General features: G+C 44.3%; 2 protein-coding genes and 1 pseudogene across 7 annotated transcripts in view; 1 reads left to right on the top strand and 2 right to left on the bottom strand.

The window, feature by feature from the left end:
• The window catches only part of LOC127682685 (cytochrome P450 2U1), a 15,691-nt gene extending 8,683 nt beyond the window's left edge, over positions 1–7,008 (bottom strand). Inside the window, exons 1-2 of one of the 2 annotated variants that reach the window (XM_052179237.1) lie at positions 6,455–7,008; positions 1,353–1,988 (exon numbers count right to left, since the gene is read on the bottom strand). In XM_052179237.1, the coding sequence (XP_052035197.1) occupies positions 1,353–1,988; positions 6,455–6,905 (1,087 nt within the window). In that variant the 5' untranslated portion in view covers positions 6,906–7,008. The remainder of the gene's footprint in view (positions 1–1,352; positions 1,989–6,454) is intronic. The other variant, XM_052179236.1, reaches the window with a different exon arrangement.
• Positions 7,009–26,737: 19,729 nt separating this feature from the next.
• Sgms2 (sphingomyelin synthase 2) lies at positions 26,738–106,518 on the bottom strand. 5 transcript variants are annotated; one of them, XM_052179233.1, is made up of 7 exons: positions 106,086–106,288; positions 89,786–89,859; positions 48,777–49,468; positions 43,690–43,807; positions 37,046–37,199; positions 32,186–32,352; positions 26,738–31,082 (listed from the first exon to the last, which is right to left on the bottom strand). In XM_052179233.1, exons 3-7 carry the CDS (start codon positions 49,229–49,231, stop codon positions 30,879–30,881), a joined length of 1,098 nt encoding a protein of 365 aa, XP_052035193.1. In that variant the 5' UTR covers positions 49,232–49,468; positions 89,786–89,859; positions 106,086–106,288; the 3' UTR covers positions 26,738–30,878. The 5 variants fall into 5 exon arrangements, with proteins under 5 accessions (XP_052035193.1, XP_052035192.1, XP_052035191.1 ...); XM_052179232.1 differs by lacking the exons at positions 89,786–89,859; positions 106,086–106,288 and adding an exon at positions 106,415–106,518; XM_052179231.1 differs by lacking the exon at positions 89,786–89,859.
• Positions 106,519–113,563: 7,045 nt separating this feature from the next.
• LOC127682515 (COMM domain-containing protein 3-like) lies at positions 113,564–114,306 on the top strand (annotated as a pseudogene).
• Positions 114,307–144,179: the final 29,873 nt, after the last annotated feature.

Below are 144,179 nucleotides of genomic sequence, written 5' to 3'. Positions count from 1 at the left end.
TGTCAGAGTGTGGCAGACAGTATGATAGCATGTGTGTGAGAGGTCACGTGGCAATCAGGAACCCAGAGGGACGCAGGGCCCAGGCTGCCCCTTTTCTGCTAACTCCCTCTTAGGGCACTAACTAGGCTCCTGGAAGACCTACATCAACCATTTGAGGATATGACAGAAGGTGTGGAAAAGGTATTGGACCATACTTTTATCTCTCTTCCTTCATAAACTCCAACTCCTCAAGAATCTTGATCTCAAGAATAAGTTCTAAAAAGTCCTATAACGAATTACCTGGCTGTGGGTGTCTCAAAGGTCCAAACCTGAACCCTTGGGGGATACTTTAAAATCATCCAACTGACACACATAGCAGAAGGGACTACAGTAAACATGGGGACATATCTTGGGCTACTGAGTGCATCTCCATCCAGGCACAGTTATACACTGCAAGATGACACGTTAGTCAACCACTGACTGACCACATCAACAAGCGTGGTCCTGTAAGATCATATTGCCCTGTGTGACTGACACCATGGTTACGTCAGTTTGAGTGTACTCTGAGATGCTTGCACAATGGCGAAATCATCTAGTGACATATTCCCAGGACCTTCATCCATCACAAAGCCACCTGGGCTTTAAAATCGGATGGCCTTGCCCAGCCGACGTCAGTCAGGAGTCCTGAATAAGGAAGCGCAGCCAGAGGGCTACAGCTCTGCTGGAGATGGAGATGGAGGACCACAGGCCAAAGAAGCTGGGACCGGCAAAGATTTCCCTCTGGGGCCTCTAGAGGGCAACACAGCCCAGCCCACACCCAGTCTTCAGTCCCATGGAGCCTATGTCATACTTCTGATAGAAATACAGCAAATTCGGGTTTGCTTAAGTGACTAAGTTTGTAGTGAATGGTTAGAGCTGATGTAGTAAGCAGTATGTACCATACTCCCTTATTCATCCAGCACCTACTGCCACAGCCACTGGCTATCCCCCGGGGCTAATGTGGTGGCACCAGCGTGACTTTTGCTGACTCTTTTGGGCTTGTGTTCTCTATGCTCAAAACAAGATGAAGGCCTGGAGGAGTGGTGTGACTTCCTTGGCTCTGCACACTACTTCTCTAAGAGCCCTTCATTTTCCTAGATTTCAAAGATGGACTACAGAGATCAGAGCAGGGGTGAGCAAGCCCTGACACCAGTTCATCTAGAAACCCGAGGAGGGTCCGCTGTTCACCTCTTATACTCCCTATAGAGTACAGACGTTTACTGTGCTCTCCAACCTGGACACGCGGGTGCCTGGAGCCCAGCAGATCACAGAGGTTGGGACTTGGCTTAAAGAACCTGCCTTTACCCCGGGTGGAGAACAGATGTAGCAATTACTTTGCACGTCGGGATTCAGCGACATGTAGAGCAGGCACCAAAGCAGAGAGTTGGTGGTTGTGTCAGTGCCGGCGATGAAGAGGTCCCCAATGATGTAAAACAGGTAGTCCTCGTCGAAGCTGCTGCACCTGCCGCCTTTCTTCTCTTCCTCCATGTGCAGAAGGTACATGTCTATGAAGTCCTGAGGGTTGCTGGCATCCAGAGACTCCTGGTGCTCTTTGATGATGTTTTTAAGGAAGCAGGTTATGTCCCTTTCGATTTGCCTCAGTTCCTTGAATGGCCCGAAGGGAAGGTAGTAAAACCAGGGGCATATGTTGATCAGGAAGAGCTGGCTGTGCAGGCAGATTTCTAACCCCCGAGACATGAAATCCAGCACCCTTTTAAACTCCTGGTTGGTGTAATCGAAGCGCTGGCCAAAACACAGGGAGCAGATGATGTTGGAGACGGCATTGCCGATGACCGGGAAGGGGCTGAAGGGGGCCTCGCCGTGCCTCTGCATGGCCTCCTTCACGTACGTGAACTCCTCGATGATCTTGGGCTCCAGGCTAAGCTTGCCCAGACCAAAATGACGAAGTGTCGAATGGGAGAATCTCCTCTGCTGTTTCCAAATTGGACCGTAGTGTGCAAACACGATTCCTGCAAAGACAGAGAGAGGAGTGTGAGGGCAGGGCCTGGCTATAGCAAATGGGGCCTGCCGTGAGGTATATTCTGTATTTTCAAGTCTCTTGGCCAGTGGTCAAATGCAGACAGAGGCGACCTGTCAAGTGTCATTATAGAGACATCTGTTTCCAATAAAAGCTGAGTCTAAATTCGGAGTAATTTGCTATCAAGTTGTTGTTATTTATTGTAACTTCTGGTGGAATGGAAGTACTGAGCTTTGATGCCTAAAATTATTGTGCACTTAAATTTCTTTCTATTTCCCAACAGTAGATTCAGGCCTAGAAAACCTTTCACACAAAAAGCGCCCATATTCTGAGCACCGTGAACAGAAGTATAATTATAGAACCAGACTAGCCACACCACTCTGCTTCCCTCTCAAACCCCAGATCCTGGCACAGTGCTGGGAACACCACAGGAGCCTGAACTCATCCAGATCTTTGACGGCTGTGTCCTATTTGACCCCAACGCGTACATCTGCTGCCATCGCACCCAGCAGAACTGCCCCTGCATGCTCGGACTGTTCTCATACGCATCTTCCGTCCCACCGCCGCTTTCTCCTCCTAGTTTCCACGATGTCCTCTATCCTCTCAGCCAGTTCTCCTTCCCGAGGGGATCGGATGAAGTCCCGAGCAACTCTGTGTTGCTGGCGTGAACATGGCCATGTTAAGGATCCCTCAGACGATAGCAAAGCTCTCCCCTTCCTTCCCCCTCCCCCCCAATCAGGTTCAGAGAAAAGCAAAGCCTTTCCCTGGTCCACGTGTGGATGCTGACAGCATGTGCAGAAAGCACTGAGCGAAGCGTTCTCCTTTGTGGTGTTTATAGACTGAGCTTGTTAGTCTGAGGAGACCTCCTACCAAGAAGAGCTGCTTCTCCCTCCTTTGGTCAGCTGTATACGCTAACCCAGCCTCCTCAGTCCACATGCATACAATATATGTGCAGGGTTTCAAGGCTGCTGGTTGTGCATCCCATCAGACTCTGAGGCCCACAGGATCCTGGCTTTTCTCTCTATTTCTGTCCCTTCTTCATTCCCCAGTGGCCCCAGTCAGGTCAACGCCAAAGCTGAGCAGGTCACAGCCTCTCCCTCCCCACACCCCCACTGGTTGCTGTGAGCAAATAACTAGCAGGAACCTGCTTGAGGGAGGAAGGATTCGGCTTGCTTCAGGGTTGAGAAGGTACAGTCCACAGTGGGTGGGAACGCATGCTAGTGTGAGCAGTTTGCAGCAGAAGGGTCACACCTTGGGCAGGAAGCATAAAGTTTGGACCACAGTCAGGGTTCAGCTATAACCCACACTTAGGGTCCAGCCACAGGGGAAAAGAGAGCATTTCAATAGAAAGATCTTCATGGATAGATCCATGGTTGACTATGGACTTCCTCTACATTTTACAGACATCGCTAAGGGTGCAGTGATGAGCTATAAAATAAGGGTGTCTTCACATCAATAGTCATTGCCAAATCACTGTCTTCAGTAGACTAGGAATGGAGCAAAAGTGTTTGCACAAGTATAATGACATCTTAAACAGCTCCCTCCTGATACTCGTAATTTTTCAGTTTTGCCACTAGAGGGCGAAAATGTTGTACCTTACGTGACTTTCATTCATACTTCCTGTGATTGTCGGTGTAGGTCAGAGTGGCTTTGCCCAGGTCACTGGTGGGGTTCTTATTCCACCTAGAACTGGATCCCCTAGAACTGGAGTTACAGTCACACTTACCTATTGCATGGAGATTTTCTTCCCATATAGTTTAAACGCAAATGTAAAACCTCCTTTCTCTCATTATGTACATTGGTTTTAGTTTTTACTGATATTATTCGGTAAGCATAAGTTTTAAATTTAAAGATACCATGTATAGATTAAAAACATTTAGTGTGTATGTGTGTGTGTGTGTTATGTGTGTGTGATGTATGTATGTGTGTGTATGTGTGTATGTGTGTGTATGTATGTGTGTATGTGTATATATGTGTGTGTATGTATGTGTGTATATGTATATGTGTGTGTTCTGTGTGTGTATGTGTGTGTTATGTGTGTATGTGTATGTATGTGTGTATGTGTATATATGTGTGTATATGTGTATGTATGTGTGTATGTATGTATGTATATGTGTGTTATGTGTGTGTATGTGTATGTTATGTGGATGTGTGTATGTATGTGTGTATGTGTATATATGTGTGTGTATATGTGTGTGTATGTGTGTGTATATGGCTTGTGTTAATGCAGATGCCTGTGGGAGCCAGGCGAGGACATTGGACTCCTTGCAGCTGGAGTTAGAGGTGGTTGTGAGCCACCTGACATGGAAGCGCTGAGATCTGAACTCAGGTCCTCAGAAAGAACAATATGTGCTTCTAACCCCTGAGCCATTGCTCCAGTCCACATGTCTCTCTCTGTCTCTCTTCCTGTCTCCCTCCCCTCAAAGACTTGGCATTACTTTGAAGTCTACACTGTCCTTGAAGTTGTGGCAATCCTTCCGCCTCAGCCTCCCAACTGCTTTTGTGTCATTGTGTCTGTCTACAGGTCTTTTTCTTTATGGTTTGTGTTACACGTCTTATTTTAGAAATCCCTTCCTACCAGGGATTCAGAAACACACCATTTTCTTATAAAAATTTAAAATGCTGACTTTGAAAACATTTGTTTTAAGACTTATTTTTATTTTGTCTTTGCATGTCTTATCTGAATGTACGTATGTCTACCATGTGTGTGCTTGGTGCTTATGGAGACCAGAAGAGTCGGCTGGATCCCCTAGAACTGGAGCTACAGATGGTTATGCAGGGCCTTGTGGGTGGTGGGAAATGAACCTAGGCCCTCTGGAAGAATAACAAATGCTCTTAATCACTTGGGCCATTTCTCCAGATTTTGATTTTCTTCATGTTTAATTCCCTATGACTTACCTATAATTCTTCTAAGTGAGATATAGATACAAATATTTTTTTCCATCTAGATAACTGGGGTGGGGATGAGGGTAGATAATGTGTGGGCAGGTGCTGAGGAGACCAGAGGAGAAACTCTGTGTGTCCTGATCTGTCCTCGTGTCCTGATCTGTCACTCTTGTCCTTAGTCTGTTGATTGCCTTTAACTGAATCAGGAGTTCACTGCTAGGCTGGTAGCCAGAAAGCCAAGGTGATTCTCCTGTCTCAGAGTCTGAACACAACCCAAAACACTGTTTACTGTGGCCTATGACCATAAAGTTGAGTTGCCACTTAAATTGGATTGAAGAGAGGACAGAACAGGGAGGTTTAAGACAAGAGAGATTTCCTGGTCTTCCTTCGCCAGTGGCCACATTAGTTGTGTACTCTTACTCTAAATTCCATTCAGAGTGAATTTTTACAGAATCCTGTCTTAATCGAGACGCATCTTACACAGGGGCTGTCATATGCCCTTCATCTTGAACCTAACTCTAGCCAAGAGGCCAATAGAATACATGCAGTCCAGAGCATGTTTTCTGTGGTGGCTGGAGTGGTCTTAGGAACAAGAACACTTTATACAGCATTCAAATTCTCTATTCTTTGGCCCAGTGCTCACGGAATGCCCTTCTGATTACAGGTGCCTCCAATTCCAGCACTTTCTGAGGCCCTGCAAGGGGAGTTCCTGTGGGAAAATTAGAAATGGGGTGAGGGAGGGAATATCAAAGTGTGAAGTCAGGGGGCCACTCTCCTGATCTGAAGTATGCATGCCATCCACAGTGGCTTCAGTCTTGTACTTCACCATCTGAAGACTGAACCCTAACCCTAACCCTAACCCTAACCCTAATCCTAACCCTAACCCTAATCCTAACCCTAACCCAATCCTAACCCTAACCCTAACCCTAATCCTAACCCAACCCTAACCCTAACCCTAACCCAACCCTAACCCTAACCCTAACCCTAACCCTACCCCAACCCCAACCCCAACCCCAACCCCGACCCCAACCCTAACCGGATTGACAGGTAGCTGAAGAATAGAGACGGAGACCCTGTGTCTGCCTAGGGAGATCTACACGGGGTCTAGAACAGACTGGCTATCTTGAAATACTCTCAGTTAATAAAAATGAGTCAGTTTCTCTTAAGTTTAACCTCAGGCAAGTTCTTTAGACATGGGCAGAGAACAGCTACATTCTTTGCCAAAATATTAGCGAGGCTATGAGCTAACACATTCGGTTCAACAGTCTCCTAGCTTGGTTTATGACCTTTGATAAGGAAAAAAAAAACCTTCTTATACTTCTGAAACTGAAAGTTGTTCGGTGAAAAGAGTTTCCGCCCTTTTTCTAACACAGCCAAAGTTTAGAAACGTCCTGAGTGAGGAAGCCACATCTGGGACAAAGGGAGGCTTCCGGGGAGGGTGGTCCTTATTTTACAGTTTGGTACCCATCTTCCTCACTTTCCTGTGTGTCTCCCACTTTAACCACACACTAGAAGCCACGCCTCCGTCCCCTGTCCCCCGTGTAGGGGGTCCTGAGCCCGCGGAGCGCTCACCCTTCTCCTTGGTCATCATGGAGATGAGCGGCATCCGCGGGCGGTCACTGAACACGTCGGCCTGCTGCACTAGCGCCTCGCGCACGCTGTGGAAGTCGTTGAGGACCACCACCAGCCGGTGGCCGATGAAGAAGCTGAAGATGTTGCCATAGACACGGGCCATCCTGGCCAGGGACACATGCTGGCCCACCGCGTCCGTCTGGCTGCCCGAGCCCAGCCAGAACTGCGGCCGCAGGAAGCGCGGCACCAGCAAGTGCCCGAAGTTACCCACGAGTGGCCGAGGCTTGGGCCCTGGAGGGATGCCGCATGCGCGCTGCCGCCGCAGCCAAACCCAGCCCAGCAGGACCGCCAGCCCGCAAAGCAGCAGCGCGCCGCCCGCCGCCCGCAAGTGCAGTCTAGCAGCTCCCGGCTGCTCCCCTGCCGCCGGACGCGGGCCCCCGACCGAGGACATCCCCTAGGTGCCGCCGGCGTCTAGCTCCACGGCTGACGCGCCGGCACCGGCGACAGTAGCGGGCTACACGACTTGAAGGTCAGCTGCGGGGCATGGCAAGGCACGCCCTTCCGATTGGCTGCGCCGCGTGCCCCTCTCGGCATCCTCCAGTCAGCTGCTCGTGCATCGGGTGGGGGCGGGACGTCTTACAGGACAAGCAGGTGAGGGGTGGATGGATGCCTCGGGGCAGCAGAGCATACCTGTCCTGAATGGGTTTTTGTTTGTTTTGTGTGTTTTGTTAGTTTAGCGCACTAGCAGCAGCAGGCTCCTCCAGGACGTGAGAGCTTTCTGTCGGTTTCTACATGTGGCCCGATTATATAAAAACACTCACAGGACGGGCTGGCTGACTGCTTTATTAATTAGCCTTGGACAAGACCTGAAATGCCCGACTTTGCATCCAACAATGCGATTTGTGAATATTCCAAGATCTGGGGATGGTTCCTGAGTGCTTTACCTTCCTGTCATTTACAGGCCCGATGTCGTGGATCCTCTTGGTTAGACTCTTCTAAAGCTGTCGATGCTTCTTTCCCCCCCCCATTTTAATGTTTCTATTCTTACTTCTATTTTCTATTTTTATTTCTATCTTGATCGCCTAGAACTCCTAGAACTAGTAGGCCAGTTCGGTGGCTAATTCAGAGATCCACCTGCATCAGCCTCCAGAATTCACATATTAAAGACATAGACTACCATGCTTGAACAAGGTTGAACTAATTTTTATAGCTCTTTATTTTGTGATGCTGGGGACCAAATCCTAGGTCTTGCTTGTAGTAGGGAAGTGCTCCGCCTCTGATCCACATTCAGTTCCTGTGTTAGATCACACCTAACACTCACACACACACACACACACACACACACACACACACACACAATTTGAACACTATAGTGCATATGACGAAAGCTTGAAGGGTGGTGACCGCCTTCACATTTCCCGTAATTAACCATTATCAGATTCCTTTTTTGTGTGTGACTTTAAAAAAAGATTTCTGAGTATAAGACATTAAGGTGGTCATTACTATTTTGTTACAGTCTTGTGGCTGGCTCCCCTGTAACTCACAGTCCAGCCTTGATTGGAAGCCCTCCTGTTTAAGTCTCCCAGCTGCTGGGATCTCAGGAGTGCTGTACTCTCCCCAGAGCACGGTCAAACGTTCCAGCTGCTTGTTGGCAGAGACAGTCTCCAACACGTCATTTCCGTCTCTATGCCGTTCTCTCTAACCCACTACTATCGGGCGAGTTCAATCCATAAATTATCTTAAACTGCTTAGTCCCCCCTCACCCCTCCCTCCACCACTTTTACGGCACAGCAGGAATCTATCGGACACACTTGTTGGCTTTATCTTCTGCACCTTCCCTGCCACCAAACACCCAGACTGCTGCAACTTTGGAATTAAGATACCCGTTCCAATCCTGGCACAACTTTGTCCAAATAAAACTGGACTCTTTTACTATTGAAATCCTGCCTTCCACTGAGATATAGATCTTTCAAAGGGGCTCCTCCCTTGATGTCTCCTAGAACCATCACAGGGCATGCATGTAGCTAATTCTGGGGAATGATTGAAGATTGACCTAATTTAAAAACTGACAGCCATACTCTCTTAGATAATCGTGTTTATGGCATTTCCTAAATATCCTCCTACTTTCATTGATAACTCTGTATGGCAGATAGAAAGGAGAGTTTCCCTGTATACCCCAGTTCATATATTAAAGAACCAGTCCCCAATACCTGAGAATTTGACCCACATTTCTAGGAAGGGTTATATTCGACATAATGAAGTTAAAATGAGGCTGAACCTAAGGTCAAGTGACTGGGCCCTAATCCAGTGTGACTGGAGACTGTGAAGAGACTACAACATGGAAGGAAGGTCACCTGAGAAGGCCAGCCCCAGCCTCAGAAGCCGGAAGGACTTTGATCTTGACTTCAGGCCTCTAGAACCATGGGAGGTAAATTCCTGTCCTTGAGCCACCCTATCTGTAGCCCTTGGTAGCAATCCTATAAATTCATATAAAAAGCCATGTTGTTCTTCCTAACACTGGGTACCATGTAAAACCTTAGCTATAACTCATCCAGCTTCTTAGGGATGGAAAAATTTCCCCCACTTAAATACAGGGCATTCTTACCAGGGAAAGGGACATTTTCTGCTTGTTGTGCGACAAAACTTTTCTTGGGGAGAAAAAGGGCACACATCTCATCCGAGACAGGGAGCCGACGACAGACTTATGTATTGGTAACACCAAATTCCAATTTGGTGAGTCCATGAGTTTTATTGGAATGACAGACACCAATATGGTTGAGGGGTTACTTACAGGAGTAGAAACAACTAAGAGACCATTGCATCACCAAAGCCCACCTTAGCATGAGTGTCGGCTCACACGCACTGGGAACCAGGAGAACACTGCACAGCATGGAGAAAGCTCAGTAGATTGAGAACGTGCTCTTCAGGTGCCTTAGTTGCTCTAAACCTCTTCTAGCCAGCTTGGCTGGTCTCTACTTCCAGTCACCCAGTGTGGACTGCAAATCATCTTGGCAGCTTGGCTCTTTTGCATCTTTATTGCACATGCTAGCAGGGCGGGGCCTATTGAATCTGGTCAGTTTCAGGGACTTCCTGGAGCTATTTGAGTTGCTTGCCTTCCTGTTTAAGGAGCTCCCTGAAGGATAGAATGTTTTAATCTTGGAAGAAACTGTTACACAACACTGATACATCTTCCCCTTTAAACAGATCAATAAAGTTATGACCAGGAACAGTACTGGAAGAGAACTCAGAAGAGTCTTGGGTAAGGAAGCAAGAAAGACAGTGACATTATTCAGGAAAATGATCATTGTTTGTATCCAAATATGATTTTAAACTAGTCAGTTGCCTTCTGAAATCTTGCTGGTTTTACATTGGTTTTGGCCCAAGCTGTTGGTAACTCAATGCAAAATATCTAAGTAAGATTATTATCAGGTGTAGTGTTAAATTACTCAATTTGTAAAACTACAATTGTGCAACTGGTTTGTAAGTCCTCAGAGAAGTGCGTGCCTCACAACATATCTTTTCAGGGTCAGTGAGCAGGAACAGATTGGATTCAGGGATTAAGGAGGCTTTGTAAAGTAGCAATTGAAAGAGAGAACAGAAATGCTACTAATACTATTTAGTTGTACAACGCCACTGGGCTTTATCTCAACGCATATTCTGCTTTAACTTCTTATTGTTTGCTTTGATATACTCCTTTAAATACTGGCTATATATGTATTACATGCTTTTTTTTTTGAGTCAGGGTCTTTCTATATTGCTCTGGTTGGCCTGGCACTAGGTATTGTAGACCAGGCTGGCCTTGAGCTCACAGAGATCCACCTGTCTTTGCTTCCCAAGAGTTGGAAATGAGGGGGTGCGCTACCCTGACCATCTGCATACTTCTTTAAATGCATAACCTCCCATTCTTTCATAGGCTGTAGACTGAGATTATAACACCTGAACCAAATATAAGGGTTAAATGAAACAATCAGCGTTCTTATCTACTGCGTAGTCGCTGGCCATTAAGTTGCCAAAGCCCCTATAATACCTGGAGCTCAGTGTGCTGCCTGCTGTTGTGCGGAGGAGGTCACTGAGTGAAGATTCTCTGTTTTATTCAGTTGTTGAGTGCTATACCAGCAGAACGCTGAGTCCTGGCCCCATTATGTGGTATTGCTATTCTTATAGCTCATCCCCAGCCTCAGTATTTTGTAAACATAAACCTTATTCACTTGCCGATTGGCTTGATAAAGACCCGATAGGCAGAAAAGGGAAGTGGACTTCCTGACTGAGAGAGGGTCTCTGGGAGAAGAAACAGGGGTGGAAAGATTCACCAGCAGGATGTGGAGGAGGTTGGAAGTACAGGAAGCAAGGGCAGGGCGTGGTAACAAGCCAGTGGGGGGTCATGGACTAGATCAGTTGGGTTCATTAAGTTAGGCGAGCCAGGGAGGTAGCCTGAGCTAAGTCCTAAACTCTAATAAAATTAATAAGTCTCTGTAATTTTTCATCTGCCAGAAGTATTATCGATCATTGGCAGCTCTGCAAACACTTCCCAAGGCTAAGCCTGGCCAAAGCACTGTTTGCTACATGTAGCCTTTATTGGATTTTTTAATTAGATATTTGCTTTATTTACATTTCAAATGGTATCCCCTTTCCTTGTTTCCCCTCCGAAAACCCCCTATCACATCCTCCCTCTCCCTGCTCACCAACCCACTCACTCCCACTTCCCTGTCCTGGCATTCCCCTACACTGGGGCATTGAGCCTTCATAAGACCAAGGGCATCTCCTCATTGATATCCAACAAGGTCTTCCTCTGCTATATATGGGGCTGGAGTCATGGGTCCCTCCATGTGTAACCTTTGGCTGGTGGTTTAGTCCCTGGGAGCTCTGGGGGGTATTGGTTGGTTCATATTGTTGTTCTTCCTATGGAGCTGCAAACCCCTTCAACTCCTTGGGTCCTTTCTCTAGCTCCTCCATTGGGGACCCTGTGCTCAGTCTCTGCATTTGTCAGGCACTGGCAGAGCCTCTCAGGAGACAGCTGTATCAGGCTTCTGTCACCAAGTACTTGTTGGCATCCACAATAGTGTCTGGATTTGGTAACTATATATGGGATAGATCCCCAGGTGGGGAAGTCTCTGGATGGACTTTCCTTCAGTCTCTGCTCCATAATTTGTATCTCTTCCCATGGGTATTTTGTTCCCACTTCTAAAAAGGACCGAAGTATCCACACATCTTCCTTCTTCTTGAGCTTCATTTGGTCTGTGGATTTTATCTTGGGTATTCTGAGCTTCTGGGCTAATATCCACTTATCAGTGAGTGCATGTTATGTGTGTTCTTTTGTGATTGGGTTACCTGACTAAGGATGATATTTTCTAGTTCCATCCATTTGCCTAAGAATTTCATTGTTTTTAATAGCTGAGTAGTATTCCATTGTGTAAATGTACCACATTTTCTGTGTCCTTTCCTCTGTTGAGAGACATCTGGGTTCTTTCCAGCTTCTGGCTATTATAAATAAAGCTGCTATGAATGTAGTGGAGCATGTGTCCTTATTACATGTTGGAGCATCTTCTGGGTATATGCCCAGGAGTGGTATAGCTGGGTATAGTACTATGTCCAATTTTCTGAGGAACCGCCAAACTGATTTCCAGAGTGGTTGTACCAGCTTGCAATACCACCAGCAATGGAGGATTCTATTCCACTCTTTCTCCACATCCTTCCCAGCATCTGCTGTCTCCTGAGTTTTTGGTCTTGGGCATTCTAACTGGTGTGAGGTGGAATCTCAGGGTTGTTTTGATTTGCATTTCCCTGATGACTAAGGATAGTGAACATTTCTTTAGGTGCTTCTCAGCCATTTGGTATTCCTTAGTTGAGAATTCTTTGTTTAGTTCTGTACCCCATTTTTTAATAGGGTTATTTGGTTCTCTACAGTCTAATTTCTTGAGTTCTTTGTATATATTGCATATCAGTCCTCTATCAGATGTAGGGTTGGTAAAGAACTTTTCCCAACTTGTTGGTCGCAGTTTTGTCCTATTGACAGTATCCTTTGCCTTACGGAAGATTTGCAATTTAATGAGATCCCATTTGTCAGTTCTTGATCTTAGACCATAAGTTTTTGGTGTTCTTCTGTTCAAGAAATTTCCCCCTGTGCCCATGTGCTTGAGGCTCTTCCCCACTTTCTTTTCAATTATTTTCAGTGCACCTAGTTTTATGTGGAGGTCCTTGATCCACTTGGACTTCAGCTTTGTACAATGAATGGATCAATTTGCATTCTTCTACATGCTAACCACCAGTTGAACCAGCACCATTTATTGAAAATGCTGTCTTTTTCCCACTGGATGATTTTTAGCTCCTTTGTCAAAGATCAGGTGACCATAGGTGTGTGGGCTCATTTCTGGGTCTTCAATCCTATTCCATTGGTCTACCTGCCTGTCACTGTACCAATACCATGCAGTTCTTATCACTATTGCTCTGTAGTATTGCTTGAAGTCAGGGATACTGATTCCCCCAGAAGTTCTTTTATTGTTGAGAATAGTTTTTGCTATCCTGGGTTTTTTGTTATTCCAGATGAATTTGGAAATTGCTCTTTCTAACTCTATGAATAATTGAGTTGGAATTTTGATGGGGATTACATTGAATCTGTAGATTGCTTTTGGCAAGATGTCCATTTTTACTATATTAATCCTGTCAATCCATGAGCATGGGAGATCTTTCCATCTTCTGAAGTCTTCTTCAATTTCTTTTTTCAGAGACTTGAAGTTCTTGTCATATAGATCTTTCATTTGCTTAGAGTCACACCAAAATATTTTATATTATTCATGACTATTGTGAAGGGTGGTATTTCCCTAATTTCTTTCTCAGACTCTTTATCCTTTGAGTATAGGAAGGCTACTGATTTGAGTTAATTTTATATCCAGCCACTTTGCTGAAGTTGTTTATCAGGTTTAGGCATTCTCTGGAGGAATTTTTGGGGTCACTTAAGTATATTATCATTTCATGGCAAATAGTGATATTTTGACTTCTTCTTTTCCAATTTGTATCCCTTTGACCTCCTTATGTTGTCTAATTGCTCTGGCTAGGACTTCGAGTACTATATTGAATAGGTAGAGAGAGAGAGTGGGCAGCCTTGTCTAGTCCCTGATTTTAGTGGGATTGCTTCAAGTTTCTCTCTATTTAGTTTGTTGTTGGCTACTAGTTTGCTGTATATTGCTTTTACTATGTTCAGGTATGGGCTTTGAATTCCTGATCTTTCCAAGACTTTTATCATGAAGGGTGTTGGATGGCTAAATAGACCTCCCCATCTTCACTGGGTACCACATTTATCCATCTCTCAACTATTAGCTGCACGTATTTACTGCGATAGGTCTTGAGGAGATGTAGCCAGCCCCCCTCCCCTTGAACCACCTGAATCTCAATGTAAAAGCAGAATTTCAAAAGTAAGAGAGTCCAGTTTTATTTGAACATAGTTGTGCTAGGAACAAGATTGAACAATCTTGTTCGATTCCAAAATCAAAACAGGTCAGTGTCCTACAACCAGGGACAGCCGGGACAGGAGAGAGCATGTTCCCTCTATGCAGTAAAAAGAAAGAAATCATGATGCACCCCCACAGCATGGATACATCTCAACAAAGCTGTCTGCTGAGTGAAGATGTTTGATAAAAAGTAGAGTATCTGTTACATTCTTTCACGTATATGATGTTCCAGAGCTGGCAGAACTAACCTAGGTAATCAGAGTCAGAACATGCTATGGAAAGGCAGGAAAGGAAGAACTCTTCTGGAGTCGTTAGGAATGCTCTGACCTTTGATAGGCATGCTAGTTACTTGGTGTTTGCATTTGACCGAATGTGAATGGAAACGTAAGTAAAAAATAAAAATAAATAGAGACCAGTGTCTGAGAAAACGGCATGGAAGGGGAGTTAGAAGACCCAGATGTACCACTCTGAGAAGGGGGCCCGGAGTATGGCATGTGATGCACTATTGTAGAATCAACAGTGAAAAGGAGGTGATTAAATAGTAACATTCCCTTACATACTCCTAGTTGGCCAGCTGTGTTGCTGATTCAAGATGTTTATGTTTATTGTTGAAATGCTTGTTGATCTCTGCCCTCTCCTTTCTCCCATATGGAAAGGATCATATGGAAATTACAAAGGCCCTCGGCTGAACCTGACACTCCAGGATGCCTTCAGCTCCTCGTGCTCCTTCTCCAGGGGACTGTCAGGACAACCAAACCCCAAACAGTAAAGGATGTCTGCCAGGTAAGCGCCTAAGCGCTTGCCTCAGTAAAACATGCTAACTTCCTTGGTTCAAGTAATTGTACTGTCCCCCTAGCCCAAGAATGAAGCTCACGTCTGTCAATAAGGATCAAGGACATTAAAATTTTTTTTCAAAGGATTTTAAAACTATATTTTATAGAAAAATGGAAAATACAGGACACTGTAAATTGGGAAATACTTTTACTACTCAGAGATAATTTTTATTCATTTTGTATATATTGTCATTGTTAATATTTCTATTTACAGTATTAGTATATTTGCTGATACATGAGTGAAACATTTGAGGTAGAAGACTGGAGGTCCACATGCTCAGATAGTACTAGAGACACCAGGAACATTCAACTCATATGCCTTCCTCTTCTAAGGATGGGAATTACACTCGTTTTCCACCCAGCAGGCTGGGAATGGATGCTGTTTAATAGCCTGGTTATCTTTGATTATTTGTAGAGCCAGGCCTCACCCAAATCACCCATCCTTATGAAAGATGACCCATGCACTTTGCAAAAGAGCCTGACTATTTTACTCGCTGAAAACCCTTTCTCCCTAGACCATTGTCCTGAGCATTGTTTCTCCATCCATAGAACCTACTTTTGTAGAAGAGTTATCAGTACTTTGCAAAAGACACGTACTTTGCAAAGGAGCTTCGACTTAGTCGTGCCTTAAATTTGTTGTGATAATTGCCATGAAGAAACCCTTTCCCAAAGATACATGGTGCTGAAATATGTTAAAAATAAAATGCTCGAGATCAGACTCCAGAAGTTTGCTAACTTAAGTCATACTGGACAGACTTCCTGCCTCTCAGTGTCTGTTACCCAACTGGCCATGATGCTTCACATCTTGGCTCTGACATCTTGACATTTTTCATACTGTTCTCCCATAAGCCATTTTAAACTAATATATGTGGTTCAGGAGTCAGTAGCCTTTCCTTGTAAATGCCCAAATAGAAAATGTGTGCGGGGGCCATAGGACTGTCAAAATGTATGTAGTCTGTACATGGAGTAGAAAAGCAGCCATCAACAATGGTGAATGACTGTGGTTAGATTCCAGTAAAACATTATAGAAAGAGGCAGAACCAGAAAGAACCAACAAAATGGTGAATGACTGTGGTTAGATTCCAGTAAAACATTATAGAAAGAGGCAGAACCAGAAAGAGGCAGCACCTGGTCTCGAAGTTAGTATTTGCTCACTCAAGGTGGGTGGCTGTATATGTGTATGTGTATGTGTATATATACATATACACACATTCTAGCCAATGATTAGCAGAATTTAAAAATTTATCTGACCCATCATCTGCCTGCTGATACTATCTATCTTCAGCTAATGCTGCGCTCCGTGCACACCTCCCAGGCAACTGCTGCGCCCCTCACCCAGCCACAGCTCCATCTTCACTATGACTTAGATTTCCATTTTTCTGATGGTCGTTGATGTTCATTATCATTTCATGTACTTTTTGGTCACTTGTGACTATTTTGTAGGTAGCTATTCAGGTTCTCTCTCCAGCTTTGGATTGGTTTGTTTTATTGGTGTTGACTTGGGGGCACTTTCAGCATTCTGAGTATTAACTGCTTATCAGACATGTTATACATTTTCTCTCATTCTAAGTAGGATATATTAGTATTCTTTGGAGACACAAAATTCTAATTTCAATAGAGTTCAATTTTTTCTTTTATTGCTTGCTTTTTGGCCTCATTCTCGAGAAGTCAGTAACCAATGCAAACCCATATGCTCCTTCTACAAGTCTCATAATTTTAGTTCTTAAAGTCTTTGATATATTTTTAGTTAATTTTTATATTTGGTGGGAGAGACTAAGGCAGTGGTTCTCAACCTTCCTAATGCTGTGACTCTTTAATACAGTTCCTCATGGTGTGGTCACCCCCAACCATAATTTGAAAATGGACCTTTAGCCAGTTTTGTGGTTTTCTGGTTGATTGTCAGAAGCTATCAATTTGACAGTTTATGTGTGTGTATGCTCGTTCATGCTATGAACACACATGTGGAAGTCAGAGACTTATCAGGTGGAAGTCAGTTCTCTACATCCATGGGTCCTGGGGCTCAAACTTGTCAGACTTGGCAGTAATCATCATTCCTGATGACCCATTTTACTGGGCCCCAAAGGAAACTTCAATTGTTTTCCTTGCTTTCTCTAGGTTTCTTTATCATCTGTGTAAAGACATTATCAGTTTCCCTAAGGATTAAATCTTTCTCAATTGGCTAAGTTATTAATTGCCTCTCTATTGAGTAACGCTGAACTTTGGCCTTGCATCTCTAATATGTCCAGCAAATATTTATCTTTTTCAGTTAGGCTGTCTTAAGGTGAAGTTCAGGGGATAGAAGTGCACATTGGTAAGCACAGTATACTGAACAGGGCTTCCAGCCTGGGCAATTGTGTGTGTGTGTGTGTGTGTGTGTGTGTGTGTGTGTGTGTGTATGTGTTTTAATTTTTTGTTTGTTTATGCATTTTATGGAATGTGTGTTCTGACTGCATGTGTACCTGCTTGACAGAGGAGGGCATCAGATCCATTATTGATTGTTGTGAGCCACCATGTGGTTGCTGGGATTTGAACTCAGGACCTCTGAAAGAGCAGTGAGTGCTCTTAACCCCTGAGCCATCTCTCCAGCCCTGGGCAATGGTATTTTAAGTAGCTCTAGCAACAGGCTTCCCATGACCTCATTTACAGGAAAGCTCTGGTAGTGCAGTATGACCTTTAACACCCATTTCTACCTTTGACCTTAAATATCTTTGATGCAATTTAACCTTAAGACAAGTGGAGAATGGCCAGCGACTTTAGTGTTTATCTCAGTCTACATAAGCAGGTCTTTCAGGTCAGCTCACTGATTGGCAGTGAGATACAGTGACTTGGCTTCTAGTGTAACACAAGACAGCTTCAAGTGCTAGAAAGTAGGGTAAAATGGCAACTTGTCTATTGCCAAATGCAACAGGAATAGAGTGAGGCCCTGATTATATTATTAAAATGAACAGTTCTCAATTATTCGAAAAAAAAATTCCACCCTAGGAATTTCTCACCTTTCTAGAAGTTTCTGGAAAAATACAGTGGAAACAAACCATGTATCAGATTGGTGTTCAAAACTGTGGAAATGGTAGGAAGAGGGGCCTTTGGAAATGTGAAGTTTAGATTTATGACATCATGATTGACAGACGCTCTACTTTTAACAGCCTGTGAGTGCAAACACTTGGGGAGTCTCTTGAGTTCAAATCCATTTTTCCCAAGGAGCCACAGTCCTCCCTTTGAAACATAGACAGTGGTAGTTTTAATAAACAAGCTATGATTATGGTCTTGAAATTATGACAAGAAGGTAGCAAGGTTCAGTCATGGCAAACACAATTAAGGTCCAGCTGCAACATCTATGACCTTTTGAGAAGACTGAGTTAGCAGGGCCAGGCTGACTCCATGACAGGCCACAAATAGGCAGTTTGGGAGACTAGCCCTATGTCTCTGTTTCCCAGAAATAGAACCTGGATCCAGGAACTTGTGGTCAGCCAACCACAGCCACAGCAGCCAATCTGAGGACACCTTGTCATCTGGCCTGAAGTAAGAACAGGTAGCAAGAATGAGTAAGCAAACCCTTGAGAAGTCTCCAGAGCCTAACCAAATGTAGAATCAGTCAGACCCCTAGAGACAGAGCTAACCAGTCAAGGTAATAGGGCACACACCCCTCCCTGGAATTCTCCTGTCAATAAAAGCTGGGCCTTTTAATGTCCACCAGAGGTCTCCATTCCCAAATGGGGAGACCACTACATGCAGGAAATTCAGCTGAATAAACACTCTCTGCTTTTGCATACTGTTTGAGTCTGGGGTATTCTTCAGCAGTTCTTGGACCCAAATCTCATAAAATTTGGTTACCTCCTTTTTCTTGACTTTCTTGTGTCACAGTTTTGGGGAAACTAAAGACTAAACATCAAAGACTATATTAAAAAAATGCCTCACTAACGGGCTATATTTGAATCAAATGTTCATTTTATAGGTATACACACTCGTGTGTAATCCATTACCCTTCCCAGGTAGTAATCCAGTTTTATGCTTCTGATATTTTTATATGTTTTGTTAGAAGAAAATGAAATGTTAGCTGTCATGTTGGCGAAGTATCTGAGACTGCTTAAAAACCAAACAGGTAGGTTTCTGCCTACGACTGGAGACAAACCTCTGCACAGGGCTCCATACCCAGGTGGCACAGGGAGACAGACAGCTAGCCTCCCCAGGAGTGTGGACAGGCCTGTGAGTGCAGGTAGGATCACCCCTGCTGTTCAAAGGAACCCGCCCAAAACTCCCAGGACACAGGAACCTAGGGGTGGTCTGGAACAGGAGTCTTCCAATTTCTGTCTGTGTCCAGAGCTGATCCGGGGACACACAGAGCTACATCCACAACACTGCCAGGAGAGAGCTGGTCTCCCAGGAGTGCCTACACACCTGTGAGCACAGGTAAGACAACCACTTCTCTTCAAATTCCTGGCCCAAGAGGGACCCGCTCAGAGTCATCAGGACACAGGAACCAAGGATCAGCTGGGGACAGGATCCTTCTGGTTTCTGTCTGAACCACAGAGCTGATCTTGTACCACAGCTTTCCATACCTAAATTCCTCTCAGAGAGAAGTGGTCTCCCAGGAGTACTGACACACAGGCTTACAGGACAGACAAGCCACAGTCAGAGACAGCAAAGCCAGCTAACACCAGAGATAACCAGATGGTGAAAGGCAAGCACAAGAACCCTACCAACAGAAACCATGACTACTTGGCATCATCAGAGCCCAGTTCTCCCACCACAGAGAACCCTATTTACCCCAACACACCAGAAAAGCAAGACCCTGATTTAAAATTGCATCTCATGATGATGATAGAGGACTTTAAGGAGTACATAAATAACTCCCTTAAAGAATTACAAGAGAACACAGGTAAACAGGTAGAAGACCTTAAAGAGGAAACACAAAAATCCCTTAAAGTATTACAGGAAAACACAACCAAACAGGTGAAGGAATGGAACAAAACCATCCAGGATCTAAAAATGGAAATAGAAACAATAAAGAAATCACAAAGGGAGACAACACTGGAGGTAGAAAACCTAGAAAAGGAATGAGAAATCATAGATGCAAACATCACCAACAGAATACAAGAGATAGAGAAAATCTCAGGTGCAGAAGATACCATCAAAAACATTAACTCAACAGTCAAGGAAAATGCAAAATGCAAAAAGATCCTAACCCAATACATCCAGGAAATCCAGGACACAATGAGAAGACCAAACCTAAGGATTATAGGTATAGAAGAAACTGAAGATTCACAACTTAAAGAACCAGTAAATATCTTCAATAAAATTATAAAAGAAAACTTCCCTAACCTAAAGAAAGAGATACCCATGGACATACAAGAAGCCTATAGAATTCCAAATAGATTGGACAAGAAAAGAAATTTCTCCCATCACATAATAATCAAAACACCAAATGCACAAAACAAAGAAAAAATACTAAAAGTAGTAAGGGAAAAAGGTCAAGAAACATATAAAGGTATACCTATCAGAATTACTCCAGACTTCTCACCAGAGACTATGAAAGCTAGAAGATCCTGGGCAGATCTTATACAGACCCTAAGAGAACACAGATGCCAGCCCAGGCTGCTATACCCAGCAAAACTCTCAATCATCATAGATGGAGAAACCAAGACATTCCATGATAAATCCAAATTTACACAATATCTTTCTACAAATCCAGCCTTACAAAGGATAATAGATGGAAAATACCAACACAAGGAGGAAAACTATACCCTAGAAAAATCAAGAAAGTAATATTCCATTAACCAATAAGAAGTCAGCCACATAACTCCACCTTTAACAACAATAATACCAGAAAGCAACAATCACTTTTCCTTAACATCTCTTAATATTAGTGGACTCAATTCCCCAATAAAAAGACATACGCTAACAGACTGGATAAGTAAACAGGACCCAACATTTTGCTGTGTATAAGAAACCCACCTCAGTGACAAAGACAGACACTACCTCAAAGTGAAAGGCTGGAAAACAATTTTCCAAGCAAATGGACCCAAGAAACAAGCTGGAGTAGCCATTATAATATTGAATAAAATTGACTTTCAACCTAAAGTTATCAAAAAGGATAAAGAAGGACATTCATACTCATCAAAGGAAAAATATACCAAGAAAAACTCCCAGTTCTGAACATTTATGCTCCAAGTGTAAAGGCACCCACATTCATAAAAGAAACTTTACTAAAGCTCAAAGTACACATTGCACCTCACACAATAATAGTGGGAGACTTCAGTACCCTACTCTCATCAATGAACAGGTCATGGAAACAGAAACTAAACAGAGAAACAGTGAATAATAGAAGCTATGAACCAAGTGGATTTAACAGATATCTACAGAACATTTTATCCTAAACCAAAACAATACTTCTTAGCATCTCATGCTATATGCTCCAAAACTGACCATATAATTGATCACAAAATAGGTCTCAACAGATATAAGAAGTTGAAATAATCTGATGTATCCTATCAGATCATCATGGCTTAAGGCTGATCTTCAATAACTTAAAAAACAATAGAAAGCCCACATACACATGGAAACAGAACAACACTCTACTCAATGATAACTTGGGCAAAGAAGAAATAAAGAAATTAAAGACTTTTTAGGATTTAATGAAAATGAAGGCACAACATACCCAAATTTATGGGACACAATGAAAGCAGTGCTAAGAGGAAAACCTCATAGCTCTGAGTGCCTCCAAAAAGAAACTGGAGAGGGCATACACTAGCAGCTTAACAGCACACCTGAAAGCTCTAGAACAAAAGAAGCAAATACACCCAAGAGGAGCAGATGGCAGGAAATAATCAAACTCGGGGCTGAAATCAACCAAGTAGAAACAAAAAGAACTATACAAAGAGTCAACAAAACCAGGAGCTGGTTCTTTGAGAAAATCAACAAGATAGATAAACCCTTAGCCAGATTACCCAGAGGGCACAGGGACAGGATCAAAATGAACAAAATCATAAATGAAAAGGGAGACATAATAACAGAAACCAAGGAAATTACCAGTTCCTACTACAAAAGCCTTTATTCAACAAAACTGGAAAATTTGGATGAAATGGACAATTTTCTAGACATATACCAGGTACCAAAGTTAAATCAGGATCATATAAACTATCTAAACAGTCCTATAACCCCTAATGAAATAGAAGCAGTCAATAGTCTCCCAACCAAGAAAAGGCCAAAACCAGATCGGTTTAGTGCAGAGTTCTATTAGACCTTCAAAGAATACCTAATACCAATACTCTCCAAACTATTCCACAAAATAGAAACAGAAGGAACACTACCCAACTCATTTTCTGAAGCTACAATTACTCTGATACCTCAACCACACAAAGACCCTACAAAGAAGGAGAACTTCAGACCAATTTCCCTTATGAGTATCAATGCAAAAATACTCAATAAAATTCTTACAAGCCAAATCCAAGAACACATCAAAACGATTATTCATCATGGTCAAGCAGGATTCATCACAGGGGTAAAGGAATGGTTCAATATACAAAAATCCATCAATGTAATCCACTACATAAACAAACTCAAAGAGAAAAACCACATGGTCATTTCATTAATGCTGAAAAAGCATTTGACAAAATTTGGCAACCCTTCATGTTAAAAGTTTTGGAAAGATCAGGAATTCAAGGCCCATACCTAAACATAATAAAAGCAATATACAGCAAACCAGTCGCCAACATCAAACTAAATGGAGAGAAACCTGAAGCAATCCCACTAAAATCAGGGACTAGACAAGGCTGTCCAAGCTCTCTATACTTATTCAGTATAGTACTTGACGTTTTAGCTAGAGCAACTAGACAACATAAGGAGGTCAAAGGGATACAAATTGGAAAGGAAGAAGTCAAACTATCACTTTGCAGATGATATGATAGTATACTTAAGTGACCCCCAAAATTCCACCAGAGAACTCCTACAGCTGATAAACAACTTCTGCCAAGTGACTGGATATAAAATTAACTCAAAAGGATAAAGAGGCTGAGAAAGAAATTAGGGAAATGACACCCTTCACACTAATAAAAAATAATATGAAATACCTTGGTGTGGCTCTAACTCAACAAGTAAAAGAAAGATCTGTATGACAAGAACTTCAAGTCTCTGAAGAAAGAAATTGAAGAAGATCTCAAGATGGAAAGATCTCCCATGCTCATGGATTGGCAGGATTAATATAGTAAAAATGGCCATCTTGCCAAAAGCAATCTACAGATTCAATGAAATCCCCATCAAAATTCCAACTCAATTATTCATAGAGTTAGAAAGAGCAATTTCCAAATTCATCTGGAATTAAAAACAAAACAAAACAACTCAGGATAGCTAAAACTATTCTTAACAGTAAAAGAACTTCTGGGGGAATAATCATCCTTGCCCTCAAGCAATACTACAGAGCAATCATGATAAAAACTGCATGGTATTGGTACAGTGACAGGCAGGTAGATCAATGGAATAGGATTGAAGACCCAGAAATGAACTCACACACCTATGGTCACTTGATCTTTGACAAAGGAGCTAAAACCATCCAGTGGAAAAAAGATAGCCCTTTCAACAAATGATGCTGGTTCAATTGGTGGTCAGCATGCAGAAGAATGCAAATCAATCCATTCTTATCTCCTTGTACTAAGATCAACTCCAAATGGATCAAGGACCTCCACATAAAACCAGGTCCACTGAAAATAATAGAAAAGAAAGTGGAGAAGAGCCTCAAGCACATGGGCGTAGGGGAAAATTTCCTGAACAGAACACTAATAGTTTATGCTCAAGATCAAGAATTGACAAATGGGACCTCATAAAGTTGCAAAGCTTCTGTAAGGTAAAGGACACTCTCAATAGGACAAAATGGCAACAAACAGATTGGGAAAAGATCTTTACCAATCCTACATCCGATAGAAGGCTAATATCCAATATATACAAAGAACTCAAGAAGTTAGACTCCAGAGAACCAAATAACTATTAAAAATGGGGCACAGAGCTAAACAAGGAATTCTCAACTGAGGAATACTGAATGACTGAGAAGCACCTAAAGAAATGTCCAACATCCTTAATCATCAGGGAAATGCAAACCAAAACAACCCTGAGATTCTACCTCACACCAGTCAGAATGGCTAAGATAAAAAACTCAGGTGACAGCAGATGTTAGCAAGGATGTAGAGAAAGAGGAACACTCCTCCTTTGCTGGTGGGATTGCAAGCTGGTACAATCACCCTGGAAATTACTTTGTTGGTACATCAGAAAATTTGAGATAGGCTTACTGGAGGACCCAGCTATACCACTCCTGGGCATATATCCAGAAGATGCTCTAACGTGTATTGAGGACACATGCTCCACTATGTTCATACTAGCCATAATAGTCAGAAGATGGAAAGAAACCAGATGTCCCTCAACAGAGGAATGGATACAGAAAATGTGTTCCATTTACACAATATAGTACTACACAGTTATTAAAAACAATGAATTTATGAATTCTTAGGCAAATGGAACTAGAAAATATCATCCTAAGTGAGGTGGTAACCCAGTCACAAAAGAACACACATGGTATGTACTCCCTGATAAGTAGATATTATCCCAGAAGCTCGGAATATTCAAGAGACAATTCACAGACCACATGAAGCTTAAGAAAGAAGACCAAAGTATGGATACTTTGGTCCTTCTTAGAAGGGGGAACAAAATACCCACAGGTGGAGATACAAAGTATGAAACAAAGACTGAAGGAAAGACCATCCAGAGACTGCCCCACCTGGGGATCCATCTCATATACAGTTACCAAACCCAGACACTATTGTGGATGCTGACAGGAGCTGGATATAGCTGTCTCCTGAGAGGCTCTGCATGACAAATACAGAGGGGGACGCTCTTAGCCTCAAGCACTTTTTCAAACACTGGGAGAACTTGATGCTTTCACAGGAATCACACTAGCAGCTTCCTACTGAAAAAAGAACCAATAGGCCTGTTAGTGGAAGCTCTGGGCTGCACTGAGTTCATTTTGGACAGTTTACTTCATATCACACATTCTAGACAAGCACAGGCTGAGGCTGAGGCAGAGGCAGAGGCTGAGGCTGAGGCTGAGGCTGAGGCTGCCACAGCTGCTTGCCTGTGATCTGAACACAATGGTCATCACTGGGATGAGCTTCCCAGCCACCGTGACAGATATGGCACCGGATCTCTGTGGATCTTTGCTCCATCACTTTCAGACAGCACAGGGATAAAGGCTGTACCACGCCCAGCAACCATGCCCAGCAACCCCACCCCTGAGCCCAGTAGCTTACCTAGCTCTCATTCCACTGGGCGGCTTTTACTTAATTTCATTTCAACTTCATCAGGGAGTCCAAACGTTACCTTCTGAAACCTGCCTTGGACATGACTAAGGGGTCCAGTTGAGGTCATTATGCTGTGACATTCCCGCAGAAGTGGGGACACAGAACACCTCCTTGTATTGAGGGTTCAGTGAGCCTGTTTCTGTGGGCAGTAACCATCGCAATCTCATATTGTATAATCGACTTTTTTCATCCATAAATGTTTCAACTTCCATACCCCTTTAATCCCAACACTTGGGAGGCAGAGGCAGGCAGATTTCTGAGTTCAAGGCCAGCCTGGTCTACAGAGTGAGTTCCAGGACAGCCAGGGCTACACAGAGAATCCCTGTCTTGAAAAAAAAAATCATTGGTAGGAAAAAATAATAAATTCCAGTTTACTTACAGTTCCTTTAATTGAAGTTTATCTTTATTTTAAAAATGATGTTTGAAGAAAGTAACCCTTTGTACTTTTTTAAAAAGTGATTTTATTTTAGGTGTATTGGTGTTCTTCTTGCACGTATATCTATCTGTGTAAGGGTGTCAGATCTCTTGGACCTGGAGTTACAGAGGAGGAGGAGAAAGAGGAGGACAATGACAATAAGTTGTCATCTCTACGAAAACAAAACCTATGTGATCTGCCATGTGGTTGGCTGGGAATTGAACCTGGGTCCTCTGGAAGAGGAGCTGGGGCTCTTAATCTGCTGAGCCATCTCTCCAGCTATCAAACCCTGACCCCTTGTATTTTCAATACTTAAAACTGAAGAACACATCTTCTAGATGGAAAGGAACCCTGATACCTATATTGAAAGGCTGCCGACATCACTGTGATTTATTAGACAGATACAGCTTTAGGCATTTGTGGGTCCAACTACACACTCTTCTGAATAGAAACAAAAATTAGTTTTAATTGCCAAGCAGGCACTTAAATTTAAATAAATTCAAGCAAACAAGTCATATTCTGTAGTGAGAATTTGTTTCCAGTTATGTAAATATTTTTTTTTTGTTTTAATCCCAGGTGTGGCATATGGGGTTGCTTAAGATTGTCCACAGCTGTTAACTGTGATTTGTCTCATGCTCTAGGAGGGACATGATTTTTGCCAGCTGCAGATAGTTTACGCTTGGAATTCTGGGAACTCTTAAGAGGGCATAAATTCCAGAGCCCCAAGAGGGCTTGTGGAGGCTGCTGCTCCCCTGCTGCTGCTGAGTTGCTGACTGGAGATATTCTGATGACAAAGATTCAGCTTGCCAGAAGGAACTTGACACCAGCAACCAGCAGGAAGTCTACACACCCTTTCATGTCTAACCTTCTTTATTTCCTTCTTAGTGTTGGGGGTGGGGGTGGGGTTGGAAGGGATTGGGGTGGAGAAGAGTAAGTAGGTCAAAGAACCCAATAAAGATTCCTATATCCCTCCTAGAATGTGTTCACAATATGGAAAGTACATTTCCAAACAAAGGAAAATTTCCCTTAAACGGACAATGAAAACAAGACTTCAACTTAAATCCCATGTGACAAATGAGTGATTAAGGTACTATAAAATGCTCAGTGGGTAAGGGAGCCTTCTGTGCAAGCTTGGGGGTCTGAGATTGGTCCTAAGAGTCCAGAAAGTTGTCTTCTGATACACACACACACACAATTTTTAAAAACATACAAGATAGGAGTGGATAGAAGGAAAGACTGAAACGCATATATTTGATTAAAATGTAAGCATTTAATAAAATGATTACAACAGCACACAGTAGATAATCATAATGAAAAATATAGGTCAAGAAAATAATGAATTCTAGACTTAAAATTTTACTTTACAACAAGGCACTTAACACATTGAAACAGTATAGTAAATTTCCAAAAGAAAGCAACTGGCTGCTTCTCACACCTTAAGAACATTTTTTCTTTTGTGAATGTACTATAACTTATTAACCAAACATTTTGCAGCATTAATCATTGCATAGGAGGTAAATTAAATAAGGAATTCCCACTTGGCAACTAGATTAGCTTAGTTTCTTATCTTTGAAAGGACAGTTTAAATAACTCTACAGTGGCCCACTCTTGTCTTTCATGACTCATTGAGAACACAGTACAGCAAGTTAGTTTAGTGGGTAAGAAACCAGCACTTACGAGGCATCGATCTGTATAAAAACTTATCTTTGGGTACCTCTGACATGATTTTCAGTATTCAGATACCAAAGTCAAGAGTACTTCTTCATAAAAGATGTATTTTGTCAAATTAGTCAAAGGAGCTAAATTATTGCAACGCAATGGCTCTAAAGACAACAATATCAGAAATCTTTACACATAAACGTAGAAAAGGCTCCAACACAATGCATATAACTTACACTTGATTTAGACATGTAAACTCATTTATTAAGAAATTCCTTCTCGCCAGGCGGTGGTGGCATGTGCCTTTAATCCTAGCATTCAGGAGACAGAGGCAGAGGCAGTGGATTCTCTGAGTTCGAGGCCAGCCTGGTCTACAGAGTGAGTTCCAGGACAGCCAGGGCTATACAGAGAAACCCAGTCTCAAACAAACAAACAAACAACAAAAAAGAAATTCCTTCTCATACTTCCTTACATTACAGACAGGGGTGAGTGTGTTAAGACTGGCTTAATTTTTAAATTAGTTTTATAGTATAAAACCAAAACATTAACAAGAAGTTTAAAATGTTTATGGAACAAGGTAAGACCTTTTAGTTATAAGTGAAATGATGAATCTGGCACACGAATAAGAAAGAGACAGTTGACTTTGGGCTTTGAAGTAAACAGAGTCTGTAAGTTATAGACCAGACATGAATGATTGTGACGGAGGAGGTAAACATGACCTTTGAACTTTCTTTGATCCAGATTCTGAGCACTTTCTCTTTGGGAAGGATGAGAATGTCTTTAAAATATCTCCTTTACTATGACATTTTCAACTTTTGGCAAAAAACAAAACAAAACAAAAACAAAAACCAACAACAAAACCCCTGAACAACAGCAACAACAAAAAGTCCAACAGATAAACTTTAGAGAAACCTTGAAAATATATTTTTTTTAAATCGGCGTCCGCATTTCAAACGCGACATATGGCCACCAGGAGGCGCTGGCGATACAGCAAGGAATGGATGGCCGCAAACCTGCAGAGAGTATCAAGGGCTGACTCTCAGCCTGCCTTCTGTCCCCAGCAAAGACCTGCTTCCTGTGGTGACAGCAACCCAAAAGACAGTCACGATTAGATCAGGAGGAACTGGGGGAAAGGACACTTCCTCTTCCACATCTAGTGGAGCTCAAAACTGAAGTCTCAGAGAACTCCATCCCCATGGGGAAGGGTCAGGAGGGACATGTGGCGGATTTCATGTGTGTTCTGTATTTGTAGACGTTATATTCCAGAAGCACTATCTTACAGGAAAGCCTTCCAACAGGAGCACAGGCTCCCAGAAAACACAGGTAATGGGTAAGATCTGCATCTTAATGGGCAAAGAAAGGGTGCTGTTTTCATTTACTGCTCTGGGTAGGCATGGAAACAACCCCCCACAATCCCAGCACCCAGGGGGCTGATGCAGGAGAATTGAAAGTTGGAGACCAATCTGAGCCATCTCAAAGATTAGTTTCAAAGGCAACATCATATCGGTCTATATTTTATATCCCAAAATGGTTTGCTGAGGGGGCTCTTACACGTGCTTTTCTACTCTGCAATGAGTTGTCATCTTTTGAGCCTTGAAACTTTGACCTTTCCCTCTCATTCTCAAGCCACATGCGTTCTCACCAGCATCTATTAGAGAATCACAGCAAATACAAGAACAGGGGACAGTAGGGTCCACACAAGGCTCATGGGTATTTTCAGACCTTTAGAAAGTGATGGTAATTGTTTCTGATAGCCTGGTTCACTTGACTGAATGCAAGGTTTACTGTTTGAAGGGTTCCCAACAATCAGCATGAAATGTAATAACGTTTGAGTGTTTTCCTTGGTTGAAGAGACACGGAGAATCCCTAGCCAAAGCTGCATAAGGCTCTCGGGTGTTTTGTTTCAATGAGAGACTCATAGAGCCAAGCCCAGCCGTCAGCGCCAAATGATTCTCTCATAATCAGACCCAGAAGCAAGACAGTTTGCTCCAACACAAAGTTGGGGAAATGAACACGGGAGTTGTACAGAATTGTCTAGTACAAGGCAAACTGGGTAAGTATTTATTATTGGCTTACTTGATAAAAATACTTGAAAAAAATCCCTGTATTTCAAAGTCTGCCAAAGATGTTTAGGGTCTCTACTCTCATGTGGATAGCCAGATTTAAGTCATTCTCTCTCGGGGCTTTGGATTTAGCACCCTATCCTTTACCTACCCAGTAACAGAAAAAGAGACACTCTGAAACACATACACAGAGTTATAGCACCAGAAGACAACGGCCCTTCTGAACAGATCTGTATTGTGCTTTCCACCCCCCTAAGCAATTTAGAGTTTAATTTTGAATAATCAAGGTTGACTAGCTTTCAGGGATGTACCCAGGGTTGTTCTCTATTCCATACCCATCTCTATTCCATTCCATACCCAATGGAACCACCTCTTCTATTGGGTCTCTCCTTCCTCTGCTCCCATGCTGTGAAACCTTAGAGCTTTTTCTAGAAGTTCTACAAACAAATCTTCCAGTCAATATAAACCAAGGCAAGGACTATGAGGTCCCAGCACTGAGTAACCTTGTAACTGAATCAGATGTTCTGAATGCATCCGATCTTAGAGATCCATCTTTTCACATAAGATACAGCTGTCGCCCGTTCCCACAAGGCTGTAGTCGAGAGCTGATGCCCGGGGTGTGTTCATGTGCAGCACCATGGGTTATGTGCACGGGGTGAAGTGAACCACTCAGAGGTGGTGTGTGCCCTAAGGACCACTTCGGGAGGATCTTACTCAAAGGCAGGGAAACAGTAAACCTTCGGGATCCATCTCGCATTTCCTGCGATGCCCGCTATTAACGAAAAAGAAAATGTTTTCATGGAATGCGGCCAAATGTTTCTCTAGATTCCAACAAGAAACACATCGCAGCAGGGCCCAAGCTAGCAGGGGAGCACAAGCTGGCTCTCCCGTGGGAGCACCTGTTCACATGTGTGTTTTCAGCCTGTGCTGGTGTGGTCAACCAACCTTGGGCTCCAGGCAGGCAGCCTCTATTGTGTATAGCAGGGAAATCCCTGTGCTTCCTGTGTATCTGCCACAGATACTTGAAAGTGGAAAAAATCCCCACAGAGGGGGAAAAATCCATGGGTGTATCACTTTCACATGTCCTTGCAATACTCATTCTTTAAAAAATTAAAATTACCAGTTTTTTTTAAGAAAGTAAAAGTCATGAATAGTGCTGGGGGGGGGGGTAGGTGGTGGGGAGGGAATACCAGACCTCCCCCTAATGACCTTGACCCACCTGTGGGCTGCCCCTACTAAGCTCCAGGGTGAAACCACGCTGCCCTCAACTGACCGTATTTACACCGCGGCTGTATATATCCAGACATTTTATTCAAAACGTTAGCAAACTCTTCTGACCTTGAAGGGAGGAAAAAAAAGCAATCTGGAAAGAACGTGGAAGCGAAGGAAGGCGCGGAGAGGCTCAGCGTGTTCTTTGCCGCCTCTTCAGAACTCCAGCTTGGGACCTTCGTCATCAGTGAATGAAGAGCTGCGAGAAAATATATGTTTCTTGGGATGAATAATAACAATAAAAAAAAGGCCAAAAGGTAATACTTCATCGCTCCAATCCTTTGCATAAAATTTGGTCCACTTCATTTTACCAGTCAGTTCTCGGAAAATAAATATATAGCTCCGCCTTTGGTTGCAGCACGGACTCTTTTGGTGTAGAAGCGGCTGCCGGATCGGCAGCTCAGGTAGACTTCTCATTCTCCTCCCCGATCTTCTGGACCCGTGAATACTTTTTGCACGATGACTTGAAGCAGCCCGGGGGCCAGGACAGTGGCCAGGAAAAGCAGCAAGGAATTGAGCCTTGTACGTTCTTCTCAAAAAAGTAGAAGATGGGGAACCACCAAGCCCGAGACAAGAAATTCGTCTGGGAAGAGACCTTCAAGTTCTGGAGAGGGTGGCAAAAATGAGATTAAGTCATTGTTTGTGAGTGCCGTTTAGATTTCTCAATTAAATGTCACTTAGCAGGTGAACAGAAACGAAGTCGCATGGTGGTCACTGCTGCCCTGCCTTCTCCTCAGCTCTGCCTTGACCTTGGCCCCCTGGTCCTGCCCTCTGTGACTCATGAGACCTCTGCCTGCAGTTCCCTGAGGCAGCGTTTTCAGGATGTGCTGTGGTCAGAAAGAAGGGCCAAGGCAGAGTGGAAGAACTCAGGAGGCTGAGCATACCCAAGGGGAGGGACGGAGATAGCGGTTTAGGTGTCAGGAAGAATCTAGACTGGTGGGTACAAAGGCAAATGGAGGCAGACGGTCCCACAGTGAGGAGTCACTGGACAGCCGAGCGAAATAAAGGGGTCCACAGAAAGGGCAATCGTCAGGCGCCACAGGGAAATCTATTCTAAGATAAGCCAGTCATGGCACACAGACCAACTGTATTACCAAGGTTAGAAAAGCCTTTGGTGGTGGTGCAGATGATGAGGCAACTTTTGGGCTCAAAAGGAGAGAACAAACTGAGAAACTTCCCAGGATGGTTGTAAGGGTTGGGGTGGGGTGCGGTGACACTTGAATAAGCACTGTAAGAATGAGTGGGCAAAGAATGGGGGGCATCCTAGAACAGAAAGGAGAAGGAAAGATAGAGGTGCTGTTGATCACCCCAAATATAAGCAGCAAGCCAAGGGGCATTGATTACCAAGCTGCACCCTAATGCTTCTCCAGAGAGGGTTCCTAAGTCTTCAGCTAGTACTAGTATATAGTGCTTCTATTCTAGTTAAAACCAGCTGAACTGGAAAGCTGTGCTGTATGTAACTTTGCAGCGTTCGTAATCCACACATGGCATGTATGCTTGTGAAGTTCTTTGTCGTCGCTGCTGCTTTTCACATAAGCAGCAATGACAGTAAGTTTAACTGAAGTGACCAAGCCGTACCGCTGGGTGTCAACAACAGCCCTTCCCATGAAGTGATCTAACACACACACACACACACACACACACCTGTCAAAGTGGGTCCCTGAACACAAAGAACAGCCCTCCCCCGGGATCTTCGCCCTCGCTCACCTTTTCATTGGCCATGGAATGGTACCACCAAAACAGCCTCGTGGTGATGTAATAAGCAATGATGACATCGACAGTATAGTGTTCGTGCGCTACGAGAATGCAGATGATCCCAGCGGCACTCAGCAGCCAGCAGACTAAGTGATACCACCAGAAGTGACGAGGTGAGTCTGCACAATGAGAGAGCAGAGTCAGTACCACTCCAGAGACGGATGGCCAGACGGATGGACGGATAGACGGACCAACTGAGGGGGCTGAGCATGGAATCCAGGGTCTTATGAATGCTAAGAAAATGCTCTCCTCCTGAGCTACATCGTACAATGGCCCCAGTTAACCTCAAACAGACCAGTTAAGACTCCCCTGGCAATGAACAGCCTCCATTTTCCCAGGTGGAGGGAGTGCAGAGGGGACCACATTAGCAGGTATGACAGTCACTCTCGGGGTTGATGGGCAGTGAGATGATATTCTAGGGCTTGCCCACCTTCAACGATGTATTTAGTAAGGAAAATAATCGAATCATTAGGTTGGTTAGGATTGGGTCATACTAGCTCACAAACATGACCCAACGGGAAAGACAAAGAATAAAGGACCAAAGAGAAGGTCTGTGGAAATAAGGGGGACACAATTAGAAAGCAGGGATAGTTTGATGTCTTAAGCTTGCTTTTATTTCTTCATGTGCACATCTGTGGTGGGGAATGTCATGGTGGCATGCAAGATTTGACGCTGGGCAGTTTTCTACCACCATCGTTGACTGCATGGTGTGGCTCTCCGGTGGAAAGCTCTGGCCTCGTGGCCACTGAACTATCTGGGAGAGAACCGAGGCCCGCATGGGGATAGACACGGTCACAACCCCCAACTGGATCTCAAGTAAGGGTTTGTGACAGGCATGGCCGAGCCAGCCTACCCTTGGTTATCTGGCCATTTGGCACCGTTCCCTTCCTTTCTGTTTTAAAGCTTTACTGGCTCCTGGTAAAAGGTTAATGATCCAATAGGCAGAAATCAATTTCATAGTAAACAGTGTTTACATCCATAGTGACATACATGCTCAACTGTAAAAGAATGGTTAGAGCAAAGGGTACAAGGCTGACTCCCCCAATGGCAGATAACAGGCTCAATGGGTGCTGTTTGCACACACCATGGTTCTTGGTAAAGCAGTTACAGTTCTGGGTAGTACAACCAATTTAAGCTTATCTCCAACTAGTTTACAAATAAAGGAGACTCAGACTTATGATTAGTCTATTTGACTTTGACAATTCCTGGTTGGTAACCCCTGATCTAATCTTCTAACGGTTGGCCTGGCTACCACCTCAGCTGCGTGCCCCAGATACTTGCAATTTCTTCTGGCCACGTACTCATGGTCTATCTCTCCTCACGGAAGCTTTCTCTTCTCTCTCATCCATCCTTCCTCTTTCTCTCCTCCAACCAAGTCACTCCAGACCCTTCTACCTCTAATCCCTCCAATACTTGCCTGTGGCCAATTTTACTTAACCAATAGTTTTAAATCAAGGAACAAGGTTTGCACAGCAAAGTTTGCAAACATGAGAAGTCTCTCACAGGTCTGGACCTTCCCATATAGAATCCCGCATTGCCAAAGATATCAAACCAAACCTCAGCGGTTGTGTGGGTCCCAAGTTGAACCGTACCCTTAAATTGTATTCTCTCTTTTGGGGTTGTTCCCCATCAGCTAATCATGTCACCCTGCTCCTACACTCTCCAAGTTAACTCACAGAATCCTAGGATTTACAAGCCAGAAGAGGCCGCGTGGGGCCCAGGGCAGCCCAGTGGTTTTTGATTATGACACTGAAAATGAAGGCAACCCTGACAAAGCTAGGTCTCTCATTAAATGTGCTCTCCTGTCCCTCTGGTCCCAGCCCTCCAGAAGTTTCAGTCTGACTTACTTTTCTATATGTAGGATTGGGGACTTATTAACAGCTCAAGATGTCTGGGCACATTAGAACTATTGTGCATCATGAATTGCCAGAAGCAGAGCTGAAATGGGCAAGCAGGAGTGATGTGGCCAATGGCTATTTTACTACTGGCGTCATTGCAAATGGTTTTTTCCCAAGGAATTCTGGGAAACCCTCATGTGATCTTCTATGAAAATGCATTTTATATGATCCTACATTGAGACCACAACCTACTGTCTGTCCTCTCTCTACCTATAAGATATTTTTTGCTGCTATTTATTGTTTTGAGAAAATGTCTCACTATGTAACCCATGCTAGCCTTAAACTAACAATCCTCCTGCTTCAGAGTCCTCAGAGGTAAGACTACCCATTTCCAGCCAGGAGAAACTATTTTGAAATCAAAAGGACCAGTGGGAATCCTGATTGTTTGCTCATTCTAGCTAGAGGAATAACATCGAGTAGGGACCTCCATTTGTCTGTGTGAGATCTCAGGCAGAGTTGGCAGGAAATGGACTCAGGTCAGTAGCAAGCACTAAGGAAATCCATTGATGACAAGGCCAGATCTACAGTATTAACAGCCACGGCTGAAGAAGGCTATAGGCACGATTTTTAAAGAAACCAGATTCCAGTGAGCACATTGGTATGATATAACAACCTTTCATGTTAAACCATGAAACCATGAATTTGAGACAGGGTCTCTCTCCAAATTTGAAGCCCACTGTGGGGGGCTGAATAGGCATGGCACCCATAGACTCATGAGTTTGAATGGTTGGCCCATAGGAAGTGGAGCTATTAGGTGATGTGGCCTTACTGCAGTAGGTGTGGCCTTGTTGGAAGAAGTGTGTCACTGTGGGGAAGGGCTTTGAGGTTTATATATGCTCAAGCTATGCCCAGTATAGCACACAGTCTCCTTCCGCTGCTTTTGAATCAAGATGTAGAACTCTAGGCTCCTCTAGCACCATGTCTGACTGGATGCTGCCATGCTTCCCACCATGACAGACTAAACCTCTGAAACTGTAAGCCAGCCCCATTTAAATGTCATTTCACTCGCTCTTTAGATATCGACTAAACTGACACTATGTTCCTTGGGATGTTTTCTCTTCACTACTTCATGGTTTTCAATACACAGTGCCTTTCCTGTGACATGTGATACCATGTTCTGTAAGCTTCCTATGACCTACAGATTGAAGACTCTACCACTGGTCTAGACAAAGATGGACCTTCTATGGATAGAACTTCCTTGGGCAAAAGTTAAAACCAGTACCATAAAGAACATGCCACCACAAGTAATCATTACATATCAGAACTGTGGCATCCCATTTAGTGAGGAGTCCCTGGGGTTTGTGAAGAGATGAAGTAGCCCATCCCCCCAATACAGTGCACACAGAGATAAAGGATAGGTATGGAAGCTCCCTGGGCTTTTAATGCAAAGGTGATAAGAACCCCCTATAGAGCTCTATGGAGGCAGGTTTGGGCCTGTGATGGTCTGATTGAGATAGCCCTTGGGGGCTCATGTGTTTGAATCCTTGGTACTATTTAGGAAGCGCTAAGGGGTGTGGCCTTGGTGGAGGATGTGTGTCTCTGGGGATGTGCTTTGAGGTTTCAAAGCCCATGCCTTCCTTGTTAGTTTTCTTTGTGTTTTGTGGTGGTTGTCTCAACATGTGAGTTCCCGGCTACTGCTTCAATGGCCATGCCTGCACACTGCCATGCTCCCAGCCATGGTGGTCATGGATTCTACTCATTCTCTGAAACTGTACAGCCCCAAGTAAACTCTTTCTTTCATGAATTGCTTTGGCTATGGGGGTCTCTTCACAAAGAGAGAAAAGTAAATGGGACAATGCCCAAAGCTCTTTTGTCCATGCCAAACAAAGATAATGGAGAGAAGCTTCTGGAAACATTGGGAAAAGGGCATTTTGGAACAGGAAACAGTGATGCAAACAAAGAAGAAGCATCAGCACCCACAAGGATGGAGGGGATGGGCTTGGGAAGCAACATCAAGGGACCTGCTACGTAGCTAGGACCATTACAGACCTTTAGTCAACAAGACACTGTTTCATCAGTAAAAACCACTGGGAAGTACTCAGGAATCATGAGGGCTGTGAGTTCTAGGCCACCCTGTACTGCACAAGACCTTATTTCAAGAAGGCAAACACCAACCAGTCAGGTTGAAAAAGTTAACTACTAGAACCATTAAAACAACAAACTACTACAAAATATAAGGGCTTTATATAAAGGGAACTCAGTGTATCCATATGGAAAGAGATTTCTGTTTCATAAGGAGGAGATATTCCACCAGATGCCCTAATGCCGCAGAGGAGGCTGGGAAGATCACATTGGAATTAAATCAGGCAAGGGATGTGGATAAACTTGAGATATTCATGAACTTCCGGGCATTGTAGAATACATGAACCAAGGTCCCTTGTCCTTGTCTTTAGAATGCACTAGTCTTTTTACAACACATTTACCCTTTCATTTTTTTTCCTACTTCATCCAAAAATTTTGAGACTGAGTCTCACTTCATAGCTTTGGCTAGCCTAGAACTCACTATATAGACCAGGTTGGCCTTGAATTCATAAGATCTTCTGCTTCTCCCTCCCAAGTTCTGGGATTAAAGGCATGCATAGCATGCTTGACCTGTTCTTAGTCTTGATATTAAAAGCACTGTGCCTTGAGAAGTAAGTACTAAGGAAGAAGGGAGATGTTGGGGGCTTGCTAAAAAAAATCCATAGGAGTTTACCCTTCATGCTAGAAATAAAAAAATTCTTAAGAGTTTACCCTTTGGCTTCAGGCCACAAATGACTAGGCGAGTGATAACGCACGCAGTGCACAGAGTGTTGACATCCTCCTCTCTCCTAACTGTCAATCCCAGAAGCACAGGGATGCCATCCCAGTCAAGACCCCGGGACCCCGAGCATCACAGGGGTCAGTTCAGGGAGGAATGGCCAAGGTTACTTACATTCTTTGATGAACAAGTAAGTAAGTGTCAGCACAACAGTGTGACCGCTGAAGAGGAAGTCTCCACACAGGATGTGTGATCCCGTGATAGACAATCCACCACCAGAAATCAGCCGGAGAATCCGTTGTATTTTTGCCTGAGAGTCTCCATTGAGCTGAGTGACAGAAGACAACAGAGGGAAGTTTACAAGATGTTCAAAACCATGTTTCAGTCAGAAAAGTCACCAGGCTGTGATATTTATCTTCTTATTAAATTTTTTTCCTTGTAGCATAAAAAGTCAAAAAATATTCCAAGAGGAAGCTCCTCAAACTAGCTTCTCCTCATTATGTTGGTTGGGGTTTATTGACATGCTTTAAATTATTCATTATGTTACTAATAATATGGTTTAGCGGTGTTGTGTCCTTGGGCAAAGCTTTTAAAAATATTAATAACCAATGACTTCACCACTATGTGCTAAAAAGCAGATTAGAGCTACGTTGTTTCCTTTTGGCAGAAGGAAGTGAGGATCTGGGACCATTACCATCTGACTAAGCGGCACACTGCAGCTATCAGTACCCTGTGTTAAGTGGGTAGCATCAGGTGTGTGCATACAGCGCCATTGGTGTCTGCTGGTAACACGGTTACAAGAAACTCACTTTATAATTTAGATAGGGTTGGAAGAAACAGATTAGGGATTCAGAACTTTCAAAGGACTTTCAAAACTTTGGGAAAGCATATCACAGGGAATCTCAGTTCTACACAGAGGTCAAGGGTATAGAAGACCCTCTAAACCACAGCATTGTCATAAGAATCAATGACAGGCTGGAGCAAGAGTGTCAGGGCAGTAGTTAAAAAAAATATATTTCCTATGAAAATTGAAGCAGGCCAGCAAGATTAAGTTAGAATATGAGGTAGGAAAGCTTAAAAGAGAAGTGGAGGGCTGGGTGAACAGCTCTGGGATTCCTAATTCAGAAAAGTCAACATAGACTGTCTGAGAATGGTACTCAGGAAGACATCACATATCTGTCTACATAAAAGGGACACACAGAAGGACTGGTACTGAGTAGTTATTTGTGACCTTTGGGGCAGGTTTGTGACATGTCTTCAATGGTTTCAGCTCTGCTAACTTCTGAGCCCTGATGCCTGAAGTGCAGCAGTCCCACCACCCCAGTGGTTAGGGTGGCAGGTGGGGCAAACACCGGCATGTCTGGACACGTGACTGTGACGGAGGGTGTACCCAGATGGATGAGGAGAGACTCGAAGCAGGTACAATACCATCCCACCCAATCCAATAAGGACCAGATCCAAAATCTTTGCCTAAAACATCTCCTTTGAGGGGACCAGAAAATGCCTTGACTTAAAACATACTGCTGACCTATCACAGACCGCTACCTGGTTACTAAGAGACCCGTGTGAAGAGGCAAGCATACCACAGTTGTTTGGTGCTTAGTCAGGCACCAAATAGAAATGACTCAAAACAGAATTAGTATAGCGAGGGACTGAAGGGTTCTAAGACATTTTGCTTTAATGTTTGCTTCAAGCACACCTAGGTGGTAAAAGCAGAATGCGTCCCCAGGGGCAGACAGTCCTATTATGAGCCAGGTAAGCATCTATTAAGGATTACTTCCAGGGTAGCAGCTTGGTGCTTTTAGGAGCCAGCTATTAAGTGCCAGATGGTGGCACAAGCCTTAAATTCCAAGCACTCATACTATGGAGGCAGAGGTAGGCAGATCTCTGTGAGTTCGAGGCCAACCTGTGGTCAGGGGAGACAGAGATGGAGGGGGGACGGTTAAGCTATGGAATCTTATTATAGGAGGTCTCAGGCCTCAAGTGGTGAACCTCCCAGGTCCGGGGCACCCTTTTCTCCCCGTCTTTCTCTCTTCTTCCTGGCTGCCGTGAGAACATTTGCTCTGGTGCACATTTATACGTTGCCTTCTCACAGGCCTGAAGGGTTGCAAAGCAGACTCTCCCAAACTGCAAGCTGAAGTTAGTTATCACAGAAGCTATGGTAAAGTGAAAGCATGAAGAATCCAGTCTGCAAGACAGTCAAGTACCAGGCGACTGATCTCACCTAGAGAGGAGCTCTGGAGTCAGGAGGGCATGCCCTTGAGGAAGCCCTCCTCAACAGGCATGTTGACAGATCACATGACTGACTTCAGGCGTCCTCAAGAGGACATTCGGTCAACTATATCGTTTAAAGCACCAGGCCTTTGATATCAAAGATACAAAGCAACCACTTACTCTCTCCTCAGGTCATCATCCTTCTCCTGTCCTGAGACTGGCACAAAACCACACACAATGAGAAGAAATCAAAAGGTCACCTGCAATGCCCAAGCACTGCATCCCCAGACAGAAAGGATGCATTCCCCTTTAATTCCCCTCCCCCCACCTGTCGCATGTCCACTTCTCTGAAGGCAGGGACACTCAAAGTCATTGGTCTCTCTCTACTTGGTATAATAATGGCAGTTCCTAGGTAACACGTGGCCCCTCTTCTGTTCAGCCGTGTTGGCATATGACAGACCTCACCCTTGCCCCATGTACAGTTTGCTCTGAGGTCTCAGTTATTCAGTCAACTACAGCTTGAAAATACGAAGTGGAAAGCTCCCAACAAAAAATAATTTAAGTTTCCTTTCTGTTTTTAAGGTTCAACTAACTTGTATTATAGCACGTTAGTATCTCCCTTTATCATTAGTTTAAAAAATTGTTTTACTGTGCCTAGTTTATAAATTTAATCAGACATACATATTTGATTACATATGTATGTATATACATACATACATACATACATACACACACATATAGGGAAACTATACACATAGTGTTCAGTGCTATCTGCAGGTTTAGACATCTACTGGGCATCTTGGGACGTGCCTCTTGTGGAAACAGGAGACACTGAAAAGTGGATTTCTGGTGCCCTTTGGTTGAATACAGTTATTGAACTGAGAAACAGATTCTTTTGCTTTCCTTTCCTGTTGGCTACATTTATTTATTTATTTATTTATTTATTTATTTATTTATTTATTTAATTTATTTGAGAGAGAGAGTGTGTGTCTGAGTGTGTGAGAAAGAGAGGGAGAGAGAGAAAAAAAGGCAGAAGGAAAGGGAAAGTGGGAGGGAGAGGGAATGAGGAGAGAGAGAGGGAGAGGAAGAAAGAGAGGGGGGGGCACATGCACATGTGGACATGTGGAGTTAGGAAGATAACCTATGGGTGTTGGTTCTTCTACCACTTGGGTCCTGTGGGTCCTGGGGATCGAACTCAGTTCTCTAGTGTTGACAGCAAATGCCTTTACGCACTAAGCTATCTCACTGGCCCACTCTGTTAACTTCTTATCCCTTAGGCCCTATCACTGGTAATCCCGAGATGTGAGAATATGCTTTGAAAATGCTAAACAGAACTTCGGAAGAAGAGAGGAGGGAAATCCAGGGAAATGGAAGGGCATGGCTGGGCAGGGAGGGAGGACAGTGAGCACTGGGACTGGAGGATGACCTTCACGACCTTCCCTAGGTCTACTGCAGTCACCACACATCACACAACACTATTTCAATTCATTTCCTAACTTCCAGGCGTCAGTCTATGCAGCTGGCTGTCAGATGTAAAATGGAACCCGCAGAAATCTAAGAAAGCAGCATCAACCAGAACACCTAAATCCATAGCCCCTCCCCTACCCCATACTTAAGGATTCTACAAAAATAAAGCAGGCACAGAGCAGTCCACAGTGGCTGCAGAAACCTGACCCTCACCACTGTCCTTCCATTAAGAAAAGCCCTCTGGCCCACAGCTAGACAATTTACAGAAGAGTGAGAGACCTTAAAACACTCAGCCCTAAAAGGGCTGTTTCCATCAATCCCTCCCCTCAGGGCTCAGGGAACCCTTCAGAAGAGGAGACAGAAGAGGAAAGGATGGAGGACACCAAGGGGACAAGGCCTTCTGAACACAACAGGACTGATGTGGGTGTGAACTCACAGAGACTGAGGCTCCAGCACACACGGGACCTGCACCAGTCAGTGCCAGATTAGAGCCGAAAGGAGAAATGGACACAAGACCCTACCCTAACCTAGAAGCTCCCTCCACTTGATAACCACTTGCAAACAGAGATTTAGTCTCCTCCAGGAACAAATTACTCTTAAGGGCAGGCTGCATGCCAGCAGTAGATGCCAACAGGAAAGAAGCTAAAGGGCACCTTTGGAAGTTTCCTATCTCACAGTGTCCTGTTGGAGGTTAAATTCAGTCATTCATTCCCTCTCCATCTCTCTTCCCCTCTCTTCCTTTCTCCCTCCCTCCCTCTCCCTTCCTCTCTATCCCCACCCCCCCCAATGCTCTTTGTGTATATATTGTGGTTTCCTCTTTTGAGTGTTTATGGGATTCTTGAGTGTGCAGGAAAGTGGTTCTCAGTGTCTATGTCTGTTTCTTGTGCCTTTTCTTGGGTTCTTCCCCTTCAGTGTGTTTGTCTTGTCCTATCTGATGTGTCTGCTTTTGTCCTTTCATATTATATTTTATTTTTATTCCTTAGAAGCATGTTTGTTTTCTAATGAGAGACAGAAAGGGGGCGGATACGGATGGGAGGGGAACTGGAAAGGGTTTAGGAAGGGGTTATAGAAAAAGAAAATCTATTACCAATAAAAGATTGATACATACATATAATATGCATGTATAAAATTTTCTATTAATGAAAGGGAAAAAAGACTTAGAAAGAAGAAAAAGAAAAGCCCTTTGGCTTTTCATCTTTAGCCATGGTGAGGGAGGGGAAGCTAGCCCCAAAGGCTTCCATGGGGAAACAAACACGTCACTATGGCTATACAAAATGTCACTGTCGCTATATAATATGACTTAGAAAAATGATATCATTTTACAACTAAGCCAACTTTCACCTAGACAAACAATGAAGAAAATAGACATTCTGGCTGTAAAGTAAAGTGTGTGTGAGTGTATGTGTGTGTGTCTGTAGCAAATCAAAGGACTAGATAAGGAAGGCAGAACCTTGATGGCCAAACTGCGAGAACCCTGGCTGCCACCGTGCTAATTCTGAGTGATAAGCTGGGCTGTCCTCTCACAGCGAGAGGTTCGGCATGTGGAGATCTGTCGTTGCTCACTCTGAAGGATATTCAACAGCCTTGCCAACACAGGAAGCAGGTAGCTCTCCAGGAGCCCTGTGGTCACAGGCATCGAAGCAGCACTTGCAAGTAGCAGCTGGGCCAAATTTAGAAGGCAGTTTTGACTCCTGCTCTCTATCACCACGGCTTCGTCAGCCAGACAGGGAGATGCATGTATCTGTTTTACAAAACTGAGTCGCAGGCAACTGCAGACTGCTCCTCGGGGGGGAGGGCCTGATCACTGACCGAGGTAGGTGATTAGTCCCGGAACCTCCGACAAGAGTATCTTTGGCATGATTATCCCCCAACATGTTTACCGACGTGGCTTTGGGAAACTGCAGCTCTTCCATGAAGGGTGACCTTTAATCTGCGTTTCTATAATCAGTTACCCTTCTCTGCTAACCTCATCCATTCCTAGGAAGGGTCTGCCCTCCTCCTGCCATGCCACCTCTCCACCGAACACACCATAATAGTGTTCGGTAGTGAAGACTCAGACATGCCCATTAAGTTTCTAAACTCTCATGTCTTAAATTAGTTTCAGCCCAAACCAGTCAGTGTTTAAATTCAATACGTACACCGTTTTAATTACAGACTCGGACTGCTTCAATGGCTCTAGGAAATGACTGCTTTCCCAAACCACACCTATATTTGGGTAAGGGAGATGGCTGGCTTCTCCAGAACCACTCTGTCTTCCTTCCCTCAACATCTGCTTAGTGTTTGGTGAAGTCTCCCTCCCTCATCCAGAAAGCACATGATCTGTGAGTTTCCATCTCATAAACCAGAGTGCACAGGAGTCTGAGGTGAAGGATGACCCCCTGTGACTGGATGCTATGTGAGGAAACTAACTTCATTGCAGATGGCTTCAACAGCAGCAAAGGCTACTCCATCTTTCTAATGGGTGATCCTCTGGAGCTCTCCTTGACAGTTTTCTTTCAGGCCCTATCCACAGCATTCGTATGTCCTGTCAATCTAACCGGCACCATGTGTCCCAAACTCAGTGACATCAATGTCACAAACATAACCACCCAGACTCACCTTCTTCAACAGCAGTGAGGACCTTTGCAGCTGCGGCCAGCCCCACTGACCCTCCCACTACCTGGTGTCGCTTGACCCCAGGGCAGATGGTTGTCCTGGCCTGCAACTCTCATCCCATCCATGGGGCTGACTCTCTCTTGACCAAGTGCTTTTTTTTTTTTTTTTTAAAAAAAAACATCTTTCCCTGACCTTTCTATAGAAAAGTTCCTGCTGTTTTCCCCTGATAATCGCCTAGACTCCCATCATGGGAAACATTGTGAATTTATTTATTATTTGTTATTCTTTGAAAGAATATAAGCTCCAGGGAAGGGCCTGTGCTTTGTACACTTCAGTGGCCAGGACATACATACAATCCTCACAGAATGAATGTTGATATATATACATACACATCTATATGCATATCTATATACATCTAAAGCAAATTAGAGAATATGCTAGGCTGCAGCTAATACCTATGACGGCATGTGGTAGACTGTGTGATAGACTGAGTGCTTTGGAATTGCTTTCTTGGTTCCTCTCTGTGGGATCCAGAGACTTACCTTTGGAGCACATTGGAAGTGCATTCCGGGCACAGGTAACGTAGTGACGTACATAGTTATACAGCGATATAGGTATAAAGTTCCCATGATAAAGAAGAATCTGCGCCCCACTATTGACCTAAAGAAAACACAGGGATGGGGAAAGGCAAGTTTACCAGTTGTCTATGTTATTATTTATTTTGGGGGGGAGGAGGAGGTAGGGTTTCTTTCTAGTCCAGGCTAGCCTGGACCCACTATGTACTCAAACTCATAACTCTCAGGCCTCAGCGTCCTGAGTACCGGGATTACAGGTGTAAGCGATCACCCCTGGATCCCATGCATTCATAATACATGGCACGAGGTGGAATTAACAAATACACCTCAGTTTGCATTTTAAGGCCTGAGAGCTACCCATCCCATAATTCCATAGTAAGACTGGAATCCCATCTCTAAACAAGATTTACAAGCTGAAATACATCTAAGTGATTTGGGGCTAGAAAGGACTACGGATGTGGGAACAGGATAAGAGGAGATGAAGAGCCTGTATATAGTCTCCTCTCCTAATAAAACATCTCTCCTTGCCAGAGAATTCAATGAGCTTCTCCCTGTTTTCAGTCAACCTGCCGATTAGCAAAACCCTCTGGAGAGCACATCAGAGGTGAAGTGAGCCGTGGCCATGGAGGAATACTGTAATGACTCAGGTGATGTGACATAATTGGATACACAGGGAGCTGTGACACCTCATTAATGCCTCATTATATAAACGAGGTCTTAATTGGGACCATGTAGAGGCCGCCGGACTCAGGCACGAACTCTTTTCTCCAACTGCATAGGTTTTCAGAGGACTGTGCTTCGAGCATGTCCGAAGCAACTATGAGATTGGTCCGCTATTATCTTATGCACTATTGATTTTTAAATGGCAAAGGCAAATAAAAGGGAGGGCACGGGTTAGTGTCATCGAATGAGACAGCCCTATTGTTTATTGAAGCATTATTAAAGGATTGTTTATAATGACCACGTAATGGAAACAGCCCATGTGCCCACAAGCTGCTGCATAGATAACACAGATGTCATGAGTCTATATGATACAACAGGATCCAGCCATGTAAAAAGAGTTCAGTCTTGTCGTTGGTGACAAATTGGACGGAGCTAGAGCCCATCATGCTAAGGAAGGCGGTCACAGAGAACCAAACACAGATAACTCCACCTAAGCCAAAATCAAAAAGGTTGGTCTCGAAGATGAGCCCAGACTAGAGTTTGCCCGAGACAGGGTGACTGACGCTGTGTGTTTGGGGGGAGGGTATGAGGAAAGGTTGATCAGCCTGTGCCAAGTTACAGTTAGGAACAAGACATGGTGCTGAGATGGCCCAGGTAGCAAGATGGCTACTGTTAACAATGTCCTGCGCATCTCAGAAATACACTAGAAGGACGTTAGATATTTCTTCGTAAGGGAAGCGGTAAGTAGGCTGGAGAGATGGCTCAGTGGCCAAGGGCCCTGGGTGATCTTCCTGAGAACACAGGTTTGAATCCCAGTACTCACATGGCAGTGCAAAATTAGCTATAACTCAAGTTCCAGAGGGGTCCCATGGCCTTTGAGGACATCAGGCATGCATAGTTATAGAAGCAGGCAAAATATGTACAAAAACAACACATAAAACTTAAAATTATTTTTTAAAACGAAATGTGTATCAAGAGAGGCATGTTTAACTTGATTTGACCATCACATAAGAAAACACTTATATGAATGTACATACATAATACCTCATTAAGGAATCCAATTTTGTATGTTTTATGTACCAGCTAAAAAATTAAAAGGCCTGGATATGTGGCTTAGGTGCTGGAATATTTGCCTTAGTCACAAAGCCCTGGCTTCGATTTCTTATGTTGCACAAACCGACACCTAGCGTTTGGGAGACAGAAGCAGGAGGAATGAGAGTTTAAGATCAACACTAGCTACAGAGTGAATTCAAGGCCAGTCTCTAGCTCAAAATTAAAATAAAATTAAAATGGAAAGCAAAAGATAGATGACTTAAGAAATAAAGGCAAAAAGCCCTTTCACCGTAGTTTTTATGAAGACAGCGGGTTGGCCATGAGGCTCGTAGCTTTTCCGAATCTTCAGTCAGCCTCGGCCTGTTGTTCTGAGAGGCTGACTGAGCCCACTGACCTCCATAGCCGAGGGCTTTGCCCACGCCATGACTGCCTTGTGGGTCCAGCCACAGGTGGAAAGGGCCTGTGGGCTCTCGGGGACGGCCCCCTTTCTGTGGTTATGTCTCTAAGTCCTGGCTCTGAAAGGGGGATTGGGTGGGAGGCACTACCCATCCCCACCTCCCACCCCCCACTCCTGGTTTCTCATTTTAACTTCTCTAGAACATAAAGTGTATTCATTCTGTGGGCTTCTCCTGCTCACAGTTCTCAAAGTTTCCAAACCACCACTGACCAGAAGACTCTTGAGTAACAGGGAGTCTCAGAGATGAGGAGATATTTTAAGTTTTCTCCAACAGACTGGTTCTCACACAGACCAAGGTCAAATTCAACTAACTGTTAGGACTTCTAATTAAAATATGTACAAATATCTATTCTAGTTCTCTGCCACCAGTAGCTAGTTAAGAACATGCTAGGTTCTGGGTGAGGGAGGAGAAAGATGAGGGACCGGGACAGTTAGACAGAAATGCTGATTTACTGAATCCTTGATCACCTAGCTTTTTCTTTAGTACAGAAAGGGACAGGCAGTGAACAGTGCTGGCTATTCTTCCTTGGTTAAGTGAAAGCAATTTGCTCTGAGATTCAACCCTAGGCACCACAGGATGCTGCTCTGAGGAGTGTCCCATGCTGTTAGACAATGTCAAGAAGGAATGAGAAAGTATTACGAGTCAAATATATTCATTCCAGCATCCTGTGCCCAGAACAGAATATTAACCGAGGTGAAACATTCACTCTACAGTCTTACTTAGAAAAAGGACTGCTCAGGGTCTGTTTTCCCTCATAGCTTTTGAAAGAGAGACAGACTTGAGAGTTGCCGTCATGACGGGGGCTTGCCTGGCAGGCGTCAAGTCCTGGGCACCAGCACCAAGAAGGAAAGAAAAGACAGATTGAGGGGGCTAGGAGGGGCTAGGAGTTCTTACTTGGATTGGTAAGGTCATGAGAATTATCCCACCAGTTATCAAAATATAAGGTTCAAATCAACTTCCGAAATGAAATGGCAAATCAGTGCTGTTTGTGATCTTACTAGTGGGCATAAAGTACATGGTCTACGGATGCAACCCTTGAACGTTATTTTAATAGACATTTTCTTTTTAATTGGCATGTAGTAATCACACACAATGTATAGTAGATAGTGTGAAATTTCAGTATCTGTGTATAATGATCAGAGCAGGGTCGGGTATAGCTTTTCCATTGTTCCTTTCATTAATTTTAGTTTTCCTTGTATGTACCAGGGACTGAACCTAGGGTTTTCTGCATGGGAGTCAAGCACTGGTCTTACTGAACTATATCCCCAACCCATGACCATGAGTCTGAGATGGCAGCAGAAAGCCAGTTATAACAGCTAGATCTCACATAAACCAAGACGAGGCCTCAGCTGCAGAATGGAATCCAGTTGCACACTAGACTAAATTTCTCTTCACACGAATGTGACTGTGAAGCCTTTATGCACAAACTGAAGGAGAAAGTAATCACATGTAGCCCATGCTAGCCCTGCCACGCTCAGGGTCAGCTCCAGGCACTAAAAAGAAAACAAAGGGTCAACAAATGTACTCTTGCTTTTAGCATAAGGAAAGTCATAACTGGTATGTGCAGAAGCAATCCGTTTCGACTAGGTCAAAGGCAACAGAGAGCTCTGCCGTTTACCCAAATATATTGAAGAAACATTGGGAGAATCACTGTGAGGAAATTGCTTATGGGTGGCTTCAATTTACGATGCAGGTTTAGAAATCCTCAGGGCCGTATTTGGGAAAGGCTTTGGGAACAGCAGACCGAATTCCAATTGCAAAGCAACAGCCATCTCGACTGTCTTCTAACAGTGATCTTGTGGCACAAACTCTGAACTCTACTTGACTTTGAATTTTGAAGCCATATTGAGGGATACTCGCTTTACCTATTTCTTTAAAGCCCCAGATTGTAGGCATTTCTGTTCAATCTCGTATTTTATGGGCTGAATCTGTGGGATCTGGTAGAAAGCAAACACCTAAATGACAGATGAGAGGACAAGGTGTGTGTGGGGGGGAATGAGTGGCCCTCCAATTTTGGACCAGAAGTCAGAATTCAAACAGAGAAGCAGAAATTATCAAGCCAGAGCTACTTCCTACTTTGGCTTATCTTCAAGGTGGGAAGCCTGGCTGGCTGCTTCCTGGTTGGTACTGTTCTTAAAACAGGCTGGGGGATGTAGGGGCTGGACCACCGAACCATGTCCTCCTACATAGTGCCAAGAGGAAAGCAGGGAGAACAAGTTTACTTTAGAAATCGAAAACCCAAACCACGGAAACCCAGCTCCGAATTCAGCTTCTTAAACAAACACTTGTTACTTTGTATCTGGCAGAAGGACAAGAAGGGAAAGAAAGCTCAAGAACTCTTGGTGGGATAAAAACTCCAAGCAGGCTGTTGACAGCAGACCAGCCATCCCATAATAAATTAAAACCATCCTGGCCTATTCTCTACGGCACTTGCCAATGCATTAGCCCTTTCCTAACCTTTTTGGGTTTTTTGAGACACTATATAGTCTTGGCTGTCCTGTACTCTCTATGTAGACCAGGCTTGGCTCAAACTCACAGAGATCCTTCTACCTTTGCCTCCCAAGTGCTGGGATTAAAGGCATTTCCAAGCATCTTGATTAAGGCTATGGCACCACCCCACTGGAAGCCATGCGTGGTATTTTAAATTGATAAACCGAGTCACCCTCCATAGAACTGCTGTAACCTTCCTTCTACTCACATACATGGTCACTCAAGGCATGCTTACGGGACAGTGGCCACATTTACTCAATTCTGTCTGTCTACGCTTCCTTTCCTCAAATGCCTAGGTATGACTAAATGCATGAGAAAACAGAGAAAGCTGATTTTAAAGACACATCATCACTTTTCAAATACCCAAATACCTTATCAGTCAATACTTACTTGTATCTCAGAAAGAGCCACTGGGTTATCCATAACCCAACTAATACCATCCCGTTTATTTCTGATACAGAAAATGCCCATTTGACCCGGTCGACATAATCAAAAAACTTGTCTGGGAGAGGAGGGCTGAGCTCCTTGGGAGGGACCCTCTCATGCACGACGGTGATCATGACCGTTGTCAGGATAAGGTTGAAGAGGGCGTACACAAAGGCAATGCCTGTTTTCCACCACTCCAGGGGAAACTTGTTCCTGGAGTCGTTGGGCATAGAGATCTGGATGTAGTCCGGGTATTTTTTGGCACCCTTTCGTAAGCCATTGGATAAGGTCTTGGGTTTGCCCTTGCCATTTTTGCCCTCTTCTTCTACGGCTTCAGTGGGATTTGTGTAAGTGTTGGTAGAGTCGTTGGTTTGACTTTCCAAATGACCTTCGAGTTTTGCTGTCTCTATGATATCCATTGTCCGCCAGCCTTCAGAGCTAAGGGAGATGGTAAGGGTCTTGGTTTCTGTGGCAACCTCTCTCTTCTAAATCCTTCTACTTCCAAGGTCAACATGGACTCTTAGAATTGATCGTGTGTGCTGATACGAAATGTTGATGGTGGCCTTCCGATTCCTAGTTCTTCCATACAACACCCGGCTGTGCAGTCACCACAGGGAAGCTGGTTCTCTTTCCCACAGAAGATGTTATTGCCTCTTCTGTGAATGAGACAAAAGGAGGTCAGAAATGGCTTGTCTAATTACCAACCACGTGAAATATAAACATACTCAAGGTAAGGAAACCGATACCAAAGGTGCCTGCTTTACAAAGGTGTCCCCAGAACACAGTCAAGGCTGCTGAGATTGAATTTATTTATAAGGTACTAGATCGTTTAATCTTGGAATGTCTGTCTCTTTTTGAGCTGATGTCAGCACGGATAAGAACATCTTAACAATCGACTCCCAGTTAATTCCTCCCAATAAAGCCAGAACTTAACATTTCAAACACTTCACAAGTTGCTAACCATGAAGTCATAATACACCAGAACTCACCTGGAGACCACACCATCCCTTCCTGCTACTCTCTCTTTTTTAAAAGGAAGGAACAAACAGCAGGACATGGTGGCTCACACTTCTAATGCCAGCGTTCAAGAGACTGAGGCAGGAGGACTACTGTGACTTTAAAGCCACCCCAGACTACATAGTAAGTTCCAGGTTAGCCCAAACTAAAGTGTGTGAAACCATCTCAAAAATATAAAATAAAAAGGTTAAAGAATTGAAAACTCCTGAATTGTTACTTTCTGCCTTTTCCAGAACTGTCCTGTTTCTGGATGATCTCTTTAGCGGCAACTTTTATAAACAGACTGCAAAGCAACACATTTATTAAACATATTGAAATGTATTTAAAATAACACCACTTCAGTTTATCCCTTTATATCTAGAGTCACATACTATATACAAAATAATAACCTTCAAACTCCCGGAGTGGAAAAATGCACAAAGACTTTGCTGTCTCTCATTTGGGGAAAAGGTTAGAAGTAGCCTTGGGGTAACCTCCTGAAATTGCCACAGGAAACTGAATTATATCTTGATAAGATCATTGAAATTTCTACCAAGCAACAGAAGTTTTTTCTAAGGGGGTTCCACTCGGAGCACTTACCTACCGTGGCCGAGGACAGGCACCTGTGCTTTAGTGCCACACACAGGCTCCATGGAGCAGACGCATGCTACTGCACTGAGGGGAGCCGGGGACTCTTATACTAGCTTGCACCATGGCCCAGCTGTTCCCAATTTAGGAAGGCGGCATTTAGTCAGGCCACCAGCCCGGCCACCTGAGGAGTTTTGAAACCTTGTAATTAGTCTCCGCCCTGAGCACACTGTACAACTTTAGAATGTTTCTTTCAATTTTAAAGGCCTCCTTTTGGGGGGTAAATATGGTTAAATTCAATTTAGTAACAGCTAAGCCTTGATTTGATGGATAAAAAAGAAAATAATGTAAGTGGTACAGTTAATACATCTAGTTTGTTTTCTTGAAACAACTATGGTAGCCAGCAGATCAACGACAATAATGCATTATACATTTATTTCCACACTTAGGAACGTAGGGGCAAATTAAAGAATTTTTTGGTTTTGGTCTTTTTTAAAGACAATACAGGGACTAGGAAGATGGCTCAGCTGGTACAATGCCTGCTGTCCAAGCACAGGCACCTGAGTTTGGATCCCAAGAACCTACTTAAAAAATCCGGGCAAGGTGGAGCCTGCCTGGAGCTCCAGCGTGCCTGTGGGAGCAGGAGTGGCCGCTGGAGATAGAAGGCCCCTTGGGCTTCCTGGCAGCTAGTCTAGCTGAACTGGTGAGGTGTAGTTTAACAATCCTGTTAATCTCAAAAAGTAAGGTGCAGAATGTCTAAGGAAGACATTTGTGGCCTATACAAATTTGAGTATGTGTGAGAATGCAATCTTGTGGTGTGTGCGCATGCACACAGACACACAGACAGACACACACAGACACAGACAGACAGATACACACACACACACACACACACACACACACACACACATACACACACACTCATCTAAAAGCACCTGGTTTAGTTGAAAAGGCAGAGCCAGGACAAGGCTGTGGGAGACAAAAAAAGTCACATTGTGAAAGAAAAGAGCTAGATGACCTGGCCACTGGATACAAGGTTAGGTTTATTTGTTACATATCCCTCTGGTCTGACAAGAAGCATCTGGCCTGCGCAGACACAGCCCACTCTTGAGAAAGAAAAGCCATCAGGGAAGTTGACCTGGTGTTTTTCTTAAAAAATTAAAAAAAAAAAAAAAGGCTCCGAAGAGGCTGAGTAGCCACGAGGGTCACCCACTTCCGACAGCTCACCTTCCTCTTGTCCCTGTGAAAGTCTCCCCAAGTACCAAGACACCAGAGGGAGCGAAGAATGCTCCTCCAGCCTGACCAATGTTCTCTTCAGTGCCTTAGAAAAAGCCGCGGGAAGAACAAATGTCCTGCGGAGGGGCCTCAGCAAGATGATTCCAATAGCAATCCTCTCCACCATGGACTCCTCCTTCCGAGGAAGATCCCCAGGCCCTCAAGCAGTGATGGCTACTTTCCGCCGACTCCAACCTAGTTGACTGCACATGAGCTCCTAGCCTGGTGTTCGTGCATACAAGAAGTTTCATCAGTGGACAGACGGGTGGCCTTTGTAAGGCAGTCATCTAGTTCTAGAACACGGAACGTTGAGGAGAAAATCCAATCACTCTCCTCCCCCCAGAGGAAGACCTTCGGCACCTGAGCTCAGGGGACAACAGGAGAACTTGACTGAAATAATGATGGTGCAGAGGGTGAGCCCTCGGGAGGAGCTGGAGGAGCCACTGTGTGAACACAGCACCCATGGATTGTCATTAGCGGTAGAATTGATATTTTCCTGGGGATTTCATTAAGGTTAAATATATGCCGTATTCATCTGTGTCATCCAACCTCCAGACTCAGTGTTCATTGTGAAGACGATGAATTCTTATAATTATCCCTTCCTACCACTGCCTGAGAAAAGTTATCCTGGCTCCTCTTTGGTTGGAAATCCTATTACTTCACCTGCTTGGGTCACACTCCAGACCACAAACCATCACTCTTCGAGCACCATTTAACCTAGATAACACCGAGACAGTTTAAGGTCTTTACAGACCCATCTAACACCCTCGTGAAAGCAAATGCGAGACACTGAGATTTGTTATTAATACACCGGTGTGATTCTATTGGTTTTTAAACTACAGAGTGGGATGTATTACAGAAATTTAAGTACTGTTTAAGATTAGGAAGTGGTTATAGTGAAATATACCAGAAGCACATTTTTATCATATGTGTATGAGTCTTTTGCCTGTATGTATGCCTGTGTGTCATGCACGTTCCTGGTGGCCAAGGAGGCTAAGAGAGAGCATTGGGTCCTTTGGAACTGGAATTATAAATAGTGTGAGTCACTGTGTAGAAACTGGGATTGAACCCAGGCTCTCTGGAAGAGCAGTTAGTGGTTTTATGTATCGAGTCATCTCTCCAGCCGCACCCCCAGAAGCACATGGTTAAGTGACTATCAGAGTGGAGATACGGCTCTGCAGTTAAGAGCATCCGCTGCTCTTGCAGAGGTCCCGAGCTTGTCTCCAGCACCCGTATTGGGTGGCTCACAACCACCTATAACTCCAGTTCCGGGAGATGCAACACCCTCATCTTGCCTCTGTGGACACCTGTATTCATATGGTACAGATACATACACACACTTCACCACATATACACACAATTTTTTTTTTTAAAGCAACCGAGTAAAGCAAAAGAAACAACGGATCAATTTCAGTATCTATTTTGCAGGTCAAAGTATCCAGAGCTAGGAACTGGAGCAGTATCGCTAAGATCCCTTGGTGGCAACTTGATGTTTAGCTGTGTTTTATACGATGTGACATCCTTTGGGAAGCACCCACTGCTGCTTGCCTTTGCACTGTGACATTTAGAATCTTTGGTTAAGCTAAACGTCAGATATTGGGCTCCTACATTTTACTACTGAACAGTCTTCTACTCAGTAAACCAAGAGCTTATTTGGCTTACACTTCTACATTATAGAAGTGTAATAGAAGGGACTCTGTTGGCAGTCAGGACAGGAATGCAAACAGAGTAGGAACCTGGAGGCAGGAACTGATACTGAGACCATGGAGGGGTGACTGCTTACTGGCTTGTTCCTAATGGTTAGCTCAGTCTGCTCTCTTAGAGAACCTAGGACCACCAGACCAGAAATGACACCACCCACATGGGCTGGGCCCTCCCCCATCAATCACTATTAAGAAAATCCCCAGGGCTGGAGAGATGGCTCAGGGGTTAAGAGCAATGACTGCTCTTCCAGAGGTCCTGAGTTCAAATCCCAGCAACCACATGGTGGCTCCTAACCATCTGTAATGGAATCTGATGCCCTGTTCTGGTGTGTCTGAAGACAGCGGCAGTGTATTCATATACATAAAATAAAGAAAATCTTAAGAAAAGAAAAAAGAACCCCCCCCCACAGGCTTGCCTATAGCCAATCTGATGAAGGGCATTTTCTAACTGGGGGTTCCTCCTCTCGGGTGACTTTAGCTTGTGTCAAGTTGGTAAAAATCTATCCAGCACACCAAGACAAATGAATAGTCATGAAGCTAATGAAAAACACAAACCACGTACATGTGAAACCAGATTTCTCATGCACATAACTTTCAACCAGAAGATCTAATTACAAATTAAGCACACATGCATCTGTCATAAACAGAACCCATGATATAATTGGCTTTGAAACCCTAATATAAATATGCTTACTCCCTGACCACAAGCTGGATTTGTACCCCACATCAAAGGATAAAACTGTTCTCAAATTCTAATAATTAAAAGAAGATATTTAGAATTTATATGAAGAAAACAGCACTGATCAGAAAGGAAAATACAAAGATCTATCGCCCTTGAAGGAAGGAGGTGAAGATGGTAGGTATATAGGTAAGGGTTTGATACTATCATATTCATATATAATCCAGTCATTCCATTTTAATAATCCCAGTAGGATTTCTCCTGTACTCTGACAAGAGTGCTAAAATCGGAATTTAAAAATGGCAGTGGCACTAGGTCAAAAGTTGGCAAATAGCTAACCATCGAACATACGGGACAAATTCACAGAATTGAGAATTCCCTCACCATTAAGAAATACTGTGTGGTGAGATAGATGGGTGGCTGACTGCTCCTAATCTGAAAAATTCTGAAATATTGAAAAAAAATCTAAATTTTCTTGAACATTCACATGATTCCATAACTCTCATGGCTCAATGCTTAGACATTTGATTCATGTATAAAATTATTAAAACACTGTATAAAATTACCTCATGTTGCCTATATAAGGTACATAGAACGGTAAATAAATTTAAATAAATAGATTTAAACAAATCTATTTTAAGTTAGGCGGAGATTCTACCTCTATGAAACATCATGTATATGCTAATATCCCAAAATAAAAAAATTCCCAAATCCAAACCATTAAAAACAAAATGGCTTTGATTAATATGTATGCTACATGTGTGCAGGTTCCTAGAGAGACCACAAGAGGGTGTCAGATCCCCCCATAGCTGTGAGTGGCTTAATGCCGTTGTCCTTAAAGGCAGCAGGCATCCTAAAGGGCTAAAACATCTCTCTCTCCATCCTTATACACTCCCCATTAGAAACCTTTCTGATCCTAGGCACTTAGGATAAGGGAGAGCAAATGTGCTTAATAACTGCAAAGTTACAAAAGAGATACATAATTACTAAATTAATACAGCACATAGCTAAGTGGGAATTCAAACTCGACAGACAGCAGAGCACCAACAATTCCTCCCAGGGGTATACAGTAAACAAACTGGGAAAGTGGACGTGGGATAGAGAGTCAGGGCGGCACGCTAAGGGCGGAGGGAAGCCACCCACTCCCAAGGGCCTCCCTCCGCAGGTCTGAGGGGAGGCTAGGCAAATGCATCTGTAGCTGCGATGTGGCCTAAAGTCCAAGGTTGAGAAAAGGCTCCGTTTATTAGACCTGTAAATCTGCCCTTCCAAGCATGAGATTCCTTTATGATAAGGGAGATTAGCTGTGCAAACACAGCTTTAAAAAACTTATCTAAGTTTATGTGTGAGCTTTAATGTTTAAAAGGACTTGATCTATTAAAGATGCTAAACCTCAATCAAAGAAAGGATTATCCTACTTGAACAAACTGAAATTACAAACATGTTCATATTGAGCTTTACTGTACAGGAACTGTACAGATCTTAGGGAACTGAGACAAATAAATACCTACTGAGGTTTTAACAGACCCAAAAGCTTTGTCAACCCTGAGGAGAGAAAACTCAGTAGTCGCCAGAAAGCCAGGACAGAAGCAGCTAGCTAGAACATACAACGGTTTCAAGCAAATGTTACCTGAGTACCAGGTACTTTGTTGTTGCCTATTTTAATCTCTCACAACTACCCTAGGAAATATTGTAAGCTCAACTGAAAAAAAAGAAAGAAAAAAGACAAAGGAAGTTGCCCAAGGTCAGAGAGGAAGCAGCAAATCTTACCTTTACGTCTGGACTCCGACCTTAGGAGCTTTCTGTTCTTAATGGCGCACTACCGACTCCAGGATACGACATTTTAATAGGTGAGTGATACAGTCAGTGCAAGGACCAAGAGACAAGTATCAGGTTTTGTTTTGTTTTTCAAGGAAGAGACATAAATGCAGAGGAAAGTTCTCTAAAGGGCAATTCTCAATACAGAGCCGAGGCATGGACCTGCAGGGTGAAACTCTTGCTCAGCACGTGGGAGACCCTAGGATCAATCCCCGGTGTTAGAAAACAACACACACACACACACACACACACACACACAGAGGAGATACACCTAAGTAGGTAAATGTTAATATATAAGTTGGCCCTCTTTTTGGGAGAGCAAAAGGAGGTTGTTAACAGCTCGCCTATCTATATTCACCACATTAATTGAAGTCAGTATCATTAATAAATCACTGTGTTGAATTTATAATACTGGTATATTATTCTATGTCAACAGGATCCAGAGGGACAGAACATCTCCTGTTGAAGCTTAAATACCAGGGCATCATACCTTCGAGCTTCATATACCTGTGATTAACACAGCTCCCAGCTCACCTCACAGGAATGTAAGGGACTCGATTCCACTTCAGAAGCAACCACAATATTTTATTTTAAGGCTGGGATATGTGCGTCTTGCCTCAAATGCATGATGTCGTGGGGGTAGGTTCCCCAACACTTCAGAGTCTGGGCCTGGTAACACACATCTATAATCCCAGTGGGGAGGAGGTGGACTCAGGGGCGCCGGGCATTTGAGGTTATCCTCAGCTACACAGCAAGCTCAAAGCCAGCCTGAGATGCTTGAGACTCTATCTCAAAACAAAAGTTTGTTTTATTATTTTTTATCAACGTGTTCTTGAGAACTCTAAAGACAGCCAACAAACAGCTTACTGAAAACTGTCATGTGTTTTAGAATGCTTTGCCAGCAAGCATAATCTGTCAAACATCCTGCCAGATCTAAAGCTGTCTTAGTTATTTTGTGTCTTGAGACAGGGTCTCTCCATATATCCCACACTTGCCTGCAACTCCATATGTAGCCCAGGCTAAACTTGAACCCGTGGTCTTTTTGGCTTAGACTCCTGTGTGCCAGAACTACAGGCCACCACCACTTCCAGATAAGATCCTAAGTTTTGGACAGCCACAGGTCTTATATATTTTCAATAGAACAGAATTGCAAATCATAAAGTATCTTGTGCCACTTTATTTTTAAATACCTTGGAAAATATTTTTAATGTTAAAAAAAACCCTGAAAAGCCTATTTCAATCAACTCTATCTGTCTATATTAACATGGGGTAAAATGCATGGAAGCGATGAGATGCTTTTCCTTCCGGTGCATACATTTTAAGGTAGACGGATTGTTTCCGTCTGGACACAGCTGATATGTGAGAAAGAGAATTAGTTCCCATCGGTAGAGACGGGAACTAATCTGTTTATCCAGGATCACAGGCAGGCCTGGACAAAGGCTGCATGCAGTTCCAGAGTTCCTCTCTGAGGCGTAGACATGTTCTAAAACAAGACATTGACAGTCCTTGCACAATTTTCTAATTTACTAAAGATCATTAAACTTACACTTAAAGCAAGGAATTTTATGGTATTGAGTTGCAACACAATTTGCCTATTAAACACTGATCTAGCCTACAGGACTAAACTTTTCCTAAAAAGCCGGAAAACCAAGGAATATCCCACTCTCTGACTTCCAGGTGTCTGTATCCCATTACAGCACCAGGCTGAGCAGCTGGGTGTTCTGTTAGCAGGGATTCAGAAGGATCACAGCTCTAAGTTTTCCACAGACCAAAGCAAAAAAACTAGCTAACAAAAAGCGAACCTCTTAACTAAAGTTACTTAGTCTGTCTTCTCCCAGCCCCACAAAGCAGTTTGAAGTGACTCAGGAAAGATGGGCTTTCCAACAGAATTGATCAAAAGTCACTCTGTGTAACCGGGCTTTTATCACCATCATCATCAACCTCACCATCCTCATCAGCACTACCACCACCACCACCATCTTCATTTCTGCTGTCATGCTGACTGAGCCTGGGATCCTCCCATACCAGCAGAGCTCTCTACCACTGGTCTCACCAAAACCTGGCTACTTTAATGGCCGAAGTGAGTCCTTACCCAGAGCAAATAATGCTGTGCAAATTTGAAAATAATCACAATACGAGGAGTGTTTCAGAGAGAGGGACCCTCTGTGGTGGGAGACAAGGGGACTGATGGGGCAACAGTTTCTGCTCAGTAAAGGGCACTGTGACGTCACTCCATTGAGATCTGACCTGTGGAGCTTCCCGTGGGATATTTGCAAGTTGGATGTCTTTTTTGTGGTCATGCTACTGGTGACCAAATTATTCTGTCTACTGTCTCTGAGTCTAGTGTATGTTATAAAGAAAACTATCTGTATTTGGATTTGTGAGGTGACACTGTAGCAGAAGAATCTTTATTAAAAAGATATATTAGTGTATGTATGTGTGTGCATGCATGTATGTGTGTGCGTGCACATGTGGGTGCATATGTGTGTGGGTGCATGTGTGCATGGGTATATGTGTGCACATGTGCACATGTGTGTTCATGTATGCATATATGTACATGTGTGCTTGTGTGTGCATGTGTGTATTGCATATGTGTGTGCATATGCATGTATGTAGTGTGTACATGCATGTGTCTGTGCATGTGTGCATGCATATGTGTGTACATGTGTGAGCATGTGTGTGGGCGTGTGTGCATGTGTGTGTGTGTGTGTGTGTGTGTGTGTGTGTAGTCAGATGCCTTGGCGCTCTCCAGCCAGAAGCATCTTGATGGGAAGGGAAGACACAGAGAAGGTCCATTTAACAAGTCCCAGTATAGCAGGAAGCGCCCGGTGAGCGAGCTATAGGTGGACAGGCCCGGTGAGCGAGCGTTGGGTGGACAGGCGAAGGTCGGAGTGATGAGCAGGCTCGTGGATTCAACAAAGCAGAGCCTGGATCATCTAATCTCCAATTTTGTCAATGTATAAAATACGGTACAGTGCAGATATTTATTCCATATGTTCATTAAATATGACTGGCATTGCCTGTCCCACACTCATTGGTCAAACCACAGCATTCAGTACTTGTTTAGTTAGAAACACTGGCATGGGCTGGGAGCTGTGCCAGCAAGGTTAACGCTAACAACCAACTGAACAACAAAGATAATTAGCTGCTTACACATCCCAGGCTTCCATATTCCTCAAAGACTTATACACCTAGAAACTGGTTCCTTTAGGTTTTAATATTTAATATTCTGTAAGAAGAGGCTGTAAAATGTATCCATTAAAGTGGGAGGTTTATACGAAGTATGTTTTTAAATTGTATTTAATATTTAAGTCATATATTAGGGAGAATGCTCTTTCCTAAGAACAGTGGTTGGTCTAAGACAGAAGGCCAAGTGGAAGCTTACACAGTATATGATGCAAATGCTCTTTCCAGATGGCAGGGTCTCATTCCAGGCAAGTCAGGATCCCACCAGAGGGGATGCTACACTTCCTGGCCATCAGCCAAAAAGTATTAGACCTGGAAACATAATTGTATTATAAGAAAATCAGCAGAAAAAAGAAACAGATGGATCAGCTCCTTTCAAATAACTTTATAACTTTCTACTTAAATATAATTTCTTTTTTAAAATGCCTTTTGGAGTATTACCTACTGATTCCTCTCTCCACTACACGGTGACTAATAAAGTGTATATGTCAAACTACTGCAAAATGGCCACCCAGGACGGTATAAGGATGCTGTTGGAAGAAGTGTTAGAATAACCTCTTGTAGGAGGGGAAGGACTCGTGCAGCTTGTCTGCAGGTTAGACAGGGAGCTCAAACGTGAGGCTTTCTTGTAGGCTTTGCGGTGACATGGCTACCTTAGAGCCAGCCGTGCTGACAAGGAATCCCAACTTCAAGTCCATAGGGCTTGCAGGGAAAGGTTTCTTCAGGGTGTCACTGGTGCCTAATCTGGGGTGAATGGATATCTGCTATGTTTCCCCAGGAAAAGTCACACAACCGTGAGGCATGATTTTCATGAGGAGAAGAGTAATTAGGAGACAAGGGAGACCCTGGGAGATGCAGGAAGGATGGGACATCTTACAGTTCTCCTTTGGTTACATCAAAGAAAAATGTCTTCCACAAATGAAGCAGCAGCAAATGCAGACTGCTCACACAGTCCATGCTAGTTGCGATGCCTTCTAAAAGTTACAGGTCTGTGGGTTACCTAGAGACGCGACTGTGTGGTTGCTTAGGCAAACTCCACTGTGCCGTGTGATCCGGTCTCCAAAAAAGCACCGGCTTCTCTAAGCCTGTGAAGTAGTGCTTTATATATTTAGTAAATATTACATGTGTAAATATTTAGATAAAATAAATATATGCATATAAATATATAATATATACTGTGTGAGCTTATTAATATACTATATAGTTTTACATATAGTTGAAATTCGTAGGATTTTAGCTATCCCCTCTCAATGAATAATTATTTCTTAGAAGCACTAACCTTCCAATCTGGGTTTCAGACATTAATTTCTTTGAGTGACTTAATAATTATCGTATTTTATGTTACTTAAAACATTTTTTAAGAAATATTTTTCCATAAATTCAAAGCCATGTCATTTTGGATCATTCTAGGAATGACTCTTAAAGTACCCCCACAAGCATAAAAATGTTTCTCCTATAACCACAGATTAGATGGCTTTAGCATATGATTTATTTATTTAACTATAAAAATGACTATGGATATTTTTGTATGTTCCTTTATAATGGATTTTTAGAAGTCTGTTTATTGTTGCATGTATATAATTTCAGTGCTGACTACTGTATATTAGATAACCAATTAGGGGGCTCCTCTGTGAGGTCAGCCTGTGCTACACAGTGTATTCCAATAAAAGCAAAATCACAACAGTGGGATTGGTTACCTTAGAAAGAGACAGATGTCTAAGTAGAAACAATTATGTTTTACATAAGAAACTGTGATTACTAGAAAAACCATAAAATGAGAGACATATTTAACTTTTTAACCATTTTGTATTGAAAAAGTAAGCAGTGTATCTTAAGTGCACTACTGATATAGATAAAAAAATGGCGGTTACTATTTAGTAGATGCTAAGTGTCCAACACTGCTGGGGAACAGAGTCAAGTCTGGAGGCACACAGGATGGCTGAAAGCAGTGTATCTCGCCTGTGCATAATGCTTCGAGGAAACCAAGAAACCCGTACAAAACCAATGCTCAGTTAACATCAGGAAGCTAAACGATGTAATTCCATATGTAATCTTATTTCCGTGAAATGTAATTCTCATTGATGATGCGACATAAATAAACGTGCTTGGCTATAAATAACTACTTGACAATGTTCCAGTGAAACTCTGCCTCCTTCTTCCCCAGAAAACCCAGAAAACGGGCTTTGGCTTTCTCAATGCATGTTCTGAAAACACCTCTTTAAACACATGAAATGTTTTAGAAACAGATTGGTAACAAGTGCCTTGTAGAACCTGGAAGTCCATCACTGAGCTCATGGCCAAGATGAAGAGAGGGAATCGACATGAGTATACTCATTGTTCAGGGCATCCTAATGATGACAAGAGACTATGGTGACATTACCGAACACCTAACTCTTGAACCTTTTTGCACTGGAAAAAATAAACAGCATGTTTTAATTTCACTACTCAAACCTACAAAAGCGGCTCAATTAGTTTTTAGTGAACACTGACTGAGGACGAGATGTGATGATGATGATGATGATTTTATTTTGCATACAGCAGGTTCGAGGAGGCATAGGATGGCTAACAATCACATTCTCTAACCTTGGGCATAAGGCTTAGAGGGCTGAGAAAGGTGAAGTCTACCCAGGATCTCCGAGGGCCAGGGGTGGAAAGGCAAACATCTACAACTTCTGCCCCAAACCACGCCGCCATTTCTGCCCACCAGAAATCTATCTCCTCTTTGTTTCATTTCCCGGTAAATTTTACCACTGTCCACCTAGCTTCTGAGGATTAGTGAGACCGCGGCTATGCCTTGGCTCAGCACCCCCTTGCTCACCAACGCTTGCTCTGAATCTTGGTATTTTTCATGTCTCCACTATCCAGGTACTGCTGCTTGTTTCAAAAACAAAAATCCCAGCTGTTGGAATTTCCCAAAGTCGTCGACTCGGGCTGGATGGTCTGCTGAAAACTCTAGCTCAGAGAGGCCGCACCCAGCTGACTTCCTCCTCCTCCAATGTCTCAGAAGGAAAAAGCTTCTCCTCCTACATTGTCTCAAATTCCCTTCCACTCAAAGACCCTCCTTTCTCTTGCTTACCTTTAGTCTCTGTCGGTTATCTATGTCCCCTCTTGACCTAGGGTTCGCTTTATTTTGCTCCTGGATTAAAGGTGTGTGCTGGGGTTGGGCCACACTACAGGTACTTGTTTCCAGTAAACAGAAAGCTCCAGGATCAAAAGCAGGATCCATACCACAACTAGAAACCACTGGTCACAGTCTTGGGTGTTACCCAATGATCAAATATCCTGTAACAGCTTCTCTTCCAAACTGGGTTCAGTTCAGAAGTGGTGCCCCTTCTGCAGGGTGGGACGGTGCGCAAACCTAGCATCTGGGCAAGGGAGCCTTGCGAACGGGCTGGTGTGGTCCTCGAGCACCAGGTGCTGCTGGGTCTTTGTACAGTGAAAGTTTGGATAAGGATCAGATAGCAGAGAACGGCTCACAGAAAGAGAAAGCATGGATGTCCTTAACCAAGGTTGAACTCAAGCTCCACCATCAGGCTGTCTAAGGTGACCCTCTCTGGAGCTCACAACCCGTTTCCCCATACTCCCTAAATCCCACACACAGCTTCCTATGACCCCCAAAGCCCATTGTTTATTTTGACTTCAGGAAAAATAAAATAGTAAACATACAGAAAACAGAGGATAATTAGTGAGCTCCATTAGCGGTGGAAAACGGGAAAGCTCGCCACCTAATCTCTAGGCCTAGTTTCTTTTAAAGCCAGGTCTTCGTTTTGTTTTGTTTTGTTTTGTTTTTTGGGGTTTTTTTTGTTTTGTTTTGTTAAGATTTACTTATTTATTATATATAAGTACACTGTCGCTGTCTTCAGACACACCAGAAGAGGGCGTCAGATCTCATTATGGATGGGTGTGAGCCACCATGTGGTTGCTGGGATTTGAACTCAGGACCTCTGGAAGAGCAGTGCTCTTACCCCACTAAGCCATCTCTCCAGCCCCTAAAGCCAAGTCTTAAGCCAGTTGGAAACTTTCATCTCTGTTGATCTAACCAGCACAAGCCTCATTTCCTTCCCCGCCCGGGCTGTCCTTTTTCTTTTGAGGATGATATTTGCTCTGACAGCCACCATTTCCTAGAACTGCGCAGGAGTCTCTTCATGATCTGACACCGCCCATCTTTCCAGACTTTGATGTTAAGATGTAACTTTTCCTCTTCCCTGCCTTGTCTCCTTGATTCTATTGCCTCACTAGCTGCACGATCCCCCTCTTACCAGGCGTCTACTGGGTCCTCTTCTACACTGCCTGTCCTGCCTCAGGTCTTGGCATATAGGTCACAACCTCTGAGAAACACCCACATTACACCCATAGGGAATGTTCCCAGACCTCCACACAGCACAAGCAGCTCGGCTAGGCTTCAAGAAGGCCCACCCTCGCCCTAGGGTGAAACTAAACACTGGTTTACAGCTTTCTTCTGGTTAGGTACTTGTTGGGCACTGTGTTCAGATTTCAGTGGTGTGGTCACCATTCTTTAGCATAACTTCCTCATACCGAATGTATGTGCACATAATTGTCACACAGATGTGTTAAAAATGTCCTGGCAGGGCGAGAAGGAACACACCTGTAATCCCAGGACAAAACAGGAGGATGCTGAGTTCCAGGCTAGCCCAGGCTACAATGGAAGCCCTCTCTCCAAAAATGCCACAACAAACAAACAAAACCTCCAGGGTCTGTGCGGGTGGAGAGCAGGCTCAAAGATTAAAGATTCTTTATCAACACAGTCAAGTACATCTCATCTGAATGCTTGGGAAACGGCCAGAAGTATTCCAAATCTCTATTGTTCTTTTGAAATTTTCAGAATATTTTCAAATAACCAAAGAGGCAATCTGAGGACGAGACCCAAATCTAAACAAAAATTCATGTTTTTCTTTCTCACACAGGACTGCAGGGAATTTGTAAAATATACTAAAAAAAAAATCATAATAACTAAGGTGGAAAACAACTGCGTCTTGATCTTAAAATGGCCATCGCCTTCCAAAAAAACCAAACTAAAACAAACCAAAGCCAAACAACAAAACCGCATCAGAGGCCACCAGAGCTTTCTGGGAGCGAGCCCGCTGAAAGGGCTGCCTCTCTGTAGATCACACTCCCCGACACAGGCTGCCTGTATTTGAAGATTAACTGCGAGAAAGATTTTTGAGGAAAGGTTGACCACTCTGAAGAGTCCCTTCCCTTATTTATAATTCCAAGTGCAGGCACTGACAAAGTAGGTAGAAGTAAAAAGAATTCTCTGTGCTAACAAGCCTTAATTTAGGCTGTGAAACCATCTTTTGGCTTCTTGGTGTTTTTTTTTTTTTTTTTTTTTTTTATTTATTTATTTTTTATGTTAACCAAGGTTTTGTTTATAACTACTACCCGTATTTATAAATGATTTTTATCACCACAGTGGTCATGCAGAACCAACTGGAATAGTTTTTTATAAATATTTTTGAACACTGTGTGTGTGAGTGTGTGTGTGTGAATATGTGTGTGTGTGTGTGTGAGAGTGTGTGTGTGTGTGTGTGTGTAAATTGCATACGCCTGTGGGGGGATTCACAGAAGCCTGAGGAAGGGAGGTACCAGCATCCTATCACTGCCACGTTGCTTTCAGGCAGGCTCTCCCCACACCCTGAACTCACATTTCCCACGAGGCTAGCAGCCAGCACAGCCTGCAAACCTCTCTGCCTCCTACAGTGCTGGCTTACAGTGCACATGACAGGACCCTGCGTCTTACCTGGTGCTCCATCTCAACTCCGCTCCTGTGGTTATATAGCATTTCTCCTCTAAACCACTGAGGCATCTCTCTAGCTCCTGAAGTTTATTAGTAATATGTTCGATTTTCTCCACCAAATCTTTTGCTTTTTTTTTTTTTTAAGTTGGAGAATCTTACTACATTGCCAAGGTGAGACCATATTCCTGCCTCAGGCCTTCGTCCTGCCTCAGCCTCTCAAGCAATTGGAGCTACAGGCCCAAGTCACTGCACCTAGCTTAGACTATGTGTAGCCTAGCAAAACTAGGCTGATGTGTGTGTGTGTTTGTGTGCGTGCGCGTGCGCGTGCGTGTGTGCGCGTGTGCGTGTGTGTGTGCGTGCGTGTGTGTGTGTGTGTGTGTGTGTGTGTGCGTGAGTGTGTGTGTGTGTGTGTGTGTGTGTGTGTGTATTTTGTATTTTACAAAAATCCCGAATATGATTCTGGACATGACCATCAGATCATTGCTACATTAAAGAATAAACACACACACACACACACACACACACTTTCATGCTTGCTTTTGTCTCAGAAAGAGACCTGGTTGAACTTGTGATGCTGCCTGAGGGTGACCTTGAGCTCCTGATCTTACCTCTACATGGCTGCATCAGAATCTACTTATTTCTAACTTATTAGCGATGGACATAACACAAACTCCGTAGTCACCCCTAACTTAGGTGGAACTTACTACTTTTATACTTTTCCAAATGCATTGTTGATTTAATCTTCCCCACAAACTTGAAATATGTAGGTTTTTTTTTTTTATTTGTGCATCTGTGTGTGTGTTTAAGTATGGGCGTGCACACACTTCAGCACATGTGTGGAGATCAGAGAACAACTTGTGGGGAGTTGGTCCTCTCCTTCTGCCACGAGGGTCCACGGATCCAAGTGGAGTTGTCGGGCTCGGTGACAAGAGCCTTCACACTGAGCCAGCTTGCCGGCCTGCCATGAGTTATTCCTGCCTGAGTTTTGCAGAGAGCTCCTCCTGCTACAGCTCTGCCAAAAGCTCCTCTGAGGACACCGACTCAGGATGAGTTCTATAGTAAAGACCATTGTCATTGCTGTGGTGGATGAACCACTGTCATACGTGAATAAGTTCCCATGGCCGCTTGTCCCCTGACTCAACAAGGTGTGTGGCCCTCCACGGGTGACAGGAGTCCCCAGGCTGAGTCAATTTATCTCCCTCCTGTAACTTTTCAACTGGTGCTTTCTGACAGAGCTAGCAGATGTGTTCCATGAGAGTAGAACTAGATGACGCTGAGTTTGTCCTGCTAGAGAGGTGGCTGCGTGAGGTACAGGCCACCCAGGGAACCACACGGTAGATGTTAACGGGACCAAATTGTCTCAGGAGCCTATGATAGCCTTCAGCTACAACCTGCATGGTCCTGTAGGGGTCTGCTGCCGCCGCTGCTGTTTTGGAAGAGATATCCAAGTATCATCTGACCTATGCCTTTGGTGGGTAACAATATTTAAAAACTAATAGTATGGCTGAAGGGTTCTGGGTCAGAAAATGTTCACCAGCACCCACTCCAGTCTCCGGTGACAGTGGGCAGACCATGACCAAGCCTGGGTAGGTCATTTAGCATCTTTGGGGTTCGGTTTTCTCAGTACAGTCACACTGCTTGACTGCTCTCCGGGACTCCAGGACACGTTTATAGCTTAGCAAATATATAAAATTCCACTTTGAAAGGAAAGGCATCCGCCAGATGATCACCATCATGGACATGAGTCATGTGCAGCCCATCAAGATGGCTGGGGTAACCGAAGTGCTGGGCACAGCCAGTTTGCTGGGACAGGGTGGGCAGGTGGATGAAGAATTTACATATGACTCTATGGTCTGAAATGTCGAAGTCCCCGTTAGAGAGGGCAATGTGTTCACGCTAATGGAGTCAAAAAGAGAGGCTCGGAGGTTGGGCTGACCTTGCTGATGGGTCCTGGATATTGATCCCTTAGCCCATGGGATAATATGCAACTATTAAATAAAGCTTTTGTATTGTTTTAACTCTTGGGGTGGGAAAAGGAAAGAGAAAAGGAAGGAAGGGGATGCTAATGGTCACACCAAGGACATCTAAAAAGGATGGTGAAACCGGAGAGAGAGTAGCAGACTAAGGTGACAGAGTGAACTAACAATTAGGAGCCAGGTAGAGTCTTGGTGTGACAGGAGATATTGATCGCCCCCAAGGATTCCTTTAATGGTGGAATTACTTAGCTTGATATCAGCATATATGGAGGTCAGATTCAAATGTGTTTAATAAAATGAGGAGTAGCCAACGTTCACCCAGTGTTATGCCCTTACCACACTCAGAAGCAAAGAGAAAGGCTTAGTTGCACAGTAGCACACTAGAATCTTGTCTCTGGTTTCCAATCCAGACTTTGCTCTTTGAAAGAATGAAATCTCCTAGCTCTCTGGTTTCCTCTACCCTATCCTACAGAAGGGATGGCGTTGAAGATAAACTCCTGTCTTATTACAATCTAAAACATGATTTTCTTTCTTTTTTTTTTTTTTAAAAAAAAAACATGATTCTATATTCTTCAGGGAATCCCACAGAATAAGCCACATACACAGGTCAATAAATCAAGGGAAAAAAATCACCCGCTGAATTCCATTTACTACTACTTAGGTATCTGAATAGAGCAAGAAAGAAAAAAAAAGCTTTGTGGGAGTCCTGATGTGGAATATCCTGTCATACTGGAATGAATCTAGTTAAATAGGGCGGCCCTATTAATTCTGTTTGCTGCATGAGACAAGACACACTGCCCAGGCTGGCCTCAGACGATCAGTCCTTCCCCAGCCAAAGCTTGCTCTTCCCCACGTGCCTCTAATTAAGATTTTAATACAGGCTTCTTGATTCAGGCTCATCAGAGAAAAAAGATTAATCATTCATATTACAGATCATTATTTTAAGTGGAACCTAAAAGCTGAAAGCTTCCAGAACAAGATACGGTTAGTGAGAAGCAAGCTCACCCGTCGGGAGTTACCGGGTGAGCTCAGAGTTCAGCCCCAGAGGAGCGAAAGGTCACCAGCGTGCTCCCAGCTGGTGCTCTCAGACCATCACATGGCTACAGAACCAGTCCTAGTGAATAACTCTAATTAGTCTAAGTAACTTTAACACGGTTGATATTTAAAGTGTTTTTCTAAAGTATTTAAAATTGAGGCTAGGAAAATGGCTCTGTGGTTTAGAGCACAAACTGATATTCTGTTTCCAGCACCTACAAGCCAGTAATCATTAATCTGAACCCCAGGGGATCTGGCACCTTCTTCTGACCTCTGCAGGCACCAGCATGTACACACACACACACACAAACACACACACACACACACACTCACACTCACACTTGCAAAGGCAAAACATAACTATACATTGAAGGAAATAAGATTTTTAAAGCTACTCAGCTAAATCCCAGTTGCTGCAGACCTTGATTTACAGAGGTCATTCCCAAAGCCCATCCCACAGCATTAATGCATAATAGTAAACACTTTATCAAACAAGAATAGAACTTTCCGGTAATAAATGTTCAATCTTGTATTTGATCTTGTTTTGTTTTGTTTTTTTAATGGATACTCCAATCTTAACCTAGGTGTCATACACGTGTGTACATACATGCACATACACATATACCTCAGCCACATACTGCAGAAGTTACTGTATTATATATGCAATATATATTATATACATACTACATATATGCAGCATAACTTAACACAAACTAACATCCATCTATGTAAGCATGTATATAAAATGTAGAATCGGCATGAGAGAAAACCGTGATAATTTGCCTTGATTCATGATAATTTGTCTTTCCATCCGTTTGCCTATAATCCTAGCGCTTGGCAAGTCGAGGCAGGAAGATGAGGAGCTCAAGGCCAGCCCCAGCTAGATGAGACCCTGTCTCAAACAAAACAGAAAGACAAAAATGTCTTCATGGCTACTGAACAAGAAAGTGTGCTTCTGTGTTTTACAGCTGAACAAGGTGTCTGGTTAACTTAACTCACAACTGGCTTCAGGGCAGCTCCCAGAAGCAAGGTCCTCGATGGGCTCTGGGTCCTACCACTTCCTTAAGAACCTTTCCCGGCTCACCAGCCCCACCCAGATGCCACAGACCCAGACTGTGGGTTCAGTGGGAAGAAAGCCTCACCCACCATTCCTCATTCATTCTGCTTCTATGTGTCATGACGCCCTCCAGTCCTGCTGAACTCCCGGCCCCAGTTAGTCACAGTGCGCCCACTGGATTCCTTAACATCTATCTGACCTCCCTCCTAAGGCCTCTGACTTTCTAGCCTCCTCGGCTATGCTACACCAGCCCATGGTCCCACAAAGGCCCCGGCGTCGCTACCTACTGGGCCTCTCTTTCCTACTAGTTCCGAGGTCACGGGCCTCTAGCCAAGCCCCCTATTCAAGACCTACAATGGAAGCTGAAGGAACAGCCCACACACTCGAAGACCGGAATTACCCTACATTTTGTGCATACCCTGAAGAACCTTGAATCAGTCATGCCTGAGTATTTGCATATCCATCGGATAGAAGCTCCCAGAATTTTGTGAGGCTACTCTGTGTAATTACATATTCCATTATAAATTCTACAAAAAAAAAAATCCCCCAAACTGTGATGTAGCGTACAGTATTAAAAAGAAGTAAAAAACAAAAGCTGCGTTCTTCTTATGGTGGAAGTGACGAGACGAATTCTCACGGTGCGGCGCTAATGGAGTTTTTAAACATCGATTTCCAAAGAACGGAATTCCGGAGAGCCTTAGGAAGTTTCCTCGAAGTGGTTTAGTTATAATTTCTGTAATCAGAATTCTCAAAACAGTAACATATCTCGATGTGTTGAAAATGGCCCCGTTTATCCGTGCCTTCCTTCTGTGCCTTTCTACCTAATTCAGCTGTGCCTCGCTGGAGGCCAGATGTCCCTTGCCCAGAGTACACAGATTAACAGCTGCTCCGTTGCTCTAGCACTTCCTGATTATTGGTGTCAACACCCACAGCCTCTTCACGGGGCAGGTGCTATGGGTGCTACCTGAGGACTGACAAGCTAAACTCAGAGATCTAGCACTGTGACAGAGGTTATCTGGGTCCAGAGCCTATCTCTCTCAGCCACTAGGTTATGGTGCAACCTTCTGGGATCTCAGGCTATTTTAGTGATTAGGATTGTGCTATTTTCCCTCTCTAAAGGCAATGGATTCCGTTCCCCGTGAGTCATTCTGTGGAGAGGGTGATTCACTGCACACCTTGCCCCAACTCAGCTCTTCCTTCTCACGGTCAGCACAGAGGTAACATCTGTGTTTGTCCTAAGACACAAGCCGCAGGCTGCGGCACCTGATACTGGTGAGTGACTGTCCGCCCTGATCCCCGGTGACTTAAAAGAAGGGCATTTCCTGGAAATGTGGGGCTGGACATTTCACTGGAGTGAAGTATTCAGAGCGCGAGTCACTGTCGTTGCCTAGTAACCGGTAGGTTTGTGTTTGGCCCTGGAAAAGGCAGCTCAGCCCAGGTACAGCTGATTGTTTACTCAGTGTGACCTTCTTTCAACTCCACACTGACTCCGGATTAATGCTTAACCCTGACCCTCCCCGCCCCCTATTTCCTCACTGGTAGTGGAGGTTCCTTCAGAATTCCCTTTAGGTCAAGAGAATTCAAACGGGATATGCCCTAGCCATACAGAGAACACACCCATTCCTCAGAGCTGAAGGAAAGGCGACTGGAACAGGACACGGGATTCCTGCTCTTCGAGGGAGAGCTAGCAGGATTCTATAGAGTGAGGAAGCGGCCTTTTGGTCAGGATTTTACCAGTTCTCTCTCATGAACTCAGTTAACACAGCACACTTCCAAACGGTAGTGACTCACGAATACTGACCTCATAATCAAACACAGCATTTCCTTTTTGTTTTTTGTTTTTGTAAGAAGACTGAGTCTCACTTGGTGGGCTCCATTCCAGACCAGAAACATGATTTCACTTTTCTCCCCTTATATCAAGAATTGTGGGCCGGGCGGTGGTGGCGCATGCCTGTAATCTTAGCACTCTGGGAGGCAGAGGCAGGCGGATTTCTGAGTTCGAGGCCAGCCTGGTCTACAGAGCGAGTTCCAGGACAGCCAGGACTATACAGAGAAACCCTGTCTCGAAAAAACCAAATCCAACCCCCCCCCCAAAAAAAAAGAATTGTGGGCTACAGTGTGAGCAGCTTTGGAACTGAGAGACTTCTCACCCTTAAATACCATTTGGATGGCAGAGCTGACTAAAGTATTAATTTTGTTAATGTCTGTCTTAGGATTCAGGTCGGAGGATGTAGTTGGGTTCCTGTAGGAGCTGGTGATGCTAGCAGAGGTCACTGTACAACACTCACCTAGCACACAAAATCCTAGATGAACAGCTCCCCTGACCCCAAACACTCCAAGCTAGAATCCCATAAGGCTCCAACAGTTTTTGCTTTTCCTGTAGTTAAAAATTACTCTTTGAATGTGGATACCATGAAAGATGATCATTTCCATTCTCCTTTTTTTGTTAGATTCTCCATTTCCTGGTTATTTAATACTCATTTTTTCTAAAATCTGAAAACATATATATGTATCAGATACATGAATGGGTTTGGATGGTTTTGTTTGTTTTTCTATTTTTAAGTTTCCGTTTTGAGTATTCTGGGTTTTGTTTCATTTGAATAGGTTCGGTGAACCTATCTATATACACACAACAAAGTAAGATGTAAGCTTCATCTCTGTAGAAAAGCCTAGATCCTAAATTTATTTAGCATTTTTGAATGGAAGGATAAAAAAGTAATTTTAGAAATTTTTCTTCTTTCTTCTTGCGACATAATATTCATTCTAATACTGGGTTTTCAGTATGCTTTATACCCTTAGGTACTAATAAACACTCTAAGGGTAATATGGATTTTACTTTATTTTTGACAGCTATACAGCTATACAAGTATAGACTTACTAGCAATTTTAGTTAAAATATTAATTTCATAAATCCCCACACCAATACCTCCTATTCCCACCCTCAAATTCATGGCCTCTTTTTAATTATTATTGTTATAGACATATGTATGTTTATGAATAAATATATAAATACAGACTTGTTTAGTATTGCTTGTATGTATGTTTTTAGGTCTGATCATCTTCAGCATCATGTAAATCTTTATCATCTTCAAAATGGTGTCCTTTCAAAAGACATATTTAAAAACTCATAGGCTATTTAAGAAAAGAATACTCTTATGATTCAAAACTGGCTGTGCTTAAATTTACTAGCAAGATATAAAGGGTAGGAAATAGTTCCCAAATATTTTTAAGTCCTTAGCCTTGCCTAGAGCAAATTTTCTTTAAATAGAGTTCACAGTCGATAGGTGGACTCCTTGTGGCCCTAAAGAAAAAATGTTTAGGTTCATATGTATCACTGGGACTCGAAAGCTCGGGACTTCAGTTTTTCTGAGTTTGGACCTTAAGAGATGAATCTGCCACCAGGCAGTGGTGGCGCACGCCTGTAATCCCAGCACTTGCGAGGCAGAGGCAGGCAGATTTCTGTGTTCCAGGCCAGCCTGGTTTACAGAGTTCCAGGACAGCCAGGACTACACAGAGAAATCCTGTCTGGAAATACCAATAAAGAGAGATAAATCTGCCTGCAGACACCTAATCGAAACTCATGAATGTGTTGGTACCTGCTTCACAAAAGCTGGGGACTCCTCCCTGTCACTTGTACACAGCGCCCTGTCTAGGACAGCGAAACATTTGTTGCCTGTGTACCTTGAGATCCAAATGAGCACTGACTGTCTCGCTTCAAGACAGTATGTAACCTTCACTTAGGCATCTTTCCATTGTGGCCAGGTGAACAAGATAGCCTTTGCCCCCTGTTTCACAGAGCCTGCAGAATACCTGAGAAAATACACAATTCCCTTCCACACAGGGAGACAAACCTCTAGGTAATCAAAAGTTGAGAGTTTTAGCAACACAGAGCCAAGGGCACAACACTGCTCAGAGCTTTCAGGGAAGACTTCTTGGAAGATAGGCTTTTTCAACTCCGATCTGAAGGACGAAGAGGAGTGACATTGGCGAGTGAGGGTTCCTCTGAAACAGAAGGGATGCTATGTGCAGAGGAGGAGTTACTGTTTACAAACAGTAGGCAAGCCATCTTGGTTGTAATAAATAAGTCTGGATCTTTGGTAACCCAGAAGAAAAGAACGTTTGAATTTTTCCCAAAGAATAATGGGTTCTGGGGGTAGCATTCTCCATTTTGTATTTTACAAAAATCCCGAATATGATTCTGGACATGACCATCAGATCATTGCTACATTAAAGAATAAATAAACACACACACACAGACACACACACACACACACACACACACACACACACACACACGAGTCTACCTCTAACCTGTTTTCTGCGGTTCCAGTGAGCTATTACCAGGTGTGTGGCTTAGGCTAATGGTTCAGCTGGGAAACAAGGAAGACTTGAATTCAAACCCTATCCTGTCATATTCTAGCAAATCACTTAATACTGGGGAAAGTCACCTTGAGGTCTGAGGTGGAACCAAGAGTAGAGTAGCTTCTCCTGAGGTGACATGTGTAAAACCCTGGGAATGGTGACTACCACAATGTCACTCAGTGTTCCTTGTCACCCTCAGAGCGAATAACAGCTGCACCCCATTCAGTGCAGATGAATCATTGTTGCTATGGTCAACCTTCATTGACTGCATTTCCAGTCACACCGGATACAAGAGTCTGAGTGTGTCTGTGGTGATATTTCCAGAATGGAAGAGGGAAGACCAACTTTGAGGACCCACCATATGAACTGGGGTCCCCAAACTGAATAAAAAGGAGAAAGTATTGGGCATCAACAATTCTCATTCTCTCTCTTCCTCCCCTGCCCCTCCTGCTCCTGTGCCTCCCCTCCCACCAACTAAAATAAACCCTTTTTTATTTTTTAATGAGCTGCTTGCCTAGCATTTGATCTCAGCAACAATAAAAGTAGCCAACAATCTGTAGAACCAAGCCAGCGAATGGCGAACATTAAAACCAGTGCTCTGGACTACTGAAAACAACCTCTTTATTTGACCTTTGCCAAAAGGCTGAGAAATGGTAAAACATGTAAATTCTTGGGGTCATGAATGTAGCTTAGCTGTAGAGTAACATGTAGCTTATATGTAGAGTAACATGTAGCATGTATGAGGCCAGAGAATCAATCCTCAACATAAATTAAAAAAAAAAACATAAAAGAATAAGATACTGCCTTTGTTGTTGTTTTTAACCTTTATTTTCACTCTAAGCGAATGGGTAGTCTGTCTGCCTGTATGTCTGTGTGCCGGGCACATGCAGGATCTGTGGAGACCAGAGAGGATATTAGATGGAACTGGAATTATAGATGGTAGTGGGCCACCACATGGGTGCTGGGAATCATGCCTGAGTCCTTTGGAAGAGCAGTGTTCTTTTTTTTTTTTCAATTTTATTATTATTTTTTATTTTATGTATACTACACTGCCACTCTTTTCAGGCACACCAGAAGAGGGCATCAGATCCCATTACAGATAGTTTGGAACCACCATGTGGTTGCTGGGATTTGAACTAAGGACCTCTGGCCGAGCAGTCAGTGCTCCTAACCACAGAGCCATCATCTCTCCAGCTCTAGACAGTGTTCTTAACTGCCGAGCCATCTCTCCAACCCTCAAACTATTTAGAACAGTGGTTTTCATCACTTGTAATGAGGCAACCCTTTAATACACTTCCTCATGTGGTGGTGAGTCCCAACCATAAAATTATTTCGTTATTACTTCCTAATTATAATTTTTCCACTGTCATGAATCACAACGTAAATATCTGAATCGCAGTATATATTACATGTAACCCCTGTGACAGGGTTATTTGAGCCCCAAAGGGATGATGACCCCCCTCAGGTTAAGAATTGGTGCTTTAGAACTGTCTTAATTCTTTTAGGGATGGCAGCTTAAACAGATGCTTAACACATCTATTGACTTTCTATTTCAATATTTTAAAAATGTTGAACAGGTTGCTAATGCAACATCATTACATAACAATCTTATTTCAGGCTTTGAGCTTTATGCTGGATCAAGGCAAAACAATCTTGTCCTGAAAGTGGGTGTACATGGAGTCCAGAGGTCCAAAATGTGCTGTTTCTACAACTGTGCATTTGTAGATGAGCCTCAGAATCAAACCATCACTGGGAAATCAGATTAACTAAAATTCTAAAGCTAGGAATACAAAAGGAATTACACAAATCTATTTGCTTAGTAAGCAAATTATAGAAAACTGAATACAGTTACAAGCCCAAGTGCAAACACCGACGACTGAAGAGCCAGCGGTAGACCTTATCAGTCTAGGACGTAGATGATCTTAGATGTGCTAAGACCACCCAACTCCTGGGCAGACTCTGCTCCCTCTCCATTACTCAACTGTAAATGCCGAATCGATGTTTGGAAATCTGCAAGACAACATATAGCACACAACGTATAACACACCAGGCTCCAAGTCAAGACATGGTGCTAAAAGTCAGTAACACGGGTTGGGACAATATGGCAAGCAGACTGGATATCCTAGCGACATCGACTGTCCTGAGCAGCCATGAGCAGCCTCCGTCCAGGGACTCACAGGGAGGCCTTGCAGAATTTAGCATTCAGTAATAGTCACCCCTTTGATTGGCTATAGCAATAAAGATATGACGGAAAACCAGCAGAGGGTAAAGGGCCGTGGGGCCCCTCTAAGTGACCTCCTCGAGTACACATACCATTCCTTCGGACACACATGAGAGATATCACAGGCCAGGAATTGCCCTTGGAAAGTCACTACCTATGGTTTTTATTCAAGCTTGTCAGTTACCTACCCTCTCCAGGCACAAACACAAGACCCACACTCCCATTAGGAAAGCAAGTGTTCATTATCAACCTTGGCTTTGGTTCAAACCGTGTAGGTGCAGAAAACCACTCTTATCAGGGGGTGGCAGGGCCTTGCCCCAAGCCCAGGTTCCATGTTACCAGCTCTGGTGGTTTGAATGCACAATGTCCCTCATGGACTCCGGTATTTAAAAACTTGGTCCCCAGTTCAGAGGTTTACAAGGTGCAGCCTTGCTGAAGGAATCCCATCCCCGGCCGGCTTTGAGTGTTTAAAGCTTTCTTCGACTTCCAGTTTGTTCTCGCTGCTTTGTGCCTGCCGGTGAAGACGTGAGCTCTCAGCTTTTTGCTGTAAGTCAAGTCAATGTTTTCTTCTATATGGTGTTTTATCACAGTGATAAAAAAAAGTAACTAAGACACCAGCCAAAGGACTAACCTTGTAAGCAGCACTAGTAGTCTCAGGCCTTTTCTGTCAACTCAGTTGTGTATACTGATGTATTTCAATTGACTTCAATAACAGATAGCACTATAACAAAGGTCTCACTCTTAGTAGGCCACCTAAGTATATGGAGTATCTCAGAAACACATTTGCCCTGTATGCTTCAAGGATTTAAAGTATAACACTTGACTCAGTACTCTGGAGGCAGAGGCAGGGAGATCTCTGCGACTTCCAAGCCAGATTGGCCTATATAGCAAAATCCAGGCTAGCCAGAGATTCTCAGTGAAACCTTGTCTCCATGGCAACAACAACAGCATCACCAATAAAAACTCCAAGACAACAACAAAGAAATGTTCACTTTCTGGCTGGATGCTGTGGTGCAATAATTCCAGCACTCAGCAAAGGAGGGGAGTCCAGGGCAGGCTGGGCGACATGGTAAGTCTGACCTCAGCACAGGCTACATAAACAGCGAGAGTCTCCATCAAAAATCCACAAACGCACAATCAGGGAGAGGGTGGCTGTGGGAGGGGAGATGGCTCAGCAGTTAAAAGCACTTGCTATTCTTGCAGAAGACCGGGTTGGGTCTCCAGCACCCACGTGGCTGCTCACAGCCATCTGTAACTATGTTTCCAGAGAATCCCGTGTCCTTTTTTGACCTCCTTGTGTATCATGCATGCACGTGGTGCACATCCAAGCAGGCAAAACACTCATACACATAAAATAAAATGTAAACATCTCAAACACAAACAAAAAGCCCTCAAACCCACAATTGGGGCTTGAACGATGGCTTAGCATTCAAAAGCACTTGTTAATCTTGCTGTGAACCCAAGGTGGTTCCCCAACATCCATGACAGTTATCTCACAACTGCCTATAACTCCACTCCAAGGGATCTGACACACTCTTTTGTCCTCTACAGGTACCCACACCTATGTGGCATTCATATAAACACATACACACACACACACACACACACACACACACACACACACACCCTACTAAATATATAAATACAATCTCAGTCTTTATAACGTTACTCTTATCTTTTTAAAAATTAGCCTTCAGCAGTATGCATGACTTACAAAGCTGAGTTTTAGTCTGGCTTTCTTCTCTAAGTGTTTACTCTTTAAAAATGCCACTGAATAGCCGGGCGGTGGTGGTACACGCCTGTAATCCTAGCACTCTGGGGCCAGCCTGATCTACAGAGTGAGTTCCAGGACAGCCAGGGCTACACAGAGAAACCCTGTCTCGAAAAAAACCAAATCCAAAAAAAAAAAAAAAAAAAAAGATAAAAATGCCACTGAAAACTGAGACATAGGTAAGAACCTGGTATCAGCTACTCTCCCAAGTTCCTGGTACGGATATGACAAAGCCCAGAGACACACCCTACATGGGGGGCAGGTTAAAGAATCCCAGTCAGACTGCACACACGTCTGTGCAAATTTACATAGATATAATTATACATGTGAAAAGTAACATGTTCAGTTATTCATTCTGGGTAGTGTTTAAAGACCACAGCCTACATGGTCATCCAAAGGTTGCTATTTGTACTGTGATACATGTTCAATGGATGACTCTCCGACTGCTTTTAAAGGGTATGAATTCATCAAACAGCCTCTACATATAGTTAGGAGGAAGTTACAGTGTGGTATGCTACACTGTTTACATTATGAAGGAGGGAAACAGAAACTCATTTGCTTATTTAGACATTCTAGAAAGGATGTTTTTGACACTGACAACACAGGCTGAGGTAGAGGCAAAATTTAGTGAATTCTGTGAATGGGAGTGGGGTGGGGGGGGAACCAAAACATTGGAATGAAAATGGTAAACTTGAATGGTAAATCTTTCATTTTTCAACTAAAGTTGTGTCAGTGTGGCACTGCCTTTCTTTGCCTGTTGTGATGAACTAAAATCCTGCAGTGCCTAGAGCACAGAACTGAATTCTCTTCCAAAGTAGATTCCAACCCTTTCATTCTCTACTGTGCTCATCCGCCATCTTGAAGGGATTGTTCCCAGGGTACCTGAGGCAGCGCCAACCCTCTGCGTTTCCCTGATCCAGCTGGTTCTGGAGGCAACACAGCAGCTTTTTGTTTTGTTCACTGACTTCTTCCAACACTGAAAAGAGCTCCTGGCAAACAGACGGCGTCAGTAAGTATCTGGAAAATACATTAATTCCTTTCTTCACCCAGTGACTGTGGGACACACACTACCAGACAGATGGAAATGCAGAACAGCCATCCAGTACTGAGAGACACTTTCCTTCCTCTCTCAGCCCGGAACGGGCATTCCAACCTAAGCAACATTCCTAGAATTAGACTGAATTTCAGAGGACAAGCAAGCCTGCGGAATGTTGTGTAAGACAGTGAACCTTAACTGATGGGGAGGGGGGGAGAACCTTTAATGACTTTTTTGTTGCTAATGTGTCTATTTTTATATGTGTGGGTGTTTTGCCTGTTCTGTTTGTGTCTGTGTACTGTGTGGAGGCAGTAATTGGGGAAACCAAAAGAGAGCATCCCAGCCTCTGAAACTAGAGTTCAAGAAGGTTGTAAGACACCAAGTGGCTGCTGGGAGCCCGGCACAGCCAGAGCCGCAGGAGATGGTGCTGGATTAGCAGGACGGATTTACAGCCATGGGCAAACATTGTATGTGTCAGTGCAGCAGAGTGCCTCTGTGGCACTGTGTCTAATGGATCTGAGTCACTCTCTGGCAGAGAAGCATCTCGGGGCATTAAACAACTCAGAAGCATATTCTTACTTGTGATGGTCCCTAGAGTTCTAAGCTCTTGTGGTTAAAACATACTTTGCTGTATATCACACAATAGGGTTTTCTGTAATGGACTACTCATTAGAGAACAAATCCTAGCTATGAAGGGTGTTTTTTTTTATATCAATTTGAGACAAGCTGTAGTCATTTTGGAATGAGGAAATGTGCCCACCAGGTGGGTCTGTGGTACATGTTTGAAAACTGATAACTGATGTGTGTGGTCCACCCCTGGGCTGGTGTCCTGGGTGCTATAAGAAAGCAGGTTGAGCAAGCCAGGGAGAGCAAGCCAGTAAGCAGCACCCCTCCCTCCGTGGCGTCTGCATCAGCTCCTGCCTCCAGGTTCCTGCCCTGCTTGAGTTCCTGCCCTGACTTCCCTCAGCAATGGAATGTGACTAGAAAGTTGTAAGCTGAAATAAATCCTTTCAGCAATAGAAACCCTGACTAAGACAGGGCTTGTCCTCCCTCAGACACCCCCATACTGTAATGGACACCATTATGCGTTGAACTCCCACTACTACTTCACATAGTCAAAAGTAAGTCCATGTCCTAGTTTGCCAACTTGCCCATTTTATGTAGCTTACTGTTCTGGAAGCTATTTAAGATTTTTTTCCTTAAGATAAAACACTGTTAAAATATTTCACTGCAACATAAGGACTGCACATATTTTTGCTACACAATGTGGTGTTTTGATACACAGTATGCAATGATCAGATCAGGCTAGGCAGAATCCCTGTCACCGTACTCATTACCTCTACCCACTGTGTGTGTGTGTGTGTGTATCTACCTGTCTGTGCATGCATGTGTGTGTGTGTGTGTGTATCTATCTGTCTGTGCACACACGTGTATGTATCTGTTTGTCTGTACATGCACATGTGTGTGTGTGTGCACCTGTATATCTGTCTGTGCATGCATGTGCATGTGTATGTCATGTGTGTGTATGTATCTATTTGTCTGTGCACACATGTGTATGTGTATGTGTATCTATCTGTCTGTGCATGCAGGTGTCTCTCTGTGTGTGTGTGTGTGTATGTGTGTATGTATGTATCTGTTTGTCTGTGCATGCATATGTGTGTGTGTATCTACCTGTGCATGCATGTGTGTGTGTGTATCTGTTTGTGTATGCACGTGCGTGCGCATGTGTGTGTGTGTGTATCTGTTTGTCTGTGTACGCATGTGTGTGTGTGTTTATGAACATCCCAACTATCTCTTTGTTATTCTGAAATAGTGCTGATGAGAATCATTGCTGAGGTTGTAAACAGACTCTCACATTTCCTGTTAATCCATGTGACGTGTGGCTGGAGAAAGCAGATACAGAGTATTCTACTTGCAGGTCACTCATAGGCACAATGTACAGCAGCTGGCATCCAAAATTAACCCTGCACACCCCTGGACAAACTTTCCTTCCTTAAAGAGGCCTTTGAGACCCCTTGCCTTTATTCTGCCTGACTCTGCGTTTTCTCCCCACCAAAGCAGTTCCCTAACAGCAATTACTTAGTCAATTGGTAGACAAGGTTTCTTTATTTCCTTTCTGTGAGACTGTAAGCTACACCTGAAGAGCCACTGCCTCCAGGTTCCTGACCTGACTTCCTGCTCTGACTTCAGCAATGGAGTGTGACCAGAAAGCTAGAAGCTGAAATAAATCCTTTCGGCAAAGGCTTCTAACTGCCTTTTACACGCACGGCCTGGCACAGTTGATGGCTATATATACATATTTGTTCACTGACTAACTCATGCTGAGTCACATGCTAAAAAATAGGACTGGTGGCACATGCTTGTAACTCCAGGCGTTGAGATACTAAGGCAAGAGGGTCACTAGCTGGAGGTGGGCCCCGTAGGGAGTCCCGGTGTCAATAAAACAAAGAAAAAGTTTCACAAGCCGCCTCCTGGCTAGGAATATCAGAAGTCACTGAGGCAATAGTATAAAGGGAGAGGTGACATTACTTCACTGTTTGGCACTGACTTTGTAACTGTTGCCTGAAGACTTGCAGAGGCAGAGAGTATGGTGGTATGTCTACAGGTAGATATCAAAGAGGCTCAGAGCTGGGCATGGTGGCACGTACCTTTATTCCCAGCACTCAGAGTTCAAGATCAGCCTGTTCTACATTTTGAAGTCTAGCCTAGGCCCATAGTGAGACCTTTCCTTTCTTCCTTCCTTCCTTCCTTCCTTCCTTCCTTCCTTCCTTCCTTCCTTCCTTCCTTCCTTCCTTCCTCCCTCCCTCCCTTCCTTCCTTCCGTCCCTCCCTCCCTCCCTCCCTTCCTATCTTTTTTTAGAAAAATTAAAAAAAAAAAAAAAAGAAAACAGGAGAAAGGAATGCACCACTAATACAGATGGGTGTGGTCAGGGTAAAACTGGATAAAGAACTCGCACAGTGTTTCCTAATTATAAACTCTGAAATTTAAAATATCTTGAAAGGCCACACTGTACTTCACTCTGCCCGGCATAGACTGTGCCGTAGACTCTGAGCCATCCCAGGAACTGGAGGCCACCCATCTCTTCGTGTTTAAAGGCCAGAGAGAAGGCTTTAGGGGAGATTACCAGTCCATGCCCTACGGCCCTGCTTTCCCCAGGGTCTGCATCCTCCCTGGCTCAGTCTGGCTTTCCCTCCATGGCCCAAACCGTGTTTGCACCCAAACTTCCAAACCCTTCAGACGAAAAAAATTGGAAGCCATAAGAATGTCCCATAGTCTAATGGTGAAAAGTAAACTATTTGAATATTAGCAAATGCCTTATAAATACCAAATCTTTATAAGAGGGGGAAGAAACCCTTCCTATTTCAACATCGGAACTGAAAAAGTATTTCATCTAACTGGTGAGCAAAGAGAGTCAAATTTTTAAAAATTACTATTTTTCACATAATAATTAGCCTTTAAGAACCCTAAATTAACAAACTACTATTCAGCTGTACAATAAAGTAAGTCTTAGGTTTTACAAATATGAATAAAATTTAGTGGGACATATTAACCAGGACATTGTTAATGACAATGAAAAACAGACTTAAGTGCACAATAAGTGAAAAGCCACTTATGTTGTGGTAAAAACAAGGGGATAATTGAATATTCCTATACCATGTGTTATTGTGACCGGTAAGGGGTTCCTGATATACTCGTGGCTACAGAACAATGTGAGGCGACTGACTGACTCCCTATGCCCTCTCTCTTTTTCTTGTTTTGGATTTAGTTATTTTACTTTATATGTGTGAGCGTTTTGCCTGCATGTATACATGCATGTATGCATGCATGCTCACAACATGTGTACCTGGTGTCTGCAGTGGTCAGCAGAGGATTTCGGATTCCCTTGGGATTATGGTGATTGTGAGCTGTGCACGACCCATGCACTGCGAACTGAGCCTAAGTCCTCTGTAAGGGAAGCCAGTGCTCCACCTCTGAGCCACCTCTTCAGTCCCCTCTCCTCTTTCCTGTAAGCTTCATATGTAACTATAAAGATAACCACAGAGAAAAACCATTTGTAAATTATTTACACTTTCCTCTTATTCAGGAGCCAAGTTTTCTTAAGCAAGGGCTGCTATCATAATTAAAAAGAAAGAGAGACAACACATCTGCAGATGAAGAAAAGGAAGAAGGGGGAAAGAATGAGAAGGGTGGGCAGAGAGCTTCCAAGGCAGACTTCCAAACATTGCTGCCACAGCAAGTCTCTACCGAAGCACACCCGATTGCCACCATCTACCGAGGACTGAAACAGTAAGCCTCAGTTTCCCCTGTCTTCACTACATATTAGGAAACCCATGTTGGTAAAGAAATAAAAAAATTCTCAGTCCTAGTTTACTAAAAGTTTTCTTTGGAGCAAGATGCCACTTGTGGTCATACCACCAAGCAGCGAGGTGACCCACCACCCTGATTAAATATAGCTTAGTTATGTAGTTGAGAAATTTAAAGTACAGATACTCACTGTGATTGCTGCTCTTCCTTAAATAAAAATAAATCTCATCTTTGAAACCAGATGTGAAATGGAGCACACTGGCATGTCCCCGTCATCCTGGCTCTTGGAAGGTAGATGCAGAAGGACCAGGAGTTCAAAGGTCAACCCCTGCAATATTGTAAACCCAAGGCCAGCCTTGGGCTACACACTCCAGCCTTTAAAAAACCCAAACAGAGAACGAGAAACGAAGTTCAAAAGTAAAAATGAATCAAGAAAGAATTACTAAATATGAAGAGAGAAACAAATTTCCCTGTGGGTGGGGCTTATTACATCGAAGTTACTGTGCGAAGGTCCCCTCTGCTCAGGTAGAGGAGACCTTTGGCGGGGACAGAGTAATGTCAGAGAAGGCAGATTCTAAGCCGGAGAGATCTGGTGGTGTATGCAACCCACCACGTTAACAGGTAGGAGACGACTGCTCTTCATATCCCAGCAGGGTTAGCCCTGTACTAACCGTCCAAGAACAAAGACCTTGACTCCTGTACATTGTAGAGCTCTGTCTTGAAGGTAATTAAGGGTCTGTCTCGGGGTAGTCCAGGACATCCCCCCTTTTAGAAGGCTGTTTAGCTATACTAACCTAGCCACTAAATAAATGCTAGTAAAACTCCCATTAAACCAGCTCTAGACTGAATTCAGTCCTTCAAGAAGGTAAGGGCTGCCGGGTCCCCCACCCCGCATGCGGACCTTATCTGCTACAATGCCTTGTTAGCAATCCACTTCCTGTAGTTCCCCACAGTCCCATCACAGTCCCAGCCATGTTGTTTATCCTTTAAGGTTTCTGAGATGGTTCTTGCTGGGCCTTCTCAGTAGTTAGAGCAATTTGCTTCTTCTGAAGCCAGCATGGCTTCAGCAACATCCATCTCAGACTTCTGTGCCCTGCAAGGCTCCAACATTCCTTCAAAGGAATCCCGAAACGAACCACCCTGGCCATTTTATAGAAACATGCTTCACACAGAAAACTCTTCCACATCCTAACTTCCGGAGGAAGGGCATGTGTCAGAGGATACAGTGGAAGTAAAGGCATTGAGCTCTCGGAACCTCAGAGCTATTTGCTGTCCAAACGGAAATTAAAAACTAAGCTACCAGGAATAACCGGAAAAAGGGGAAGAAGAAAACCAGAAGTGAGTTGCGGGTAGCAGGATATTTCACAACTGGAGCTTGAGTTAGGTAAAGAAAGATGGCACAAGACACTCAGAAGCCTGGTGCTATAAACCATCCTGAGGGTGGGCAGGCTCATCAGGAGGTGATGTAGGTGGTGGGGGTGGTAGGGGAGGGGGGAGGGAGTAGGATTTGCTGCTGGAGTTGAGGTCCAGGCAAGTTTCAATGGACTGTCAGGATGGTAACTGGATACAACTGTGCTGTCATGACATGTCACAACTCAGACACATTTTGCCTTGAGTCATACATAGCCCTACCTACCCCTTAGACATCAGTAGGGCCAGCGAAAGGGGGGAAGGTTGAGTCTGTTATCTAACCTGAGGGTTACAACTTGTCATATGCCCTCCAAAGGTCAATTAAAGGCATTAAATAAAAATCAGAAAGCAGAGAGGGGCTGAGTGGTAGCTCAGTGGTTAGTGAGCTTACGGCTCTCTTGGAGGACCTGGGCTGTTCTCAGCAGTTGAATCGGGAAGCTCACAATTGTCTGTAACTTCAGCACCAGGAGATCCACACCACCTTCTGGCCCATGGGGGAACAGGTATGTATGTGATGCTCATAAACTCACACAGGCACACAGACACACACAGACACATACACACAGACACACAGACAGACAGACAGACACACACACATAATAGATGAGTTGTTAAAAACCTTCTAAAATATAGTAGAAAGGAAAAAAGATTTCTTCAATAGGGCCACAGTGGGGAGAGGGACAAAGAGAACTAGTGAATTCCTCAAATTTGTCTCTTAGGTCCTGAAGCGAGGTTGAAGTTTAAATTGATGGCGAAGGATTTGCAAATCTAAGATGTCTTAGTCAAAGGTGATCCCATCCACCCTTAGCCCTTCGCTGTCTGAACTTGTTTCATGTCTATGAGGTGGTCTGGTGAGTTGTCAGAGCTGGGAGAAATGTCTTTCTAGGAGATAAAGTCCCCCTCCAGTTGGGGCACTCTTCTCCCAACATTGAGATTCGTAGGGAAATCTCATTTCTTTGGGTCCATTGTTGCACTAGTCTGAGAGTCAAATTGAGACACATTTCTGCCAAGCCCATTAAATGACAGTCATGCTTAGCAGACAGACTTTGGACACCTTGGATATTATCTTGTGAGAAACGGTTAATCAAGGGTGGCTAGTCCAACGATCAATATTCCATAAATCACCTATCTAACTGTCTGTCTATCTATCTATCTATCTATCTATCTATCTATCTATCTATCTATCTATCTTTAATGCTGCCTACCTGGTAAAACTTCTGTTTGAATAAAGGCCTCTGCTGCATTCCCAGGAACGCGATGAACCAAGCAGCTCACCTTTCCCCCTTTCCTTTACACAGATTATGAATTAACCCACAGCATCCAATAAGACACAGTCACCACCTACGTTAGAATAAGGTTATGTGGATCCCCCTCCCCCAACTCCCATGTGCACGCTTACCCAGACACGGTTGTGGTGTACCCTTTTGATAAGATGAAATTGCTTTGCTGGGTTAATTTTGCTTTGTTTGGGTGTTACTTTGTGTGACAGCAAGAATATTATTTCCCAACAATCTTTATCTGATAATAAAGACACCTTCAGGAGAAGCGTGTGCTTCTCCACCTGTAAGATGCCCCCGAGGCGTCATCTCACCCCTCTAAAGTGTCGCACTTGCCAAAGGACAAGGTAAAGATCCTTATAGACCTCTGCTTCAGCTTTGCAGAGCGTAAAGAATCACAGCTCCAAACAAGCAAAGAAATGTGTGCATGCGCTGTCTTTCCGGCAAAGGCAGACCGTCCATTCATGCACCCCTCTCCATTTTCCCTTCTGTGGTGCTAAGGACTGAACCAAAAGGTTCACCCGTGCAAATGCCCTACCCCTGGCTTCCTAGTCTATACTTGACTTATTACATGTCGGCAACATGTAATAATATGCTAGTTGGTGAGCCGCCTTCTAATGGTGAATACTGAGAGACCGGAGCAAAGGGCCTTCCTGGGGGACACAGCACGGGTCCATCAGAAGGCCTGTTCCCTGTGACCTTCAGAAAGCCACTTGAATATGAAGACCTCGGAGAACTCAACCTCACTGCATTCTTCACTCGTTTTCCCAGGACCTAGGACTCTGCCTGATGTCTAAGAGACATTCATCAAGGATACGCTGAGGGAGACAGGTGAGCACGGTGGACCGGGAGTCTCTCTAATCTGTCCAAACTTCCTACTGCTGTGCAGTTTACAGCGACAGCCGTGAGGTGCACGAAGCTGCCTAAGTTTAAGTTAACTGAAACAATGCGCATCCTCGGCCTCACCAGCCATTTCAAGTGCCCACTGGCTGTCATGGCCGCTGTAACAGATGGGGCAGAACTATAGAACCCCCATCGCTGCAAAGTTTTGGGCAGGCCTGCTGCTGGGTATGTCAGAGTGTGAGGGAAGCACACTGTGCCCATGACCACACAGCCCTGAAGTCTCGAGACTTCTGTTGATGGGAATCTGAAGAAAGAGAGCATTCCCTCCAAGAAATCAGTCTACCTTGCAAGGCCTGTTTCTCATAGAGAAACCCAGAACCTCTAACAAACTTCAGCAACTAGACACCACATCGCAAAAGCACAGTGGGGCTGATGTAGAAAATAACAGGAAAATATTTATATGACCATGTGTGGTTGCTGGGAATTGAACTCAAGACTTCTGGAAGAGCAGTCAGTGCTTTTACCCACTGAGCCATCTCTCCAGGCTGGTACTCACATTTCTAAAGCCCTTCTCTATGTATAACCATGTTGGTTACACATTCCCCATCCCCACAGTGACACAAGCCCTTAAGTATTTTAATCGCTTCTCAAAAACCGTCTCTATTCCTTTTAAACAGATAGCCCACAGGCCCTGTCTGTCCATCACCATTAGGCAGAAACATAGCTACAGAAATAGCAGCCACGAACCCAAAGGTATTTCTCAGCAGTTTCCAAAATTCCATCTAAGCCCTACACTGTAATTTCAAATGCAAACAGTTCATCTTGAAAGACCTTCTTGTGGCTTCTGGGGACCACATTCACAGCAACCAAGTACACAAGGACCTGCCTCCCTGCTGCCCTTTAGACAGTCGCACTCACTCAGGGCACAGTCAGTTTGCTCTTAATCCAAGCCTTCAGAATGGGAGACCTTGGCTCCTTCTCAGGCCCAAGTCAACCTCAGAGGGAGGCCGACCTGAGGTCTGGCCTCAGCCACTCCCCCCACCCCACCCTGTCTCCTGTTGCCATGGCAGCCTGAGCTAACAGCTCATGTTGACGAGTGTATCTATGGCAACTATAGCTGATGCCACATTTCTTTCCACTTCTGCTTTCAAACCCAGTGTTGAGAAACCATGGGTAACCTTGAAGAGTTTATGAATCAATGGGGTGGGCACACCCGAGAGCTCTACTTGTTAAATCCTGGATAAGTTAAGTGTCCAGCTGGGTTCTTTTGACAGATGTTCCCTCTTAAATTAACATTTTTTGAAGACACATGATTTTTAAAAAGTTATTTCTTTTGAACTTCATATTTAAACAATTAGATGATTCTTAGGATATAAACGTAGCTAATTAATCACTTGAGTACAAGTGCGACCCTAAGGTATTTGTAATGTTTTAGTGAAACTGGGACTCAAGGTCTGTTCTTTTAGGAAGGAAAATTGGAGTTTACTAAGAATAGGTTTTAGTAACGATGAAAGCATGCAAATTGAGACTGGTGATTGGCAAGGGGCGTGGGGCGGTTTGGAAAAGGACAGTGCAGTGGGCATGAGTTCTCAAGTGTGTCATCGAGTGTGTCATCTAAAAGACGGAATCCAAGCCTAGTGTGGTGGCACACGCCTTTAATCTCAGCACTCCGGAAGCAGAGGCAGGTGGATCTATGAGTCTGAGGCCAGCCTGGTCTACATAGTGAGTTTCAGAACAGCCACGGTACATAGAAAGAGCCTGTCTCCAGACTCCCCGCCACCCAAAAAGGCATAATTCAGCTTGGCATCTGCTAGCCAAAAGAAACCAGGGCAGGGCTCTGCCATCTGTGCAAAGGATGCAGAAGAGACAGAAGCAGAGCTTAGATAGATGCTGCACTACCTTCCTCTGTCCCATCAAACCATCCAGAAGCGGCCTTCCTACACCACAGCCTCCTGCATGGAACATCGTTAGCATCCTTTGCCCACTGATGAAAGGCAATTAAAGAAATCCCAGGACGCTGAGGCAGGAGTGCTGCCAGCAAAAGTTCATGCCAACCTGGCTAGATAATGAGACCCTGATTTTTAAAAAAAAAAAAAAAAAAACAGACAAAAAACTGAGGCTGGAGAGAGGGCTCCACGGTTAAGAGCACTGACAGCTTTTGCAGAGGTCCACCCCCAGCACCCCATCAGTGGCTCACAACCATCTGTAATTCCAGTTCCAAGGGAATCCATCGCCCTCTTCTGGCCTCTTCTGGAACTGCATTGCAAGGCACACAGGCCTACATGCAGGCACTCCATAGAACCACAGGGTCCCTCTCGCACACTGTAACCCACAGACACAGACAGAAAGCACTGGATTACAGCTCCTCCATCAGATTTCAAACACCCTCCCTGTGTCCCCCAACACACAAATATGAATCCTGGATTCTCTAGACATGCAGAATGTCAGCTCAGCAGTAAAAGCGTCAGTGATAGGAGCCCTATATTCAGAATTTTTTCCCTGTGTGTGTGTATGGAAAGCTAAGTGAGACAGAGCCTCTCTCCATGTAGTCCAGGCTAGCCTCGAACTTTAAACCCTACTGTCTGATCCTCCCTAGCAGTTAGGATTACAGGAATGCACCACCACACACAGACCCCAAATTTGCTTTTCTTGAAATGGCTGCTAGTTGCCAAAATTCTGTTACTTCTGAGATAAAAGTGAAAATTCACATTTTTCCCTTTACCTCTATTAGAGGCGAACTGCCATGACCTTGTCTATGATGTACTATGAAAGTATTGAAATAATCTACAAATTATTTACTTAAATTATCCATACAGTAAATCTTCAGGCTGCAGAATCAACTATGCTCTCCAAATGATTTCCATATTCCTGATTCTGGCCTTTACAAGAGCACTCTGAAAGCAACACCAGATTACTTAAAACTTACCCTCCTATTAATCTCAGTTTTGGCGCTGAAACATAATGACGTCAGACTGAGCCTACTCAGAGTCTTTTTGCTCCCCCCTCCCAGGCTCATGAAGTTGTTTTGTTTTATAAGCATGACCACTGTGGTAAGCAACCTCTCAATCAATGCTGTAACCCCTAGACTTGGTCTCTGCTTCAGGGGTTTAAAAATCCACATGAAGATCCAAAAACACTGTGTTAAATACAATGGAAGCCTATTTCTGATTGACCCAAAAAGAAGCCATCAAAAATAGGGCACTCTAATAGACCTTGTGTTGCCAATGCAGGTGCTTCAGTTCCTGCTGTACTGCAGCAACAGAGTACTTGGAGGTGGGTAGGTTATAGGACTGCGAGGTTTATTCACCTCAGGGTTCTGAAAGATGCAAAGGTCAAGGCCAGGCAGCCACACCTGGTGAGGTCATGGCAAGGTGAGGAGGGTACAGGCACCCCAATGGGGGTCTTTTAGATCTAGTCACTCCCCGGGTATCCCACAAATCCATAATAACTAACCCATTAATGATCTCACAGTCCGACCACCTCTAAGGAGGCTCTCTGGTTCCATTTAACATGTTTTATTGTATTTATATTAATTTTGTATAGACAAAAAGCTCAAGCACTTAAAACAAAAATAAATAATCTTTAAAAAGAGAAGAAAAAGAAAGCCAGCGTTTCTATATGACAGTCTATAGTAGTTATTTCTGTTACTAGGAAACATTTGCAGAAAAACAAGGCTTACCCACCTCCTGCTTCTTGACCTAAAGGAATATCCACTCAGAGTGCATCTGTCTCCATGGCAACTAGTATGCTTGGGATGCTGCAACCAGAGGATAATGAAGAGAAAAACAAAGTGATTGGACAGAAAGGGAAAAAACCCAAACCAAAACAAACCACAAATACTCCACATACCAGTGGTGAGAAAGGTAACAACCAGAAGAGAAAATGAGGACAGGGAGCTTGCGGAGAGGAAGTGGGTTGTCCTCACCTCTGACCCAGGCATCAAACCACAAACCTTTGACTCAAGACGCTTAAGAGTATAATGGAACACACAACCCCTTCAAAAAGGGTGAGGCTAGCCATTTCTAGTGGCGAATGCTTACAATCCCAGCATCCAGTAGGCAGAGACAGAAGGATCAGGCGTTCAAAGCTAGCCTGGGCTACAGGAGGCTCTGTTTCAAAAGACAAACAAAAATAGTAATTCTGGCTGTGGTGGCTCATATATGCAACCTCACCACTTTGGCGGTGGAGGCTAGCCTGAGCTACTCAGCAAAACTGATAAAAACACAAAAGGAAGAAAAGAATTGCGTAAAATGACTTAAGAATTCACCTCACTCACAGGACACGGAGGAAAGGAGACGCTAGCCTGGGCTCTGTAGCAAGACTGATGAAAACATCAAATCAATAAAAGAATTGTGTAGAGTGACAAGAGGGCAAGTGAGGTTTCTGAAATGGGTAAATGGTTTCCACAGGGGTTCAGTCAAAATTCCCACGCAGGTGCAGGATGCAATGGACATCTTAAAAGGAGATGGGAAGAGAGCCGGAATCCTGGGTAAAAGGCAGCCTCAGTCCATCGAGGCAGAGGCACCCAGAGGCCGGAGAAGCACCTTGCAGTGAAGGGACAGGGTACAGCCTGGTCCTGCATTTGCCACACGTTAGGTGAGTGGGTGAAGGGTCAAGGAACATTGAAACAAGAGCATGTGGAGCTCAGGCAGTGAAGACTGGAAGACTGTTTCCTGCTGTGTGTGTGTACCAGAGGCCCACGCTTCCATGCCCTAAATCCTCCTCCACAAACACTCTGCGACTACCACTGCCTACCACAGGCCTTGCTAAACCCAGTGGGGGGGGGTGTTCTGCCTTACTCAACTCACCAACAGCTTACAACACCACGGATTACCTCACCTCTCCTCAACAGTCAACTGCCTCTGCGAGGTGGCTCTCCTGGGCCTTGCTGGTAACTCTTCACCCTGACCCTACTCACTTAGCTCTGTCCCAGGAGTTCCCAGGCTTACAAAATCTCCCCATGTGATTCTCACAGCCTTCCAGCCACTCCCGTGTTGACAACCCTGGCCCTAAATCTGGGCCCCGAAAGCCAGTCTTAATCACAAGTGACATCAGTCTCCACCGAGGTTACTAAAGGTCAACTAAAACTACCCAAGTGCCAAACAGGAATGCCAGTCACTACAGCCCTACCACCCGCTGGTGGACCTCCTACTACTTCCTGTTTATAAGCTCCACCCATTACGCCCTTGACTCTCAAGCCCATCTGCCTCTGCCATCTTCAGTGCCACCCCTGCTCTAAGCCACATCACCTCCGTGGAAGGCTGCAATGGCTTCACAATGGCTCCGTGCCACGCTCTGCTAGCAGCTGTAGGGATGTGCTAAGTCAATCAATTCCCTTCTCTTATTTACTTCATGGTGCTTTCTTATGGCATCTGGAAAAATAATAATAACAATAATAACAATAATAATAATTCTTATGGCATTTGGAATAACAACAACAATAATACTTCTTAGAAAAATAATACAAGACGTGGGCTAGAGAGATGGCTCAGTCTTTAAGAGCACTGACTGCTCTTCCAGAGGTCCTGAGTTCAATTCTCAGCAACCGCATGGTGGCTCACACCCATCTGTAATCAGACTCGATACCCTCTTCTGGTGTGTCTGAAGAGAGCTACAATGCGCTTACATATAATAATTCCTTGGGTCGGAGCAAGCGGGAGGGGGGGAAGGGCCGGAGCAAGTGGGACCGGAGCGCGCATGCCTGGAGCAAGAAGAAAAAAAAAAATACAAGGCCAACCCAGCAGGTCCAGCTAACCAGCCATCCTGCTCCCTGCCCCTCACTTCCACCCCTTCTCCTCCCCCCACTGCTCACATACTGGTCCCCCATCCCTTCCGTCTCCTGCCCTATCCACGGGCTGGTGCGAGTGGCGCTGTCGGTTGAGCCTTGAAATCCTCCGAGTCCCAGTGTACACCTAATAAACCCCAACCCCGCTGCAGTGCCCTCTCCGTCCCTCTCAGCTTCCTTCAGAGAACCAGTCCAAAGCGAAGTGGAATTTCCTAATTTTCCTATCATCTTCACTCCCTTATCTCCCTGTCAGTCTCTCAGCTCACACGCAGACTCTGCACTCGAGGAGAAATCTGGACTCATGATCACCGCTGCATCCCGGAATGGAGAAAACCCGGATAGATCTGGGTACGGGTACGGTGCGCCTGCCATCCCCAGCACTGTGACAGGAGACTCTCCAGTTTGAGACCAGCCTGGACACTTAAAATGGCTGGGGGTATATAGCTCAGTGGAGGAGCACTTGCCTAGTGTATGGGAAGCCACACTGCATAGTAGGTGCATGAGGGGGTTGGGGCGGGGAAATCTAGCACACAGCAGGTGCTCAAAAAATGGCATAGAACCCATCAGTTTTAGAAGGAACCGAGGAAGACTGTAATGGTCACTATATCCCAAGCATTTATAAAATCCAAGGCTCCAGAGACACAAGTAAGAGTGGTGGCTGACCCCAAGCGGGGGTTGGGAGGGCATTTCACTGTGAAGAGGTCCTCACTTCCCTACCTCCACGCCCACTCTCAAGCTCTCCTGTGCCATGCTCTAGGTCCTGACCCCACCACCTCCAGGCCAGCTAGTGTTCGATATCATGCAATGACTTCTCTGATCTGTATTTTACCGTGGTTATACCTTACAAACAGTCACAGCAGGCAAATAGACAGGAGGACAGCATTACAAACAGGATCAGAGAAAGGGTAGGGTGGCAGCCGGCAGCCAGGCGAGCTGAGGAATTGTTTATGGTTGTTCTGGGGTGTCATTTCAGTGTATGTTTGGCCAGCCGGTCCCATTAACAAGAGACCAGAAACAGTTTTCTGTGATACTCACTGAGTAGCCGATATTATTCAATGAAAACACGACATCCTATCAGATGTGGCGGCAAATCACCTGTAACACTCAGTACTTGGGAAACAAGACAAACGAATTTCATGTTCAAAACTAGCCTGGGCTATATAATGAGCTTCTGACTATTCAAAGGCATCAGGCAGCTATGAGGGTTTGGCTATGGTCTGAGTGCTCCCCAAAGGCTGGTGCTGCAGTGATCTCCAAAGCAGGGTGTTGGCTGTGGTTGAGCCTTTAAGAGATGGGACTCCTAATTCCTGGTGGGATGAAGGTAATGAGCTCACTCTTGGGAGTGGATCCGTCTGCCAGAGGCTGTTTGAACAAGCTGCCATCAGGAGGCTACCCCATGGTCCATCTCTTTGGCTTGCCTGCCTCTGTGGAAGATGCTCCTGTGTGGGAGACCACCCAGCATGCTATCACCCAGCAGGTGCTCCTCCACAGGGCACAACACCGGCCCTGCCCTCTCCACAGCTCTGAGCTAAGAAAACTCTCTCCAAGTGCTTGGGTCTCAGGTGTTTTGTTTGGGTCCCGAGTGTTTGATTTGGCAACCTAAGAGAGACAACAAGTATTTAGGTTATCTGCAGAGGCAGACAGATTCCCTAAGGGAAGCTGGAATCAGCTGCCCAGCTTGCTGCAGTAGCTGTTAGACTCAGGTTAATACTGAGTACCTGATCTTCAGTTATGGGTGTAGAGTACACACCAGCCTACCAAGAGTTGGGAGGAAAGGTAAAAAATTAAAAACCCGTTGTATTGACTATAATGGACAAGGTTAAATTTTGACATACTAGGTTGTATACGATGGTGTCAAAATTAATTTCGCCAGCTTCCTTTCACTGCACATTGTGTGCTGTTGGGACACTCGAGTGGCTGGCATGGCTGCCACAGCCCATTCATAGTTGATGCCCACTGCTCAGCAAGGGCTTCTCTGTCTTACTCACAGGGCAGACACTGCACTGTTATTGAAGACCTGGACACAACCGATCGTAGCAGTTCATCCAGAAGAAATAATAAAATTCGGATTAACAAGAGATGCTGGAGAGATGGCTCAGCGGTTAAGAGTACCGACTGCTCTTCCAGAGGTCCTGAGTTCAAATCCCAGCAACCACATGGTGGCTCATAACCATAAGTAACAAGATCTGGTGCCCTCTTCCGGAGTGTCTGAAGACAGCTACTGTGTACTTACATATAATAAATAAATAAATAAATAAATAAATAAATAAATAAATCTTTTTTTTTAAATGAGAGAGATATACTGGGTGTGGCAGTATATGCCTTTAACTCCAATACCCAGGAGGCACAAACAAGTGAACTGCATTGAGTTTGAAACTAGGCTGGTCTACATAGCAAGTTCCAGGCAAGCCAGGGCTGCAAAGTGAGACCCTGTCTCAAAAACAAAACAAAACAAAACAAACAAACAAAAACCCCGACAATATCAATCTTTTAGTTTATTAAAAGATGGTTGGGAGACAGAACAGACACCCATCCGATGCCTATAAAAGTTAGTTACTTGATCACGGTATAAGTCAAAAGCTTTGTTCTGCTATGAAGATGCAATGGTGGATGCACAATGTTCCCTACAGGCCCGGTTCTTACAGGCTTTGTTCCCACAGAGGTGCTCCAGGGAAGAGGCAAGGTCAAGGGTGGAGCCACTGAAGTCACTGCCTGCAGGACCTGGAGCCTGGAGCGGGTGGTAAAGGCAGCAGAGCCACCCTGCCCCTCCCTTGCTTCCAGGCCATGAAGCGAGTGGCTGGCTCTGCATGCTCCTCACCCACAAAGTGCCCCAAAGCAGCAGGGAAACCAAGGAGAACCACCACAGTGAGAGCCAAAGCAAACCTTTGCTCCTTATAACTTGATTATACTGTGCATTTCGTTACAGCAAAGGACACCTAACCCAAGAGTTAGCCACAGGAAGACGCAAACTATTAACGCAGATTAACTGGATTCCCACGGTCTCTATACCCCATAACCAGGGCAAGATGTCTCTGAACTAAAACAGCTAAAGGCCGAGAAAAATCTACAAAAGGGTTTTAGAGAACAGACCAGAAATTTTCCCTGTTTGAAATTTTCCCCCACCCCCCATCTTTATGATCATACATACATACATAACCTAAACTAACAGTGACTCTAAATTTAACAAGAATGAATTTGATAGAAGTGAAAATGTATGTGGTAGCTCTTGAGGCTCAGTCAGGAGAGAGCTTACGGTCAAGGAGCCTGGATTCGATCCCCTGGCATCCACATAAGAAGGCCTGGCCCAGTAGCTGTGATTAAACCCCATGCCAGGAAGACAGAAGAGATACAAGGACCCCTCAGCCCCACCTTGGGCTTGCTGGCTGGAGACTCTGTTAAATTGGTGAGGTCCCAGCTCAGTGAGAGATGCTGTCTCACAAAACAAGGTAACCAGTGATCGAAGGCACCAGCACAGACTTCTGGTACCCCAGAGACAGATAGACAAAGCCAGAGATAGACAGACGGACAGGGACACACTGGGAGGAGAAAGCAGAAGCGGGATACTCAGAGAGCAGATATGGAGGGAACGGACAGAGTACACACTGACCAGATGTGTGTGACCAGATGTTAGCTCTGCATCTTTCTCTGTTCCGCTCTGGTCAGATGAGCTAGCCGGGAGACCGCCCTCGCAAAGGGCCTAGGCTTTAAAGTATCTTAAAAGTCTATGTATTTATCTATACCACTGGCAGGTCCAAGAAAGCCCCATTATAATATCACGTATTTATTTTATTTATGTCTTTTTGTACTTCTCGGGTGCTAAGAAAGTACTTCTCCATTGAGCCCACCTTTAGCTCCCAAATGTATAGTGACCAATGCTGTGACTCCTTCCCAAGGCTGAATGAGGGGTCAAGTAGTCATCTGGGCCTAGAAACAGCTCAGCAGTTAAGAGCACATCTTGTTCTTAGAGGACACCTGTCTGTGCTCAATTCCCAGCATCCACACATTAGCTCTCAATCCTCTGTGACTCCAGTCCCAGGGGATCTGATACCTCTTCTGACAGGCACACATACGGCCCAGACATACACGCACACCAAACACAGATACACGTAAAATAAAACAAATACATCTTAAGAGAAGAAAGAAAGTCTTTTGTGGCAGCTCTGTGGTAGCTTCCAAATTAAAATGCTCAATGGCTTAAAATATACTTTTCTCTCACAGGTGTTAACGGCCATGTGCAATCTCACTGAGCTATAATCAAGGTATAAATAGGGCTATTTGCCCCCAGGAGACTTGAGGTCTGGTGGGGTCGCCGTTGTTTTGCTGAATAAAACTTCTAGAGACTGTGTGTGTTCCTAGACTCCTGGTTCCCTTCCAACTGTGGTCACTGGGATTGTTCTAATGACGGCAGCTTTCATATTCCAATCTCCTTCCCCTGTCACTTACAAGGATATTGTAATAATACCATGTTTAGCTGGAGGACCCAGGATAGCTCAGCCATGATGACTGGAGTTTGGAATCCAGGTACGTGAAGGTGAAAGGAAATAAACTCCACAGAATTGTCCTCTGAGCGTCCATGTACGCATATATCCCACAGCCAAATACACACAATAATAAATAGACTTAAAAAAAAAGAGTCAATGAAATCTCAAGTACATAAGCTACTGATCTCTGTAAGATAAAATAGCTAAAGTCCTTATCAATTAGTAGAAAGCCTAAAGTTAAAAACAAAACAACAAACCAATAAATTCAGGGCTGGAGAGATGGCTCCCTTGTTAAGAGCATTAGCTACTTAAGAGTACCTAGATTCAATTCCCAGCAGCGCACAACCATCCCTAACACCAGTCCCAGGAACTCCAACGCCCTCTCCTGGCCTCTGTGGGCACTGCATGCACACAGTGCACAGACATACATGTAGGCAAAACATCCACAGACATAAAATAAGTGAAAATAAAATGTTAAACCAATAAAATTTTGTCAGGTAGAGGGCCCAAGACTGTTCTTTTTGCTCAACTTAAGTGATGGCAAAGAGAAAATACCTTCTTCCTTCCTGTACTCAAGAAAGCCAACCATACACTTGGCCATAGCACTCTGAAAAATTGGGCAACCGTGTTTTCTAAAGTCATGTTCTAGCCATGGCTGTCTATGGGCTAGGTCATAAGGCGTTAAGACACAGCATGTGTGGCTGGGTATGATCTTTCTCTCTATTAATTCCATATCCAGCAGGGGCACCAAAACAGTGAGACTACAAAACAGTGAGGCTCCATGGTCCAACTGTTGCCTTTGCTACCTATTTCTGGAGCTGTGGATGCTACTTAGTGGACGGAGGCCCTTGGCAGATGTGCAGATGCTCTGAGTTCACCTCAGCACCACAAAACAAAAGAGCAGTTAGTTCTAAGGTACACTAACTGAACCTTGACAAGCATCTCACTGTGATGGTTTGCATATGCTTGGCCCAGGGAGTGGCACTATTAGAAGGTGTGGCCCTGTTGGAGTGGGTGTGTCACTGTGGGCGTGGGCTTTAAGACCCTCATCCTAGCGGCCTGGAAGCCAGTATTCTGCTAGCAGCCTTCAGATGAAGATGTAGAACTCTCAGCTCCTCCTGCATCATGCCTGCCTGGATGCTGCCACGATCCCGCCTTGATGATAACGGACTGAACCTGTGAACCTGTAAGCCAGCACAAATAAATGTTGGCCTTTATAAGAGTTGCCTTGGTCATGGGGTCTGTTCATGGCAGTAAAACCCTGACTAAGACACTCACTATTTCTCAAAGGGATCTTTAAGGGTTGGGGATAACTCAGTGGTTGAGTATTGGCCTAACAGGTCTACAACCCTTTTGGATACCCAGTGCAACACACACAAACACCATACAACAAGCACAAAATGAAGTGATAAAAAAAAATAATAAAATGAAGATAACCCTACTGACTTGTTTTAGGAGTCAATGATTAACAGTTCTAAGGACCGAATTCAACCAAAATCTTAATGACCCAGATTCTTGCCTATAACTTGCCAGTCTCTGTTCCAAGGCTGCCGTTCTCAGTCTTAACTAATGTACCTTTGGAGATATATTTTACATATATGTAAATATATCGATCAGCGTTTTCCCAGAAGTGGCCAATATACTAATTTAACCAAAACAACTTCCTGTGTTGCAATTAAGCTTTGCGAGAACAGTAGGGCCTGTCCTTTAGAACAGTTAAATAACCTGCTGAGGGAAGAAACTCACAGAAGACAGTGGCGGCCCTGTTAAACAGCTGTCCTGGGCCTCCTAAAGAAAGACACGCATCAGCGAGGACAGTAGGGTTTGTGATTCTTAATGACCTTGCAGTCTCAGGGACAGTGGTGCCCATGGTACAGTAGTTCCCAGAAGGCGATTCTCGGGGAGGGGCAGTACCAGCTGGGATAGACTCTCACTACCCACTCCTCTAATCTGCGGAGTGGGGGTGGGGACCAGCATATTGTGCCTGCTCCTCAAAAGCTGGCCAACCTCCACGGAGGCACCCCCATTCCAAGGCGGTGTGCCTTGCCTGTCATTCGATGTACTTTGACGACAAAGGACAGGAGTGGGAGGGGCAGACCCCACCAACTTGGACAAGCTGCCACAGAAGAACTGAGCCACCTTGGTGGAAGATATTCAGTATTTGAGGCCCTAGGATTGAAACCTCTTTTAAAATTAGAAATGCAGCTTCTGTGTTAAAAAAAAGGAAGGAAGGAAGGAAGGAAGGAAGGAAGGAAGGAAGGAAGGAAGGAAGGAAGGGGGGAAAAAAGAAAAACTAGCCAAGCCAGTCAGCATTCCTCGAATGGTTTCTACTCATTAGGTCACATAATTCACACAATTCCCCTCAGACACAAATACCATTTCATTCCCATTTTACAGCCAGGAAGTGGAAAGAGTCCTTTAAGGTAACCCAGTGTTACATAGAAACTTGTTGGCCGCAAGCGGTGGTGGCGCACACCTCTAATCCCAGCGCTTGAGGCAGAGGCAGGCAGAGTGTGAGGCCAACCTGGTCGACAGAGCGAGTTCCAGGACAGCCAAGGCTACATACGGAGAGAAACCCTGTCTCAAAAACCACAGGGGAGGAGGGGGTCAGAAAGAAAAGAAAAAGAAAAACAGAAACGCGTCCATGTCTGCCGGGGCAAAGCCTAGCCCGGCTAAAGGCTAGCAGGGTTCACTTTGTGCACAGCTTCGTGGGCGTAGGCATGGAGAGCAGAGAAGATTCCAGGAGGTTACAGACACAGCCCTGTCAGAATGATCCCTAAACCCCAGGAATCCCTGAAGCTACTGGGGCAGTGAGCTGGGTGAGACCTGGAGGCTCCTGCTGGGCCTGACTTCAAATCCCTGCTCCTTCTACTGCCTAAGGTCTCTGTAGCTTGGGGTTCCCGAGAGTCTTATAAATTACCCAGCTCCTGGTGGAGACAGCAACTTCTACTTCACAGCATTTTCTGAAGCCGACGACACGTCAGGGGATCTCCCTAGCACTTTAGTATCGAAAGGTATTTAGGCACTAAAGGTTATTTAACCTTCTCTGTTTTCTTACAGCTTTTCTGTCTTCTGAGTAGTAAGGCTTGGAGCTAACACAATTCTTTGGCCTCTTTTTCCAAAGGCCTCTTTTTTCACTTAATTAATGTGCATCTTTCCAGAAGTCTCCACTTCTTTTTGGGGGCCTGGCCGCTGTGGCATCAGAGCTGGCTAAATGGCCCATGACTTAAGATCATGTTTTCTTCTTTGGACTCTCTTCCTCAACCCTAATTTAAGCTCCTGCTGTCTCACCTTCTGCCGCTGTTAAATCAGACTAACAACTTACATAGTCCTTTCCAACTACTCAAGTTTTAGGTCAATGTGGTGTGAGGGCACACTGTCAATGGGTAGCTTCCCAGCGTGCTTTTCTTCAAGAAAAGGAGCAGAGAACCATGTGATCCCATGTTCCCACTGCTAGACCAGCGCCCAAAGGATCGTAGACAATACAGGCCCAATAGGAGGAGGTGACTCCAGCAGGCCTGGGCAAGGTACTATGCTAAGGACCAGCGGGTACCACTGTCAGGCCACCATCTCAACATCCTGTTTCCCACATCAAGGCTATCCCACACCTCCAATATATGGTAAAGCCTTCTGAAGAATTTTAATTCTTGCTGGGCAGCGTGGTACACACCTTTAATAACAACACCCAGGAGGCAGAGGCGAGGCAGAGGCAGAGATAGTCGTAATTCTATGAGTTCAGTGCCAGCCTGGTTTACAAAGTGGGTTCCAAGGCTGTTACACAGAGAAATCTTGTCTCAAAAACAAAAACAAACAAAAAACCAAAAACCAAAAACCAAACAAAACAAATAGAGTTTTAATTTTTTTCACTTATTTTATATATCTACTTATCGTTGCTAGGGATGGTGGTGCACACTTGATCCCAGTGCTTGAGAGGGGAGGCAGAAGGACCTTTCTTTGAGGCCAGTCTGGTCTACAAAGCCAGTTCCAGGATGCCTGGGCTACACAGAGAAATCCTATTTTAAAACAAACAAACAAACAGTCCAAAATAAAATAAAATAAAATAAAATATATATGTATACAAGGATGGTATTCAAGACACAGCTCAGGGATTAAGAGTGCTGCCTTCTCTTCCAGAGGACCTGAGTTCAATTCCCAGTACCCATATTAAGTGACACACAACTGCCTGTAACTCTAGCTCAAAGGGATCTGACGTATTTTTCTTACCTCTGTGCATGCAGAAAAATGCATGCAGATACACACACGCAGATACACACAGACACACAGACACACACACACACACAGACAGGTAAAAATAAAAATAAATCTTTGAAAAAAGAATGCAGAAAACTTTGGCTTGAAAAATATATGTGATATATATCAATTTGGTTTTTTTTTTTTTTTTTTTTTTTGGATTTGGTTTTTCGAGATAGGGTTTCTCTGTGTAGCCCTGGCTGTCCTGGAACTCACTCTGTAGACCAGGCTGGCCTCGAACTCAGAAATTCACCTGCCTCTGCCTCCCAAGTGCTGGGATTACAGATATGTGCCATCACTGCCCAGCTAGTGATATCAATTTAAATACAACTTTTATAAGGCTACATTTCAAGCTGTTGTAAATTATCAAATGGCAAAGGGAAGCCCCTCCCCACAATATGGTTTCCCATATACACTTTAATTCTCCTTCTTGTTCCTTTAAGGTTCCTCTGACTCACAAGCCTCAGTAGAAAATATTTACTCAACAGAATCCGTATCTGACTGAGGCTGAATTCCACACCCTTCTGTCCTAATATGCTTTGCCACATTAGGGATAAACTAACTAATTAATTTTTTGAAACAGGATTTCACTAAGAGGCTCTAGTTAACCCAGAACTCTTTATGTAAATGGCCTTGAACTCATAGCTGGGACTAAGAGAGAGAGAGAGAGAGAGAGAGAGAGAGAGAGAGAGAGAGTGTGTGTGTGTGTGTGTGTGTGTGTGTCACCTTGCCCAGATAACATACGTTTAATCTAAATGGAATTAGAAATGAAAATAGAAGCCCTGGGCAACATTGATAATTAACTCGGTAGCAAATAAGGCACTTGTAAAACTTGAGTCTATAAATAGAAAAGTACTACGCTCACAATGAAAACAATGGACATTTCTTGTCTTTCCATTAAATCAACCGACAACATCTTACGGATGATCACAAACTTTTTTGGATTTGTTTTTTTTTTTTTTTTTTTTTTTTCTGAGACAGGGTTTCTCTGTACAGCCCTGGCTATCCTGGAACTCACTCTGTAGACCAGGCTGGCCTTGAACTCAGAAATCCACCTGCCTCTGCCTCCCAGAGTGCTGGGATTCCCGGCAGGTTTGTTTGTTTGTTTGTTTGTTTTTGGATTTGATCTTTTGATCACGAACTTTTTGAAAATGTTACCTAACTTAAGTGGGAAGGGGTAGATGGAGGAACAGGGGGAGGGAAGAGGGCTTATGGGACTTGTGGGGAGTGGGGACCCAGAAAAGGGGAAATCATTTGAAATGTAAATTAAAAATATATCAATAAAGAAAAAAATGTAAAAAAAAACAAAAAACAATGCAATTGCCAGGTGAGGTGACTCACACCTTTAATCCTGGCACTCAAGAAACAGAGGCAGGTGGATCTCTGTGAGTTCAAGAGCAGCCTGGTCTACAGAGTGAGTTCCAGAACAGCCAGAGCTACATAGTGAGATCACTTCTCAAAACAAAACAAAACAAACAATAAGTAGATACTATAAAATTAATGCAATTTATTCTAAACCTAACATACTAAATATAATAATACAAATGTCTGAAAATATTAGCTCGCTGATACTGACGATGTAATTGTAGAAGTAAGGTTTCCTTTCCAAGCCGCCTGGGAAAACGAACCTGTTTCCACTCTGTTTTATTTCCTCAGGGGAAAAAAATAAGGCGAGCTTTATGACTAATAATAAAAACACAAACAGTCCTTTAAAAAGCTGGAATGTCCTTTTCATCAGATAATCCCCAGCATAATGAACCAGAACCCTGCTGGGCAGCTCCACCAAAGTAGGTCCGGGAGCAGAAAGAAGGCTTTAAAGAACACGGAAGTGGAGATTTAAAAAAAAAAAAGCAGGGGGGCCAGGGGTGTAGTCGTGATAAAGCACGAGTTTGGCTGCCCCTGGATTTGAACTTCCATCAAGGTTCAAAAGTAAACAAACAATAGCATACTTATTTCTGAGTCTGAAAATGGCCTTTGGAGAAAACAGCTAAGTTAAATAGATTTTTTTTTACCTCTTTAAAATGCAAAGCATCTGAGAATATAACCATGTTGTATATTGATATTTCATGCAAACCTTCTAAAAAAAGGATTAGGGGAAATGTGGATTCAGCAGTGAAGGGTGGGTGTAGAGAGGACCTGAGTGAGTTTAATTACCAGCCCTCACTTAGGGGAGTGGGGGGCTCCCAGCCATCTGCAACTCTAGCTCCAGGGAGATTTGATGCCTCCAGCCTCAGAGGCACCAGCTCAGGTGCACAGACCCACACACCTATACATAATTGAAGTAAAAAATTAAGGAAAATATTTAGAAATAGTGAAAACTGGACACACACTTGGTGTCCCACAATATGGGATTGGTCCAGAACACCAAAAATGTGTGAGAATCTTTTAGTGAAGAAGACACATTTATAATTGAGTTGGGAGATGGGGCAGGGGCATGGAGGGATGGGGGAGTGGGGTGGTTAGAAACTGTAATACACTTAGTTTTATAGAGAACAGCTTTCCAGTTGTTCACTTTGGAAAATTTCAAGTCAATGCCACAAACCACTTTCTTCCAATTAAAAGTAAAGTAAGAATGTCTGCCCATGTTGCTGGAGAGGGCTCAGAGGATCAGAGCACTGGCTGCTCTTCTGGAGGACCCAGATTTGGTTCTCAGCACCCGAATGAAGGTTTACAATCATGACTCTAAATTCTAGGGAATTTTATCTTCCTCTTCAGACCCCCATGGGCACCGTACACTCTTGGTATACCAGACATCCACGTAAGCAGAGCACCTACACAAAAGGGCAAATGTCACCCTTGCTAGGTTGTAGTGCAATTAGCTGTAGGAAGTAGGTCACACCATCCAGAACAATCAATAGTCAATAATCAATACACATTAGCTCTAGCTCTTACATGCACAGAAAGTATAATGGTTATGTGACTGTTATGGTGAAAAGAGATTTATTCTGCCCATTTTCCTACATATTTCTCTTAACATTACTTCTAATAGAAGGGAAACCCAGATGTGGGGATAGTGACACACAATGCTAATCCTGTTAAAGATCTACCTTAGCCCTTTGTTAATAGGAAATAAGCTTTAGTTGAGGTAAACATACCACTTATATTTCATTTCAATGAGTCTGTTTTACATTATTTAAACTAGTCAATACTCTTTACCAGGTAACGCAAAATATCCTCATAGGAACATAGGAGCTCCAACTGAGGAACCATCGGACGGCCCCTAGAGAGGCAGCCCGTCAGAGTCAGAGCTCAGTCATTCTTGCTTCCTCTGGGCTCCCAACCCTCCTGCTTCTAGAGCCTATAATACTTGGGTTTTGTTCTACCGAACTGTTAAGTCACAAGGGAAGCAACAGAATCTCTATTATCTCAGCATTGTTATATAATAGTTGCTTAATAAATGTTCAACAAATACATGAGTTGAGCGACTGCTCGTAGTTCACGACTTGATCCCATCAGAAGATAAAGGAAAGCTATGCTGTCTTTAGTCCAGAATTCTTTGGAATTGTTGGGGGGGGCAGGGCAGGAGGCAGGGCAGGGTAGTGCATATCTGCAGCTCCAGCACCGTGGAGCCTGAGGCAGGAGACTCTCCAGTTCAAGTAACCTAAACAGTAAGAATGACCTTCCTGGCTCCCTCTCCCCTCCCCTTCTCTCTTCTCCCCTCCCCTCCCTCTTTTTCCTTCAAAATTTAGCTTCAACATATTTTTTTTTTAAAAAAAAAACGGTCATAATCTGTTAATTCATTATTTTAGCAAAAGAAAGATAATTTCTCTTTCTCTGTATATTTTGTTTAAAGTTGCCCAGACATGAGCGCTAATGCAGGGTCACCTACATCCGCACCGCCATGGCCCGCTCTCCACACCACCGGGGCTGTAGATATGACAACACGTGCTTCTGATCCTTCCTAAGACCTCCTAGGACTTTTACCAAGCTCTGGGAGAAAGAAACTCACAACAGGGTGAACAACCTACCCGTGTTCCTGAATCCCTCTAAAGGTTCATAAGTCAACCAGTTTGACTTAAAAATGAAACTAACAGTAAATTAAATATTAACTGGCTTTTTTTTTAAATCCTCTTTTACTTAGGAGATCGCTACGAAATAAGACTTTTTCAGTGGACCAAGGAATATGTTCTATAAAGCAAAACAAACATAAATGAACTTTGCTTGCTTCTAGGAAAGGAAAGAAGAGGAAAGAGGAAAGAGGAAAGAGGAAAGAGGAAAGAGGAAAGAGGAAAGAGGAAAGAGGAAAGAGGAAAGGAAAGGAAAGGAAAGGAAAGGAAAGGAAAGGAAAGGAAGAAATGGTAGAGAGCTGGCTACAAATACCTTCTGCAAAGTCCAGGCTGTCATTCTCTGTCCGGCTGCTTTGATGTCTCTTAAACAGTACCTCCCAGGACAGAGGGTGGGGACAAAACCCTCTTAGGTATCCAACTGCAACGTTTAACTTCCTGAAAACCTCCCTTCCCACTCTGAGGGAGTGGACAACAGTATTTCAAGTGCTAACCTGGGCCGGCCAGGTCTGTCAGAAGGAAACTGGCCAACTGTCAGAAGGAAACCTAAGCCAACTGGAGCTCGCTATTATTTACAGTTCAGGAGTCACAATTTATTGAAGTTTGCTTTGAAGAAAGAGGTTTACGTTCAGAGTTTTGTAATTTCCATCCTTAATTGCTAACCTCCTTAATCCTTACTTAATCCTTGTTACTGTCTGCGGTAGTCCTAATGTCATTTTTACCGGCTAGGGATGGTTAACATAACCGAGGATTCAGTTAAAAGAAGCTAGGCGTGAAACCAAAGAATTGAACAGTTAAAGGAGGATTCAAAGTCCACGCGAACCCACTGACAAAAAGAGTTGAGCCTCTTCAGAATTTCAAACATATGTCAAAAATAATTTTAAGGTCATTTTAGAAATAAGCAAGTCTTGAAAATAGAGGAACGGCGGGTTAATAAAAGATTACAGGAAATAACATTTGAACTATTTGCTTTTGAGACAGAACGATCACCGGACCCACAGATTGTGACGGGGTAAGGTCCACTCCCACCTCTCTGTGCTGACAAACTGAATCTCCCTTCGTTAAGGAGCGCGGGTCTGAACGCCAAAAGCAGAGAGGTCCCCTTGGACAGCCTGGAGCTGGTCCTGTGCACAGCTCGTCAGCGAATGACAGTCTCTCCTCCGCGACCCGAACTTTAACCCTGAACCCCCACTACACAATCTACGATTTTAACCTGTGCCATTTCAACACCACCACCAAGTACCCAAAAAATGGGTCGCAAATGAATGAGCAGCAGGCTGGGAGGAGAGACAGCCACCAGCTGACCCCCAGCAGAGGAAAACTGAGCAAGGATGCCCGGGGCGGGGCGGCCTGGGGGGGAGGCGGTGGCGACCAGAGCCACGTCCCCCGCTGGAGCCACGTCCCCGCGCGCTCCGCAGGACGCGCAGCCCGCAGCCCATCCTCCTCCCGGCCCGGCGCTCACCGCTCGCACGCCGGTGCTCGCACGCCGGGGGCGCTCGCTGGGCGCGGAGGACCCGGGGGACCGGGCCCGAGAGCTGCAAACTTTGCGCGGGTCTCGCCCGCAGCGGTAACCGCTCCGCCCCAGGCCGCAGTCCGAGCGCCGCAGCGGGCCGAGCTCCGGGCGGCTCCGGCGGCGCCGAGGGCGGGGTCTCCGGCCGGCGGAGTCCCGGGCAGCGCGCAGCTCTGTTTACCGCGGGCCCGCCCTCCTCCCCAGCCCGCGCCCTGCGCGCTCCTGACATCATTCATTCTCGCACTCTCGCCAGCTCTCTCCTGCTCCCAGCCGTGACTCACCCCGAGCCGGAGGCTCCCGCGGGCTCCGGCGGGCTCCGGGCGACCGAGTCTCTCTGGACGCCTAACCGAGCTCGAAAAACCGGTGCGACTTCTTCGGGAAGGAGATCCCAGCCGACCGACCCTCCCTCCCCTCTGCGGCCCTAGAAGATGCAGCGAAGGAGGGGCTTGGCAGGCAGCACGAGGTGGCTCCGGGCCGCAGGCTGAGCGCAGAGCCCGGGCAGACCTCCCCGAACGCGGGCGGGGATCAATCTGGGAAAGTTCTCTGGGTGCCGCTCCCAGCAACTTTCAGGGGTGGGGCAGGGAAGGGATAAGCCACCTCCGCACCTCCTCGGGTTTCGGAAACTGCTTCCTAATAACGACGTGTGCCGGCCAGGGGCACCGGCGCTGACTCAAGAGGTAGTGCCCCGCCTAGGTCGAAGGGGTGGGTTTCCAAACATTACAAGACCGCTTGGCGAGGTTAGTCACCATGGGCCTGGTGGCACCTCTAGGTGAGCTGGAAGGGTGCTTGTTCCCGGTTAATGAGATTAATGATGCTAACCATGTTGTCATTTGCTCCGTTAGGTAAATTGTGTCCTGGCAAGGATGAGAAACCGGAACCAGAATGACCACTGAAAGAGAGTGACTCTACTTAAATGGACCTGTGCTTTTTCTGTTGCCTTGGGGGCACAAGTGTCCATATGTGTTTTTTAACCGCCCCCCGCCCCCATGATCTCACCAATTAAGTTGCAGGAAGGTTGTCTCTGTCTAAAAATGGCCAAGGCTCTGCATTTCCTTAGAGTTGTTTCCACACCTTGTGGCAGTTTTCAGTCAAAGAGGGTTGTAACTAGGCACCCGGGCAATTGGCTAAAACTCCAATGAATTTTATTGATATTTAATTGATAGAAATGCTTTTTTTAAAAAATGTCATTGCCTACCTCCCTTCTGGTTTAGGTTCGTGTGTGTAGGGTTGTACAGACTGTCCTATGGGGATTAACATAATCCACAAAAATAATAATAAGCATTTCTGGTGTTCTGTGAGTATCATTTGTGTCAATAATCATTAAACCCAATGGCAGCAAACTAGAACTTCTGAGGGAGGCGCCAAGCTGGCAGGTCAAAGATGATGTCACAATACAGAAGTTTAAGTTAACCTCTCCTGCAATTAATTAACCACAGGTTAGACTTGGTTTTGGGGAGCGCACTTGTTTTTAAGCTACAGAAAGATAGGAATTCAGAAAAGAGACTCAACCATGAAATTTCTTTTCCTTGGGCTTATTTTTTCTTTGCAATAAGGAGTTCCTTTCTACATTTACAAAATCTAGGCAATTTGCCCAGAAGGTAATAGAAATGGATTGGTTTGCTAGCATGCTGACCAAGTAAATAGAAATTTGAACTAACAGGTTTTTTTTCCCCTAGACAACCACAGATGTAATTCAGAAGTTTAGTGTCTGACCCGTGGGTAACAGAGGGTCAAGAGTCTATATAGGTGAATCTGGGTGGACAACCCACCTACCTCCTACTTCATAATTCAAATGTGTGTACATTAGGGAGATATATACCCAACAGAAGTATATCTATCTACTTATACCTAAGGAAGGACCTGAGGAAGACGAGGCTGTAGGGTTTTTGAACTATGTGCACGGATAATGTTTTAAGAGTCCCCAAGGGCAGTGGTGGCACACATCTTTAATCCCAGCACTTGGGAGGCAGAGACAGGTGGATTTCTGGGTTCAAGGCGAGCCTGTTCTGCAGAGTGAGTTCCAGGACAGCCAGGACTATACAGAGAAACCCTGTATCGAAAAAACAAAAACAAAAAGAGCCCCAAAGCCCTCAGCCCTGGGTGCACTGTTGCAGGATATGACTGCTACAGATCTGCACGGCCTCTGTGCCAAAGGCTGTTTAACGGATCGCTTGGGACATGTGGTCCTACTGTGCTCCAGTTGCCTATTCTGTCTGCCACTTATGGGAAAATATAAAGCTGGGTGTGGTGAAACATTCCCATAATTCTAGCTTTTGGGAACTAGAACGTCAGGAGTTCAAGACTGACCTCCTCCATATAGGGACCTCAGATCCTCACGAATGAGCTCAGTGTAGTTTTTCTGTGATGCTCACGGACTTTTATGATAGCAGATTATGGGGGATGGAGAGAGGACTGACTGCTCTTCCAGGGAAAGGGGCGGATCTCAACTCCCAGCCCTCATTGGCAGCTTACAACTGTCTATCACCCAGGGCATCCAATGCCCTCTTCTGGCTTCTATGGGCCCTGCATACACAGGATGACCACAAACACCCACAGATATTGAAAAATAAAGATGTAAAAAGAAAGCAAATTATTTACCTTAATGCCCTTGTTTTGACAGTTACTTTTCACTGAAAGAGGTTTCTTTTTCTTTCAACCTACCAAAGTTTGCTAAATCCATGGGTTCATCACCTTTTAAAATGTTGTTTTGGGGGGCTGGGCAGATGGCTCAGAAGTTAAGAGCAGTGACTGCTTTTACAGAAGACTCAGGTTCGATTTCTAGCACCTCAACAACCATCTGTAACTCCAGTTCCAGGGGACCCGACACTCTTTTCTAGCCTGCACAGGCACCAGGCAAAACACCTACACACATAAAATCAAAAGAAAGCTTTAAAAAATAATGTTGGTGACCTTTCCAAAGGCGAGAAAGCAATGGAAATAACGCTCAGCGGTGATGTTTGACTAGATTTGTGAGTTGGATCCCTAGTAAGGGAAAACAACTGAAGTGGTTTCTCTGAGAGGAAAGGATGGTGGTAGGACTGGTGTGGCGCTACATAGCTGTAATCTGAGCCCTGGGTGGGATTATTAGGAGGATCAAGTGGTCAGAGTCAGCCTGGGCTACACAGGGAGGCCTATCTGGAAAGGTGTCAGGAAACAGAGGGCAGCTTGGAGGTAAACAGGTTCAACCTCTACAAATATTTCTTTGGTTTGATAAAACAAACTGATTAATGCAGGGAAAAATAGTGCTTTTCTCCTCGTTTTATTTTATCTTCTGCTTTCAACATACCCAGAGTCAGGTCTTTAACCAGTAAATTTTTATCGAGATTCCGCTTGGAGCCCATGGTTGTTTAAGGATCGTCCTATGGGCTCTCTACACATGTCGGAGCAGTAGGAAAAGGCGGTTTCTCTTTCCTTCCTTCCTTCCTTTCTTCCTTCCTTCCTTCCTTCCTCTCCTCCCTCCCTCCTTCCTTTCTTCTTTCTTTCCTTTTCGTCCTTCCTTGTTCCTTCCTTTCTTCTTTCTTTTTTTCTTTCTTTCTCTCTTTCTTTTCTTTCTCATTTTATGGGAATGTTTATGGAAGTGTCTTCGGTAACTTCCCTGATGTCCTGTATTCTGCCAGGCATGTAATTGTTAAGGAAATAAAGGAATGAGGAACCACAAGGAACAAAGGAGAAGAGAATTCTGTTATGGAACGTTACGTAACCAGCGGGGGTGGGGGGAATAATATAGGTCTACCTCGTGCATTCTTCTGAGGAGGGTAAAGAGTGAAGACACTAGAAAGCAGTCTCAAGTTTAAAAACAAAAACTAAAGGGCTGTGCAGATAGTTCAGTGAATAAACGTGCTTTCTGCTTATCTGATAACCTGAGGTCAAATCCTGGGATCCACCTCTTGGAAGGAGAGAGTTGACCTCTGACCTCCACATATGCTCAGTGACCAGATCCACAAAGCAACCTTTGGTAGAGCGGTGCCTTAAGGGAGGAGGAAGAGCAGAACATAAGAATGAACGCCGCTGAGAGGAGACTGCTGGGGGGGGGGGTAAAAGGTTTAAACAGGGCGAGGAGTGGGACGGTGAGAAATTGATGAGGTCCAGAGAAGCAACCCAGATAAAGGCTCCATGGAAAAGCCATATGGAAATTTGTTGTCTTGTAATTCAATTAAAAAGCATAGTGGTTTTTTTTGGGGAGGGGGTGGGGGAAGGCGTTAAATAATTAGAAGGGAGATACTGTGAATAGCTGGATAATGTTGCTCCAAGAAGCTGTGGGTTACTTTAAAAATGATCTCACCACCAGGTGGGACATCTTCATATGAGCTGATGCTCAGGGAGGCCCCAGAGGCCCCCCCAAAACAGCAATGCTAGCCCACACGAACTAGGTGGTAAGGCTCTCTAACTAAAGAGACTACACGCCTCAGTTGCAAGATATAGAGTAATCAAACTAGAACTAAAGGAACACTTCCCTATTTCACGGTGCCAGAGGGGACTGACTAATGCAGGCTGCAGCAGGGACATCGGCATCAACGGTCAGACTTAGCTGTGAACCCTGCGCATGTCAACACTAACCTGTAGGGCAAGATGCGCAATAGTGATGACTAGGCTACCATGGGGTAACCAAATGCTCCCTGATTGGATTTGAGGCCCTCAGGAGGGAACCCGTGCTTGGTATTTTAAACCCATCAAAATCACATATCATTGGACCTAAAGGGGAGCTCACTATTTTGTTTCATTGAGTTTACACCTGACTTCTAAATATCATTGTTTATATCTTTAAATAAATGATACACTCAGCCTTTGTCCTGAAAGCATCTTTTTCTTCAATGAACAGCGGCGAATACAGAGGCTCATGGCTGCTCACAAAACACAGTGCAGGTGGAGGGTGACATTCGGAGTGTCACCCACAGCCAGACCATGCATGGTGCAGGTTGGGGAAGACACCCAGAACCTTGCCTACCTCCATGCTACGTGGCTCTGGAAGGTGGTAGAGACACACCATCAACACTATCAACACCATCAACACCATCAACACCATCAACACCCACGCCACGCTGAGCAGATGGGTGGAGGACACCCGGAGACCCATCTGTCAACAGGCCACACTAGGTGCAGGTGGAGAGCAACCAGAGGCCCACTAGTCGCAGGAGCTATTGTGGGGTAGGCAGATGGGACAGAAAGAGAAGAGCAGTTTGAACATTATGAGGAGAGATGGAACTGGGGATGCAAGGGTGGAGAGGAACACCCTGTTGTAAGCAGCCTGCCCCACCATCTGAGGTTATGGTGAAGTGTCAATGCTGCCGCTGAGGACCATGTCTGGGTCCATGGCCCTTCAGCAGGAGGGGTCTGTGTCAACGTTAAAGGCTATAGTATCACTAAAGGCCTTACGGATGTCCTTGGTCTGGGCTGCCACCTGTGACCACACTGATGTCTATGGGCTGTGCAGAGCTGGCTTTGTCCTTCACTTGCTGAGTAACTCTGGAGAACTGACCCTACTTCTCACCGGCTGCAGCACTCAGGATGAGTGGACTCTGCACCTCGCTTGGACAGCACAGTACAGCTGGTTCTGGTGTCATGAGAGTAGAAGAGATGATTTTGCCCATTGCTGAGTGAACTCAGTGCCAGGGCAATGCTCGAGTGCTCACCCTGGTGGTGTGGGTGCAGGAGATCTGGCAGGCTGACCACTTCAGCTACCACCCAGAAACAGATCCAGGGCTTTGAATCTACTTCATCTGTGACCAGCTGGAGCAGATCACAGGGCTGCTGGTCCTGCAGATCCAAAGCTGCAGCATCTCCATGACACCGGGCAACAGCCGGTTATCCAAGAGGAGTCCCAGTGAAGATCTAGCACTGATGGTGTAGCAGAAGTCAGGCCTTGAAGAAGACCAGTGACTCATTTCCGTGAACATCTGCAAGTGAAGCTGTGTGGACAAAAGGATAATGTATACGGTTTAAGGTACACAGTGGGACACACTGTGGTGCACGACAGCTTCCACGATGAGATGTTCTCTATTTCTCTATGCTCTGTTTTGTTTGTTTTTTAATTATATTTATTTTCTTTTGGCAGGGAGGTTGCAAGGGCAGAGAGCAGATTGGGAGGGAGGGGGAGATGAGTGGGACTGGGGTGCATGATATGAAACTCACAAAGAATCAAGAGAGACAGACAGACAGAGAGAGAGAGAGAGAGAGAGAGAGAGAGAGAGAGAGAGAGAGAGAGAGGCAAATACTAAGATTCAGGAAGTGGAATTGCACTGAGCCCATATGTTCAGGAAACTTGCTTCTACTTCTAAAGCAAAATAAAATCAAAAGCTAGAAGGTAAGGTACCTCCCTCTCTGAATTTTTTTTTAAATAGGACTCATCATTTTCAGGGCGATCCACAGAGAAACACCTACTCGTTTGAGCAACGGGCTGCCGGCAGACATGGAGTCACCTGGTCTAGCCGCCTTGAGAGTCATGCTTCACAGAGTTTTTCAGGTTAGCGTCAGTGGCTCCTGGGGCACAATGTCCCTTCCAGTTCCTGAGGTACAGAGCCACTCACTCAGGCAGTGGAGCGTTCAGGCCTCCTCTGTGTTTCTCTACGTTCCTTAAAAGTCAGCGGAGCATATAGAAATCTGACAGGACGATTGGTCTTAGACATTAATCCCGTGTACCCTGTGTGGCTCATAAATGCTAACAAACCTGGCAACTGCCATTGTATTTTTCCTCTCAACCACCAGGATATTTTGTTTCTGATAAGGGTATAAAGAGTCGGATTGCTTGCAATAAACTTGTCACAGAGGTGACCCCTCCAACCTGTGCCTGGTCAAGATCCCTTTCTCACAAGTCATATCAAGTAACCTTGGTCTGGTAAGTACAAGGGACTAATCTGATTGCCTCATTTGGATTCACATTTAGTCTTTTTCAGTAACCTTTACAAGTCAAGAGAATGTTAAGCCGGGCGGTGGTGGCTTAAAAAAACCACTATATTTTCTATAGTTTTAAAATTTAAGGGTCAGCCATATGGCTCAGTGGGTAAAGGAGCTTGCTGCCAAGCTCAACTGCCTACTTGAGTTCCATCCTCAGGACCAGCATGATGGGAGGAGAGAACCGACTCCAAAAGTTGCCCTTTGACCTCTACAAGTAAGCCAGGCAGTGGTAGCACACACCTTTAATCCCAGCACTTGGGAGGCAGAGGCAGGCAGATTTCTGAGTTCGAGGCCAGCCTGGTCGACAGAGTGAGTTCCAGGATAGCCAGGGCTACATAGAGAAACCCTGTCATGAAAAACAAAACAACAACAACGAAAACAAAACAAGACTTCTACAAGTGTACTACACTCTCACACACACTCACACACAGAGAGACAGATATACAGACAGAGACAGAGAGACAGGGACACAGAAAGTAAATGAATGTGATTAAAAAATTAAATTGGGGCTCTCTGAGTGCAGAGAGGCATCCATCCAGATGCTGGTGCTGGCCTGGTGGATCCCAGTTCCTTTAACTCCGACGCTTTTGCCCTTCTCCTCCTCCCCCCCACCCCCACCCTCCAGTCCCGAGGCTTTCTGGAGCCTGCTAGATCCAGAGGCCACACTTGATCACCCAAACTTGAAACATCTCAACCTAGTGGTTTTAAAGCATTGTCAGGCAGCAGCCGCAACTTACATACTGGAGGTGAGAAGGTACCAAGTTGACAAGTCTACTCTAAGCCCTTATTTAAGAAGACTGTAAATTTGACCGAGAGCAAGTAGAACTGTTTTGCACAGAGTATCAGAATAATAAGAATTCTCTAGCAATCCTACTGGGAAGTATTGGCAGATCTCTCCTTCACATAACTGATGTTTCTTGGTGCTTGGAGTATCAGAAAAAGTCCAACCAGCTTTATGGCTATACCAACCTGGAAATTTTGTGACCTTAAACGCAGAGAACAGAGCCGGGCGTGGTGGCGCATGCCTGTGATCCCAGCACTTGGGAGGCAGAGGCAGGCAGATTTGTGAGTTCAAGACCAGCCTGGTCTACAGAGTGAGTTCCAGGACAGCCAGAGCTACACAGAGAGACCCTGTCTCGAAAAAACAAAACAAACAAAGAAAAAAAATGTAGAGAATGATTCCCAGTACTACTCAGCGATTAATTTTAGTTGCAATATGGGACAGTTACAGGACTTGGTGGGGAAACTTAAAAATACTTCAAAAAGAGCGACTCAGTTGTAATTTGGGGAGGCTGATGACCCCAGGAGCCTGGAGGAAAACCAGACGCGCCTTGTCTCCAGCAGGACCTTCACTGCAGACGCGCCTTGTCTCTGGCTGGACCTTCGTTAGGAATTCAAGGTTGCTGGGCATTGGTAGTCTACCGAGTGAGTTCCAGGACAGCCAGGGCTACACAGAGAAACCCTGTCTCAAAAAACAAAAACAAACAAACAAACAAACAAAAAAGGAGTTCAAGGTCATTTTTGCTACATAGCAAGTTCAAGGCTGGTGTGAGCTCCTTGAGACCCTGTCTCAAAAGCACAAACCAAATTTCTCCTCCCCGAAGTGCTGAAGAGAATGAGTGAGAAAGGAAGTGAGAAGACAAATAGCGGGGAACCACCAACTGGGGAGCGATGGGGACATTAAGGGGGGATTGGGAAGTATGAAGATGGTGCTTGCTTTGTCGCTGCTATGGACTGAATTGTGCACCCCCCACATTCATACACTGAAGCCCTTGCCCCCTTACAACAGAATGTAGCCATGTACCCGTATCTTGGCTCATTATAGCCTGTAAGAACCCAATAGTGTCAAGTAATAGAAGTGAAAAGTAGATCTAATACACCCACCTACTAAAAGTGACAGGGTTCACTGCACAGTTCCCTGCACCGTGTTGCTTTGTGGCCGTTATAATCGCATGGGTCTCTGGGAGCTGAGGCAGGCTGTTGTTCCCTGACAACAGAAACAAGGATCACATCACACATTGCTGGCTCAGGAAATGAGCCAAACTGAAGAAGTACGTTTTCTAAGTTGTGTGTATTGATTCTGAGCTACGGCAAAGTCAAAAAAAGTGAGCAGGACCCTGGAGGTAGGAGACCACTTAATCTCCTTTCAAGAGGCAGAAGAAATGGCACTGAGGCTGTTAGGTTAGGTGGGTCCTAACTGTCTGGCAGCACTCTTATAGGCAGAAGAAATGGCAGCCTACAGAGCTAATAGGGATGGGTGAACTTGGAGGGAAGGCAGGCCAGGAGAGGATGTAGCCGGAAGAGGAGTGCTCACCAGTACAGGAGAGAAGCTGCAGGAGAAATCAGAGTTACCCTCAGTGTTGGGTGTCCAGTTACCAATGCTTAGTTGGGCGTTGTGTTTGTGCCAACTTCAGTTCGTTAAGCCACTCCACCTGTGTGGTTTTACCTTAACACTCATGTCCCGGCTGCTTTTCCTGTTTCTGTACTAAGATATTCTGACAAAACCAACTTAAAGGAGAGAGGGCTTTAATCTGTGAGCCATCTCTATCGGATCAAAGGTATAAGTATATGGGAAAGCTTATGACCATGAGATAGGATCTTGGAGGACACACCAGAAGAATACCCTCCATAGGGAGCAATGGGTGGGGTGGTTGGTGGCCAGGGGAAATTGGTTATAGCGGTATGGAAATACTGGGCGGGGGAGGTGTAGGAGAGGAATGAATGGGTGAGTTGGCTAGTTTTAGGTCAACTTAACATAAGCTAGAATCATCTGAAAGGAGGAAACCTCAATTGAGAAAATGCCTCCAGAAAATCTGTAGGACATTTTATATTTTATGGTTGTGAGCCTAGCCTTTAACGGCTGAGCCATCTCTCCAGCCCTGTAGGACATTTTAACTAGTTATGTATTGATGGAGAGGGCCCAGCCCACTGTGGGTGGTGTCATCCCTAGGCTGGTGGTCTTGGGTTCTATAAGAACACAGGCTGAGTAAGCCATGGAGAGCAAGCCAGTAAGCAACATTCCTTTATGGTCTCTGCATCCAGGTTCCTGCTCTGTTTGAATTCCTGACCAGACCACCTTCAATGACAAACAGCTATATGGAAGTGTAAGCCGAATAAAAGCTTTCCTCATTGACTTGCTTTTTGGTCATAATGTTTCATCACAGCAATAGTTACCCTAACTAAAACAGTACCCAAGATGATTCTTCCATTAAGAAAGCTCTAGAAAGTTTTAGCCTAAGATAGTGTCTTCTACTTTTTTGACTAAGTAAATGAGGCAAATTATATGATGTCAAGTAAATATTAACCATGATTTCTATCAGAGATAACACCATCTTGAAAGGGACTTTCCAAAGTCTCCCCTAAAGACTGAAGGTCACCCCACCACCCACTGTTGATTGTATTCTCTGTTTGACAGTCACTCGTATGAACTCTAGGTTAGAGGAAGAGAAGTCATAAACTAGCTAAATAATTATATTCTGGTTTTTAAGAGAATTATTTTTCAAGGTTTTAGTCTGCTTTTGCATGTGTGTATGGTGCAGATTTGTATAGAGATCAATGAAACAACTCCAGGTTTCATCCTCAGGGGTGCTGTGCACCGCTTTCAAGGTAGGGCCTCTCCTTGGCCTGGAGCTGTTCTAGACTAGGTGACCAGTGAGCCCAAAGGAATCCTCCTGCCTCCTCCTCTCCAGTGCCGGGGTTACACGTGTCCATCACCATGCCTGGCTTTTCAAATGTGGTTTCTTGGAATCATACTCACGTCTCAGAGCTTGCAAGGCAAGCAAATGACTGACTGGGCAATCCCCTGCAGCTCAGGTTTCTAAGAGTATTCTGTTAAGAGTTGTCCGTCTGTCAGTAGAAGGCCAGTCACCTCGCACAGTTGCACAGCGGAGTCTGCTATAAAACTAAAGGCAGCCTTCAGTTTCTGATGTGTGCCCCAGGAAAGCAAATCTCTGGAGGACATGAGGGGACAGCCTGCCAGGATTCACCCCTTTGCTTCAGATTTTTTTTTCTAGTTGTTTCCCTAGCTTTGTTTCAACTAGAAACTCACACACACCCTCCTCCATGAAGCTTCCTAAGCCACCACTGAAAGCTCATGGTGTGCCGACTCATCTTTCCTAAATGGACTTGAGATGCAAATTAAAGCATTTTTTTTTTAAAGTTAACGTGTAAAGAAGCATGGGATGGCTGGAAGACCTGAGTTTTCAGCTGGTAGCCGGCATGGAAATGCCTGACGAGAACTGTACGGAGCTGGCTTGTACATGCACACTTGTTCTGTAATAAAGGGGTGGTAATAATTACACGGTGCGGTGCTGCACTTTCTATAAAAAGTGTCCGGGCAGTGGCCTCAAGCATGTAATAAATCCTCCATCAATTATCTTTACAACTTCCTAGCTCTGTAGTTAAATGTGGTCAGGGATAAAGAGATGACGATAAAGGATGAGTAATAAAGGTTAAATCTTCGACTTCTCCGTGGCCCCTTCAGCAGTCTTAGTTTTAGCTGTGTTCTCAGACAGTGGCCATTACAGTATAGATCATAAATGGGATCTATAAATCCAGCATGAAACAACACCTTGCATTCAGACTAATGGTGTTGCTGAAAAGGATCCAGAGCCTCTCTTAGCTCATTAACTCATTTATCATATCTGAGCTTGGCTCCTTGAATTAAGCTTCCAGGCCTCCCTAGTTTGCATTTGGTATTGAGTATCAAGTGATTATAGATTTGGAAGAAAGTAATTGCTTATCATTGTTTTAAAAATATTTTCTATGCTCTCAAAATTAAATGTTTTTTATTTAATGTATCAACACTGTACTCCACCCATTTATACAATCCCAGGTTCGTCCTGCTTTTACTATTTTTTAAAAATTGTGTGTATGAGTCCGGTGGTGGTGGCGCATGCCTTTAATCCTAGCACTTGGGAGGCAGAGGTAGGTGGATTTCTGAGTTCGAGGCCAACCTGGTCTACAGGGTGAGCTCCAGGACAGCCAGAGCTACACAGAGGCCAACCTGGTCTACAGGGTGAGTTCCAGGACAGCCAGAGCTACACAGAGAAACCCTGTCTTGAAAAACAAAAACAAAACAAAACAAAAAAGAAAGAAAGAAAGAAAAAACAGCCAGGTGGTGGTGGCGCACGCTTGTAATCCCAGCACTCTTGGGAGGCAGAGGCAGGCGGGATTTCTGAGTTCAAGGCCAGCCTGGTCTACAGAGTGAGTTCCAGGACAGCCAGGGCTATACGGAGAAACTCTGTCTGGAAAAACCAAATCAAAAAAAAAAAAAAAAAAAAAAAAAAAAAAAAGAAAAAAGAAAAAGAAAAAGAAAAAGAAAAGAAAAGAAAAGAAAAAAATTGTGTGTATGTGTGATACGAATTTGTCTGATGTATGATATGTATAAAGTATATACATATGATATCTGGCATATGGTATATTCATGTATAAATTATATGTGCTTCTGATGTATGTGATTGCACATTCATGTGTGAATACACACATGTGCTTGTTGTGTGTGACATGAGCATGGAGGTCAGAAGACAACACTGAGTATCTGTTTACCATCCACCTTGTTTGCCACTGTACACTATACACTGGGATGAGTGGAACATAAGCTTCCGAGGGTTCCCCTCTTTCTACCTCCCGCCTGTCTACAAGGGCACCAGCATCTCAGATGCACTGATGTTTACCTATGTGGACTCTGAGGTTTCGAACTTGGGTCCTCCGTCTCACAAAGCATGCTCTTCAATCTAGACACCTTCCCAGCCTCTTTTATTGGGTCTTTGGGACAATCAGTCTTGTACATTTCATTTCAACTGTCCTCTTTTGTCTGACTTTATTTGATATATTTATTTTTCTTCTAATTAAGTGCAAAGGGAAAGACTAACTTCATTTTCATACTTTATATTTAGGTGTTTTTAGTAATAGCCTGCTTAATATTTACATTTGAATACTTATTCTTTTTTTACCCACTCTTAAATGCATTGGTCCTTAACAAGTAGCCACTGTAGGCTGAGTTTTTTTTTTTTTTAAAGATTTATTTATTGTTATATGTAAGTACACTGTGGCTGTCTTCAAACACTCCAGAAGAGGGCATCAGATCTCATTGTGGATGGTTGTGAGCCACCATCTGGTTGCTGGGATTTGAACTCAGGACCTTCAGAAGAGCAGTCAGTGCTCTTAACCACTGAGCCATCTCTCCAGACCCCATAGATTGAGTTTTAAAAGGAAGAGAAAGGGCTAGAAAATACTCTTGTAGTCAGTGTTCCAAATACAATTGAAAAAAAATAAGATAACACATAAGGATTGCAATTATCATAATGGATCTTATCTTAATGAATATGTTTTCAAAGTTTTGGTTTTTGTCCCCATATTCTATGGGTAACATTCCAATCTGCTTTGAACTGGTTTTAACTGCTTCGACAATCCGAACAGACTAGCTTCTGGCTTCTCACTACCTCTCCTGCATGCTAAGTAGCTTAAGCTGTAAATAAGCACAGAGACAGCAGAGGGTGAGACAATCCTGGGATAACGGTGGTGTTTAGGGTCTCTGAAATAAGTGTACTCACATAGTGAGGATCTTGGCAGGGAAAAGACTCATACTTAAAGACTTTCACCAGGGGCTGGACAGTGGCTCAGTGGTTAAGAGCATGGCTGCTCTAGCAGAGGACCTGGGTTCAGTTCCCAGCACCTTCATGGCAGCTCACGACAGCCTGTAACTCCCATTCCAAGGCATCTGATACTCTCACACAGAAGTGCATGCAGGCGAAAATCAATGCACATAGTAATAAAGTATTATAGTAAATGCAGATACTATTTACAAGGAGACCAGAATAAAGATACAGTAAGAACTACTAGAAAAATGATGGTCCAGAGATGCTGGGCAGTCATTGCCACCTCCAAACTTAGTTCCAGAACTATGGGGCCAAGAGAGCTAGGTTGTCTTAGATGGAGGAATGTAGCCATAAAAAACTATGCAAGACGGAGACTTGAAGTACTCCAACCCATCTCAGTCCTCCTGCCCTCCCAGTTGGTGCTCCCTCTTTGAGAGGCTCAAAGTGAAAGGATAGAAAATAATACAGCCTAACTCTAATGACCCCAATTAGTCAAGAAGTTTAAAATGCTATCTCGCTTTGTTAGAAACTAGGTAAAAGGTCACATTCCAGAGCCTGCCCTTTGTTTAGATCTAGCAGAAAGGCCTTGAATAGGTGATCCTGGCCCTATAGGGTAACTGGAAATGGGCTAAGCTTATCTTGCTTTTGTAAACTTATGCCATTACCCCATGCAGGAGTTCACACCACTGGGGGCTCCGATAATTTAAACTGATTGGCCTAAAAACTGTGGAGTGGTACAAATCAATTGGCTCACATTTCGAGGGCTCTCCATGCTAAGAAATGATTGGTTTGTGATTCGCGGGCTTTGTCGTAAACTTATAAAAGCTGTGGCAATTCGTGGTCCACAGTCCTCTATGGTGTACGGCTGTGGAACCCAGAATTCTGGAATAAAGAAATCCTCATGTTATTGCATCGAGACCATTTCTCTCGAGTGTCGCCTTCCGGGGTGTGGGGTGCTGGGGCACCCTCGGTTTTTGGGGGGTCTTACAAAAGAAAAGGAAGTTCAGATACTGGTGTCCATGAAGGCAGAAGTGCCCAGTGAACGGGGCTGAGAAAGCGAACCTGGAAGAACAGGTGCACTAACCAGTGGACTCCAGAGCGTTCAGACCTTTGGGTTCTGTGCTAGAGCATTATGTACGGTTCTAAAGTAGCCGATTGGGCATCTCCAAGGCAAAATGGGGGCAAGGGACAAAAAGAGGAGATCATGACCTTAGTATGTGCCTCGGCCAGCCCTCTCTCACAGACCAGCTGCTAGACACTGCAAACACACAGCCGTAGCTGAGTTGTTAGCATTTATCCTCTTGTTTGGGTGAGAAAAGGGGCTTTCAGTCCAAATATTTTCTTTGTATTAAGTGCCAGTTAAGAAAGAAACCAAAAACCATCATCAAAGTAATGCCAAGTTCCACTGTTAACTCACATAAACACACATACATACACACATGCATGCACACACACATTACACCACACATACACACCACACCACACACACTATACCATACACATACTATACACACATACCACACCACACACACAAACACCGTACACAATATACCACACACACATACCACACCACATACAATACACCAAACACACACACATACATACACACACACATCACACCACACATCACACATACACACACATACCACACATATACCATACCACATACAATATAAAAAACACATACATCACACCACACACACCACACATACACCACACCATACACACACACACCACACACACCACACCACACACATACACATTCATACCACATTATACCACACACACACACATACACATACCACACCACACACCATATACACACACAAACACCACATACAATACACCATACACACCACATACACATACCTCACCATACACACAACACCAAACACAAACGCATATACACACAACACATAACATACCACACACACCACACATATATCACACCACACACCACACACATACACACAAACACCACACCACACCACACCACACACTGCTCAAGTCATCATTAGATTTGTAATGCATCAACTCCTCAGAAGGCTGCTCTCCAGAAACATGCAGACAACTACATCTATCTATGTCCACGATGAATCTTTCTTACTTTGAATTCATTTATGACTTATCCTAGGGGTGTGGTAATTTATAAAAAATTTTTTTAAAGACAGGGTCTCATTCAACTCCAGCTGGCTCTACATTCATTCTGTAATTGAGGATGGTCTTACACTCTGATCGTCCTGCCTCTGCCCTCTAAATAGTAGGATTACAGGCATGCGCTACTATGCTTGGCCTTATGAAGAGAAATGGTTGCACATCAGTGTTTACCAGTTGCTTAGCGAGTCGGAGCTTTAGACCCTTTTCTCACAGTGGTCCCCTTCTCTGATAATGTCACCATAGATTTCCAGGCATTGCAGAGTCCTAAACAATAAGAGTATAATGGAGTTTAGTGTGTGTGTGTGTGTGTGTGTGTTGTGGTTTCACTGTGTTTTCAGAAGCTCTCCAAGTGGTTCCAGTGTGCAGCCAAAGGGTGAGAATAGCGGCTCAACAACAACGTCCGACATCGAGTAGGAACTCAATAACCCTACTTTGCTTAATGACGGAAAGGAATTCAGGTTACACAGCAGAAGCCCCGAAGCTAGGAAAGACTGGAGTTTATGCATCTGAAGTGAGGGTTTGGGACATGGCTGTTAGGGAGAGATTTATAAGATCATTAGTTTAGAATGGGCGCAGTGGTTATAAGAATTGAATCCAGTCATGGTTAAAGGGTCTTTTTTGAGTACCGCAAGGGACTGGATATGGTGTGGCAGTCAAAGAGACAAAACGACAGTGTTGGGAGGTGGTAGAAGTGGACTGTTGAAGGAACATTCCTCTAGGCTAAGCAGGCTCTGACCTTCACCTTCTCTGGATCCTTGTATGACCTGACTACCACATTTCTCAGGAAATTCCTCTTGTCTTCTCTGCCCAAGCTTACCATTGCTTCCCAGAACAAAGAAACTCATACTGCTGGGGGCTGTGGACCACACCTGCGCTCCCAGCTCCTTGGCAGGATGAGGCAGGAGGATCACGAGTTGGCAACCTAAAGAGACCCCTTCTTAAAAAAAAAATTACCCAACATACACTAAAGACTTATTGTGAATTTTTCATTTTCCTGCTTATTGAGAGTTAAGGTGGGGTTGGAGCTCTGAAGGCTGAGAACAGAGAAAGCAAAGATAGTAAACCAAAGGGCTAACCTCTCTCATTTGTAGTTTTGCTTGAGGCTATTTACCTAAGGTTTCTACTGGGGGGGGGGGACCCTGAACTATAAAACTACCCCACTATACAGGTCCTATAATGTTCCAGGAGGAAAACAGTTATGGAGAATGACTGTGACATTGATTCTTTATATGAATAAAGCTTATACTTATTTCCCACTTAACTTTTCATATCCCAAAGCCCCTTCAGCATTGAGCCATGACCCATTGTAAAATTCTGAGGGTGAATCAGGTAGTGTGAGGGACCCCATAAAAAGAGTGAGTTTCTACCCTGCCCTCTCCCTAACCTCACAGTCATTTCTCATAAATTATTTTAAGATCCTGAAGGTCGTGTGATCCAGTGGTGGGGGAGTTTGTAACTTGTGATTTATGAAGACGGGGCTGTACTTCCTGCGGCAAGGTAAACATTAACCTTCTAGAAGGAACATTGCAGTCTTGATAATCTGCAGCGTTGATGGGCACACGGAGTATCTGGGGCCATCGTGTGAACCCTTCAATACAAGCCTAGAGCAATCCCTGGTTAGGAATCGATCTATTTCTGAGAAACAATCAGCATTCAGACCAGGAAATCCTGATGATTGCACTCACGGTGCCTGCAGCTGCAGCTCCAGCTCCGTGACGGAGAAATTTACAAGAGGACAAACTGTGTGTGTGTGTGTGTGGGGGGGTAAGCCACAGGTGTGGGCACACAGAACTCTGCCTGGGAAGTAAACACAGATGGGCTGGGAGTTGTGGGCCATGCCTGTCATCTTTACTCATGGAAAATGGGGGCCTGACAGTGATTAAGACTAACCTTGAGTACACGGGGAGCTCAAGGCTTGGGCTGCATCACACCTTGCCTCTAAAGACAAGAAAAGAAAAATGGAAGCTGAGTATTTTGATCAGCTTGCAATATGTAAATTCCATATATTAGAATGCCTCCCAAGGTGTTCTCTCCATGTTTCTTAATGTTTCCTGAGACCAGCCCTTTGCTGCTTACAAAGAGCCCTGAGACCACACGTCCTGGAGAAAAACCCACAAAGCACACAGCACACAGCGCTGTAAATGGTCTAGGGGACTAGAGGTAATGGACAAGGAAGATTTGTTTTGTAACAAGTACTTTTCATGTCTATGACCTCGAAGTTTCTTTTAATGGAAGGTTTAATAGCTCATTCCTGGAATGTCACCTTTTAAGAGGCAGTCCTATCTCAGGGTGGCCAAGGACTCTCAGCTTTTCTTGCCCCTGTGTCAGTCAGAAGATTTCTTCGTGCCCAAGCTTTATGCTTTACAAAAGAGGCCCAAGAGCAGGACACAGCCGCTTTTCTTGACAAGCAGACGTCTTCTCTTATTTATCACTGGACTAATCTACCAGGGCAGATGTGGCACCCAGTAAAGTCTATTCAGCTGTCCAGACAGCAGTGGCATTACAGCCTAATGGGTAAGATAGCAGTAACTTTGATCTAGCATGATCATGAGTGTGCCACCCAGTGTCAATTCCATGTGGCTCCAGCCAGCATTCCTCCAATTGCTTCTCTTGGATGAAACACGGACATCATCACTAGTTTGTTCTGAATCCATTCGGAAGTGATGTGGTTTTTGTTATTTGGGCTTTGTATGCCGGGTGTCGTGAGTTGAACGCCTGGGTACCACAGACTGGAACCCTGAAAGTTTCTTTGTATGGGAAGGTATTACAGAGCAAAAAGAGTGTTTATTTTGTGTGTTGGCTTCCTAGGGCTTAGTGCAACAGCAGTTTACCGTATCACGGTTCTAGAAGCTGGAAGGAGCCTGAAGGTAAGCTGCCGCAGGACCCTATTCCTCGGAAGCCTCCGGGGGCTGATTCTCCAGCCTCTAGTAACCCCAAATCGCCTTTGGCTTGTGGAAGTATCACTCTGATCGCTGCTTTTACCACTGCACTGTGTTCTCTCAGCCTCTGAACATTGCCTGCCTTTTACTCATATCTGTCCCAAATATCTCCATTGTGTAAAGACATCAATCATATAATATCGGGAACCATAGAAACTCCTTTTAACTACATCACACTGTCTCCTTATATTTGCAAGTGTTGGGGGTTAGGACTTCAACAAATCACTATGAGGAGAACATAGTCCAACTCACGACATCCTGGAAGTGGATCCTCCAAACTGAAGGGCAAAGGGACTAAAGACAAGCAATAGCTTCCCCTCATTGCCAGCCAGAATATCGGTTTTTTTTTTTTTTTTTTTTTTTTTTTTTTTTTTTTACTTTCTTGGGAGGAGACACAGAGGCCAAGAGTGGCCAGACTATTTCTAGTGCTTTCTTTTCTCCAAGGGTTGGTATTTACAGATAACCCAAGCTCCCTCTTGAAGATGAGGAGGTAGAAATAGGCTGCCCCATTCCCAAAACATCAAGCAGTTGGTGGCTGTGGGGCCAATTAGTTCCTTGGAGATGCTCGAGGTCCTGCCTTAAAATGGTCGGCTGGAGTGTTCTCTTTCTCCCCTGGGTCCAAATGTGTACCTGTGTGCACTGATAAACCTGGTTACCTAGACGGCAGGCACTAGCGTGCTCCTTGGTGCACATGGGGCCACCTCCAATTGGCCATGCCCTTGGGAGCTGGTCCTTTCAGGCCTGGGCTTCGTTGTTGCCTATGTTCTCACTGGTCTTAGAAATAGCAGTTAGCAACTAACATGTAACTTGTACTTACATGCTTTTCATTTAAGATTTGGGAGAGAGGAGTAAGTATTCAATATTGGGGAAAATGAAGTTGTCCATGGAACAGAGATAATTGTCTTTAACAGCAATGGAGCAGACTGGAGGGGAGGCTCAGTTGGTAAGGTGCTTACGCGTGGGACCTGAGTTCAAATTCCCAGGACCAGTGTGAAAAGTGGGCCACGGAAACACACACTCATATTCTCAGAGCTGCGGCTTGCTGAGACGGCCTTGCCTACTCTGTGAGAGTCCAGGTGTCAAAGGAAATGAAAGTCATTTCTGAGGATAACACTTGAGGTTGTCTTCTGGCTTCCATTTACACACACACACACACACACACACACACACACACACACACTTAAAAAACAATAATGGAGCCTGGAGAGATGGCTCAGCATTTTAAAGAGCACTGTCTGCTTTTGCAGAGGATCCAGGTTCAATTCCCAGCACGCATATAACCATCTGTAACTCCAGTAAAGGGATCCCATGTCCTCTTCTGGCCTCCACAGACATCAGGCATGGGAGTCCTTTACCCATGGGATTTTTGTCTGTAGCGTTGCACAGACATTCACTCAGGCAAAACATATATACATATACGTATACATATACATATTCATATACATCATATACATATATAGCTATATGTAATAATATAATATATATACTATATTATAAAAATAAATAAAGCATAAAGACAAAGAAGGAAAGGAAGAAAAAAGAGAGAAAGAAAGGAAGGAAAGAAGGAAGGAAAGGAAGGACAAAAGGAAGGAAAAAAAGCAAGCAAGCAAGCAAGCAAGCAAGCAAGCAAGAAAGAAAGAAGCATCACCAGACTCATGGAGAAATGCTAACAGTCTGCCATCTTCACTCATGGAGAAATGCTAACAGTGACTGAACATTTACATGTCCTTGATCAGTGAGAGCTTTGGGTTGGAGACTCTTATCTCTAGAGTATGCAGTTCTCAAACACAAGTACAGAGGCAAGCCTCTGAGGAAGGCAGCCTCATTTGAAAAGGAAAACCAGAGACGGCCATGAGGAGCATACATTCAGAATGAAAGTCAAGTCAAGGCTTCACTAGAACAGAGAACTCTAGGCAACCAGTCTCGGGGAGCTGGCAAGCTCTGATAGGCGAGCACGGCAGTGACTGTGTAAAGTCTTAAGATCGACTTGGCAGTTCCCTGATAGTTCTTAAGAAGAAAACATAGAGTCTTGACAATAAAGCAGGCTCCAGTAGTTCCTGGAACAGTCACTTGTGACCCAGGAACATTTTTTTCCCTGTGACCTCTTGACTGTTTTCGATAGGTATGACAAGAATAATTTGTATACTCAGGTTCCACACTGGTAACCACAGGGCTCCATGACCTTCTCTGTGGGAAGGCGAGGAAGCTGCCTCTACCTCTTTGTCCAGAGAGCAGATTGGTTAAGTCCCCTAGCACTCTGCACCTTGGGAATCACGACCCTTCTCCACACATCCTGTTATCCTAGATTATAAACCCTTCCAGGACACGAACTGGTCCACTGGCTCCTTTATTGTTTAGTTTTCTGCCCGTGACTTCCTGGGCGAGTTTTTTAAGTAGATGATTAATATTCTTACCAAAGAGTTGATTCATGACTTTCCTGATATATACAGTTCAGTCTTGAACTCTACTGTAATTGCTTCAATTTTTTTTGTTTTATGTACCATATTTGTCTTATGTATCATAATTTTTTATGTACTATAATTGCTTCAAACACAGAAAGAAAAACACCATGGCCAATCATCATATTCAGAGATATAGCATTGTATTGACTTGCTTGCTTTTCTTTTTCTTTCTTTCTTTCTTTCTTTCTTTCTTTCTTTCTTTCTTTCTTTCTTTCTTTCTTGTTTGCTTGCTTGCTTGCTTGCTTTTTTCTTTCAGATTTATTTTATTTTATGAGTGTTCAATCTTCATGTATGGATGTTCACCATGTTTGTGCCTAGTGACTGTAGAGACCAAAAAGGGGGCATCGAATCCTCTGGACCTGGAGTTATAAGTGGTTATGAGCCACCATGTGGGTACAAGGAATGGAACTTAGGTCTTCTACAAAAGAAAATGTGCTCTTAAATCACCAAGTCATCTCTCTAGCCTCTCATTCTTTGTCTTTAAATATGTGTATATATTATATAAATTGATAAACACATACATGTGCAATTTTGGTGTGTGTGTGTGTGTGTGTGTGTGTGTGTTGGGGCACATGTGTGTGGAGTTCAGAAGACAACCTACAGGCATTGATTTTCTTCTTCCAGTTTGTGGGTTCTGAAGATTTAACACCAGGCATGAGACTTAGTGACAAGCACCTTGAACTCCCATTCTTTTTCATTGCCTGGTACTTTCTCTACAGTTTCTATCAGCAAACCTGACTGCTCTTCATAAAAATGCTATCTCATGCCAGGTACTCAAATGTTTCCAGGTATCCTGGTGAACAGTCACCTAAAAGTCTCTTTCTAGACTTGTTAGTCATTAGGCCATTGCTAACAGAGAGACACACACTGTTCTGTTTCTACTCAAGACCTAAAGAAGGTGTGTTGGTTACTTTTATGTCAACTTGACACAAGCTAGAATCATCTGAAAGGAGAGAACTCCAATTAAAAATGCCTTCATAAGATCTGGATATAGGGAATTTTCTTAATTAGTGATTCATGGGACAAGGCACAGCCCATTGGAGGTGGTGCCATCCCTGGGCTGGTGGTCCTGGTATCTATAAGAAAATAGGCCGAGCAAGCCATGGGGAGCAAGTTAGTAAGCAGCACCCTTCCATGGCCTCTGCATCAGCTCCTGCTCCTGGTTCCTGCCCTGCTTGAGTTCTTACCCTCACTACTTTTAAAGATTAACTGTTACATGTAACGGCGAGTGAAATAAACCCTTTCCTCCCCAAGATGCTTTTGGTCATGGTGTTTCATCACTGTAATAGTAATCCTCACTAAGATAGAAGGGAATGAACTTTTTGCTCTATTACACTGTTCATAAAGTACCCTGTTTCTGGGACCCTTGAAGGATAGTCATGGTTTACTAAATATACTTAAAGAAAAGTAAATATTAGAAGAGAAGTAAATTAGAATCTGATGCTGAATGATTACATTATTGTTTGGGGAGTTGGGAAGAGAATCCCCAGCTAATTAGTTCTTTATTAAACCCAAGCACCTGATCTTCGTGTTACTTTGGACATTTTGTCCCATATAGGACAAATAAAAGAGCAGGGACTGATGTGTCCACTGAAAAATGACAAATACTGGAAGCTGGGTGATGCCAATTGTAGGAATGGTGGTACGGACTAAGTATGGACTGTTTCCTAAACTCAAAGAAGAGAGATAAAATTAAATACTACTCAGGGTTTGATGGTGCATATCTATAATGCTAGATTCAGTTGTATATCAAGACCCTGTGTAAAAGGAAGAAAGGAAAAAATAGAAAGAGCAAGAAGGGGGAGGAAAAAGTGGGGGAGGAAAGAAAGAAAATTTGAGAGATGGTGGTGGCGGCACATGTCTTTAATCCAAACACTGCGGAGGCAGAGGCGAAGGCAGGCAGATCTCTTCGAGTCTGAACCTAACATGGTCTACATTACTGAGCCAGGGCTACAAAGTGAGACCTGGACTCAGAAAGAGACAGAGACAGAGAGACAGAGATAGAGAACCAGAGAGAGACAGAGAAAGAGACAGAAAAAGAGAAAGAGAGATACAGAGAGACAAAAAGAGGCAGAGATAAACTGAAAGAGATAGAGAGATATAGATAAAGATAAAGAGAGACAGAGACAGAAACACACAGAGAGAAACAGAAAGAGATACAGAGAGACAGAGGTACAGACAAACAGAACGCTGCTTGCTTTCTGGTCCAGAGTCCTTTTATCTACTTGGATCTTTAACACTTGTTCAGTAAATCCCTGTTTCATAATTGACTATTCAGCCTGTTTTTATCTTGCTCGGGAAGCTTTCAGCATACATATGGTTTGCAAGTCTCTCAGTGGGATACTGACCAAGGCCTCTCGTCGATTTTCCCTGAGTGTGGGAAGGGATTCTGTCGTGGATTAAGTAGACTGAGAACACCTTAGAGGCAGGAAGGGACACCTTTCCAGCACTGTGTCATCAGTATTTAGCATGGTGGCTAGAACACTGTAGCAACTTAACAACTGCTTATTGAATGACTTAGTGAAGTTCTTGGCCATCTAGCAATAAAGCATTGATCATCCTGTAGTGTTAACTTATTAAATGAATGTAGTGAAAGATTTCAACAAGTATCAGATTGTGATGGAAGGAATTTCAATAGGATTTTGATAGCTAGTAAGCATCCCATGGTAACCTATAGACTAGATACTCTTTAACGTCAGAACTGCAACTGATCTACAGTAGCGCTGAGCTCCAACATTGCTTTAAATGGCTCATCCTAGCTTACAGTCCCAAAATAACACGTTCTTCTTTAATGCTATTGAATATTTCATCCAACCACAGCCCAACCTGCGCGAAATAACTGGCATCAAGAGAACACCATTTGTTCTGGTTACTTCTGTGTAAAGGGTAGCATGGCCCAGGATGACAATTGTTTCGAGGACATTTATAATAGCGGGTGTGTTTATATTCTTATTGATTTCTCGTTGCACTTTAAAAATAGTAGCCATAAATTATGCATGGCCAAGGCTTTGTAAGGGAACGACAAGAGAAATGGCCCAAGAACTGAAGCGTCAGCTGGCTCGGAGGGAGAATTTCTAACAATAATTCTATGGAATGCTACCAGTGTGCTCCTGGCCTTGGGGGACCATGAAGGGCCATCTCTGGTGTGACCACAGCCAGGGATTAGAAGTCTGCTGTGGGGAGAGCACACGCACACACACACACACACACACACACACACACACACACACACACACGACTCAGGAGCCACCTAGAGGTGAGGTTACCAAAGTGGCATGCAAGACTACAAGTGAGACCATCTTAGTGGTGAGTTGCCCCACCGCTGCAAAAGGAAAAGGTTATGAAGCAAAGGCTGCCCTGTCCCAGAGCGGTGATGGGCAGTGCAGCTCCCTCACAGGTAGGATCGGTATGGACTGGAACATACGTGGTGTGGTGTCTGCGGATTCCAGACTTAAGTAACATGTGGAAATTTGATTTGAGGCAGTGTGGAAGGTAGAGTTCTTCAACCCTGCCTGACAGCACTTGCAGACAGACGGCTAGCTGGGGTCCTTTAAGGCCCTCTAGGTACTAGAATGGAGGATGATCTCCAGGAGACAGGAGGGGCATTAATATGTATGGAAGACAGGGAGACACACATGTAGCTTGGAACCACCCCCTTCCTAGCCTTCTCTTGTTATAACTAGGTGAAGAATCTGCCTTTTGGTTTTCTGAAGCATGGGTGCTTTGTCACTCACTGTCTTATCCATAAATATATCCCATCCTAGACACAAAGCAAAAGAAGAACAGAAGCTAACTTTGCTGTCGGACAGAGACAGAGAACCGTCGGAAAAATTTTTGACCGCCCTTCTAAGGCTTTCTCCTGCCAGGCAGCGTGTCAGGGAAAGCCATTCTTAACAATTCTTTTTAGGCAGTGTTTCTCTGTGTAGTCCTGGCTGTCCTGGAGCTCCCTATGTAGAACAGGGGATCCTCGAACTCAGAGATTCTCCCGCCTCTGCCCCTGGAGTGCTGGGATTAAAGGCATGCGTTACCATACCAAGCCAAGAATCCTGCCTCTCAACAAATATTCATTTACTCATTTTATTTCTTTTGTCTCTCTGCTGCTCCTCTTCTCCTGATTTCTTCTCCTTCCCTAACCTCTTAATGTTTCTTGTAGCTCAGGCTGGCCTCGAATTTCTGCATGGTAGTTTCTGGGACTGGGAAGGTACGCTAGAGACCGTTACCAGAGCTTTAAAAGATTTTGCAATCTGAGCCAGGTGGTGGTAGCACACACCTCTAGTTAATCCCAGCAACTGGAAGGCAGAGGCAGATGGATCTCTGAGTTCGAGGCCAGCCTGGTCTACAGAGTGAGTTCTAGGACAGCCAGAGCTATGTAGAGAGAGTGTGTGTCTCAAATACAACAACAAATACAAAACAAACAAACAAATAAAAATCTTGCTATTGGCTTACAAAACTGAATATTTAAAAAAAACAATTAAATGCATATGTTACAAAAATTCTTGGAAGCATTGTTCCAAGAGAGTCTAATTTAGATTTAGAAATTGGAGAATGACATTTGTCTGAGGACTGAAATCTGAGTTGCAGTTAGTAAAGGGCAGGTGGCAGGTGGCATGGAACGTGACTTCTGAGAAGGTAAGGAACATCCTGTGCTGAGGGAAGGGCTGAGATCAGAAAGAAGCCTGGTGCTCCAGAAGACCATAAAGCCAGGGTGGCTATTATATTGTGAATGGAAAGTTCTGAAAAGGCAGGCAGTAGCTATGCAGTCAAAGCACTGTAGGCTCCTTTGGGTTTGCTGGTGATGGGGTGTGCCAAGGTTTCTTATGTAGAGAAAGTATTTTGTGTATTGTATGAATGTATCATGTATCACCTGTCAATCAAAAAGCTTATGGCCTGTCGCTTAGGCAGGAAAGAAAGGTGGGATATCAGGGAGGCAGAAAGGATTCTCTGGTAGAGGCAGACAGGAGATTTTCAGGGAGGATGTCCCAATCAGACACAAGGTACCTGAGCACAGTAACCAGCTACATGGCAGAGCGTAGCCTAGAATAAATGGGATATTTTAAGTTACATTTAGTCAGAGAAGAGCCTAGCTATATGGCCAAGGTATTTGCAAATATAGTTTGAGTCTGAGTCTTATTTCTGGGAGCATGGGGTTGGGATGAGGAACCAGGCATAACTGCAACAGTCTTATCAGCAATGGTTCTTCAAAGTGGGCATTGGTCATCGTGTACAAAACTTGTGGTACCATATTGGCATGACATCTTGCAGGCCATCAATGAGATGCAATGTGCCTTTGAAAAGGCACCGAGTCATGCTGGAAAAGCTACTCGCATGTATTAGACCTCCCCCTTGTGAGCATGTGTGTGTACATGGGTAAGGCAGAGCCAGTGGACGGAGTGGGTTGCAGGTAGAAGGGGGGCCAAAAGGCAACAGTCCACCCAACACCCTCTCCTAACAATCTCTCCTCACAACCCTTGTCCTTCTATTCATCAACTCAAGAAGGAGGGGCTTAGATGACTTATTCAATGGGCCCCCTCCCCCTCTCTTTCTCTCTCTCTCTCTTAATTGAATATAATCTTCATTTACATTTCAAATCTAAAACCTTTCCCAGTTACTCCTCCCCAAAAACCCCCAACCCCTCCTCCTCCCACCCCCTGCCTCCAAGTATATGCCCCTCCCCTGACCCATTCCCACCTCCCCTTCCTCGATTTCCCTTTGTTGGGGCCTCTATTGAGCCTCCACCTGACCAAGGACCACTCCTCCCACTGATGCCTGACAAGGCATTCCTCTGCCACATTTTTGGCTGGAACCATGTGTACCCCTTGGTTGATGGTTTAATCCCTGGGAGTCCTGGGGTAACTGGGTGGTCGACATCATTGTTCTTCCCATGGGGCTGTAAACCCCTTCAACTCCTCCAATAGGCCCTTCTCCTAAGTGGAAGAAAACTGCATGTATATTTCACAAGAAAAAGTATCCCCAAAAATACCATGCTGAGACAATGCACGGACGTAAAGCCAGAACTGCAGTTTCATTTTTGCTTGACAGCCCAGGGAGCACATACTTTTTAAGATGTTTATTTGTAAGGATGTAATTCATCACGAGCATTTCACCTAGGAAGTCATTTTTTTTCCTCTCAAAGTTGGTGTAAGAATTATTATTAGTCCATGTTATTGACATTAGTAACTGTTTCATGTAGGCATACATATTTTGCAACCTACTTTGAATAAATGTCCAACCTCTCCTCTAGCCCACCCCCTAGCAGAGGTAGTAGAAAATTTATTAGTATATGGGGGAAGTGGACCTGTTCAGCAGTAGTTCTTTGGGGGCGAACTCAATCTTCTTTTTTAGCAGTTCAGTCCAGTAGCAAACACCAAATATGACTCAGCAGTTACAGACTGGTCCTCTAGGCAGGCAGACACCACACATGAACCAGCAGCCACAGTCCCGTCCTCTCGGCAGGCAGAAGACAGGCATGAAGCAGCAGCTATAGTTCAATTCTGAAGAAACAGCAAGACTCACCAACTGGCCTGAGGTGAGTCCTTGGAAGTGGCAAACTGCCACAGGAACCTCACAAACAGTTCTTGGGTGAGTTTCTCTCAATAGCTGTGTTACCCCAAGTTGAGCTCAGCAACACTATTCAAAGTGAACCAATACATCTGTGTCTTTAACGAAGAATTGCGAGGTGGAGCAAATCAAACCAATGCCCAGTGTTCGTCTCCTACTGTCTAAACATACCACTATTAAATATGTGGGGTCATATTTATAGTCTTTCATCATGGGTCTTTTCAGGTGTCTGCTTTAGCAAGACATCCTTTCACCTGTGTGCTCCAGCAAAACATTTGACATAACTTTCCAAAGAAACTAGAAGTTTCCACTTCAGTTTTAAACCTTACAACTCAAAAGAACCAGGGAAATATTACGGACCAACAGGGAAAGGGGTCATAATTTCAATTTATGATTTTATGCACTCACTCATACAATATGTTTTTAAAAGGAAGTTAAGATATTATAGGCCAGTGGTTTTCAACCTTCCTAATTCGGCAATCCTTTAATGCAATTCCTTATGTTGTGGTGATCTCCATATTATTTTCTTTGCTACTTCATAACTGTAATTTTGCTACTGTTATGGATCATAATATAAATATCTGAAATGCGGGATATCTGATACATCACCCCTGTGAAAAAGTTGTTTGACTTTAAAGGGGTTGTGACCCACAAGTTGAGAACCACTGTTGTGACTATGAGATGGAAGGATTGTGTGTGCTATTGGGTCAGAAATGCAGTCCGTTTTTTATATTCAGCAACTGATAGAAATCACAATGCTTCCTTCTGAGACTAAGTCTGAATTGGGTGGAGAAGCAATGGACTAACTGTACCAGAGGATTGAGACAGAGAAACCCCAGCAGGAATACACAGGCTCTACACGATGCTCAGTACAGGACTCGACGTTAGAGGTCGTGAGGCAGAAAATCTGAACTAACATTTACTCTAGTATGCCTTTCAGTTTGCGAAAAATAACTTTGCTTGCTTATTTGTCTAATATCAACAAACCCAGGAAAGCAACAGTAACTTAACTGATGGCTCCAAGTATGGCCTTGAGGAAAATGATTATAAAACTGTGAGAAAGTGCTGGCTAGATCTAGAGAGCTGAGCATTGTGGGGTTCAAATGAGTATTTTTCCAGGCTTGTTTGCCAGAGGGCAGTGAGGCTGACATTCCGACAGGTCATTTTCATCTCCCTTGCTGGTCTTGGACGTTAGAAGGTAGTTGCAATCATCTGGACTAAACATACCACTATTAGCTGACTGTATCTCTTAGCAATGCACAATTCCCAATGGCTCCTTGAGGCACACAGCAGAAACTCAAATGAGAGCTGGAGAAATGGCTCAGTTGGTAATGTACATGCTTGAGGACCTGAGTTCAGATCCCCAGTACCCATATAAAAGCCAGTGTCATGCCTACAATAGTCTATGTGCTGCTGAGGCAGAGGCTGGAGGATCCTTGGGAATTTCTGGTTAGCTACTTTGTCTCAAAAATTAGGGGTGGAGAGAGGCTGGAGGAAGGCTGCAGGGACAGCTCAGCTCCTTGAGAGTACTTGCTACTCTTAACAAAGGACATGGGCTCAGTTCCCGGTAGTCACATGATAGATTACAACCCCTTGTAATTCTAGGTCTAGGAATCCATAATGCTCTGCTGACCACTATAGGCACCAGGCATGGTATACACCCATTCTCTCTCTCTCTCTCTCTCTCTCTCTCTCTCTCTCTCTCTCTCTCTCTCACACACACACACACACACACACACACACACACACACAAACACACACACACACAAACACACATACATACATACATAAGGTGGGGAAAGAAGCAATTGAAGATTCATCAATATATGTTCTTCACAGCTGCACATGTACATGAACACACACATCCACACGTACACATCCACAATGGTTCTTCACTGAAGTGCAGGGGACACAGGAATCTCTCAGATGTGCAGAAGGCACAAAAGAGGGTGAGTTAAATTCTGATTACTATTTAAAATCTGAATGATTCCAAGTGCTTTTTTTTTAACCTTATTTTGTTTCAACATGAATCAGTTTTCCAGTTGCTTCAGTTTCAAGAAACAAAGGCTTCACATAAGCAGCAGCTTAATCTCTTAAGGAATGGCCGTAAGAGGGCTGATTCCAGGATTTATGAATACTTGGGAGATATGCTAATAAAGGGGGAAATGATCACTTGGCTTCTAGCAAACACCGCTTTAATTAGAACTGTAGAGAGAGCCTCTCTGATTTTCTGACTTGGCAGTTTGTCTGGTGTTACAGCTGAAGCAGCTTAGTAGACCACTGAGCTGGAAAATATGCTTTAATGTCCCCCTCTTATTAACACCTCACATAAACATTCTTTGTAATTGTCCCACAAGTTGTGAAGTCCTTAAAACAAGTAAACACTGAGAACAGCAAGCTAAACAGTTTCTCAACAAATGGAGAGTTTGCAGTCTCGCTGCCAAGAAGAAAAGAAACTAAATAGTAAATACAAATTAACTCTGCGTATCATTATGGTTTGGACGTTCCTCCAACGACCCATGTATTAAAAGATCAGTTGCCAGCCTGGTGGTGGTGGCACAAATCTTTAATCCCAGCACTCAGGGAGCAGGGCCAAGTGGATCTCTGAGTTCAAGGCTAGCCTGGTTTACAGAGCAAGTTCTGGGACGGCCAAGGCTACACAGAGAATCCCTGTCTTGGTGAGGGCAGCAGGGGAGAAAGTGTAGTTACCGATCTGTGGTGCTATGAAGAGGTGGTTAAAATTTTAAGAGGTGGAACCTGACAGGTGGAAGATTGGTCCCTGGGGTACCCTTGCTCCTTTGTTGCTATGAGGTCATCAGCTTTGCCCTGCCTTGCCTTCTCCTGCCCCAGTGTGTTCTGTCACACAGTCCCCAGAGTCATGGGCTGCTGACCATGGCTTGAACCCTCTGAAACCGTGAGTTTAAGTTATCTTTTCCCTAAAAGTCAGTTGTCTTGGGGGACTTTCGGTACCTGAGACTACGTTTCCTGCACACACCTATGCTGGGGTCCCTCCAGTGTGTACCTGTAACCCCAGCCCTCGTGGGGGCTGATGCAAGGGACTGGGCTAGTGGAGAACTGCAGGTTAGAGCCTTTTTCAATTATCAGAAGTAAAGTTGGTTTTCATTGGTTTTTGTCAAGGCGATGGGAAGCTGACAAACTGATTAACGCATGTCCCATGTATTAATTTTCTATGTGTTTATAAGTTATGTCAGATGAAATCCAAAATGCTTCTGGGAATTTTTGGAGGAGGAGGTTGGAGATGGTGCCTAAATGCTGACCTTTTAGAACGCGTGGGATGTTGGTTTTAAGGAAAGAGCAGCCCCATCTTCCTCCCTTGGACGCACACATTGCATTCATTTGGATACCCTTAAGACATGGTCACTGCAGGGAAGGATGCTCACTGGAACTGAGGTTTTGGACGTGCAAATTCTTTGACTATCTCAGTGGATCAATAGACACCAGGCACCTGATGCATTTCATTTGTTGAAACAAGCCCTGTTAATGAATGCTTTTTCACTGTTGGTTTGTTTCTATGATTTCAAATATTTGTTTCTGAGCCAGGGTTTCATGATGTAACCCTGGTTGGCCTGGAACTTACGTTATAGACCAGGATGGCCTTAAACTCCCAGATACTCTCCTGCCTCTGCCTCCCAAGTGCTGGGATCAGAGGCATGCATCACCATACCAGTTTGCTATTGGGTTTATAGCTAGATTCATGAGAACATTCATGAGTTTATATCTAGTTCTTATTTACCAACTGTAAAGATTAACATCGATTAATTGGTTTTACACAATGAATCGATTGATTTGGAAGTTCTTTTTAACTCTAGGAGAAGCATGATGTGGTCATGTCTAGTCAATGACATTCAGTACCCGAGACTGTTTCCTGCACACACCTGTGCTGGGGCCCGTCCAGCTTCTGGCTTTCATGAGTTGTCTTGTCCATGATCAAGTCTATTAGGAGAGAAGCTAGTCCAACCCTTTGTTAATTTGGAGACTGTAGTAATTGATCCTGGATCCATACTTCCTCCATCCCTTACATGTAAGTATTCTACTGCATATGCTGTACTAGTTTAAGCAACAAAAATTTCAAAATCTGAGCAGCAGGTGCACAGGATCCTGGAAGTCTCTGTCCAAGGCAGTGAGTAAGAAAAACCAGCACTGAGCACAGGTGTCCAGACAGCTTCCTTCATCATGCTTAAATAAACACATTTCTGGTCAATGGTTTATAAATATTCTTGTGTTTGCAAAGCTTGGTTGACTTTTCGCCTGTAATTCACGTTAGCATCTGTCAACTGTTTTAATTATATTGTCATCCTAGACAAAGCACACTATTCTAAATACCAGATTGGGTGGCTGTCCATCAACTTGTATTCTGTTCTTTCTACATTGTAAGACTTCCTGGATTCCATGCCAGCAGCCACATCCAGACCCCTTGTAGCTGGATTGTTTATGTAGCTGATGTCTTCCTAATGGAACACACGCGGAAGTGATGTGTACTATTCCAGCCAGGTTGAGACCAGACACTACATGGCTCTGGCTGGCAAATATGGGCTGCACTGTGACTGCATTTAAACATGTGAATGAGGAGAACACCCTAGACAATGAAAGAGAGAGACCTGCACTCATTTAACCAGTACTTACTGACTATCCATTCTCTGCAGACAATATTCTAGGTGTTGAAGACATGTAAGGGAACGAGGGAGAATAAAATCACCGGCATCTTTGAACGCAGAGACTTTAAAAACAAAATAAATAGAACGCACAAATTATCTTAAAGAAAGAAATGCTAAGGGGAGAAGTGACTCCGAGCAGGAAAATGTGGCAGAGAGATGTGATTGGACGCCTTATGGGAGGTTGAGCACAGTCAAACAGCCTGGATGCTGGGGTGTGGGAGTGCCTGTGCTGTTCTGGACATATGCTGAGATGAAGGTAGAGCCAAAGAATATTTGCTGAGAACCTGGGTATGGGCACAGGAGAGATGGGCACAGGGATAGGGAGAAGGGGAGGGGGAGGGGAAGGGAGAGGGACAGGGGAGGGGGAGGGATAGGGGGGAGGGAGAGGGATAGGGGGGAGGGACAGGGAAGGGGGAGGGATAGGGGGGAGGGGGAGGGATAGGGGGGGAGGGGGAGGGATAGGGGGGAGGGGGAGGGATAGGAATAGAGGGGGGAGGGGAAGAAGGAGGGATAGGGATAGAGTGAAGGGGAGAGGGAGGAGAGGGAAAGGGGGAAGAGGAAGTGAGAGGGAGAGGGAGAGGGAAGAGGGAAGGGGACAGGGGGGGACTGGGGAGGGACAAGGAGCAGGCAGGCTAAGGATGATACTGGTAGCATCATCTTGGGAAGGCAGCAAGAGGATTTGAGGAGGCTGATACCTGTGGCCTCCTGGTGATGCCTGTTAGTCTCCAGTACAGTCTACAGGTTAGAGAAAGGATGTGATGAAAACCATAACTTGGGGAGAGTCTATATAAATACATGTTATTCAGTAGCATGAGGCTGATAGTCAGTGAGATCATCTGGAAAATAAGTGATGTACAAGAAAAAGAAATGGTTGAAGGGTCCTTTAGAGCTGTGGGAGAAGGAAGACGAGCCCCACCCCCACGGCAAAGCCAAATCTAACTGAGAAGGCTGAGCCGGGGTGGACAAGAGTGATAAGGGTGGACCTGGAAGGAAAGGGGTCCAGAAAGCAAGAGGAGAGAAGCAGGTTTGAAAGATGGCAATGAAGTGGGATCCTGGGATTGCCGGGAGCAGACAGCTCCCTTGTCTATCCTAAAGGAAAAGAAGAGAAAAACAGACGTCATTAAGATGTCTGCTGAAGTGTTGAGTCTTTTAGACTTTTATATCACCACCAGGCAAATAGTAAAACCTACCTCCAGATCTCCAGCAACCAATTTAACATGACAAAAATTACTTTGAGATGGGGTTTTCTGTAGCCTAGGTTGGTGATGTATACAGGTATAACCTTGAACTTCTGATCTACCTGGCTCCACCTCCAGAGAGCTAGGACTATAGACAGGTGTGAGCAACCACACCTGGTGTGTGCAGTGCTGGGGCTGAACCTGGGGGCTTTGTTCTTCCTGGGTAAGTGAGTACTCTATTTCTTAAATATTGGCTGAGGTGTATGTGTGTGTGTGTGTGTGTGTTCGTCCATCTGTCCGTCCATCCGGTTATCTGTCTGTCTGTCTGTCCGTCCATGTATGCCCCAGTGTTCATGTGGAGGTAAAGGACAATTTTCAGAAGTTGGAAGTCAGTTATCACCTTTCTCCATGTAGAATCTGGGAATTGAACTCAGATCCTTACGTTTAAATGGATGAGCCCTTGAAACACTTTTAAACATGTAACGCAGAAGTTGGAGAAGGTCTTGTTTTGAGGCCCCTGAGCTTTGCATGTCGCATTTATATGTAATATAAATGAATTATATTTTATATAAAACAAGTGAGTTGAAGGCATGTATATTAAAAACAGAAGCCTTATTTAAAGTCTCCTTTGTGACCTTTGACATAGTCATCCTATAATTCTGTTATGTTTAATTCTCTTGATTTTCAAAGACCAAGAAGTTACCTCCTCAGAGAAGCTAGAATTATTCTGCCAGATGGAGAAGGACAAGTATAGATGAAGTCACTCGGACACCCGGGGCTTTGTCATTGCTTCCAAAGTTTGGTTGCTGTCCAGATTCAAAAGCTAGTGTGCAAACATTCCATCGGGAAGCCACTCTTAAGATGATAAAGCCTGTTCGCTGTCATTCCCTTCCCCCACAGCCCTATTATCTCATAGGCTAAGGAATCTGAAGATCTTGGCCACCGTTCAAGAGTGGGGATGGCTTTTTTTTTATGCCCATAAGCTTCCCTTTTAGGTAACTAATGTTTTGCACAGTTACAGTGTTTTACAAGACCTAGATGCAATTAAGGGCTCTTTTGAAAAGATTACAGAGAATGTAAGAACTATACAAACCGGAAAAGTAAAGCTAACTTCACTTCTTTACTTGCTCCTGAGTGGAGGGGGAGGGAGGGCAACACCTTTAGATTTGGTCCAAATTGGACGGTGTGAATAGCAGGCTTCTAGGGTTTAAATGTCATGGTTTATCATGAGCTGCAAGGCCTGGACTTCAGCATGAATACACAGACGTGGGCCGGGGTTTTCTGAGACAAAACCAAAAGAGTGTGCACCACTGTGGGCCAGGAGAGATTTAGCATTGGTAGTTGACAGTCCTGAATATTCAGGCAGTATTGAGGTTGCCGGTCCTGAAGGGCCTGAAGCATCTCTCACACTTAGCTTGTGTAGAAGTGAAAGCCAGGAGAGCTGACCTGGAGAAGAGGCATTAGATGATTAGTGTTGGATCAATGTTAAGGAAAGAAAGGTCCAGGGAACTTATGGACCAATTGTGGGAAGATTTCTCTCTCTCTCTCTCTCTCTCTCTCTCTCTCTCTCACACACACACACACACACACACACACACACACATTCATGTGGAAATCAGAAACTAAGAGAAGGCTGTCATTAGTGTTTTTTTCTCAGTAACTTCTCCATTTATTTGTTTTCCAGACAGGTTTTTGAGACAGCCCTGACTGGCCTGCAGCTCGCTAAGTGGACCAGGCTAGCCTTGGACTCACAGAGATCTCCCTGTCTCCGTCTCCAGTGCTGGGATTAAAGATATGGCCCACCATGCCTGGCCCCACCCCAGTGTTTTGTGACCTGGGACTCTCACTGAGCCTGAAAGTAGTCTATCTGGTCAGTGAGTTCCTGGGATCTGCTGGTCTTCCCAGCCTTCCCCCTGAGCTGGGGTTACAGACACCTGTAGCTGTATTTGTTTTTAGGTCAGTGCTGGAGATTTGAACTCAGGCCCTCCTGCTTCGCTAGCTAGTGAGCGCCTTTACCTGCTGAGCTGTCTCCCCAGCCTGGGTGTGCTTGCTATACAGGACAGTAACCATGTGTCCCACAAACACTGCTTGATTCTTCCTTCATTTCTACATTTAGTCTTTCATTTGGTCAGCAAACACTTCAGTGCAGAAGGCAAAGCTAGGTATTAGCCACAAAATGCTAAGCAGAGTTGGACATAACTCTTGTCCTCATAAAGCTTACAGCTTTGTGGGAACTGATTTTTTTCCCATTATTAAATTGCATACATACATAATATTTGCCATCTGACAGTTACAATGTCCTAAGGACTTTGCAAGTATGTTCTGGGCATTCATAGTAGTCTGGAAGGTAGATGTCATTCACTCTATGGATGAAGAAACTAAGCTACAGAGAAAAATGTGGCTGAGGTCATTCATCTATTCCATACTGTGCCAAGGCTTGAAGCCTGTGTGTTTGGCAGCAAGATTCATGCACTTAAGTATTTGTTTACGCACTCTAGCAAGTGTTCTGTAGGGAAAGTATAGGCTGTCATAACAGTGTCTGATAGGGTAACTGATCTAATTTAAGGAGAAGAAATTCAATTAGGCTTCAAGTTAGATACACATTGTAGCCATTAGTGTCAAATGTTCCAAGTAGTTCAAGTGATGTGAAATAAAAACAGAACATTTAAAAGAGAAAAAGGATTGGTGAAGTGGTTCAGCTGGTGAGGCTGCTAGCTGCCAAGCCAGATGAATGGCCTGAGTTTGATTCCCAGAACCAACACAGAAGGAGAGGCAGGGATGGTGATCCACACCTGTAGTCCCAACACTGGATAAGTTGAGGCAGGAGGATTGCCAGCCTGTGCCATCTAGCCAAACACAAAACAAAACAAACCGGTGTGGAGCACAACCATTGAATTTTGCAGTTGGAAGGTCAACAGTGGGTGTATCAGAGCCAGCAGAAGGGGAGTGGCTATCAACAGTTTGGTGTAGATTGCTGGAACTTCTGTTCAGAGCTATTGAATTTTCCCCCTTTGGAGACTTTATTTTCCCCAGAAAGTCTGCAAGCATCTAGCATGGGCAAGCACATAGTGTGTGCTTTATGAGTATACACTTGCTGGCTAGTGGGCATGTTACAGAGCCCGATGGTTTGAACAGACAGACCTTAAGATTTCCTCCAGTGTTAAGAATCTACCATTTGGTTCTGAGGTGGATTTCTGAGTTTCCACATTAGCTTGTGATACTGTAGTGAATTTGGTTCTGACAAAGTTTCTCTCTATAATGTCAGGATGGCTTGATCTGGAAATGTACAGTGAATCTGAGTTACTCAGACTAACATGAACTTTCTTTTTAAGCTTGCCAAATCCGATATGCCTATAGTTGATATGTTACTCTAATGTTGGATCCTCTATCCTTTATTAAAACTTGCCACATTCATTGTGGCGGTAAACATTTGTCATTTGATGTTCAACACTGATGTTCAAATAGAATACAAGAAGTGCTGTGTATTGTGAAAGCGCCCTCTTGTGGCTTCATCTCCAGACTATCCCTGCCACAACTATGTTTAAATCTACAGGGAATTTCACTTTGGAGATTTTCCTTTTCATCGTTAAATATCGATATCCAAGGGAGGCTGCCGGACTCTTCAGCTTTGTTACTTCCAGTTGTCTGAAGCCAACCCACTATCCAGTCTTCTGCCACTTCTTTCTTCTAGCCCAAAGCACTGGCCAAAGCTGGGTCCTTAGAATGACAGGCTTAGAAAAAAGTTTGTTTGTTTGTTTGTTTGTTGGTTGGTTGGTTGGTTGGTTTGAGTTGAGATCTCACTCTATAGCCTTGGTTGAGCTGAAACTCACTGTGTAGACTAGACTGGCCTGAAACTCACAGAGATTCTGCCTCCTCGGTGCTGCCTTTAAAGGTGTGTATTAGCACACTTGGCTGTTATCTTTAATGGTATGTGTGCATGTGTGGAGGAGTCTGTGCTTGTGGGTACATGTGCTGCGATGGTTTGTATGTGCTCAGCTCGGGGAGTGGCACTATTAGAAGATGTGGCTCTGTTGGAGTAAGTGTGTCACTGTGGGTGTGAGCTTAAGACCCTCATCCTAGCTGCCTGGAAGCCAGTATTCTGCTAGCAGCCTTCAGATGAAGATGTAGAACTCACAGCTCCTCCTGCACCATGCCTGCCTGGATGCTGCCATGCTCCTGCCTTGATGATAATGGACTGAACCTCTGGACCTGTAAGCCAGCCCCAATTAAATGCTGTCCTTATGAGAGTTGTCTTGGTTATGGTGTCTATTCAACTCTGAACCTGTAAGCCAGCCCCAATTAAATGTTGTCCTTATGAGAGTTGCCTTGGTCATAGGGTCTGTTCACAGCAGTAAAACCCTAACTTAGACAGGTTCCTTCCAGTTCAGAAGTGGGCATTGGATCCCATGGAGCTAGAGAGTCACACGAAGTCGTGAGCTGCCCTACTTAGGTGCTGGGAACTGAGCAGCAGTACTCTTAACAGCTGAGCCATCTCTCTAGCCCCATCCTCGTGTGTGTGTGTGTGTGTGTGTGTGTGTTTATTTTTTCCTTCTTTATTCTTACTATGTGTTATTTGCATTTTCTTA

The sequence above is a fragment of the Apodemus sylvaticus genome, chromosome 4, assembly GCF_947179515.1.
Source record: "Apodemus sylvaticus chromosome 4, mApoSyl1.1, whole genome shotgun sequence".
Lineage (NCBI taxonomy): Eukaryota > Metazoa > Chordata > Mammalia > Rodentia > Muridae > Apodemus > Apodemus sylvaticus.
Note: the sequence above shows the minus strand (reverse complement) of the source record. Positions and strands in the feature narration are given on the sequence as shown.

Excerpts from the sequence above, each read along its gene's own strand:
- Sgms2 (XM_052179232.1), bottom strand. The coding sequence starts at position 49,231 with ATGGATATCATAGAGACAGCAAAACTCGAAGGTCATTTGGAAAGTCAA. Across the intron at positions 37,200-43,689 it reads ACTTCCAATGTGCTCCAAAG|CTCAATGGAGACTCTCAGGC; the intron begins GTAAGTCTCTGG and ends TCTGTCACTCAG. Across the intron at positions 31,083-32,185 it reads ATTCCATGGCCAATGAAAAG|AACTTGAAGGTCTCTTCCCA; the intron begins GTGAGCGAGGGC and ends CACCCTCTCCAG.